We start from the raw sequence: 144,179 nt of genomic DNA, 5'->3' as shown, positions 1-144,179 counted from the left end.
AGCTGCAGCCTCCAGTAGGTCTGAACACTTGAGCAACCCACATCAGGAACACGTTGCATCAGCTCCGCTTCATGAAGAGGGATCTGGAGGCTACCATTCACTTCTGTGGGCTTCCAGGCTACCGCCTCGCGTCAGCAGCCCGCCTCCCCAGGCCTCATTCAGAATGGATTACACCCAGCTCAGGCGGGAAGCCCCGCTGCATAGACATCTGGCCCAGCTCATCCGCTGCACGCCTCCAGCCACAACTTGCGCCCCAGGCTCAGGAGGGGTTCGCTCACGCCCGCTGCATCTCAGGAGTCAGATCTTGGTCAGCATAAGGGAATTTGTTGCAGGCCTTATCCCCCGTTCGTTACAGGAGCACTAATGTGGCCATGCTACTGCATTGCACGCTAGGCCACACACCCGCTCTGCATAAATGTTTCCTGTATGAAGGCAAGCAAGGTTAGACTCAACGATCACAGTTTTACCATACATACAACATGCCCAAAATTCCTCTCTTCTCAAGGAAGCCTCGTTGTGTACAAATCTTAGAAAATACTGTATTCTCATATTTCCTATCGCATCACACTCTAGTACTCTGGGAACACCAATAAGGAAAATATCACCTCCTCCCAGCAACACCAGGGATAACAGCAAAGAGACCAACCACTGACAGACTGGGCAATCAGGTGATTAGAGCATGTCCTCCCTTCTGAGCTCCCTAGGGGTGTTCCAGTGAAGGGTGGAACTGTGATAGACGAAGTGGCTGGTCTTCACCCATCAGCTTTGCCTTCCTCCCTGTTGTACCTTCCTAATTACCATGCTGTCTCTCCACAAAGCGCTGTTCACCTATAATGCATTCACTCCTGCTCCTCCTACTCGCCTCGCCTTACGGTTTCTCCAATCACGCTACAACTTCCTCCTTTCCTACCCCTATTATAAAACGCACAACTTTAAACTCGCACTATTCCACCTCTTCCATCTCCTTCTAACAAACAAAGCCGACAAGCTAACCATACCACCTCTGACCCCTATCCTCATCGCCTTGTTCCTCTGGGACTCAAATTCTCAACTCTTCCTTCCCACATTAATTGAACATTGCACTCTGGAATGCTCAGTATGTATGCAACAAAACGTCCTTTATCGCAGACTCCTTTCACTCCATCTCTCCTCCCCTGGACCTTTTTGCTATCACTGAAACCTGGATTTTTCCATCTAACTCTGCCACTCAGGCAGCCCACCATGACTCCAAACTATCCTTCATTCTCTCTCCTCGACTGACTGAGAAAGAGGTATCGGACGTCTACTCTCTTCCCGCCTCAATGCCTCACAAATATCCAATGCCAAGTCCTCTCATACCTCTTGAATTCACCATCTCTATTATTGGTCCGCCTCACTTGGTTCACATTGTCTCTACCCATCACCCTCTTGGTCCTACTGGACCACTCTTTGATGAACTTGGGCAACTCCAGGATTCTTTTTCCATTAATCATCACCTCGTGCTCTTAGGTAAGTTTCACCTTTCCTCCCCAATCACTTCTCAGAAATCTGAACTTCAGTCTTTTCTTAGTGACTACACTCCTCACACTATGCATAACTGACCTACCCATAGAGGGGGTAACTCTTTAGATCTCCTATTCATCTCTACCTCTCTCTCAGCCACTAATACTACTGTCACATACTCCATATCTGATCACTCAATTGTTTCCACTATAATCTCCTTTCCACCCTCTGACCTCTCCTCACCACTTGCCTCACCTGCTACTAAAATGAAATGTAAACCTTCTGCCATTCATCCTGGTCTCTCTGACCTACGGCTCTCACTATCTTCCTTCATACTCGATGCCTCTTCCAGCAACACTGCCTTCTCCAACTGCCAGTCCCTACTATATGACTCATTCTTCTCTCACTTCCTGCTGCTTACTTTCACCCCCAAGTCTCAGCATCCTCAACCATGGGTCACACCATTCATATGCTCTCTCCGCACAGAAAAGCGTCAGCTGCTGCGCAAATGGAGGCATGCCAACTCGCATGATGACCTGCAACTCTACCTTTTCTGCCCTGTACTCTCTCAAGTCCACTCTTGATGGCACAAAAAGGGAATTCTTCCTAACCCTCATTGACACACACTCCAACCATTCTCGCTGGCTACAGGGCACCCTAAACTCACTCTTCACTTTTCCAAAGTCTATGACTATCGACTCAACTGTCACAGCTAATGACCTAGCTGAATACTTTGCTGCAAACATTTCCAAAATAAGAGACTCTCTTCTGAATGTCCTTACACTCCCTCCTCCTACATTCCACACTCCACCTACTCTACCATCATCCTCTATCTCCACTTTAGTCACACTAATCCTGAAGAAGTGCCATCTCTACTGATGAAGGCTAACCACTTTTGTGCCCCATCAGACCCTCTTGCTCCTCAGCTAATCAAGCCTATTGCCCCTTTAGTGGCCTCTCACCTTGCTGAACTCTTCAACCTGTCCTTTCGATTCAGCTTGCTTTCCCTCTATTTTCATAACAGCCACTGTCATCCCTCTCCTAAAAAAGCCCCAGCTAACTTTCGCCCTGTGTCTCTCCTACCGCACTACTCCAAAGTGCTTGAAAGGGCTGTGTTCAACCATTTTACCAATTTCTTAGACATCCACAACCTTCGAGACACTCTACAAACAGGTTTCCTCTCCTGTCACTCCAGGGAAACACCTCCGCTAAGCACTGCAGCCTAACCTCTGACCTAATTCCCCTTGACCGTTCTTCTGCCTTTGACAATGTCGATCACTCTGATCTCCTTAATACACTTTTTCTCTTGAGATTCACAATAAAGCCCTTGCCTGGACTGGATCCTACCTCTCACTTCACCAATTATCTGTCTCCTGGATCAACAATACCTCTCAACTCACTCCTCTAACCGTTAGTCTGCTCTTCTTTACACTCTACACCTCTGCTCTAGGGGCACTTATCTCCTCCTTTGAGTTCTCTACCAAGACACTTCTCTTCACTGCCAAATGCGCGCTCATCTCCTCCTCTGTTTATCCAGTTTCCACCTGGCAATATCCCCTAATCTTCTTGAGCTAAAAACCTCAGCGTCATCTTCGACCCTTCTCACTCCTCTACTTTCCTCTCCAAAATTAGAATAGCAGCTCGCCTCAACCGCCTAAATATTGGGAAAATCAAGCACCTCCTTCCTTTCAACACCGTCAAACATCTATCAGCCACTCTTGTCTTCTCTAAAGTGGACTACTGTGCTAGCATCCTCTTTGGTCTCCCCAACTATGCTTTCTGTCCTCTCGACAAGATAATTAACTTCCCTACAAGGACTCTCTAAACTTTCTCACTTCACACCTACTTCCTCGTACCGTCACCAGGCTGGATGGCTGACAATGCAAAACAGGGCCAGGTTTCATTTCTTCACAAATCTATCAACGGTACAGCACTACTGTATCTATCCTCCTGTATCCGACTCTACAAGCCTTATCATAATCTCCGCTCTGCCTCCTTGACTACCCTTGTGGCTCCTCGCCCTCCTTGTGCTTCCCCTCACCTCCGCTCTGCTCCACTTGGAAGCAATTCTCTTCACCCGGACACCAGAGAAACACTCGACATGGATTTGTTCAAAACCAAACTAAAAGCCAACCTCCTCGTCTCAGAGTTACCCTCTTCACCTACCTCTCATCTGCCTTCTAGCTAACATTATTCCCTCGCCTCTAACCTGCCTGTCCCTCACTTTCACTGCCTCCACTCTAGCACTTCACCAATCATGGTCACATCCCGAGCACAGCTGGTTGTGCCACCTCTTAAACATTTCCAATGTTGATTGTCCTTAAAGGCATGGTCTAGTAAAATTTTTTATTGTCCCTACAGGTCGGCCATGTTTTTTTAAGCCTAAGTGGCTCGATTTTAGAAAACTTTCCTATGGACCTTACCCGAGTTTTCGTCCATTAAACGCACGTGAAAACAAGCACCAGGGAGCCGCCATTTTCTGATAATCCTATCTTTTCCCTGATCGCCCTGGCTGACCTGCTTTTGCGGCACTAAATCAATTCCCCCGCCCCTGAGCCTGTCATCAGCAGACTCGTACCGCCCATTTCCCAACGCCAAAGCACATCTCATGTCAACATTCTCTGCGCTTCAGCTAATGACGTGTCGCCATGGAAATGGCAGGACGCCTCTCTCCTCAATAAGTATAAACAGACCGTTTCACAACACACAGCAGCCGATTTTCGATTCCATTCCTCTCTCTGTGTTACTTTGAGTATTCTGTGACTCGTTTCAGTGCTCTGGTCAGCTACCTTTGCCGCTTGTAGCCCGTGAAAACAGATACCAGTACCACCGCTATAAATTATTTTAGTTTGTTTAACACACAATGGCTACAATAATGCCCTGCATGTACGAGCCCGAGTATACCGAGGAGGAACTACTGGAAAGGGAAGCGCGCGAAAACGATGGGGATTCGGGCGGCAGTTGGCAGGACGAATCAACAGATGAAGAGCCTGGGCCTAGTCTGATGGACGGCGTCTCCACCTGGTGCACATGCAATCGGTGCGAGCTAATGCCAACTGAGGACGAGAACTGCTGCTGCCGAGAAAACTCGGGATGCCTGGCCTACATTTCGGAAGGCGAGCCACGACCGCAATGCATCACCGAGCTGCCAGACTTCAGGGCAGCCTGCCTCACACGGGCCGTGTTGAGAATAATGATGGTGCTTATGCACGAACTTCGAGCAACTGTTCGTCCTCGTAATCCGAGTAACGAGTAAGTATACTCTGCTTGTCATGCCACTCCTATTTCATGGTCTTCTACTATATACAAAATTACATCTACATATCATTGTAACGCATGTAAGTCGTTGAATAGTGTGCATTGTCTAGATAGCATTTGTCCGTGTAAAATGCCATTAGTTAAGAATTGTCATTGACAACAAACGTTTATTAAACTTATCTTGGTAATTTAAAAACAGTTTCATTCCTTTTCACAGGTGGTACAGGCTGGTGGCCCATCGTTCCTTTACATGGTGGCTTCACGGGAGGCTTGGACACCGCGTTCGAAGAGTGATACCCGCCTGTGCCGTTCGTGCCATTAGAGAAACGTTCCCGAGTGACAGCGGTCAGTACAGGGGATTTTCTCTCGCTGTGCTGCAACCTGACCTGTATAATCTTTAAAGTCTTGTATTTTTGTGTCATGAAAATAAGATACAAAATAAAACACCACATATATTTTAACAACGGTTGTCTCGATTTTTTAAATGAATCAAGTGTGTCTCCATTCAAGAATGGACGTCAGACATCTGTGCTCCGAATGGGTGAAGGTCTGGTTGCTGTGAAGCAGGGTGGTCACTATCTATCTAAGCTAACATAACATATTCTCGATAATGCATGCACTAAAAAACACTTGTTCAAAGTCTTTCAGTAGGTTATGTCTCTATAAAAGTCACACATATATCTATACTAACATTTACCATTGGCTTATACAGTCTTGACCACTATAATACACCGGTTGAAGTGTGGGTCTGTGCTCACAAGAATCTCCGGTATGTGGCATTTGTTATTGATAAGCAACGATATACTATCATTGATATAAAGGCGATATACTGTATATTGATATAAAGGCGGTTCGCGCCGGTGGATGCGCGCTGGCATGGGGGGCTGTGACGGGCGCAAACGGCCAAGGTGCCAAACTACATGTACACTTCAAAAGGTGTCCCACGCCAAGGGGCCATCGGTCACATGGCCTCCTCAGACCCCGTGTCTCCAGCCAGGCCTCCCCTTGAAGCAGGCTGCCCCCCTGCTATCCACATAAGTGTGTCTCCATTCAGCAGTCTTCCTGTGCCTTATCTGCACGCCCCAGGGCCATCCATCCCACCCCCCTGTATCAAAGGCGGTTTGCGCCGGTGGATGCGCGCTGGCATGGGGGGCTGTGACGGGCGCAAACGGCCAAGGTGCCAATCTACATGTACACTTCAAAAGGTGTCCCACGCCAAGGGGCCATCGGTCACATGGCCTCCGCAGACCCCGTGTCTCCAGCCAGGCCTCCGCTGAGGCAGGCCGCCCCCCTGCAATACACATAAGTGTGTCTCCATTCAGCAGTCTTCCTGTGCCTTATCTGCACGCCCCAGGCCCATCCATCCCACCCCCCTCTATCAAAGGCGGTTCACACCCGGGGATGAGCGCTGGCATGGGGGGCTGTCAGGGGCGCGAAAGGCCAAGGTGCCAAACTGCATGTACACTTCAAAAGGTGTCCCACACCAAGGGGCCATCGGTCACATGGTCTCCTCAGACCCTGTGTCTTCAGGCAGGCCTCCGCTGAGGCAGGCCGCCCACTGCAATACACATAAGTGTGTCTCCATTCAGCAGTCCTCGTGTGCCTTATCTGCACGCCCCAGGCCCATCCATCCCACCCCCCTCTATCAAAGGCGGTTCACACCCAGGGATGAGCGCTGGCATGGGGGTCTGTCAGGGGCGCGAAAGGCCGAGGTGCCAAACTGCATGTTCACTTCAAAAGGTGTCCCACGCCAAGGGGCCATCGGTCACATGGCCTCCTCAGACCCCGTGTCTCCAGGCAGGCCTCCCCTTCAAGCAGGCCACCCCCCTAATACCAAGACATACACACGTCATTCATTCACAAACACACCCCAGTTTCTAATACTTTAAAAACCACTCGATATGTCTCATGAGAACATCTTTGTGCTTTGCAAGTCAACTCCTGAACGTGCTACCTGGGAACCACTGAGATCTATGCTAATCTGCTCGTCGTCGTGCTATCCGTGAACTTCTGTGACCGCTTCGAGCATACCCATCAGTGCGCTACCTGCGGCCATCCACCTATTCTCCCGCAACATACTGCTCTGCTTGCTGAATCCAACTGTTTGTTGGTCAAGGTAAGGCCATGTATCCTGGTCATATTTCGCAGATTTTTAAATTTCTATCTATTTTCGAGTAGAGTACACAATAGTGCTATGTTCATTGGTCTCATTGGTATTGACTTGAGTTTCCATTGCTATGCTATCAATAGATTTATTTATTTTCATCTGTGTCTATTGTCATTGAATTGCATCCTTCGGGGGTCCAGTCTATAATGTAAGCATGTTTCCTTCTCGTGCAAGACAGAACATCCAAGGGACGAGTCACATGTTCAGATTTCAGTCACATCAATTATACATTTCTGCAATTTATGCAAATACTAAGCAGCACATAATGAACTGGTATAGTTCCTGCGACCAAAACAAACCTTGCATTGGTCATTGTATGATTCATTTACTTTTGTATCAAATCTTTACTCTTGAAGATTGTATAATAATGTCGATATTTACTTTTCAGATTTACCAACAATGCCTGCCTGTTCGATTAGCGGTTGCCCTTCGAAGACCCATGCGAAATCTGAAGGAACTACAATGCATGTATTCCCGAAAACTGTTGATCGAATAAGAGAATGGGTCAGACATTGCGGATATCCACTGGATGAGCTGGAAAGTAGAGTCCAACAAGTCTTAGAGGACAAGAGGGGTGATCGATACCGCATCTGCAGCCAGCACTTTTCATTGGACATGTACACAACATCTTGGGTAACAAAGAAGAATAAACGGCGAACAACACAGAAATTGCGCGAAAACGCTATTCCCACTCTATTCGTCCACATTCCGCCACCGGTGAGTCAAGTGTCCGGATTTAGCTTTCGGCCTTGCGGTAGTGTGTAGCCGAATGGATTAATTGATATTGTAGGTGTTCTATCCCTTGTAATAATTTCGATATTGATATGAGTGTATAGTTTTTTGAATAATGACATTTATCAATATATTCTTTTTCGGTTTTTCATAACCCACAAACGCAATGTATATATATATGGGGACAGGGAACTGTGCTGTATTGAGCATTTTTCAAGTATTCTGTCGGCTTACATGGCTATTTTTAATATTGGCATTTCATTATCAATCATTAATTGACCTTTACAACTTCTTCACTATCCCTTGAATCTGAAGCAAGAACATTCTACATCCTTGACGTGGTCGCAGTTATCAACCACTTCTAGCGCGTATCAGGTAATCTTACTAGGCTAATCCGCTACATACTTGTTTTATGCAGGTCAAGTAATAGTTTTATTCTATCGTGTAATTATTTTACCGAATGTTTGGTTACTGCTTTCCAATTGATATACAAACAGAGAAGAGAGTGGGCACCACCATGTATTTAAAAATGTTCAGAATATTCAAGTAAAAATCAAATATTTCAAAAAAGAATATACATCCAATTGAAAAGGAGCTGGCTGTGACAAGTCTGGAGACACCCGGACTTATAATTGCAACACACGCTGGAGACCAAGTAATAATACTGGGTCACACAACCGCTCTCATATGGGGCCCAAGATGGGCACGCATTTATATCTGATTCACGACAATATGTTCAAGTATCCATAATATACCATACTTCTTAGAGAAAGGAAGATGAGTCTTTCTGATTCATATCAAAAATGATTTATCCATAGTAGTTCAAACAAAAAGCTATCACTAATAATCCTTAGTGAGGAAGCAGTTGCCACAATCCACATGTATTAGACTAAAAAAGCCAATGCATTTTGGAAATTATTTCCTTCATCCGGGCGATTCTCATTGGTGTGGTCAGTGGTGAAAAACAGAACGTCCTGCGTTCATGCCCACTCAGCAGTGGGTTGTAAATGACATTATGCACAAAGGCATGGAGAAAATCCACTCGTGCTTACAAGGAAACCAGTCTTGTAATACACAGAGAGAAACGATCCTCCACTGTGCAGCTGCAGGGCAGTGGCAATTGATATATACCTTAGTTATCGTCCACTGGTGTTTGTTTTCAGTTATAATTAGTGTTATCCATACTAATGCAAGTACTGTCTTTCAGGGAGATGCTGAAGCGTCCGCCACATCTACATTTCTAGATGTTTTTCAACATCAGGAGGTATGGATACTGACAGCTCCATCGAGCATCATCATCAGAGCTGGAATTCTTGTTGTTTGATTGTTCTACACAATGTTTCATTCGTGGTTAGCCGTTGATATGTACCCTTGCTGTCGACCCCAGGTGTGTGATGTTTTCACAATTGTAATCCTCACTAATGCAAGTACTATGTTTCAGGCAGTTGATGGAGCGTCAACCCCTGCACTTGATGCAGAGCCTGACATTCCAGTATACGAATCGGCACAACAGCTTTCGGAAGTGCGCACTACATTTGCAACATCCATAGATATTCTTCAGCAGCACGAGGTATGGATAATGACAGCTCCATCATGCGTGATCATATAACGTGATTCCATTTGCTATACTTTCTTCCCTATTAACGCAAGTGCTGTGTTTCAGGGAGACGACGAAGCTTCCACCACAATCACAACATCTCATTTAGATGATGCAGATGTAAAGGAATCGTTGAAATAAGTCGATGAAATGTGATCATATTTGGATTTCCCTTGATTCTTTTGGACAATGCATCATTTGCGGTTATCTCTTTATATGTACCTGTGCCGTTGACCGCAAGTGTGTGTTGTGTTTCCAATATTGAAAAGCATACTAATGCAAGTACTCTGTTTCAGGGAGATGCGGATGCCTCCTCTCCAATACAACCATTCATGGCAGTCCATGCAGAGCCAGAGGTATGGATACTGACAGTTCCATCGAAATAGATCATCACTGGTCGAATACTTGTCGTTTGATTGTTGCACACAATGTTTAAATCGTATTTGGCTATTGAGATGTACCTGTGTGTTCGTCCTCACGTGTGTTTTATGCTAACAATATTTTGATACATAGTACTATGTTTCAGGGAGACGATGGAGACTCATTCCGTGCTGTCTATGCGGATACACAAAATATAGTCGTTGCAGCGCAAGAGGAAGGGAGGACATGCGGAAACGAATCGAAGCTACAGCGTGCAGATGTTGAAGGTCGAGTCAAAAAAGTTGCAAAGAAAAAAAACAAAAAAAGGTTAGTTACAAACAGTTCATAACTTTAAAAAAATGTTTGTGCTGGGGTCTATTTTATGTTTTTTTCCAGTCAATTCTACTACACTCCATCTTGTGTTTAAACTGAACATCCCTTTTCCAATCTCTCCTCCAGTTACCCGTGGGTGTCAGAACTATACACACACACAGACAGTGAAGCGAATGAGAGATGTGGCTTGCCAGACCGTGTACACTATGGAGGAACTATTAATTGAGGCGAGGCGTGTTCAGGCTCGAGATGCTCATGTCCAATGGCCCGAACATGAATTAATTGTGTTTGGAGACTACAGCAAAGTTGCATTGGACCATAGCTACAGTGCGACCGCACCACCACAAGAAGATGTTATTGAAGGTATTGAAGATAGCTCTGAAGTAGTTGCAGATCAATTTACACAATCTACACCCGCCAAAAATTTGCCACCAAAAAACCTGTCGACATTGTTGTGTTCTCCCATCAATGTTGAAGTAATAGATGTTGAAATGACAGAATGAACCAGCCGCAGCATCCACAGGCGCATCAGAACTTGATATCAGCGATATTACTTTCCAATGTGTTGAAATCTCCACAACGTCAAAGGCCGAAACAACGTTGACGCAGGATGACAGTCTAATGAAAGAGAGCAAATACATTGTATTCGACAGTTGTTTGATGGAAATTATAAGTATGCTGAAATGTGTGCATTCCATTAGAGGGAAAGTGTGTGGGAAGCCATTGATTAATGTGGCTTGTCAAATAAAAGGCAGTAACGTCAAAATAAATGCCGCCTGTAGATTAAATCATAGGTTCTCATGGTCTGCACAACCGATGCTGGGGAAACTGCCAGCCAGGCAATCTACTGTGTGCAGCTGCATCACTTTTTAGTGGCTCCAGTTTTAGAAAGTTAGAGGCTTTCTTTCAGTTTGTGGGACTCCATTTCATTTCTAAAGCGCTGTACTACACATACCAACGTGATTATCTGTTTCCGGCCATTAGTGATGCTTGGAAAATTGAACAATTGTCTCTAGCAAGTACATTCGAAGGCAAATGATTCTGGCTAGCCGGCGATGGACAGTGCGACAGCCCTGGATTTTCTGCCAAGTACTGCACCTACCACTTTCAGGACATGGATAGTAAGAACATTGTGAGTTCGGTGGTCGTGCAGGTAACACAATGTACAAACTCAGTGGCCATGGAGAAACTAGGTTTTATAAAATCAGTGGAATATCTACAATCGAGGGGAATGCACATCGACCTCATAGCCACGGATAGACACGTTTCAATTGCCAAGACAATGAGAGAGCAGTTCCCACATATTAAACATCAATTTGACGTATGGCATCTTGCTAAATCAATCAATAAGAAAATCTCGACTGCAGGGAAAAAAAAAGGTTTTGAAAGTATTTTGCAGTGGTCACATTCTATCACCAACCATCTTTGGTGCAGCTCAAAAACTTGTGAGGGGTCAGTGGAAATACTACTTGAAAAATGGCGGTCACTGATGCACCACTGTACCAACGTTCACCGCTGGACAGCAAATGAACATTTCCACCAATGTGAACATGGCCCTTTGTCCCCAGAGGAGGCACGGAAGAAGAAGTGGTTGATTCCATCTTCACCGACACACAAAGCCATTGAGAAGATTGTTTTCGACAAAACTCTATCAAGAGATTTGAGAGGACTGACATAATTCTGTCACACAGGAGATTTGGAGGTGTTCCAAAATATGTGCCTAAAGTACAGGCCAAAGCGCTTGCATTTTAGCTTTCGGGCATGAAACATCGCACTCTACTAGCGGTCTTGGCCCATAACAGCAATGTCGGACTTGAACAATCTAGGACTAGGGGTAAAGTAAGGATGCCTCGCTACACTAAGGTGTTTTCAAAACGAAGTAAGCAATGGGTGATCAAACCAGTCTATGATGAAATGCAGCTCGACTTTGTGAAAGGCCTTATTGTTGCTGTGTTAGAGAAGCACAGATATGGAATTTTGGACGTTTCTGTGCAGAGCAGTGATCCATTGCCACCGAACATTGCGACTGTGCCATGCCCACTCGAAGCACAGCTGATTGTGAAGTACAAATCCCGGTTTAAATAATTGCAATACGATTGTCTTTTTGTAAATAAATGTTATTGTACAGTGTACCTGTAAACCTAACCCCTACCTTCACCATCATGGGTGGCGAACAAGCTGGATGTCATCTTTGAATTCTCTCTATTCACCTCACATATGTGTATGTATATATTTTTCTCAAGTCTCATCTCATGTAAATGTAAATGCTGCGCCCTGTTAACGGAGGGGAGGCTTGCGTATTGCAAATAATAAAACAAACAAACAAACAATAAATCTCACTTTTAACTCAACTCCTGTGGTACTTTATACTTTCCCTGACCGCCCGCCAAAAATTAAATGTCTCAATTTGGGCTGCAAAGCTCGCAGACAACGGGGACAAAATTGGGGCACTTAGAACGCGCCAGCCAAGCGGGCCGTGGCATTTGGGAGAGAAGCCAGTTCGCATTTGCACATTGAGGCGCACTACATGGACGGATTCTAAACTTCAAGTTCTCACAGATGCCTATACTACGTGATGTTGCAAATAAAGAATGCGAAGGACAGCGCCCAGATGAGGCCCACAAGTCGCACTGGAAGTATAAGGGTCTATTGTTTTTTGACCTTGAGACGGGGACCATGCCGAAAGAACTACATTTGAAGGGAGTGCGCAATAACGTAAGAGACGATAAGGCAGAAAATTCAGAAACTAGACCGAGTTTCAGTTTTAGGTCAGTATACGAAAAATCATTGTCAAGAGCACGGTCAGTTTTACAGACTGCATTACGAAGAGACACAATGGAAATTTCAAATATAATGTAAGTAAATCTTTACACGCTTTTATACCGGAATGAAGATTTAATGAATGGATGCATGAATAAATGAATGAATGAAGAGCTAGGAAAAGCAAGTAAAACTGTTCGTCGTGGGCACATGGGCATGCAGGTCCACTGGTCTCACCGTTTTCGGTCCTTGGCCCAGCCACTTTTCCCTGCACTACGGGACTGTCTCTGTATCCTTCAGCCCCTTCTCCCGGCATTTACCTTGCACTTGCCACCAGCTGGCCCTATTATTTAATTTGTATTCAACTAACCATGTACAGCCCTTCCCCATGCGCGATCAGAAAGACACCTGGCCTAGTAGGATCGTTGTCTGTCTGCCCTTGTTCCCCACCTGCCTCGTCACGCCTAGAAACACTTGAGTATAGGCGCGTTACAAATGCCATATCATATATCATATCATTCCTCACGCATGTAGACTAACTGGCGTTTATCATTGTGTGTTGGCCTCCATTTATCTTGTTACTTTTCGCATTGATTTTAAAGATGAACATACTCCATTGAACTATCCTTGCAAGCAAATAGTTTCTGATCGGCCGTAATAAATAAAATGAGTAATATTAATGAAGTTCGGCTAGCGAGACTAATTATAATTTTTTTGTTTTCATAACAGGTATTTGATCCCTTTCTGCCACTGCCATCTGTTTGAGACACCGGCGGATGGATTCTTCAGCAGACACCTGCAGCTTCTTGTCAACAACTGGAGCACGATCACCATATTATGGGACGATCGCCAAGGGCCCACATGCCCTTACGCTGTATTAGTGGCTAGAAGCAACATATCAACCTTTAGGCTGGACTAGTGCCTAGTTGATGGAACAGCCTTGCGGTTCACTGTGCTTCCAAAGTGATTCTTTTTACGAAAATGAACACCCTGTGTACCATAAAGGAACAGCGGGTGACTCAAGATGAAACGGAACAGTTATTGCGGATACAGATAAAAGAAAATAAATGTCTTCCGGAGTTCATATGTCAATTGCTGAATATTCTCTAAACATTTAATGTCAAATAAATGTACTTTACCAAATGTACCGTGTTGCTGTTTCATTTTAAAGTACAGTTTCATATTCCGAATTGTGGCGCGCTGTGTTGTGAGTTGATCTGTGTTGGTTTCTGGGTTCTGTGTGGAGTCGCGCAGAAGACGACTGGGCGCGTTTGCCTACGCAGGACAGTAACGTCACGGGGAGAGGCGGGGAATATGAATGTTTTGATAATGTCAGGCTCAGGGGCGGGGGAATTGATTTAGTGCTGCAAAAGCAGGTCAGCCAGGGCGATCGGGGAAAAGATAGGATTATCAGAAAATGGCGGCTCCCTGGTGCTTGTTTTCGCGTGCGTTTAATGGACGAAAACTCGGGTAAGGTCCATAGGAAAGTTTTCTAAAATCGAGCCACTTAGGCTTAAAAAAAACATGGCCGACCCGTAGGGACAATACAATTTTTTACTAGACCATGCCTTTAATCTATGTATGTCCACTTATGTAGTGTCCACAGTGACTGTTTCATTTACCTCGCTCTCACTCCTGGTTAGAATGCCCTTCAAATTCACTCCATTAAGAAGCTCACTGCTTCCTGTCAAATCTGATTTCTTATCTACTGCACGTTTTTTTGTGATCAAAAGAACATTGGGCCTCATTACGAGTTTGGTGGTAAGTGGTAGGGGGTAACTCTGTTACCGCCAACTTTACTTGTACGCCAAATTACGGGTTTGGGCACGGAGTTGGGGATTTGCTTGCAGGAAAATTCTGGAGGTAAATCCTCCAACTCATCACCGTAAATTCTACAGAATTAGCGTGGGGGAAATTCAGCCGCAGTAATTCCGCCCAAAAAGCCCCATTGATTCCAATGGACTCAAATTAAACAGAAAATTACACCACCACTTGTAATGCTTCCGCCGGACCCAGTGGCGGTAACAGTAATTTGTTTGGGTGGCATTCCAGGGGATTTAACACCGGGATACTGTCCAACTCGTAATGAGGCTCATTGTTCCTGTCTGTATATAAATAAATAAAAAAGAATAAATACTTGATAATGACTCTGTGCTATCAGATCTACATGTTTCCATTGTATTATCTAACTTTATAATAGGTCAAACAGCTTCCAGAGTATTTAATATATTGAGTCAAAATCTAATGTACCAGCATCAGTGTGATGACGAAGGAAATGTTTTTACATAAGCCATAGGTGTAAACAAAAATCAAAAGTGGGATATATTTCATATATTCTTTGAGCCATCAATATTTTAAAAGATTATGCCCAATTTTCATAAATGTCCCACTCTTTTAATGTATGCTTTACCACGTTATATTTTTCCATGTAGCTGGTCAGGTTGAATATTCAGCTCCTGTAAATAACCTTCATATTTTTGCATAAATTTGCATTTTTGCACATTATTCCTTTGTATACTCATCCTTCCAAGTTCTTAGAATAAGTTTGCTTGATTCTTAGTTGCGAGAGAGATCTTAAAATATAAACTCATCTTACTCCATTTCACAATGGACATCAGGGAACACAAGCTCAATTCAAATCTTATTGGCTCAATTGGTAATGACAGAGGTAATCTTAGCAGAGCCCACCATATTTGCAGCTCCAACACACTTAGCCATTTCCATTTTCGGGGCTCTAGCAGTCAGAGCTGGCATAACTTTCACTTTGTAAAACCTAAGCACAGGTTGTAACGAGAATTCCCCAAATTGCCTTAAAATTATCTTCATCTGGGAAATAAAAGCATCACATTTTTTATTTAATTTGTCCATAATCAAGGATGATTTCTATTTACGATTTAAAAACCCAGATATGCTAAGTCATCACCTTCTTCCAATACTCCGACAATAAACCCGCTGTATCCCTCACATTTCCTATGTCTCTTGAAGTTAAAATCTTTGTCTTATCCGGATTTACCTTTACTTTGTTGGAAAGTACAAAGGCTGCAAAGCTATTTATACTAATCTGAGGGCAATGGGACTATTGTCTGGTAAAAGGATGTCATCAGCGTAAGAGCCAAACAATATGTAGGCTGCCCAATTTAGGAGGGAATGCACCTGATTGAAGTAGGACATCTTGGAGGTCTGCATTGTATAGGTTAAAAAGGCAGGGGGCCAAAACACTTCCCTGCCCTAGGCCCCTATGGGTTTTATTTCCTTAAGAAGCACTTGCTATCAATCTCTATTTCTAATTTTGTGTCAGTATGCAATAAAATCAGCATATTTAACAAACCGGGTGGGAAGTTGTTTCCACAGTATGTTCCAGTCTACGCAGTCAAAAGCTGCAGACACGTCTAAGCAGGCTGAATACAAAGATCTCCTCACCAACAGCCTGTCTCTGGCAAAAATCATAAACAAGACCATTTAAGGAAATCCCCATATGTTTTCTGAACCCTGTTTAAAAGATGCTGAGTCTATTGGTGGCCTCAGCCCGATTCTCTAGATCTCGGAGAATGAAAGAGGCAAATACCTTGCTACTAACATCAATTAAAGAAATGGATCTATAAATGGCCGATCATGTGTACGTCACGTTTTTATAGATTGGAACAATAACGGCATTGTGCCAAGAGTTCAGAAATATACCGGATTTAATGACCTCATGAAAGAGTAGCATCAATATCATTATTTTTGAGGACTGCATTGAACAGATCATTCAGACACAAGACCTACAAGTTTTTAAGTCTGTCCAGTCTCAATTCAAGTTGTTCCTGGTCGAGATTTTTCCAGCAGGTCCTAACTGCATAAATTCACAAATATTTCCTGGTTTGAGCTTACTGACCCATATTGTTCAGACTAATAAGTACACCATTTCACAGCATCTATGGGATAACATTTTTACATTTTTTGGATGATTTACTATTCTGCTGTTTAATAGTTTAAAAGGGAATCATATTGGATTGACTTGATGGAGTCGATCCATCCACGAGGTCTGAATGAAGACTTCTCACTAAACTGCTTTTTATGAGGATGTATCATGCGATCTTTTGTACGACAGCATCTTGCCGTTTCCTTTTTATGTAAATATATGTAAATACACAAATGTTTTGTTTATGACTTTATGTTGAATATATTAGTGATAGAAGTCATATTGGGCTTCCCTATGTCTAGACATTAGATGAGCCAAAAATTCCTCCTTTTTTTGAAAATCTAGGATATTGATATCTGCACAGAAATGTACATGAATGTTATATATGTTGAAAATCCTTGAATATGTAAAATGTTTGCAATAGCTGTGGTCCACTTGATCCTTTATAAGACACTTTGAATACTGTACTGCATTCATACCAAAAGGTTAAAATCACATAAGCCTGAACACGAGATCTATTCTGAACTTTATTTAAAGATGTGAGCGTGCTTTAACATCTATAGGCAGTAATGACCATCTAGGAGATAAACTCAAGCTATTTGAATATCCAATGTTGGCCTGTAGTCCTTTTTCCTTCTAATACTATTTATTGGGAATAGTTTATCTTCTCGTCTACTGTTTCAGGCTTTGCCTTTATTTCACCCACCTTCTAATGCACTGTGAGACACAGAACCTTTTGGCACTTTCCTGTTATTTTTTACTACGGGACATTATTGTAGGATAATTTATTGTTATGACATTGGTCGACATTTATATCATTTTAATTTCTTATCTTTCCTTCATAATGGATTGTCATCTCCATGGTGAAGGACTAAAGCACACTGTATTTTTTCACATTTCCCATTTAACACGCACGTTGAATGGTTATAACTGTGGAGACTTTGGCACCACTAGCCAACCGGTCCCCTCTCTATATCTATTACCTTTGTAGGACGACGTCTTGCCATTTGTAGAGTCCACTTTCTATATCCAGTAACTGTGGTTCTTAAAACCCTGAGCAGTATGGCGCAAGGCGTTTCCATGACTATGGACCCAGACACCAGCCGTAGCTTCCTGCTATTCACATAGCGTTCGATTTAAACAAGGTACATGTTGAGGCTGACTTATGCTAGAAAATTAGGGACTCCCTATAAAGTGTTATCTCTTGATGCATATCCTGCGCTTTTTCACTATAGAATCGGACGGACTGAAGGGTGATAAGTGCTTCCGAATATCTGAAGCTGATGATTAAGAACTTGGCTAATATTATTATTCACAAAACTGATCTGTACATAAGGTATGTATTTTTGTCTATCTGTTAGATGAATTGTGTAGCTTTACTATCTATACAACTTTTTTCTTTATCTATAAATTCCCTTTCTGTTTACGTCTTCTTGTAGCTTAGCTGAGCACACAGACTGGAACCTAAGGAACACAACGCACGTTGTCATAAATGCATACATTTTGTAACGCTATTCTAGAACAATATACATCGAGATTTGATGCATGCTGTATTCTGCAGGGTATGTCACTCCACATTAATTGCGTACGAGAGAGGTATTCGCATCAGAGACCATTTGCTTTATATGTTTTTGTTGAATTTCACCTACGACTCAAATGTAGATAATTAATTCCATCTATATGCTGACATTTTTCTAGGCAGGCACCTTCTCTGCGCCGTGTGAACTCTCTATAACTGTACAGCACGACGAATTCTACTGCTGCCGTTCCCGGCTCCTTCAAGTTCCCTTTTTTGGATCCTTACTCTTCCTACCTCACTATAGTAGGTATGTTGCTAACATTTTACTTCTCATCCCCTCTTAACCAGTCAGGAATATCTAAATATGATATTTGATTGAATATTTCAAACAAATACTCTAGTAATTGGATTGTATCCAACAGTTGATAGTGTGCAGGAGAGAGGATTCCATGCTGAATCTTCACCATTTTTTCTTACCTTTATTATATCTCCCCTTCCTCCCTTCTGCCCCCCTCCCCATGGAACAGTCTCCTTTCACGTTCGTCAATTTCCATTGGCCTCACGGCCGTGGTGTGTGGGCCGATTGATCTACAAATGTCCATCAGTGGTTTAGACCGCTTTCTTGAGGTCAAATTCTATTTTCATTTTGGTTCTACTCAGGTGAGAGTCTTCAAGAGTGTGTGTTAACAATAACTGGGCGCAATCAGCCAGCAACCTCAATTTGGGTACCAACTCCATATACTCGGTAATCTCCTAAGTGTTGGACACATATTTATTCAAGAATTCTCCCCATAGACTTTCATACGGAGCAGACTGCCCATGAAGAAATGCGGTTATCCTTTCCATCGCACAAATATTGGTGGCCAAATTAACCCATTCCTTCTTTCCCTGCACCTTATCCCCCCTTCCATTGAATCACCAGGCAAGCCTGTGCCGCTAGTAGGAGTGGTGCTGCCATTCCCGTCAATCTTGTGTGCTCTCCCTCAGATTCCTCGATCCCGAATAGTATGAGGAATGGTTCATTAGTATGTTGGATCCCTTCTAGTTCTCTAATCCATCCCAAGACTTTGTCCCAAAATACCTTGATACGGGGGCATCCCCACCACATATGCCAGTAATCCGCCCTTTCACCACATTGGAGCCAGCACAGTGGACTAGTTGACTGAAACATCTTAGATAATCAATGTGGGTCATATTGCCACCTGTGCAGGAGCTTAATAGCGTGTAGTTTGTACTGGCTTGCAATCTAGGTTTGTGAGGTCCCTTTGAAGATTTTACCCCAAAGGTCGGGGTCTATTTCAGATCTGAGATCCTTTTCCCATCTGAGCCTCAGTATTTCAGTGGACCCCTTCACTGCGTCTATCAGTGCTCTGTACATGGCGGAGATCAGGTCCTTTAAATCTCTTATCTAAAAGCTCTTCAAAGGGGGTAAGTCCTTCTGGATCTTTTCCCTCCATTTGTCCTTGTAAAGATCCCTTTGAGTTGAAGATGGGGAAAGACCGGCCCATCCCCAGTGCCTCCTCCAGTTCTGTAATCAAAACAAAGTCCCTCTCCTCCAGAGTTGTCCCACTCTTTCTAGACCCGCTTCAAACCAGGGTTGGAATCTTCCATGATCAGGGATGTCTTCTCGGATCCCGGGTGCCCACATGTGACACGGGGGAGAAGGCCATGACGTGATCCCCTGCACGTCAACCCCTTCCCACCAATTTCCCATACGGTACCCAGTATTGGGTGGTTTCTGATCCTACGTGTGAGCTTGCTTCTCCGGACCCATAGCCATTCCACCACAGTGGCTGGGAAGAAGCTAACATTATCTAGATCTATCCATTCAAGTCCTTTCTGCCCCTTGAGGTGAGGGATGAGGACTCTTAACTGTGCTACCTCATAGTACTTCTGGAGATCTGGGAGGCCCATTCCACCCCTGTCTTTGGGACTTTGGGTAGTGTTAAGACCTCGTATGATACTCTCGCCTTTTTCCCGCCACAGGAACTTCAGGATTGTCCCCTTCACCTCACAAAATAAGGGTTTTGGGAGACGAATCAGGAGCATTTGGAATGAATATAGGAACCTGGGTAGGCACACCATCTTCACCGTGTTACGTCTCACAAGCCAGGACATAGTGAGCTTCTTAAATTTTTCTAGGTCAGCCCGGAAGCTCGAAATAAGAGATTGGGAGTTGAAATCTTATAAGGTGTCTAAGTCTCTTGTTAGGTTTATCCCCAAGTAGCGAAGGGTGTCACCACTGATCATCAGAGCGAGTGGGCCAAATCTTTCAATCCCAACCTGGTCGGGTTGCTGGAGCGGGAATAGAATTGACTTGGCTCTATTAATCTTAAAACTGGCTAATGCCCCATACTGTTCAATCATGTAAATCACCCTAGGTACGGATGTTAGAGGGTTCTGTATGCGTAACAGCAGGTCGTCTGCATATAGGGCTACTTTGTATTCTTTCCCGCCCACCTTCAGTCCCTCCACCTGTGGGTCTGCTCCAAGTCTCTGAGCCAAAGGTTCAAGAGAGAGGGCAAACAGTATCCTCGAGAGGGGGCAACGCTGCTGTGTTTCTCTGCCCAACGGGATTAGTCACCGTTAACCGCTACTGACGCCTTAGGAGCGGTATAGACCGCCTTCACACCCCTTCTGAACCTTGAACCCAGTCCGACCTTGCCCAGGACTGCCTCCAGAAAGCCCCATTCCACCCTATCAAACGCCTTTTCTGCATCTACTGAAAGGAGGACAGGGTCTCCTTCCGTGTTCCGTTACTCGTGAATCAGATGTAGTGTCTTCCGCTGTGTCTGCGCCTTGTCTCCCCATTATAAACCCAACTTGGTCTGAGTGCATCAGTCGAGGCATATGCGTTTCAAGCTTCGCTGCCAGTACTCTTGTGTAGATCTTTGGGTAAAGGTTCAGTAATGATATAGGGCAGTAGGAGTCATATTTCTTGGGGTCCCTGCCTTCCTTGGTGATCACAGTGATTAGCGCACGTGAGAAAGAGTCAGGGGCTATTCCCGTTTTGAGAATATCATTAAACAATTCAACCAAGAAGGGGAGGAGAGAAGCGAGGAAAGATTTATAGAACCCTGCCGTGTAACCATATCCCCCCCAGGGCCTTCCCCAGCAACAGTCTTTTTGCCGCTTTATTGAATCCTTCAGGAATAATTGGGACCTCCAGTTTGTTAGTCTCCTCATGGGATTGCTTTGGCATACGTACGGTCCCAATGTATTTGTCTATTTCCGATCTGACATGGCCAGCCTCAGACTTGTATAAGTTCTCATAAAATTTCAGGAATGCCTCCAGGATTCCCCCGTCTCTGAGTTGTGAGCGCCTTCCCTCTCTTCTATGGACGGCACAGATCTCTCGGCGAGCTGTCCCCGCAGTCTGGCAGCCAACAGTGCGTCTGCCTTGTCTCCTTTCTCATAAAAATCTCTGTTTAAGAAGTTGTAGCCGTCCTCCAAGATACAGAGCTCCTCTCTCTTGCGTTTGGCTTCCTGAACCTTGTTCTCCCTCTCGTCCATGGCATTTCGCGTAGCTCTATCCAGATAAGCTCTCTCTTCTCTCAATTTGTTTTCTATTAGGGTTCTCTCTCGCTCTTTTTCCTGGCACCTTCCCTGATCAAGATTCCCCACCATGTTGCCTTTCCCGTCTCCCACACCGTCGCTTTTGAAATATCTCCTGTGTTGTTAGTTTTGAAGTATTCTCTTATTTCACCGTCCATCTCGGCTTGAAAGACGGGGTCCCTCCACAATGACTCGTTGCATTTCCACTTTGTTCCTTTGTGTGGGAGACGTGCCCAGTCTAAATCTACTGTGACCACGTCATGATCGGACCATGTGATCGGGGAGATCTCACTGCGCATTGCCACCTCCCACAGCCCACTAATGACGTACAGATAGTCGATTTTGGTGAATGTCCCCTGGGGTGCCGTGTAAAAGGTATACTCCTTCTCATTAGGGTGGAAACCTCCCCATGCATCTCTTAGCCCATAAACAACGAGCATTTCCATGACCCCCACCCGACCCCCGTCCAGCGTGTGTCTCATTTCCGGATTACCCACCTGCCTGTCAAGTTTAATGTCTGCCCAGAGGTTGAAATCTCCCCCAAGTATTACATGTCCGGAGGCTTCCAACAATATTTTCGGGAGTGTTCTCTGCATAAAATGGGACTGGCCCATATTCGGGGAGTACACCGTTGCCAGTGTGAATGTAACTTTCTGTACAGTGCCCACCAACATAAGAGCCCTACCTTCCACATCCGCCCATACCTTGATCACTTCCAAATTAAGACCGGACAAGAATCCCAAGAACCACCTTTCTCAGGGGGCCCGAGCCCTAGTATTCCATCCATGTTGTCAGACCCAGGATCCTCCGTTCTTCCCCTGTGCATATTTGGTTTCCTGCAGAAACAACACGTCAAGTCTCGCTCTTCAAAATGCTCTGGTCACTAGCCATCTTTTCATAGGCGAGTTCAAACCCTTGACGTTTAATGTCCCCACCCTGAGGAGGTTGCTCCTTTGAGGGCCTAAATCTACTGCCATTCCTTCCTTAGTATATCTGCCCCAGCGGCAAAGTCCATATTTCAGCACACACACCATCATTCATAGTTTGTTCGAAGAAGACCCCGTTCCTCCCCTGTCCCTTCACCCCTACCCCCCTTCCTCCCCATCCACAAAAAGGCATCCAACACTGCCAGGTTAACATCACCAGGCTGAGTTTGGACTAAAAGCGGGAACCGGATGCCTCTCGGTCCCTTTGTAGAACAACTTTGTTAACATTGAGCCCTCGGTACCCCCCAAAACCCTGCCTGGTAACATCAAAAAACAGAACACAGATTCAAAAATCCCCAAAGAGTCTCCCAGTGGTCGCCCTTTCCTCAACAGACCCTGTGTAGTCTAAGGCTCCCCCGGTCTCCATCGGTAACTGCTAGATTCCACAAAACCCATACAGTCTAAAGTTACCATAAGAACATGAGGTCTGGGCATCATTACTTAACTCGGCGTCCTTGGGGCCGCATTTTCCTGCGTCCGATAAGACTCTCCAGAGTTTCTCAAAGCCCAACCTGCTCACAATGACTCAGGGGCATTCAAAAATTAGCCATGCCCCAAGGTAAGCACCATGGGACTGATACCTGGTTCGGCGCCAACAAGTTCCACTTCCTCATAAGGTGCCAAGATTTTTAGGATCGCTGTTCGGCTACTACCAGAAATGTTTAGCCAACTGTCCCTGGGGAGGCATTCATTTGCCTGTATTTTCTGGAGCCTGGTATGCGTCTCCGTCTTGGCCCTTGGATCCGCCATCGTCTGTTGTCCTCTTGCCTTCTGTCTTGTTTCTGCGCATTTTCCTGGTGGCCCAAGAGTTCGATCATGCAGTTTTTGATGTCCCTTTCCGTCCTCAGCCTCTCCCTTCGTCCCTCCAGTTGAAAGGTAAGAGAACTGGTACCTTCCCATCTATAGCGGACTCCTTGACCATTCAGCCATTTCGTTAGGGGCATGCACATCTATCTCAGGGCTAGGGTCAGTGAAGATAGGCCTTGGAAGATCGACACTCTAGCTGCGTCGAGGGTGATTGGGCTACTCCGTTTTGCTTTTTCCAAGATTCTGGCCCTATCACTGTAATTGTGGAACTGAACTAGGACGGTTCTCAGGCCACCAGTGGCTCCACCTGCTCTGTGAATCCTTTCCATTTTTGCCTCATCGATGGAGTCATCTTCAAATAATAGCTTTATAATGTCATTGAGCGTTCTTTCCAGGTCTTGTTCAGCTTGCCCTCTCTTTCTGGAATGCCAAACAGTCTTAGGTTGTTCCGCCATTCTCAATTTTCCAAATCGTCCATCTTTAGGCAGAACTCTTCTTCCCAGGTCCCTATGTCGGCTATCCTCTGGTCCATCTGTGTCTCGAGAGTGTTCAGGGAGGTCTGGTTGTTCTCAACACTGTTGAGTCTCTCTTCCATTTTATAGATCCTCTGGGTGATTTTGTCAACCCCCCCCCCAATATTTTTTATTTCCTCTAACAAAGTTGCCACATCTCCCTTGGTTGCAGCAGAGTCAGTCCCCAATGTCGCTATGGTGTGGCTGTGCAGGATCTCAGTTTCTGGTCGACTTGGGGTATATTTGAATGTGGCTAGCTTCTCCCTTATTTCCATGCACTTGGAGTCTGGTGTATGCGTGTCGCCCCCTTCCTATCAGTCCCCAAACAGTTCCGACCTCCCAATCTGATGGTTCAAACGGCACTCTGGGTTCCTCTCTTTCCGGGTGATCGTTCTAGTGGCCTTGTGGCGGGCACACGCCTGATGTCGGGGGGCCCACACCACAAAAGGGGTACCAGGTCCAGGGGTGGGAAGTGTCTTTATTCCGGTATTACCCCATACTGGGGGCGCAACCCTTCGGAGCGTCTGTCCAACTCGGGAAGATAAGCCCCTATCCCAGCATGAGTCCGGGTCCTAGATGGGTCAAAGTGTACTTGTGAGGATGCACGCAATTGGCAGGTTGCAGTGATCAATTTGGGGTATTTCGGGGTTAATAGTGGTCCCTCGGGCAGGGGAGCGCACCTCTTAATGTACCCCACCGTGGGGGTCCCTTATCCTCCGTGCTTGAAGCCGTACGGTCCTGAAATTTCCGTGCCTGGCTCCGAACTTCCTTAGCCTGGTCTCCGATACTGCAAAGACCCAAAAGGAGGGCACACACCCCACTTCCGGGGGCCCGACCCTCACTGAGTGGATAGACATCCTCTTCGTTGGTCCCTCAGCAGTATTTGTCAGTCAGTCACTGGGTGGTGGATGTTCTCCATCCAAGGTGCTATGAGAGTGCTCGGGACCATGGTGCGATTTTGTAGGTCCTCAACAATCCCCACTCCCATCCAGGTCTGCTGTTGGGCCCCTGAGGGGTGCCCTAGTGAGTCCTTGACTCTTCTGGGATGCCTGGTTGGAAGGGGCCCCTCCTAGACACTCGTGTTGCTCCTCTTTCTGGGTGTCCTTCCCACCCAGCATGGGCTTCAGGGCATTGTTGTGAGAGGACAGTGATGGGTGCAGGCACGAGGTTCACCCCTCCGGAGAGTGCCCGATTTCAAGTTGGAGGGTCAGAGGGAGCCTATTCAATGTAATGCCAATTTGGGCGCCGGTCCATGCACAGAGTGTTAGCAGTGTTCTGAGGGGGCTGCTTTCCGTACGTAAATAGCGGGTTCCATTTCCACGCTCCCCCAAGCCCCCTGCCAAGCGGAGCTCACTGTCGGTTCCAGGCTGGGGGGTGACAGGTCTTGTCACCACTCACCTTCACTGAGATGGGGGTGAGAGACCATTGTGGGGTCCCTCGCTAATCCGCTCGGGCGGGCAGCAGGTTCAGTGTCTGTCTCCTCAACTCGTCTTGCCACCTTGAGCGCACGTGGTTTTACTTTCGGATTAGAGCGGGCGCTCCATAGCTCCGTTCTACCTCTGTACTATGCCGATTTCATTCAAACTTGGGACCAACTGTGGAGAATGGGTTCCCACACCGTCTCCTCTGGTTCTCTGCGAGGGGGAGGGCGTGTAAGTGAGGGCTCAAACCACTTACACAAACCTCGAGGCTGGAGGTCTACGCAGAGGCTTCCAGCTTCTCTGCACCCCCGGGTGGCCGTCTCCCTGTTTTGCCTTTTTAACCAATTCTTATACTGTTGTTATGCAAGTATTCTTAGAATTAGGCAATCATTTACTGTACTATTACTGCAGGTTCTAAGCTTCCTAAGTGTGGTTCTTAATTCTCTCTTCCTGTTCCGAATCTCAATATCAAAGACCCGATTAGGTTTTCCGGAAAGGGTTTAAGTTTACTTACCACCATCTGTGGTTGTTCCCATATCCACTGGCTGATGACCTCAATTTCTGCCGGGTTACAAAACTCCCATTAATTATGTATGGACCAATTATCCCACTGCCCCGTGGCAAAATTGTTAAGGATGGAGACATTAGTGGAGGTCCACTTCAAACTTCAGCCATAAGCATGTACCTCCAAGTTCAAGGCATTACTTGTCTGTGGTATGTGGAGGCTGGATGCGGGAGAGGGAGTCACCACTTCTTGTGCGTGGTCACCAAAACTCTGATTTTACAATATTTAACATAGTACATTTCTCATGCAAAGATGAGGATAAAAACACAAAATCAACCGTAGAGTCTGAGATCCCACAAAACCAAGTTGGCTGGCTCTGTGTTTCACCATCAATGTTTCTGTTTCGTTTTACCAAGTTCCAATTAAGAAAGAATTCAGCCCGTAATTGTCCTTGAGACAGCAACCTTCTTTTCACAGGACCCTTATGATTGCCCTCGTATTGAAGATAAACTTGTGGGCCTCATCTATCATCAACTCGGGGCAGTAACAATTGAAATCTCCAGCACATAGAATATACTTCAAGCCTCCCCGATCAATACACCAATTAAATGTCTCAGAGCGGTGAACTGGGAACCAAAAGTGGCTCTGGAAATCAATTTCAAAGTGGCCCCATATTACACATTTTCAGCAAGCCGAACCCTTTTCCCATGAGAACATTTGGAAATAGCATAAGTTACCACTCAAAAGCGGCACAGGGTGCAGACGCCTACTGGAAAATCTACAGAGTTCCCTATAAGCCAGTCCACCTCTGGTGTCAACCAACGTAGTCCGCACTGAGTCTTCGCAGTGTTGATTCATATACATTTTATTATTTTTATTTTATTTGCATTTTTAAAGCACTCTCACAGCCCGGGGGCATCGAGGCGCTGTTACAGGAATGTGTCTTAGTTGCTTATTTATAACGCGCTTAATATCCAGAGGTTTCTAAGCGCAGACCCGGGCATCTAACCTGTGTTGCTTCGCATCGTCTTGTTTCCAAGGCGAGCATGTTGCCGCTGAGCTATCCTCCCAGGACTTCAGCACCTATTGATATTAATCTCAAGAAGATTTTTTTGTTTATTTCCCATCTCGTGAGCTAATATTACAGCTAAAAATGAACTCCAGTTAAAAGGACACTCATTTGGCCATGCCCGCATATTAGACAGACAACTATTGTAACCGCTAGTGTTACAGCTCAAAATACGTATGCCCAAGGTTTTAAACAGCCCGGTCCCGGTTTCTTACTAGATTGCAGGAAGCATGAAAACAAGGACAAGGACTCCGATTCATGGTTTAGCTTGAAAGCACTGGTTCCTTCACTGAAAACAAGCCTCTGCTCCTTGGAATAAATACTCGCGAGTGGTTCCAACTCATTTTTATTGGCCCCGTCCTTTTTAAATCTACTATTAAAATGAACGATTGTCTCATTCTTGTACTGTAAAGCAAACGGTCATGTAATGGCCAAGCCTTCATAGTAGGATTAGGTGCTGAAGCCCACAAACCATACAGCGTACTGCCATAGAGTAAAAATGTATAATTTCTTCATTTACGCGGAAGCCAGAGTCAAATTCAATCTGCTTAATATCAGAGGTATAAAAATCCTTTAGTTCGGCAATACCTCTAAATAGGGCCAGAATCCAACCTCTGTTTAGGGGAATATGCATGTCCTCTTTGAAGATTGACTCGGCTCTAAGGCTTAGTGAAAGAGTCTCTGTTACAGGACGTCGAACTTTGCCACCCTCAGAGAGCTTCTCAACTAGAGGAACATTCTTTACGGGATCATCCATAGCTTGGGTGAGAGGCGCATATTAATACAGATTTGTTCAGCAGTAATTGCTTGGTTGATACATTGTTAGTCACTCACAAGGGACACGGGTCTGTATGGATTATAGAAGGGAACAATGTTATACTGCTTATAGGCTCTATATGCTAGCTAAGATGCAGACATTTTTACATACAAAAAGAGTCCTCACTGTCCTGCTGGTGCAGCAGACTACCTCTTTATATTATAAACTTTCTTCCATAGAAGGAGAGATCGTTCGTCTTATAAAAAACTGTGGTTAAATGCTAGTTTTACCCTGAACAGACTTACTTTTGATGTTTGAAATTGGTTTTGGACTTTTAACCATGGATATAGGAAAGACTCATTTTTTCTTTGGCGGCACTGGTTAGTGGTTGTGGCGCACGACCTGTTGGTGCCTATGGAGCCTTAGAGTTTAACTATAGTTTCAAGAGCTGCCTTCAATGTAAATCTACAGTGGGACCTCGAGTTGGCAAATATTGTTTCTTCTCAAATATACAGGATGTGGAAGCTTCAAGAGAGGACAGCAGGATACTTAGAATTGTCTTGTCTCAGTTTCATGTGTGGGTGGTTCAGTAGCATATGAGTGGCTTTTCAACATCTGCACATCTGCAATACATCATTAGCAGGATCTGGGAAATTTGTTATACAGGCCATACAGTAGCAACAAGGCACGTGGAAGCAAAGACTGGGGTAACAAATTCAAAAGAAAACCCCAAACATGCTGTGCAAACACTTTGTCTGATTAAAGGAGAATAGTTCTAGTAAAGTGTGTGGAGGACCCCATTGCACTTCAGGGTACCTAAATTGTTTTTCATTTTAAATTCTGCACATTTGCTCCTCTATGTACCTAGGAGAATGACCTAATAGACTAGAGGAGTTGGTGGGGAGGTCGAGGGGGGTGCTTGAACACTGAAAGTATCACTGTGCTCTTGAAATACTAAGCACATTAACATTGGCCTACATACATACAAAAGAGAAGCAAGGCAGTAATTAGGTAAACTTGTAGTTTAATGTGCATCTGCATTGCAATTCAAAGTAAAAAAATACACTCTGAAATTTTTATCAATCTGTAATATTTTTTGTCTACTGGCATTTCATGACTTATTCAGAAAGAAAGTGCTTCCTTGGTAAAAAAAAAACAAAACGATGAACAACAGCATATCATATTGACAGTTCTGTATCAAAGATCATTTTCAAATATAAAATAACTTAACATTAGATGGGTGTGGTTGTAAACTTCTGTGTTCATTATTTAAATAAGCAAAACATACAATATTGTGTGACCAACATACCACTATGTTGCTCCATTTTTAAAACAATGTCTCTTTTCAATACCTCATAATAGATTGTTTTACAAAACGACCTGAAATGCACCACCTTTACTCTACTAGTTGTTATTACAACAGACTGCAAAGCAAATGCTTTCTTTCATTCGAAACAATGTGCATACCATTTACATATTTGTAGAAAATGTAGGCAAATACATTAGGTTCAAAACCTTTTATTTGTCTAACGAGAAAGCTCTGCAGACTTCTTCAAATGGGTAAGAAGACCATCAAAAAGGTCTGGAAAGATTTGAAGTATGCCAAATCATAAAGGTTTACAGCCTAGAGTGTTTGAATCTATACACTTGACTACATTATGTAACCGTCTTGAGAAAATGTGTTGCCTCCTGCGTGAATGTTTTACTAATAAAATAAAAAGAGATATCCAACCAATGTTTTAAACACCAGATTTCCCTTTCCAATTTGCTGTTATTAATGGCAGTTCTGGGAAGATCCCCTTTAAAAAACGATCCATGTACAATTGCTGTGTAAAGCAGTGGTACAAATACTATTGTTGGAATGTTGAAAAAAATTCAAATCACAGATTTGAAACTGCGAATTTGCATCAGTGAAATGAAGTCAATAAGCCTTATCAGGAGTTGAGCGTTATCCTGGTGGTAAATCTTCCAGAATACTGGCCAACGCAAATGCTGTTACCGCCACTTAGTCCGGCGGTATTATTGCCGGATCACAAGTGGCAGTGTAAGTCTCCATTTCATTGAGTCCATAGGACGTAATGGGGCATTGCGCCAAAAATTGGCGCATTCACCTCCATCTTCGAGCTGGAGGTGAATCTCCCAACATTCCCCCAAACTCGTGATTGAGTGGTGTAGTAATGCAGCATTAATGTTATTACTGCCGCATTTTTACTGCACCACCCAACTTCTGATGAAGCCCAAGAAAAACATGCACATTGGTTTTGTTGCATAAATTTTAACGCAGAGGAACAAATGCTGCATACCGATTATCGACCATTTTTGCTGCTAAGACAACTTGAAAAGGATCAACTAGCTTTGCTAAACTTTTTTTGTACTTGAAAGACAGGGCCGAGTTTGAGGAAAACAACATCAGCATGTGCCTTTCTGCCTTGGACAACTCATGTTGATAGTAGCTACAACTGTGCCTGGACAATTCCAAATCATAATCTAGCAGCACATTAATCCAAAGAAAGGTAGATTGGAAATACAAGTACAGCTCTGTAACATGGTACATCAGTAAGCACGTTTTATTCAATCCCACATTGCACAGGTACTCTGTGCTACAGGGACCTCTGAAAAAAAGGTTTTTTTTTGTACTAGCCTGCTACAGCCATTAAACGGATTTCTTGTCCCAATGTTTCTACCACAAAACGGTTTGCTACTTCGGTTTTGTTGGTTAATTTATCCCTCACCAACTAACTACTCAGTCTTTATTTCATTTGCAAGTCTTTGAGCTGATTTAGCTTGTCTGAAATTTTAAAATCGCATATAGAAAAATCTGCTAAAAAAAAAGATTAGAGTCTGCATAGCACAGGGTTGGAGTGATGTGATGGGAAAGAAGCCAGCACAAGAAAAATCACTTGAAGGAGATATGTTTTCAAGTATACCTTTTGTGGCATTATTAGTGCCTATGCCTCTGCCACACCCCCAATCTTACTCACTACAACACAACTAAAGGAAAGAGTACCCAACTATAAAGAACACTAATACAAGATGAAAAGGCAAGGCAGAAGCAATTTACATATATCACAATATGGAATTCTAGCTCATGGGAGCCACATTTATAAAAGGTATAATGCTACATTATAACATTTGAAATATCATAACACCACTATGGTATGGCATTTCGGACCTAGGTGTGACACTTGAATAACCATGACAGTCCAGGGTACAGGTCTTTCCTATGGGTTATCTAACAAAAAGCTGATATCAGAATGTATTCTCTCCCATAAACTTTATGGAAAGGTAACTGCAAAATGGGCTGCTTTTATGGACATTACATTGCTGACCATCAAGGCCATTACCAATATATGAATGCAATCTGCTAATTTATTAGTGCTTTTGTCCAAAGTGCTGAACAAACATCCACAAGCAATACAAATTTACAAGACGTGCACAACATATAAAACAAAGACTGTTTAGTATTTGTGCATAAGGAATTATTAATGAAGATAAGTTTGGTTTTTAGATTGAGTCTGGATACTTTAAAGATGAACCACTGGGTTGAGGAAGGACGAAAAGAGTAAGCATTATAGACACAAGCGAGTGGATATAAACACAAAAAGAAAAACAAACAAGGCAATGGATCAATAAATACAATGCATGACAAAGGAAAGTGCAAAATAGAAATATAAATTCAATGGGAAGAAGGTAAGTAAGGAGAAGTGGAAAGGAGCCTACCTCCCGCCGATCTTACGTGTTATGTCCAAATGGATCATGACATTTGTTAAAGTTTGAAGTAGTCATTTACAAAAATATAACTAGTCCTTGTTAGTCAGTCTGTTGCGCTGGTACTGGCTGCTAGACACTTTTCCGTTTGCTTGTTACAGTCACTTTATCTTGACGATGCTCACGTTTAGAAATATCGCTGTTATACTTTTTGGTGCATACATAGACATTGGCAATGGATGTGCCAACAAACCCAGTGTCTGTTCTCAGAATGTTGCTTAACATTTTTATAGCCTTCGCATTGAAACCAATTGCTTTTCTTTTCACAAGGAGCAACTAAAAAGCTCAACTGATTGCAAATGAAATAGTAAAATAACATGCAAAAAATAGTTAAGACTACAATTAACATAGACAATATTTATGTCTATATTAGTCAAAACAATATGCCTGAATTGTGGTTGCTTTTCTTAAGACAAACACCATTTCATTGTACTGTAACTACACCGCCTGTTCACCAAATGTGGATCTTTTGTGTCCTTTGATTTGTGCTTCTAAGTCAAATGTGGAGAAATGCATGTTCTCATATCTTAACCTCATTAAATGTTCAGTATAGACAAGGATTACATCCAAACTGATCTATCACAAATCTACCAAATTTAGGAGCACGTCTACCACCCCTTATGTAGTGAAATGAAACTACAGCACAATCTGAAAGCGTACCATTTGACAGACATGGGGTGGTGGGTCATTCAAAATTTTGCCGGTCCGGAATTAAGATGCTGTTAATTCCGTTTACCGGCACTTTTCGGGACCAGCAAACTAAATGTTTGCTGGTGAGGTGCCCGATTTACCTCCAGCAAAGTGCTGGAGGTAAGTTAGGCACCCCACCGGGAAAAGACAGCCAGTATTACCGTTACTGGTGCCGGTAATACCAGCGATCCCCCCTATGGAGTTGTATAGGACACCATGCAATGGGGATTAACCTACCCTTACTGGCACTTGGAATCTGTCGGTAATTCCGGCAGACCAGGTGCCCGTAACAGTAATTCTGTTTGGTGCCATCACGCCGGATTTGCCGGTGGGATACTACCAGACTTATTTTTTATGGCACCAAGGAGCGCTTTTAGCTTCATACGATTCAGTAGCTTATTTTCCATACATAAAACCGATCGCATTTACAAGTTTCAAAAACAGTGAACAGTTTAGATTTGACCACTTACTAACCCAAAACATTGTCCAGTGTCAGACTGAATATCCACAAAACCAATTTGGTCTATAAGAACCTGTTGCTTCCTCCAACACAGGGTAAGTTTAATATTGAATAACAAGATGAGTTGATGACAGCGCTTCAAAATAAGCAATGGTTGCAGGGCAAGAAGGAAACTCATAACCAGAATCAAAACCGTGTCAAATACTCACTTAGTGCATTTTGAACATGGCCTTGTTTCACTTCTCTGGTGTTCCTCTCACACAACCAAACTACGTTCGGGGACCAAACGAGTAAGCCTATTCCATTTAATAAACCAATACGTCACTGAGTGGGCCAGCATTCTGTGGGTTGCAAAACTATTAACTCACTCCCCTAAAAAGATAGTGGTACCAATATCGGCGAAGGGGACAAACCCTAAGAACTTCACAGATCGATGTAAACCTCTCAAAACAAAATGCAAATAGCTCTTTGCCTGCTAGACGACAAAGTTGCAATCACGTTTCTTCAGCAGACCAATAGCCAAACAGCATCTTAGAGCACGAATTAGCCCCCAAGTCAGGTGTATGAGTAAAATGCAAACACAAAAACCTGAACAGTGTGAATTGTAAGGTTATGACATTTCCCAACAACGAAGTTGTTGCCGAAATCAAGCAGTAGATTTTCCAGTGTGTGTAGCCCTTAACACATAGGTTTTCGCATTTTCCTATGTAAAGGGACAAGTAACCTTTACTGACAGAGGGCAAGTTCATTGTTTCTGTTTTTTCCCTTTATTTGGAGATTTCCAGCAACCAGTAGACACATTTGAATGTCATAACGTTCCCTCACATAAGTTCAACCAGCAAAAATGTTTTAAGGCCTTGATTTAGTTGACTGTCTATTACTGAAAGTAGGAATATGAGCAACTTATGTTACAAGCTAAAACATCTGGTAGAAATGACGGGTGATAACATGTAAGGGACTATTTCGTGAAGTGGCATCATCTAGTGCTACACTGAGGATATGAGATGTGCTCTTCAAATGCCCGACATAGTCCACTTCTATTCAGATTAGACATCCCGTCCTAGAGTACGTTTGTTTGATGTGTCATTTCTGAAAAAGATTTTTCTTTAACACAAGAAAAATAGACGAAAAAGACAAGCTCAAGACAGTCACATTTGAAATCATCAGTAATACAAGAATCCTAGAAAAGGTGAATTGCCTTTTCCGATCCACCATTTTCGAAAATATTTTAGGACAGACCCTTGGTCAACCCCTCCAGTTATAGCAAAATACATTTCTTTGGCATAAACATTGTGCACCTTTATTTAGGCCACAATCGCAGTACCTCGACTTTTCAATGAGATGTTTCAGAAATTCGTTTTGCTTCACATTTAGCATGTACTATGACTTGTAAAAACAGTTTTGTCACAAGAAAGTGACTCCATTGCAAATGCTTCGTTCCCAAATCTGCAATATGTCGAAGGGACTACATCTGATACCATTAAATGTTTCTGCCTAGTGTCCAAAAATGAAGTTGAACTATAGAACAATAAATGTGTTGACACTTGGTTACATTTTGGCATAGTCATGTTAAAGAATGCTTTTGGGAACATTTCATTGAAAGTAATGCTTTGAGCACAGCTAACGCCACACAAAACGGTATGAACCTGCAACAAATGGCTTTCTTCTTGTGCACAAAGCATTAAACGTATTGCTTTAACAACCAGAGTCAATATGTCGATACAAAAGCTATAGTTTTGACTGAAACATTTAACAGCTTAAATGTATGGTTTTTATAGGAAACATACGAGGAATCGAATTGCATGAAAAACATTGGTGCATTTCTTTCTCTATGCTGCACAGTGCACACAACGTGTGCATTCAATTGTCAATAATACAACATACCAGCAGCTCAACTATCATGCATCAATTAATACAGACATTTCAAATTATGGAGCGATTTCAATTCAGGAAGAGGTTATCCCGACCTCTTATAAGATATAACATGAAATATAATACTGAATCCCGACATGTGATCATAAACAGACACGTGTGAACCTTGGCAACATTACATGACTGGAATGATTATACATCAAATCCCGTCATCTGATGAAGAGACTGATTAATTACCAACAAGAATAGATAAAATACCTGTATACCATTGGCACGTTAAATACATTTCGAAAGAAGGGACTGTGCAGTGTTAATATTCCTGCACCTGATCACACAAAGGGGTAGCGATTGAGAAATTCATGGGCGGAAACCCTGTAACTAAATGCCACATTTGATAATTTGCACATACTCTTTGGCCTGCAATGTACCATTATTGGAATGAAAATACTGCGCTAAACATGTGTGTATGTACGCAAGAAGAAAATCTATCCTTTACTACTTAAATACCACACACACAGCTACTAAATCCTTTTCCTTCAGAATGTTTCAGAAAACAAAAGCAGACATATTCGGTATGACCAGACAAGAATACAATTGTTCCATTGCGGATGGTAATTAGAATAATAGAACACGGTTTTCAATAAATATTGTTTTGGCGCACTAAACAATGAAAGGGGAATATGACCCATGCACATAGCTCAGTGGAAGTTCTTCTTGCGTAAATGCCTATTAGGAATTTCTATAGCACTAACTTGAAGAGGCCAAGAACCACCAACAATTCCTGCCTGTATAGCTACTCCAGTCACCACAGCTAGATCAGGATCGACTGATGTGTTGGGGACCTTTCCAAAGAACTCTTGTATCATCTGTCGTATTCGTGGGATTCGGGTTGAACCCCCTACCAATACAATTTCATCCACTTCTTCCTTGAGCAAATGACCTTCTTCCAAAACCTGTTCAATAGGTACAAGAATCTTCTGAAAAAGGTCTTCGTTCAACGTCTCAAATAGTTTCCTTGAGATTTCAACTTCAAATGTAACTTTATTATTTTTGCCTCTTCCTGCTTCTTTTTGAAAATGTACATTTTCAGTATCATCTTCATTCCAAGAAAGCTCTTCTGGTATATTTTTAAAGACTTTACCATTTTTTGGCGATACTTCTTCACCTGCATTTTCTTCTTTTATGGTCAATGGTACCCGGACATTAGAGGAATGATAGATGGTCAAGTTCAGCTTTGCTGCTTCCACAGCTTGCCTCAGATGGTGGATATCTTCCTTCCTGGAGGGTAAAGTACCAAATGTTGTATGAATCTGGTCAAACAAATATTGAAGTAAACGCTGATTGAAATCTTGTCCTCCAAGCTTATTGTTACCTGGAACATAAAAATGAAACATACGCTGTAACAAAAAATAAATAAATAATTTCGCACATGACTTTTTCCAATATACAGATTGAGATGTCAGTAGGGTCATAATATCTTCAACAAAAAACGTGTAAAACATTTGTATTCCTGACATTTGAGATAAGATTCTATGCAATGCTATTGCAGTACAAAGAATTGTATCTCAAATGTCAGATGTATTGGCAAAATTGAACACTTCATTTTTTAGTTAGTTGATGAGAGTTGCGAAAAGTGCATTAACACAAGATCATTGATTCACAATAGTCCATCACGTGAATAATGGCATAAAGGAAGCTGATTGAAATCTACTTCGTGGCCCAATAAAAAAAGCTATGTCCCCAGCTCATGGGTGCAATAAGAAAATTCAGTATATATTGACACTGGCCCTCCTCTCTCCATGCACTACATCTGGTTCTGCAATCTTTCGAAAACTATATGACCAAATGGTGGAGGAGATTACAAAAAAAAAACACACACACACACACACATGGAGAGTGGATCCATGAGATGCAAGATTTAAAATATTGCATGCGTTGTCCACCTAGTGCACCCCACCCCGGATCTGAGGGAGACTTCCGAAGAAGGTTGCAATGGAGTTTCCTACAGAGACACGCATCGGGCTGCCCGGTAATGGAGGCTCAGGGTCCTGTGTGGACATCAATTGGAGATGCAGAATGGGAAGCAAGGGAGGTGGTTATGGGGCTATTAGACAGACCCACTACTGGGTTCCTCAATATTTCGCCCCGTGTCTGTGTTCAAGAAAAGCCCTGCAAAGCTCGGGGAGAGAGTAGTGTCTAAGATAAACAAATTAAAGCCAGACGACTAAAGAGGATGAAGGAAATCAAGGGGCAAAGTTAAAAGCCCAACATGATATTGCAGCCAGAGCTAAGAATATTTACAATGGCTGAAAACAAAGCAGACAAGAAGGTATTTACACCGGAATAATAGGCTATAATTGTATCCAAGACATTAGACAGGATTGTGGGGAATGGGTGAGAATCTATAGAAACCCCCATCACTGCAGTCTTGGAAGGTAGAAACAACTAGCTCTGCAGGGCATTACTTCAAATTTAAGAGATGAGCAGAGAATACACAGGATATTTAAGAAGTCAATCTAAGATTCTGAAGAGCAAAAGAAAGACTATGGATAGTGCGTGAAGGCATCATGAAGCAAGACACACACAACAGATTCAACTTTATATGTAAAGTTTTATTTTATTTAAAAGCCTGGGTGGAGTAAAGCCTAACATGGCCTATGCTAAGTTGGGATTTCCCTACCTAAAGAAAACTAAGGATAGTCTGTCAGAATGTCCAACTTAAGTCTCTGTCTGTGTCCAAAATATATACTTGCCCTCACAACTAACTGTATACAATGTGTAGAGATGTCGGTTTCAAAGAAATAGTGTTCAACAGAAAATTCAGAGCTTCATCCAGCTCCTGGCTTATGATGAACTTCTCCTTCCCAAAGTTCAAGATAGTTCTCAAAGTCTTGGGACTCCCTTCTCCAAGAGTTCAAACGTTCCAGCATCCGAAATAGCACAGTTCAATTTTGACACCTCCCAAATGGGGGTTTCCTATCCCCAAGAGTTCAAACTTCCAGTTTTTAAAATCAACACACTTCTATTTCTCAATTTCATTTTCTTAAACCAAGACGTCGCAACACATGAACTTGACTGCCAAAATGCTTTCATTAGCGTATTCCATATAGGGCACTCGATCTAGGCACAGATGTCGGACCACATGGTCCACCCATTTACAGGTCACACAACCAATACCCTGTCCTCCTGCTTCCATCAACACTTCTCTGACAGTGATGCTTATTCGATTCCTCAATGTCATAAGCTCCAGACACTGTCCCGTTTCTTGGTTGTACTTCTCTGGTACTTGTCAACACAACTCTGGCTCTTGCCAACACAAGTCTCTCTGTTTGCTATGTCTGGGCCCCTCTAGACTTTGGGCCATTTTTAAATTTCATATTCGCACCTCCTTCGTACTCTCTTGACTTTGCCTTCACTTGTTGCACATACTCTACTCCTTGACTCTTATTATGCACTCCTTTGCTTTCGCTCCCTTCATTAGCATTCAACTGGCTTTGCGCAGCATTCACAAGTGTTTTCAACACCTTTTTACTCTGTTCCGTATTCACAAGTGTCTTCAATTGGTTGCAATTCATGTTCTTTTCAGCATTCAACAGTACTTTAACTTACTTCGCCCTACACTCCGCAGTAGCAAATGACTGTCTTAAATGTTACCGAAGTGCCCCGGTCAGAGAGTATATTGGCTCTGCACTCACTTTTCGAATATGGCAGCGTTCTTCCTTCCAGTGTCCTTCACAACCAGGCTTCTGATGCTTCCCGGCTTCTCCAAACTCTGCTCTTCTCTTGCGGCCTGCACTGCACGTACCGCCCGCTTTCCTGACTTCTCTCAGTGACGGCTGCGGTCACAGGGAGCTTCACTGCCTCTCCCCTTCAGACCCGCTTCGGCGGATGGCAGGACACAGGGACCCTCACATAGCCAACCACGGCTACGGCGCCCCCTTCCCCTGCGCAGACCTTCCCCAGCCTCCTGGGTCTCCAGCTTCCTTTCATTCAGCCCGTGCCCCTTCCTTCTTAACAGCAGGCATTTTTATATAGTTTAGGTGTGTCAAGTGACACCAGGTGTGGGTTGTTGAGTTATCTTGCCTGACTTTGGAGGACTCCATTATGCAGACATGCCTTGTTGTTTCTCTGGTATGCCTCCATAGTCATCTTCATCGTCTCAGTACCAGATTGGTGTTTCAAATATTCTGATTCAATGAACAAAGCCTTTTCATTTCTGTTTTGTCTCTCTCTGATGTATGCGTGTCCATGAAATGAGGATGTGTCCTCCTAGTTGGTCTCTTCCTGGTCCCAGTACTAACATGTTGTGTCTGGGGAACATATTGAAAGGAGGAGAAGGGAAGGGGTTGACAATATCCCACAAAGTCTTCAGGGATAGACCTTTAAAGTCATTGTTAAAGGGAAAGGGGCAACACTGTGCCTCACCCAAGGACGTCCTCTCCCCATTCCCCAAGTTCCCTCCACCCAGGTGATCCTCCCGCGAATGTCCACCCCAAGGGTAGGGATCCAAGAGCTATGGCCTTTCCCTGGCCCCCTGAGAAGAGGAGTTTGGGGAAAAAGAGGGGAGGATATGCTCAGGTTCCTCACAAGAGGTATAAGGGCAAATAAACAATCATGACTTACTGGAGAACATATATGAAGAGGGAGGAAACTCGAAAGAATATTATACTTACTGCAATGTTTGCAGACAAGGTGATCTTATTCTAAACCTATCTGCAATTCATACTTTGTTTCACTATAGAAAATCGTAGGATATGGAGTGGGTTACATTTTTAGATCCAGAGGACCAATGAAAGGTTGCATTGCACTTTTTAAAGATATATCATTGCTAACAGGGTATTTAATGAACTGGAGTTATTTCTGATCATAGGTCATGATGTTGCATACGTGAATTCGCTCAACGTGCCATCAATAAACTTAAAAAAGGAAGTTATGACAGAGGGGGAGGAAGGGTCAAAAGCTCTAAAGTGCCTCAGTGCCAAGCACAATAACAATCCGTTCGATGCATCTAGATTGGTAGTTGGAATGTAATACAATATGGTGCTGTTGAGGCGCTGCCCACAGGGTAAAGAGAGGGCTGGAAGTGGTTACCTAGCACTCTCCAATCCGAAATTAAGACACATCTCTAGGACATGCCACAGGGAGGCCCACGCCTGTTCACCTTGCATACAAGAGCTTTCCAAAGGTTGTTGGGGGAAAAGGAAGGGTAGATTACCCTTTTTTACAAAATGATATACTTTTATTTCATCAATTCCAGCAATCATATCGATGCAAGTTTCCTAATATACAGAATATGAACCCCAAGCAGCTTCAAAAAGGCCTTCAACTAAATTCTCTGAAGATGATAATGACATATTTATTCACCCTTCCAGAGTACCAGGCCCACACTGGGCTGGCAAATATAGTAATTGAAAGATCACCAAGAAAATGAGCAGGGATCCTCTCATGTTTATTTAACAATATAATTCTGCAGAAAGTAATATTTTAATGGGTTGTAAGCAGTGAACCGAAACCCATGTCCTGCCTTAGAAATATGTAAACCAGAGGGGAAGTCCACCCTTAAATGCTGCCTTTATTAACTTTAAGGTTGCCTTCTATTGTAACAACAGAGCAAGATTCTGGGAAAAATTGGCTTACTGATGATTAGACCCGGGATTACTCATTTGAATTGTATTAGTTTGCAATAACCCCACCATGAAGGGAAAGATTGACGCAGAGGGTAACTTCACTCATAGCTCACTCAAAACAAAAAACAAAAAAAAATGCACATAGCATTCCCACAAATTCAGGATTAAAAGGATCATCTTTTTTTTGTGCCCATTCACTTTAATCTCTACATTTCAGACTTTGATGTGATGCTACATAATGTGCGAAAATGGATTATCAGCATTTCTGATGGTTGGCGTATGCAGAGGATGTAGACCATAGTGCAACTGGCCTTCGGAGAAATCCCCAGGCACTGCTGGAATAAAGAAATCTCCAGGCACTGCTGGAATATTCTGACAGTAACAATCTTGAGGTGACTTGTAAGAAGACCTATGTTATGAAGATCGGGGTGAGGTCAAGAGGACAATTACATTTAACCACATTTGGTGAAAAAAGGGCACATCCTATTGAAGCTGTAACAGAGTTTAAATACTTGGTATGCCATTTTACCATAAAAAACAAGTCGGAAATAGGGACAAGATATCATCTAGAGCTCTCTCCATCACAGTGGAGCACAATACATTTGATAGGGATCACAGTGGATTCAGTGTTGTCCAGATATTACAGCCGTACAGGCAAAAGCTGGTACCCACCATACTCTATGGTATTGAGATTTCATGGGAGGCAGATTTAGATTGGCTTGGAAAAACCGTGGGGCACTTTGGAAACCTAATTTGGGACTACTTTGCAGGTTATCAATTATTAGAGTGACCCATCTTCATCACTAGAATCAGGCTGGAAAGCTGAATACCTCAAAAGGCAGTTGACAGAATAACAGGTCTATAATCTTTCTGAATAAGATTCATTTTAAATTAAACTGCACTTGTTATTTGTCTTCACGAAAAGAGCTTCTGGAAAACAATACCTAATAGGACTGTTATAACAGTTATGAATACCAAATTCATTACAATTGCAAAATCTAATGACATTTCCTGTTATAACCAAAAGAGCATTCATGTATAAAATGCAGGTGTAAGAATCGGGAAACCTTGGAGGTTATGGGCCCCAGACTCAAGCTACTTTTGGAGCAGAGGAAAAGTAGATTTTGTAAGATCCCAGAGACTAAAAGATCTAGAAAATGTACTACCTTGCTATATATGATAAGGAGGGACATTTGTTACACGTTACCAGATTTCCTGAGGAACACTGGACTACAATGATGCACAGTAAACAGTTGTCATTGGCTTTTAGTGCAGTGGCTGGATGGGATGAAATAACACAGCACACAAATGATAAGTAAATAGAAAGATATTTAACGTTCTATGTATTAGATTTCTTACCTTAGGTGAATGTTTTATTATAATAATTGATAACGGTGGACAATGAATTGCAATGACTAAAGGTTTGTAATAAACCAAATTAAAAAAACACAATAGTATTACATTTATTGCAGAACTTCCAAGCAAGATTAAGCCAATGTGAAGGGAATTCCAAAGACGTAATGGATCGACTATTTGAAAGGTACAATTGAGAGGGTATTAAAAGAGACCATGAAAGGGACACAGTTCCAGAACAACAGATCACATTAGATCTAGGTCACTTTCACCATCTGGGAAGTTCCTATTGTTCCAAACAAGGTATAACAAAAGCACTCCTATGTTCATAAACTTAAATTCCTCAGTGGTAACTCCCGGTCAGTGATGGACAATTCTTCAAAGAAACAGCAGGGTGACCTGTTGGGCGACGCAACAGTTTTTACTTGCTGGGTAGAACACCCTTTTTTTTTCAAACTTTATTTCTTATTTTCAACAAGAAATAAACATATCAAGTACAAAGCAAATGTTACTAGGCCAGAAGGCTATCATCCAGGTAACAACATAAACCTGAATCAAAGAATACAATAAACAATAACCTCGAAATACATATTAACCCCAACCCATTTAAAAACGTAGCCATGAGCGGTGGCCTGACATTCCCAAACTTTACACTTTTTTCAAATTTGAAGTGAATTTGTTTGTTTTTTAATTACATTTTTCATGTTTACATCTTCATTCTCAAATTGCCATGTTTGCCAGGTTGTTTTTACAGCGATATTCTTATGCTTAACAGCCACAACATGGACATGTTTCGATCCATTCAGATCAACATCAGGCGGCTAAAACAAATCATAAATAAAAATAATAGCTGTCTCAACTGATAACATCGCACTGATGCCATACTAATATGGTTACAAATGTCTTGCATCCAATTTACAAATAACCATCACCTATGCTTAAACAAAGTTGGCGCACAATATGTTCTTGTTACCATTGAAACTTGAGGAGATAATTTGAATCTCTATGTCAACCAACCTATGCGTGGCCGAAACGTTATGCAGAACATCAAACGGAGACACCAGCGACACTTACAAACCATTATAAATCAACCTTAATCGGATCTCTCCTAGGGATTCATGAATCTTGTGGTATTTTTAGACTAACCCTCGCACTGAAACACCAGTGTTTTCACTGTGAATGACTTCCATATGGTTAACCAAAGCCTTGTCTGTACTGCTTAGCATAAGGTTTAATGTGCATCATTGCACCATACAAGTGATATGTTTCAAGATCTTCTGGGCAGTTCATACTCAAAAGAGCAGTGACACACCTGTGTCTACAAAATTCACTGTGCTCAATTATTTTACCTCCTGGTTTGTGTATCGCCCAAACACCTCCTAAGTGGATAAAACATGCATCCTCAAATTCCAACATCGAAACACTGACTTGCGTTATTTAAAAGCATGTCAACAATCTTATACAACATAAACTAGACTCTTAGAATACATACTATGTTGATCAGTGCACTGTAAATATGCTAGATATCAAAGATCTGGGAATCCTTAATGATGAGATTAATAAAAATGTTATGACAACGCCTTCCCACCACCTTTAAATTATTGTGCATAGTGAGATTAGCAACAAATAATAAAAGGTAATTTGAATACCACAACTCATCTGGTGGGCAAGGATCTGTTGCTTTTGCTCACCAGGTTGCTGAAGGTATCTGTTGAGATAGGCGAGAAGGGGTTTACTCTGGTCGCTGAGTCCTGTGTTGGCTGGTTGACATTGTCTGTGGGACTTTTTGGCTTGCTTTGTATGGTTAGCTGAATGTTAGTGATTGTGTTCTTAAAGAGGTCATCGCATAGTTTTTGTTCAGGGATCGGTGTGTTGTTGCATCTCATTTATGATCCTGAACATTTCTTTCTTGGTGATGCCTGCTTTTGTGATCCATTCATTGTAGTATGTCTTTTTGGCTTTGTATAATCTAATCTGTCTTTCATGTGCAGTATTTTTTTGTTGGTGCTAGTTTTTCTCCATTCTTTTTCCAGTGCATTGAGATGGGGCGTGAACCATCTTGACTTTGTTTTCTTTGGTGATGGACAGAAAGGTTTTCCCAGTGCCATGCCATCTATTGTTTTCGTGATCCATGTTAGGATTTAATCCATCCTTTCATCTGTGCTGGTTTAGTTTAGGTCAGTGAGTGATGGTTTTGTGGCTTTCAGTTTCGCGTTTAGGTCTATACTGTTGATGGTTTGACCAGTTTCTTTTCTGGGTTGGTGGCTTATTAGGGAGAATGTCAGGTATCCTTAATGGTGTTGGATCACGAAGGGTATGATGAGGTGGTTGCTCCAGAGGATTTGCATTGGAGGCGGGGTTGTAACCAGGTTTTGTTGCAGAGGATTGCATCTAGTGTGTGGCCTTCTGTGTGGGTTGCTCCTTTCACCATTTATCTTAGATGCATTGTCGCTAGAGTGGTTAGTGTTTTGGGTGAGGTAATGTTCTCTTCTTTGAACCAAAAGATGAAGTCTCCAAGAATGAGTGATTCGCAATGTGTGATGTTTAATGGTACAGCTGTTATTTTTAGGTGGTCCTTGAATGGTCTGTCAATGCTACAGCGATTCCTCCTCCTCCTCTTCTTTCTTGTCTGTTGGCTTGCTTGAGATTGAAGTTGTTGGATATGCAGGCATGCACTATGACCTTGTAGCTTTGGTTTAGCCAGGCCTCAGTGATGAATAGCATGTTTATCCCTCCGTCACATAGCAGATCGTAAATTTCTGTTGTGTGTTTGGACATGGATCTGATGTTGACTAGGTTGCAGTGTATCTTTGTGATTTTTGTGGTCTGTTTGGTCTTTGTCTGTGTATTTTGGTGGCCATGTTGGTGTTGTTCATAATCAATGGTTAATTGCATTTTTGGGTTTGTGGGGGCTGATTCTTCATTGAGTAGTTTAGTCAGGTTCCGTATTGGGTTGATGTCTTCTTCGTAGTCATCTCCGTTGATGTTGCTCATGGTTGTGCCAGTTTTTGGTGATGAATGACGTGGTGGTGTTGTTTCCTTCAGGTTGGTTTCTGTGCGTTTCACGTCTTTCTCTTTGGTGTTCTATATCCTGTTAATGTGCTTGAAGTTCTTTGGCATCATTGGCTGAGTGTTTTGTGGGTTGACGTGTAGAGTGTTAGGTAGAGCGATTTTGGTCTTATTTCAGCGAATTGGCTTTTCTTTCTGTTGGGTAAGCTCTTTGATCCCTTGGTGTGCTTCTATTTTTAGGTGTGGTGTTCAGAGATTGTTCCATTTTGTTTTGGGGGTCTATGGTTGTGCGTTCTGCCAGTTTTGTAGTTGTATTTGTATTATTTGTATCGAGCTCATAGTTGCAAATGCCTCCCTGTGATACTCTTTGGTTTGATCTTCCCTTGTGAGGACCGGGAGTTTTTTTAGTTGTAGGTGTGTCTGCTTCACAGTGGCAAAAGCCTCTGTGTGGTGACTTGTGCTTTGAATTTCCCTTTGAGGTCTCTTGTATTGGTATTTGGTACGATGGTGGTGAATGCCTCCCTGTGGTGCCTAGTGGTATCCCATGGTTAGCTCTTCCTCTGTAGGGTCCGGTGTGGCTGTCTCTCCTTGTGGGGTCCTGTGGTTTTTTGTCGTGTCCGTTTCACAGATGCCGTGGCCTTTCTGTGGAGATTTGTGGTTTTGTAGTTGTGGTTGCACCGGTTTGGTAGTCGTCTCTCCTTGTGGGGTCCTGTGGTTTTCTCATATCCATTTCACAGAGGTGATGGCCTTCCTGTGGTGGTCAGTTTCTTGATAGTTACTGGGTGTTGCCAATCTTACATTCGAGTTGTGCTGTGGGAGGAAATGCACTTCAATGCGGTGTAGCCCACTGCTACTAGAGTCAGTGGTACCTTACCTTAGTCAGAACTAAGGGGTTGGTGTGAAGTTTACACAAGTTCAACAGTGGATATACTCTAATGGTTTTGGCTTCACTGTTGGCTGCCTTCTAATGGTTAATCTTGATACTGTGGTGGCGGTCATGTAAATTCACATGGTTACCTCAGTGGCTATACTCCAATAGATCTCTCAGCTTCAGCAGTGGCAGTATAATAAAGGTTTAGAGGAGTTCTACAGTGGTTCAACTCTAATTTTCTCCCACGTTCGACTGTGGCTATATATTCTCCTAGATTCAACAGTGGCTATACTCTTAATTTGTCTAGGTTAAATAGTGGCTATTTTGTAATTCACATGGGTTCCCTAATGGCTATAGTCTGGGAATTCTCCAATATTTTACCTAGATTCACCAGTGGTTATGTTGTAAATGTCCACATAGATTCAGCACTGGCTGTACTCCAAAATTCACACAGATTCCACGCCAGCGAGGTTTTAGAAAATTCACATGGGTTCAGACATGTGATTATAGCGCAACATTAAGCTAGAGTCAACAGTGGTTATTTTCCAATATTTCACCTTGCTTCAATAATGGCTATATTGTAAGAGTTCACCTAGAATTAACAGTTGCTATATTGTAGGGTGCGGTTTAACACAGTGGCCAACTTAAGAGCGGAGCACAGTTCAGTACAGTAGTCAACTAAAGAGTGCAGCACAGTTCAATACAATGGTCAACCAAAGAACACATCACTAGTTCAATACACTACGGTTCCAAATGTCTACCTGTGACTGCCTGCTATGCTATTGTGAATCTACATACATAATGGATCTTGAAATACCCCGCTGTACCTGAATGGGCAACATATTCCTTCTCACACAGAAACATCCCTGTTGGACAAGTGCCCCATTGTAATGAAAGTGTGTCCAGTCTACTGGATAGTAAAACAAATACCTCGGACATATGAGTCTCCTAGCTCTTCATTAATTTGTTCACGCAGATGCACTTAATAATATACGTGAATCCCAAATTATGGTTTGTTACCCAACTAATGGTGAATGGACCTTCTCATCCTAAGAGCTTATAGGAAGCAACCAAGTGACCATTCTTCATTCATCCCGGCGGGAAACAGTAATCTATATGTTCAAAATGCTTCTCGTTGCAACAGTCTTTTTTTCACGGCTTTGGTACATTGTGGTACAATTTCCAGGACTTTACATTTGAAATGTTTCTTGATGACCCATCTCTACGAAGTGTCTCACCACTAATGCTGCCTTTGTGTTCACCAATTCTTTCTTTTGTCATTCTAGTGATTTCTCCAAAGTGCATTTTGTCGCAAGGACACTTTAAGCTGTATACAGTATACTTACTGGTGCAGGTCGCAAAATGCCTCAAACAAATCGTCTATCCAGTTCTTGGATGATGGAGAATATTTCTGCGGAAAACATTGTTGCAATGAATTCAGACAGGGGTCTGTTCCTTTTGTAGGTGTTTGTATACAAGTTTGTTTTAACTCCTTTGTAGTGATATCAGTTTGGATTGACTTCTCAAGTTTTTTTGTTGCTTATAGGCAATTGTAGAAAATTATTTACATAGCCGCCTAATGTTGCATAGGTTTGTATAATGGCCAGTATTTCTTCATGGATTTGATGACATTCGATATGGTCGGTCCGAATGCAAGTGGTAAAATCAACTTAGACGATGCTTCCTATCTGTGTTCTCGGTATTCCAGTAGATCTGTTCTTCCTTTTGACCGCGCCTGAAAATGTCTGTCATCAAGTTTTCTGGATACCCTTGATTAATGAGTTTAGTGTGCAACATTGTAGCTTCATTCTCAAAATCTTGTTCCACTGTACTGATTCTTCTTAGCCTCAAAAATTGTGATTATGGTACATTTTGTAACAACTTCCTTGGATGATAGGACTTCCAGTAGAGCAATGAATTTGTATTAGTACTTTTGTGGTACACAATGAATTGTATTTGATTCTCATGTGTCAATACTATGGTGGTATCTAAAAAAATGATCATTTTCTCTGAACACTTTGTTTTTAACCTTGCACAATGCACATCTTACAATGCAGTGCACTGGAGATACTTTTTTATCACCCGTCTTTTAAACTTGGGATTTTTGGTTACCTTTATATGTGCCTAAAGACAAGCTGGTGGCAGCAGATACATTTTTACCGGGTTGTGTTATTTCTAGTGCATACATTCGTGTTTACTGTGTATGACTACTAAATGTGGATAGTGCCCTAAAATGGCAATGACACAGGATTTCTGCTTGTTCTTTGGCCATATTGTTGTTTGGACTTCTTCCTGCCTTGACAGGTCAGGAAATCCCATAGAAGGTCATGCACTTGCCCGGGAAAGCTGTTGCCTTTGCGGCCTGGTGATGCCTTTGTATGTATGGCACAAAAAGTGGTAGGGAATGTCTGGTCCCATTCCACATTCCTGCGGAGGGTCTAGGTGTGGGCATGAGTGAAACCAGTAGTTGTCCCCGATTGGACAACTAGTGGCAGTTTGAATGGTGCAGATCCTTACCATTGGTGGGCTTGGACTTGGATAAGAAGAGGACTCCTGCAGCCATTTCTTCAGATCATCCTTGGGCATTAATCCCGTGTAGAAGAACAGCCGGCTGTAGAGCCGAAGACTCCCGAAGAGGCCCAGCAGCCCCTTCCTGCTTCTGGCCCGGTAAAACCCTGTTGGACTACCTGATCTGCGAAGGTATTGTGTGGTGCTTGAACCCCAGGATTGGTGGGACCAACCAGTCTGTATGTGTTCTCGGGGATCCAACCGTCCTGAGCCTTCGGAAGTGTCCCTAGACCACATGGTGGGATACCTTGCTAGAACCATCACCAGTACGCGTTTGCAGCCGGTACTTCGGTGGCCACCAGATTGTGGTGTAAATCACCTTCCTGACGAATTTCAGCCTATGAGCTTCAAGGGATCCTGCTCTCGAAGGTCTTCTTCAACTGCGACTGTGCGCAATGGCTGTCGCTGGAAATTACCTTCCCCCGTCCTGTGAAGTGTCCTTAAGAGGTTTTCAAGTGCTTTCTGCATTTCTCCATCGTCAAGGGTTGAACTCTGCTCATTGACACGACCGGAAGAATCCCTGTGCTTGCAGCTCGTGGGCACCATTCACTGGAACCAATGGCGGGAAATCCAACCTCCAGCAACCCCCAGTCGGCCCATCCAGCCTTCTGGGAAAATCAGAGTCAGGGGGGGAAAGTAAACGCAAAGCATTTGCCTCCCCATTTATTCCCTGGGAGAACATTAAGAACAAGTCTCTTTGCATCGTTCCATTCCACTGCTTTTCGGTCGTCACATTTTTACCTACCAGTAACTTTGTTGGATCTCTTCTCTTGAACACTTCAAACACAAGTACTTTACCTGAATCTATACATTCTGAGGAGGAACATTGTGACTTTTGGGCACAAGGGCCCACTTTTTTATGTATCGGACTTCTGAAGCTAGGGCATATTTCTTGTAACTTGGTTCCATCTTACTGCATAACTTTATTACCTTATTTTATTAATTTAAGGTCATTGAATTTATTTTAGAACCTGTGGTGACTGTATATATGTTTGTTATTGAGTGTTGTTCGATATGATCACCTGCTTGTTTTATTTTTAGTGTGTGTTTTGGGTCTAGAATAAATAAAGTATTTTTGTACATTCCTGCCTAAATGTTATTATTGTGTGCTTTACTGTGTGGACTCATTGTGAAATCCTGACCCCAATCACACTCTCCTGCGATTATCCTTGACTCATCTCCACTGCTAACGTCGGTGGGTGTTGGCTAACCTTGCAAAGTTTTCCTGTTCACTATATCTAGGATGGCCTCCTAAAATCTGTCCACCAGGCCAGATTCTAGAAATCCATCTTAACAGGTCGGGAAAGACAAATGGAGGGGACATTTTGGGTGGCAAATGTGACATTAAGAAAATTGTCCTTTAAAACGTTCTCTCAAAGCACTTTTTTTGCTATAGGATTACATTGAATCTGAATGGACTAATCTTACCCAAACCATCAGACACCAAACACAATCCCATGATAGCCTGTAACATGAACAGGACCTACATGTACTCTCCAGGAGAGGTTGCATTCGTAATACAAGCAATAAAAAATGCTGTTTAAAAAAAAAACACTGCAGAAAATAGAAAAAAGGCAGCACATTATACATGACAAAAGAGCTTCGATTTTAATTATCAAAATCTTCCTAAAATCTCTCTGCTGCCTTTCCTTACCTGCCATAGCCCGGGTGAGAAACATACCACCTTGTTTATTTAACAAGGAGACATCCAAAGTTCCCCCACCCAAGTCCACGACCATAACATTGAAGACATCAGCTTTGTGGAGACCGTACGCCATGGCTGCTGCAGTGGGTTCATTAATTACACGCAAGATATCCAGACCTACAATATAAAAGCAAAAACATTATTCAGAATGTATCAGAAAAATTTATTTTGAAAAAAAGTCATGCGAATTAGTACCCCCCAACCCGCATAAGAAATTGTTATTTTGTGTAACAATTATAGCATAACATATGTAACTGACTCATGTTTTACAAAACGTGTTACTCTTTATAAAATTAACCAATGAGGTTGAAACTTTTAAGCCTAATAACATTTGTATCGGCAGGATTGTAACTAGTGTGAGAAAGGCATGGTGCTCAGAGGTAGACACAGACACAAGGATACAAGTTTCGAAAACCTTTATTTATAAAATAAAATGGGGTTTGAAGAATGCCCAACTTGCCCTATTTCTAAATGGGCGTGTAATCTCAGCCATTAAAATAAAGAAGAAGATATATGTGTCATCACGTTCTAACTTAACAATGTGTAGGTTATTGGATAAAATATATAAGTGTCGCAAAAGAATATCAGGATGGTTATGGAGTTTCTTCTCAACTCCCTTCCCCAAGCTTAAGTCACTCAGGATCTCCAAAAGTTCAGTTTGTTCCAAACAGTTCACAAAAAGGCAGTTCAATAGTTTTCTTATTTGGCAAAGTTCATGTACTTCTCAGGCTTCCCTCGCTGGATTCAAGGCTCTCTAGTATAACCCAGTTCTGCTTTAACAATGTTCTCTTTTCTCAGGCTTCCCTCGCCTGATTCAGTGCTTTCCCAGCTTAACACAGTTCTATTTGAACAATATTCTCGGCTTTCCTCACCGCAGCTTAAACCCTCTTTTCTTGTTACTTTGAACTCCTTTAGTATTTTACATTACAATATTTCATCATCTTGATACACAGGGATCCCTTTCCAAATCTTCCTGCTTTCCTGCGATTTATGTCGAAGTCTTTCGAAATGGCACAATCCGTCCCTGACCACTGTGACATTGTTGCATTCTGGTTATCGTATTCCATATACTCTGTGATTCTTTCCTCAAGTGTGCCTTCTAGCACCACGACAAATTCTACTTCCTTGACTCTATCTCAAACATGCACCTTAGCAGCCCGACAAGTTCCACTTTCTTGTCAATTCATTTAATCACTCAGTTCTGTTTCATCAGATCCCCATTGCAATCTTGTTTCTCTCAATATTCTCTTCCGTAGCCGTTCCTGTCGGTTTTTAGGTCCATTAACTTTATTCAACTCTATTTTCACCTCAGCGACAATGCAGTATTCCACAGGACCACTCTGTTACTTTGTTTCATCACAGTTCAAAACAATTGAAGCTTTCTTTCAACGTGTCTCGCTTCTTCCGCGTAACCTTGCTTGCAACTTGGTATTCAATCTCGTCGTTGCAAACGGGCTCTCTCCCACTTTGAACTCACCGGCTGTACTTTAACAACATGTCCTTGATTCTTTTATCAGAGGTTAGGGTCTCTCCCCTCCTGCCCCTAAGCCCTTTCTGGGCAGCTTCGCTGTCCCAGAGAAACAAGCAATCTCTTGGCACAACTTTTGGAGAGATTAATCAGCTTCTCAGCTTTCTTTGACAAAATCTTTCAGCTTCTTGGAGACATGGCTCCCTTGTCATGCTTTCTCCTACTTCAACCTACAGCCTTGTTGCGTCTCGGCAGCCCGGTTCTCATGCCTGGTTCTCACTAGCCTCTGCTCAGCTGCTAGCCATCTCCCCTGCTTTCCTTCTCGAACTCGCCTTTGCCTTTCAGTACTCCCCTTTGTGAATCTGGGTTCCACCTTTTATACTTCGTTTGGTTCTCAATTGGATTCAGGCGTTTGTAATCATAGCTAAGTGCCAGACTTTGCCTGTTCTCATTAGAGGGACATTCATAGAAAGAGAAAAGTCCTTTTGAGTGTAGGTGTTAGTTGTAATGTTATTAAAACGAGCGAAGCATTGAGGGCTCTGGGGAAACCAGGGATCTGGCTGACAGTAGGCAGAAGGGATGTCGGGTGGGGAGTTATTAGAAAGGGGGATACCATCTCTCACCCTCGGGTAATCTCTCCACAATCCCAAGGGACACTCCACCCAGGTGATCTTCCCTCACTAGTCGACCCCGGGGTCGGGATCCAAAAGCAATGGTCCTCCCCTGGCCATCTGTTTGGAAGATTCCCTGCGAGCGGGAAGGGAAAATCCCTTGGGTTTTTCACACTAGATAAATTTGTACGCCACGGTTAATGGACTAAAACTGCATTTAGAGGGCAGCATATTATTTAATTAAAACCTAAATGCACAAATGTCTGGCAATTAACTTATTTTGTTTATTTCATTCATGAAGTTAGACTATCGAGCATAGGTCAGACCTTTAAAACAGCCCTTAAACACACTAACTATAGCAATAATAGATTATAAAACATGGATATATAGCCATACAATAATTTTTTCATATACTCAGTATTCATAAACTATCTTATGTTAAACATTAAGAACTTATGCTACAAAAAATTAGCAAAGTGTTGTACCAGACTTGTACGTTGAAGTATGTGTTTAGAATATGACTTTTCACATTGATGTATTGAATTTACAAATATATATATAATACTTTATATATATATATATATAATACTTTATTGTGGTATAATCCAAGAAATGGATTTTACACAACACATTTTAAACACATTCATTGATACATCACTTATCCATATATATAAAGATTTATACTAATATAGGATATATAAAGAAATAAGTAAAATAAAATAATATATGCAATATAAAATGTATCAAATATATATCAAGTATAAAAGAGATAAAATATAAAAAATATAAAAGCACAGAACAGCGTAATATCTCAACAGTATACTACAATACAATTAGAATTACATTTATAATCATAATTACAGTAGAAGAGGTGCGTTCTGATTCTACTGATGTTATTATTATTTATTGTTATTGATGTCCATATTACTGCTATTCCTGTGTTGGTGATAGTAAGAGCATAATTTGTGTCCATACTCTAAAAAGAGACAGCTGCAAACTAAGAGATTCAGTATTTAAACACATGTACCAAAAGTCATCCTCCATAATTGCCTCATAGTTATGGACCCATTTAACATATGCATTCATATATATAGGGCCCAATTTAGGGCAAAGGGTTAACACATGTCTAGAGGTTTCCAATATTCCTGCCCCCTGACAGATACGGCATATCCTGGCCTCCCCAGGTATTTTCAGTCGTGGTCCTATGATAGTCAGTACAGGCAACTGATTGATTCTTAATCTTAACAAGAAATTTCTCACCTCAGGGGCCGGGCATAGTAGCAGATATGGCTGTACTTTTAAGTATCTATGTGAGACATATCTAACCGCCTCGTATCCCTTCAATTTGGACAAGTCGTCTAAATTTGCACACCAGTCCCATTTGTTCAGCTTGTCCTCGAATGCCTTTTTTTGATGGATATATGGTAGTTTGCTCAGGTTTGCATAGGACCAATCAATTTCCCTAAATAACGTTTCATTCAGATCTTTGTAATTAGCACCACGTAGGTGCCTTTCTGTATCGTAATTTTTTCCTGCCAGGCCCAGTAGTTTACAGTGGGGCTCTGCGCGTGATTTTAGGTAGAAAGCACCTCGAGCCCGGAGTGCTCTACCTCTCAGGGAGATGAGGCCCAGTTCTAGGCGGAGATATTGTATCGAACACGAAGGTCCCAGACCCAGCACCATACGCCAGAAGTGGCCTTCCAAAGTGTTTAGCCAGGTTAGATCTTGCATGGCCAAAGCCTCCAAGCCATAGAGAACTGCCGGCACAAAACATTGCAGGTAGAGTTTCAATATACCAGCCATACTGAAGCCAGCCGTGCCCTTTGCGAATTTACACGCCTGGAGTGTAAGTAATTTTGCTCTCCGTGTCTTGTGTCTTATTATGGCATCATAGTTTGTAGGTGCTTTAAAATCCAGGCCCAGGTAGGGATATTGTTCTACAACCTCAATTTTACCCACCTTCGTATCTATACCCGTACGATGAGGTCCCTTTCGTGCTATTGTCATTATTTTTGTCTTTTCCACGTTAATTACAAGTCCTATCTGGGTAGAATACTCCCCTAGTTCATTCATCATATTCTGTATGCCGGACATCGTGCGATCTAGAAGAATCAAATCGTCCGCATATAGCATACCTATTACAGGAATGTTTCCTAATTTCGGGGGGCAATTTGATTTTGTAGCCATATGATCTAGCAGGTCAGCTATATATATATTATATAGCATGGGTGCAGTTATGCAACCTTGCTTAACTCCCATGTTGGTATTGATATTATCCGTAACATCACCTTGATCGTTAAGGCGCACCCTGGTAGAGGTATTGCTATATAAGGCAATTAATATATTTAGAATCCACTTCGGACATTCCAACGCCTTTAATTTAGACCATAAGATGTTCCGTATCACCAAGTCAAAGGCGCTACTAAAGTCTACAAAAGCAATGTATAGCGTGGAGTCTTTACTGCTCGTGGTGTTATTAATTAATTGGTCCAATATCCTGATGTTGTGTGTAGTGCTAGATCCCGGTCTAAAACCCGTTTGTGCATAATTTAGAATGCAGTTTTCAGTAACCCACTTTTCTATTTCATTAAGAACCAGGGTATTAAAGATTTTACTGGTAACATCCAGCATGGAGAGTTGCCGGTAGTTAATAGGTTTAGTCCGCTCCCCCTTTTTATATATCGGAATTAATATAGATTTTTTCCAGGAAGTCGGTATCTGACAAGTTCTACAGATTCTTGAGTACAAGGTGAGTAAAAGTTGTGCCCAGTTATGTGGGTCTTTCTTCAAGACTGCGTTAGCTAGGCCATTAGGGCCAGGGGCATTTGATGTTTTTAGGTTCAGAATACATTGTTTTATAATCTTGTAGCTAAGGGGGAGGGGCCATATTTTTACACCCCCCAAGCTATTAGTGATGTTCATGGTCTCTTTATAAAATTTGTTAGAGATGTATTCTACCCACGTATCCCTTGCGATAGGATTGAGAACTCTCATTTTCTGTTCACCCCCCACCTGGGCCAGTATCTGCCAAACACTACGGCTATTCCGACTACATAAAGCTACTACAAAATTCTGCCATTGTTTTCTTTTTTGAGTTTGCCGGTACATTCTAAGCCACCTCTGATATTTTCTTTTTATTGCAGCCATCTCAGCCTTGTACTCCTCTTCATTACTTTGGGTAGTTTTATGCGCTCTGATACTTCTAAAGGCTCGGCGCATAATACGTTTTTGGTCTCTTATGTTAATATCAAAGTTTGGTTTTCCCCTTCTGTTCCAGCTCAATCCTGGGCCCAGGATACCCTTAAACAATGAGTGAGTCAGATGTGTGATCCAACATTCAATGTCTTCCGGACTCTTTCCCCTCAATAGCTGTTTAATGTTAATACCGTTACAAATATTGCAAATCCAGCCTCCATACTAAACAGGTAAATTAAAACAGTCAAAAGGGAGTTGGTGCCGCGTACTGCTACTTGTGAAAGACAGATCTGCCATCGGTCTCTCTGCGAGTGGAGACAAGCATCTCGGGGTGGTTTAAAATTCTACTGAAAAAGAACTGGTGTACATAAGTGTAAAGACTGGAGGGGAGGTCTGTACTTCTGCCCATTATACGGTTGGCACAAAGGCACAGAGCACCCCGGGCAAGGTTCTCTATATGGAAGTTTGGATGAGAAACCAAGGCTTAAGCACACAGGAGGTGATGTAGGCTGGTTCTTAGTAAAGTGAGTCCCCAAGCCCCCACAAAGGAATGTCCACACACTATGTTAGGTGATAAAACAGCTCCTTTATATAAAATAAGGTTTAATAAAATATATACATATAAATAATAATACTTTGTACTCAGGCAGTTCTATTCAATGTTTGGCAGATATATACACTCTATGTGATACCACACTAAATTCAATAAAAGTGCACCAACTGCTGACAGTTTAAAACAGGCATGTGAATTCTTAAGTGAGGTGTACTTTCATAGACCAAGGAAGAAAGGCAGCTAGATTCCGGACATAATCAGTATACTTTCATGACCCTCAACTAGCAATACTGTAAGAGTATCCCCCAGATGGGCAACCTGTAGTGAAAAGGTTAGGGAGTACCTTATCTTCGCTTTTTCAGCAAAGTCCAAAAATATTCAATAATGCGCTGCTTTCTTTTATAGGTTCTACCACCTCAATGTACCTGAGATGCCACAGCAAAACAGGATCCATGACGACTCTGGGAGCCCTGGACAACTCCTGAGGCTGGAAGACAATTTTCTTTGTCACAGTACCTTTGGTACCTTTGGTGCCTTGGCGGGCAAAGTGGCAGGGTTTCTTGTCTTCACTTGACCGGAACCTTGAAGGATGGACCCTCTTTGCAAGGAGTTGCTGGGATGCTGAGGCCAAGAGAAAAAGAAGAGCCAAGTACTTTCGGAAAGGCAGCAGTTTCAGTCTTCACTGTGGTCTTTGGACGGGTGTTACTCCGGCTGCGGAAGTCCTAAGAAGGTGAAACTTGCTGTGGACTCCGAAAAAGGCCTAGCTAAAGAAGATAAGATGCCTGGGTACCTTGGATGCCTCTCGGTGGTGATGGGTGCAGTGGTGTCGGGTTTCAGGATTTTGCGGTTCACCGACTTTTGGATCTTGGACTATTGAACCTCACCAAGGGTGGACCCTCGCAGCGGCATCTTTGAATTTTGGTGGTGGGAAACCCACCGGCGGACCTCCCTCTGCGCACAGCGAACTGGAATAGTCTTTGGCAGGAAAGAAAGTGGTCAGATGTCGTGCTAGGCATGTCCCTTGAAGGATTCTTTCATCACGTTGGAACTTTCACAGCTCTGGGTGTCAAGCAGCACTATGCCAGGGTGCCACCTCTTCTGGGCGGTAGACAGCAATCTGGCTTCCAGCGGTCACACTCTTCCAGACCCTGGGTGACACAACTGGACTTCTTTAAGATGTCCAATCACTTCTCTTCTGGACTCATGAAGACCTATTCTCCGGATGGCAAGCACACAGGACTGGCTTCCACAGTACTTCTGTTGCAGAGGAGCAGTTGCAAGATAGTCCCTCGTAGCTAGAGGAGAGGTCACCTAGCCAGTTCCTCTCTTGGACCGGTCCTTTGGCCAGCTTAGCAATTTTTGGATTCCTTGAAGAGATGCAGCCGCAGACTTCGTCCTCCAACTGGGCCTAGAACTCAAGCTTTGGTTATCAGCTTCAGAACAAAATTGATGAGTAAGAGGTCCCCGGTTATACACGTTGGTTCCCCGTTCACTCAGGCTGAGCCAGGTTCAGCAGCCAGTCAGTCATGAGTGCATTCACGCAGGCACACATCCAATCAGGTTCACAGTGCATTCAGGCCACTGACTCCACCCAGACACCCATAACACAGAATGTGGATTGGAGTAAGCGGCCCGCCTTTTAGCACACTACATAGCATTAACTCCCGTTTCAGTCAGGGCTATCTCAGGCCTTGTGTCATACAACCTCACCCAGACACCAGCAACACAGAATGCGAGTTCGCTTAAGACTCCATTCATACAGGTCCCACCCCAAGAGTGTACCCACAACACACATCCCCTGGGAAGGCTCCAGTCAATCTGGAAGAAAGAGCCCCAGTGCCATATATGGTATTTCCACCCAACAGCCAGTCAGGATGAAGGAACAGAGTCACGGCTTTCCAGTACTTTGGGAAACCAGGTATAAAAGGCAAAAGAAACCAAGAGGCTACAGTGGCCATCTTGCCTTTCCAGGAATCCATTGATTCTTATGGCAGGGTCAGGGTGTCTCAAAAATGGAGGACACTCGGAGTCACTGCCAAGTCAGCATGTAGCTGCCACCAGCCCATACCTTGCACAGTGGGCAACACAACAGTACCCAAAAAACACCCAGGGGTGCCATAAGGGTTTCCCATGGGTGTTGTTCATCAAAATGAAAACATGAAGAGCTGTAATGCCAGAGGTCCAGGCAGAGCCTCAGTGGCAGAAAACAAAGAAAACACACAGAGAGAAGTGGTAGGATAAGGACTTGGAGGCCCTGTCCCTCCAAAGGGCATTTCCATCATCACAATAAGGCCCAATCAAGTCCACTCACCCAAGTTTCCACTCATGTGGGGAATGGTTGAAATTCAAGAGGGATTCAGAGTGATCTGAATGAACTGTAGAACATTAAAATGTGACACAGATATTTTATAATTCAGCCTGTGTAGCCAATCTCGAGTAATTTATAGAACATGGTTTCAATAAAGGGAATTTAGAATCAAAAAAGCTTTCACATTTTTTATTTTGTTTTGAAATGAGCGCCCCAGTGGGATCAGTTGGCTCTCAAACTTCTTAAGCTAGATTTGCCAATACATTTGTCAACATGACACCTTAAACTACACTGGTTCTTTACAAGAAAGAAATACATGGCCTCACACTAGGGCTGGCTAGAGATTGTGATCTCTACCACATCTCTTGCAGCAGTATGCAAAGGGACCCAGATGCCAATCAATTTCTCCATGATATATGATGGCCAAGTAAATCATGATGAAGAATTGGTCATAGGATCGGCGGCGAGGTAAAATTTAGAGAAACTTCATTTTTGTACAATAAAATATTTAAGAGTACTCTTAAGTTACGTTTGCAAATTATAGTGTTTCTGGGAAATTTCTCTGGGCTGCTCAAATTTATGGCAAACAACACTGCTCAACCCCAAATACAAATGAGAAAGAAATAACTCTCAAGCTCTGACCAATATTATATTGGCAAAAAGCAAAACATGCAACATAATTTTGCAACATGTACATTTTTGCTGCCAGGCAATTAGCTTGAGTGGCATCACAGTTGTGCTTAAATAAGGATCAAGTTATAAAAAAGATATATTAACTAAAATATATTTACCACTGCTCATAGGATATATATATTTTATTTTTTTGGAATTGTGCTTTATCTTTTTTTGCAGGTTTTACTTTTTTGGCTAAGTAAATCCACGGTTACCAAAATGGCTCAAAGTTAACACAAATCCTACAAATACGCCAGAAAAACACACCTTTTTATTAAAACAATATTAAATAAAAAGGATATAACCAGTTTTTAAAGCATGGCTATTTGTTCCACCATCAAGTCTGATTTTGCTGTATCGCGGTTCTTTCGTCACAGAAGGGCATGTTGTGAAACCGATGTTAGATCAATTGGCTTTGGTGGCTACTGTCTCCCAAAAAGATGGTAAGATGACTATGGTGTCCTGTGGGCTTTATAATAAAAAAAATAATGATACGCTAATATACTGGGCAGCAATATTTATATGTATTGCTCTGTAGGCCAAACCGGTATTCTCACCAACATATTCCCTCACTATTTTGGCAATTTATGCCAGATACATGTCAGACAGCCTTCCAAGACAGAAGATTTATCATTTCACCACTTGGTGGCTCCAGGCCATTTTAACTGGAGTGGACATGCAGACCATAACCTTGCTCCAAATGCACTCTAAAGCGGAGAGCACACATGGACACTTTAGGCACTTAAGTGTTTTGGGCACTAATCATGGTCCAACGTTGGTGGACCCAAGATTTAGAGCCGGTCTGGTGTACTTATAATCAATTGGGAAACAGGGTTTGAGCCTTGTCAATACCTCAATCAAGCAGGCAGCAGGTTTGGGTCCATTTCACCAATGTTTTTCATCGTATAGTAGATACTGCTGAGCAAATTGTATTTTGCTTTCATATAAATCTAGTGTTTTTGTGGTGTGCTCAACTCTTGCAACCTAATATGAAAGAGGTATGGGAACCCAATGAATCCGGCCTTGCAACTTCTTAATAATATCAATACACTTGTAGATCTAGTTACTTAGTTTACCTACTTGCAGATGCGTCCTGGGGGAAGGTGGCGGAGCCGGGCAACCGCCCGGGGAGCCACACACCCCAGGGCGTCCTTAGCCCCCACCACGCCATCTCGGGGGAGGCCCCATGGGCTCCCCTGAGCTGGCACCGCAGGCGGCCCCTTGCTGTCAAATGCGCCCGCGGCGGTGGACAAATTCAGTTACAATAGGTTGCTGTTGTCAGCACTGTTAAGGAGGATTTCTGAACTCTGTCCAGGAGGGGCAGAGGTTCAGAAGGTCAACCTAGTTTCTTGGAACAGGGCAACCTCTGGACAAGCCGGAGCAATCAGGGTAGCTATGGCAGGCGGTCAAGACTAAGTCTCAGGAGGGGTGGGGGTGACTGAAGGACCTCAATGAGCACACAGAGCAAGGACACTTACAAATTACTCCAGACAGGTAAGAATCACAGTAATAGTAAGCAAACCAATACATCACACTCAATAGGGGGTCTAAAGGGATGACTTCACAAAATATGTTAACAACCTAGAGGGGAAGGAAACAGGCAGTGCAGTTAATCTTTTTTTTTTTTTTTAAATTCGATTTTATTGGATTTTCAAAGTTAACATTTGCCATTAAGGCAAAGCGAAGAAACAGTTCCATACAAGAATATAAGAGAAAAAAAAAAAAAAAAAAAACAATATCGTCATCATTTGTTTCACGCAGTGCGGTGAGATTAGTATACAATTTGTAGATCTAGGAATGTACAAACATGTTAAGTAAAGAATATGGCAGAGATAAGGGCAGATGCTTGGACATTCCGTACAGATGTTAACAATTCTCCCCTTCCCCCCTCCCCTGCCCCGGGAGAGAGAGACGTGTCGTGTTGGGAGTGAGGTGTTATGGTTGACAGCAAGGGTTAGGTCTTTATCAGGCGCTTTGCATTCAAGGGTTGAACATGTGGGGGAATCGCTCCAGGCTTTCGGGTGGTGTTTATGTGGTGATGATGAGGGGGGGCGCATCAAGAAACGAGGTTTGTAACATTCATGGTGGGGGGTCGTCAGTATCTGATGTTGGGTGTTCAGTAGATGTATGAGCTCTTAAGAATTCGGACCATAGCAGCTCAGATTGTGTCGCTCTGCCATGGAGGGATGCAGTGATTTTCTCCATGGTACAAATGTTTAGCACCACATTGATCCACTCTTGTTAGGACGGGGTCATAGGCGATTTCCATTTTGCAGCAAGTAAAGCTCGCGCCGCAAGCAAGAGGTGGGGGGCTAGGCCACGCACCTTTAACCATTCCTCCTCATTTTTTTCAAGACTGAACAAGACTAGGTATGGATCAGCCGTTCTATGGATACCGTCAGTGTGCCTGATCCATCCCAAGACCTCATCCCAAAAAATCTTTATCTTCGGACATCCCCACCACATATGCCAATAGTCTGCGACTTGTCCACACTCACGCCAGCAGGAGGGGGAGGAGGATTGATGCATCTTGGATAGTCTATACGGGTCGTATTGCCAGCGATGTAGAAGTTTAATGGAGTGAAGTTTATATTGGCATGATATTGAGGTACGTGAGGCCATGATACACATTTTGTCCCACACATCATCATCATCATCTATTTCTGTTTCCATATCTGCTTCCCACCGTTGTCTGAGTTTAAGTATGGGTCCACTACTCCCTTCCAGAAGTAGTTTGTATATGAGGGAGATCAATCCCTTCCTATCCGTCTTGGAGTCGAGCATTTTTTCAAAGGGGGTGAGATCTCTAGCTAGTTTTTCTCTCCACTCAGGTTTGGTCAAGACTCCTTTGATTTGTAAAAAATGGAAGGTGGAGAGGACTCCAATATTTAGGGCCTCTGTTAGCTCTGGGAGAGTAATGAATGAGTCACTTCGGAGGAGTTGGCCCACCCTTTCTAAACCTGCGTCATACCACGCCTGGAACCTTTCGACATTGGGGATATGGTTATTGATGCCCGGGGACCATAGGTGACTCAATGGGGACGGCCACGTCGTGATTCCCATCATTGCCGGGCCCTCTCGCCATATATCCCATATGGCGGCAAAGAGCGGGTGGTCTCTCGTCCTTCTCAATACCCGGTGTCGAGGAGCCCATAACCATTCCCCGAGTGTAGCCGGGGCCAGGTAATGATTGTCCATCTCTATCCACTGCGGGTCTTTATGATTGCGCAAATGGGGGACGAACACACGTAATTGAGCAGCGGTATAATATTTCCGGAGATCGGGGAGGCCTACCCCGCCTTTATCTTTGGGGAGTGTCAATAAAGAGTAGGCTATCCTGGCCCTTTTCCCCTTCCACAGGAATTTCAAAATTTCTCTCTTGATCTCTGTAAAGTATTGGTCTGGTATTTTGATTGGGAGCATCTGAAAAGGATAGAGAAACCTTGGGAGAGCGGCCATTTTGATGGCGTTAACCCGGCCAAGCCATGAAATCGACAGCTTGTCCCACCTCGTCAAGTCTATACGGAGCTTAGCAAGAAGCTGTGGGAAATTTGCGTCAAATAGGGAACCCAATTGTTTCGTTATTTGAACCCCTAAGTATTGCATCTTGTCGTGCTCGATCAACAGCCCTAAGGAGGAGTATTTTGCTGTGTTTGCGTCAGCATCCCCTTGAAGGGGAAAGAGCGTAGATTTGGCACGGTTAATCTTGAAGCCTGAAAGGCAACCATATTCCTCTAGGAGTAGAATGGCTCGGGGGACAGACCTCTCAGGGTTTACTACATGTAAGAGGATGTCGTCGGCATACAGGGCCAGCTTGTATTCCGTTTGTCCCAGATGGATCCCCTCTATAGCATCGTCCACCCTAATCTTGTGTGCAAGCGGTTCGAGGGACAGGGCAAACAAAATGGCAGAAAGGGGACATCCCTGTCTAGTGCCTCGCTTCAGTTGGAACCACCTGGAATACTCTCCATTGACGTATACCGAAGCAGTGGGTGATGAGTATATTGCTCGAATTCCCCTTATAAGATTTGGGCCTAGTCCAAATTTCTTAAGGACCTCCATTAAGAAATCCCAATTTACCCTGTCAAACGCTTTTTCGGCGTCGATGGAAAGCAGTGCAGGATTGGTGTTTAGGTTGTGGGAAGCATGTATCAAGTGCAGTGTCTTGCGCATGGTATCTGCTCCCTGACGGCCAAGTATGAAACCCACCTGGTCGGGGTGGACGAGGCGGGGCATGAAGGATTCAATTATAGCCGCCAGGACCCTAGCGTATATCTTGGCGTCTATGTTAAGTAGGGAGATGGGACGGTACGATCCGCACTTCTTGGGGTCCCTCCCCTCCTTCGGGATAACTGCTATGAGTGCCTTGACGAATGAGTCTGGGGGGTTTCCTGTTTCTAGAATTCGGTTGAATAAACTAACGAGGAAAGGTGTGAGTTGCGGAGCGAACGTTTTGTAAAAACCGGCTGTGTACCCATCCTCTCCCGGGGATTTGCCCAACGTGAGTCTCTTAATGGCCTCTTGAATCTCTTCTCCTGTGATAGGGGTATCAAGCGTTTCTGATTCAGCTCGTGTCAATTTGGGAATAGTGACATCGTCTAAATAGGATCTAATGCCGGGGGTGTCTGGGTCTTGCTCCGGAGAGTACAGGGTCTCATAGAAATCCGCGAAGGATTCCGGGATACTGGGGGAGGGCATTCCCAATCCAGGCCCCTCATTCAATATCTCCTGAACCCTACGTTCTGCCTGTTGGGCACGGAGTCTGGCCGCCAATAACGCGTCGGCCTTATCCCCCTTCTCATAAAATTTCTGTTTCAAGAGGAGGAGCTTGCGGGTTATTTGTTCATGTTCTAAGAGGCGTAGCTCTTCCCGTTTTTTCCTGGCTTCTAGAACTTCAGCGGAGTCAGCAGTGTCTCCTTTATTCACATTCCTCTCCAATTGGGTGATTTCTGCACGGATTCGATTTTCAATTAGGGCCCTCTCTCTTTTCTTTTTGGCTCTCTCCCGCATGAGGATTCCCCTCCACGTTGCCTTACCAGCCTCCCAGACCCCCTGTTTCGAGACCTCCCCATTATCATTCAATCGAAAATATTCTTCAATCTCGGTTTCCATCTCTAGCTTGAAAACGGGATCTTTCCATAGTGTCTCATTACACCTCCACTGTCCGCATCTGACGGGTAAGGACTCCCAAACTAAGTCTGCAGACACCATGTCGTGATCAGACCATGAAATGGTCGTGATTCGGGAGTGTGTGGCTGTGCGGGATAGATCGCTCGAGGAGTAAAGGTAATCAATACGGGTGAGTGTATTGTGCGGGGCCGAAAAGAAGGTGTACTCTCTTTCCATGGGGTGCATACGACGCCATACATCAACTAAACCATATAATTCCATCATTGTTTTGAATCAAGTGAGATCCCCACCAAGTGTGTCCCGTGTATCTGGGTTACCAGGGTGCCAGTCCAGGTCAGGATCTGCCCAGGTGTTAAAGTCTCCGCCGAGGATGACGTGCCCTGTCGCCTCTAGCATTATTTTGGGGATTGTTTTGGAGAGAAACCGGAGCTGGCCCACATTGGGGGAGTAGATCGTGGCGATTGTGATGGACAACTTTCCAATGGTCCCGACCACAAGGAGGGCCCGACCCTCTGCATCGGACCAAACTTTCGTGGGTCTAAAGTCAAGCCCCTTTCTAATGAGTATTCCCACTCCCCCTTTTTTCAATGGCCCAGAGCCCCAAAATTCCAGCCCAGTTTTCTTACCCAGGATTGGCTTTTCCTCTCCTCTCATATACTTGGTTTCCTGTAAAAAAAGCATATCCATTTTTGACCTTCGGAATTCTCTAAAAACAAGTGATCTCTTTGTAGGTGAATTGAGACCCTTAACATTGAGCGTTCCCACCCTCATGATGCCCTTAGTGCATGATTCAGCGGTCAGTATAGCAATGTTTTTGATGCTCGTGTGAGCTATGTGACCATTGCAACTTTTCCCCTTGATATTTGGACAACCTCGTGAACACCTCGGTTTCTAAGACTCTGAATTGCTCCCTAAACTTGACACTCATTCTCTTCCCCGTACCCCACCCGCCTCCCCCCTTCCCTCCCTGAGTTCGGTGGCGTCCGATTGAGCCCAGTTTAAAAGCACTGGTCCAGAATCGAACCACCAGAGGAGACCGTTACCTCACGGTCCCCATACATAATAAACATCAAAAAATGTCCAATGAGCCCCCTACAAGTCTCCCCCGAGGATAATCAGATAGGCATCATATAGACGGGAGTTTCAGAAACATTCTTACAACGCGTAACCTTGACTTCTTCATGTCAAATGCGAATTCGGATTAAGTGGTGCAGTTAATCTTTAGTCCCAATTCAACATCAGTTATTCACCTAAGAGGCAGTCCAAGCCCTAAGAAGAGTGGAGCCTTGTGCTCAATAGTACATGTGTGCCAATGCACGCAGTTGTTCCAATGGACAAAGCAGGGTCTCTTTAGGGGTCTCTAACAGCTCAGGAAAGTGGATAAGGCGATGTAGAATAAGTTCCCACTATTCAAGAAGGACCTCCACTTGAAGGCAGAGGCAGTTCCAGAGTTCGGGGTGGAGTTGCTATTTCGCAATAGCAGTGGACAAGAGAGGGGCCACTCATGCGTAAAGTTGGGCTCTGGCGCTAGGGGTCACCGGTTGGGGTATTGATTACTCACCGGTCCCTAAGGCAAGGAGACCCAAACTTCGGCAGGTTAGTCCAATTCGGTTGGAGGTTCGACGGTGGCAAAAAAGACATCTCGGCACCTTTTAGTTCCTGAGATCCAGCGAGGATTCCCAAACAGGACAGTGGCGATTTTTCCGCTCCGGGGGATGAATCACCCCAGCAACAGGGTAACCGCGTTTACTCCCGTCCTGACACACTCGTCTCACTTCAGACTTGGGAATGCCAAGTGTACGAAATTCAGTTTGAGGGTGCTGAGAACACAGAGCTAGCAGTATACCAAGTTTCGAGGGCCTCCTCGAAATAACGGTGGAGACCGAGCAAAGGTCCTGCGTAAACTGGTCAGCCCACTGGTTGGCCCAGGGACACTTCCGAGAAAGGGTAGTTGCAGGTTTTGGTGAAGGTGCTGAGAATAGTTGGTCCCACTATTCCAATGGGTCGAAGCGTCTTTGCAGACCTTCTAGGACGACCAGATGCAGAGGGGTCCCACGGGACGACAGCGGGTGCAGGGTGCCAAACCTTCCAGCGGTTCCTCGACTTCGTAGTTGCAGGATACTTGGATCCTATCCTTTGTTCAGTGAGAACTCATGAGATCGACCTGGCAGTGGTGTTTCCCGCCTCCTCTTATCCAAAGTTGCCTTTGTGCCAAAATGGGGAGGACCCAATGGGAGAGCTGATCACAAACACTCACTCCATACGTGGACCAATCATAGACCACGGTGGTCTCAGGCATTCAGGACACTCCAGACTCTCTGGCACCCAGGATGTGTATTGGGACCAGAAATCCCAGCCCACATCCTGGAGGCACACACACAAGGCATGCAGAAGCCCGCGAAAGTTTTGGGATTTGCGGGAAAATGCATGACCAAATGAGGACTGGCCCGGGTCGACTCGACCTGGGGAAGGTGAAGGGGCAAGATGGCCAAAGGACAGGACAAAGAACCTCGTGGCATGGCCATTTTGGAGCCAGGCCACCTTTTCGTGCCAAACGCGGTTAACATGGCAGGAAAGGGTTAAAAATAATGCGAAACGATAGCTGCCACCAGTCCTGTCCATGACACATCTGCACAGTTCATAAAATGTCCAGCGAGAGTATCTATGGCCTTTGGAAATGACTAGAGACCCACGTGTGCTGTATAGTAAGGTACAGTGCACACTTGTTACATGTTGCACAAAAGTTGCAACAGGAGGAAAAGGACTAAGGGAAACAAAAGCCCAGAGGAGTACAGCTGAAGGCTGTGCTTCTCTGGCAAAGTCAGTCAGGGATGTCTAAACAGCAGCAAAAAGTTTGGGGGTTGACACATGGAGGGAAATATACATACACATATGAAATCTTTCCTAACAAGCACCCCATTGTCATCAAATACGCCCCTCTGCCGCGGGCGCCTCCAATGAAAAAAGGCGCCATTAGCCCCCCCACCACGCCAGCCCGGGGGAGCCCCTCAAAAGCTCCCCCGAGCTGGCATAGCGGTAGAAGGCGTGGCAGGCGCCTCATTGTCATTGAATGCACCCGCGGCGGTGGGCTCATTCAATGACAATAGGGTGCTGACGAGAGCGAGGAGAAGGCAAAAACAAAAAAGTGCCCCATCCTGGCCCCGCCCCCAGTTAACCAGGGGCACGCGGTGGGCTAGGTGGGTGCAAATTCGCCCAGTGCGCTGCTGCTCTTAAGGCCGGCCCTGCCTACTTGACTCTTTATAAAAGGTCAAAACGAAGACCAAGTTCTTTCTGATAGATACAGCATTTCACCCTGAGTAAACTTTGTATTTGCCGCAATGCTGCCACCCAGGGGCCAGCCGTGCAAAAACTTGTATTTGCTGCACAGAACGTTTGTTTGCAGTAAATAGCACATTAAAGGTCCTATACCACGAAGGTAGAAGATCATACAAATGGCACTTGACCTTGATAAAAACCTCGAGTCGGCGAGGAGATTTTGCAACTCCTGTGAATACTTTCAGTATACAGGAAATGCTCAGATTCTTACCGGTAATGTTGATTACTCCTTGTCCTACTCTTCCTTGTCACAGAACCTCTCTGAGGCCCCCGCCTCCACCCCAGGAAACCTTCCTCACTTTCTTTCTTCTGAGTTAGATTACCTCATACTTACCCATAAGGCCCAGTTAAACAATATCCAAGGCGCAGGATTGGACCCTCCCCGCAGGGAGGGAGAAGAGGATCAGCAGTACTGCGACGAGAAAGAGTAAGACAAGGAGTAATTACATCCATGTCCCTCTTCTTCGTCCTAGTACTTACCCCTGAGGTATACCAAAGCACTGCCAATGGGGAAAGAGGTCCGAATGAGACACAGAGAGACAGAAGTGATGCAACACAACACACTTTAATACCCCAGAAAAATCACATGCCAACAGACAAAACCCCAACCGCAAAAGATCCATCCGAGGGGTGAGCCAGATTCAGCATGCAATGGTTGATAAACGTGCCCTGATCTCAGGTAGCAGCCCTATTTATCTCCTGCAGTGACACACCACCAGCATCAGCCCAGGAAGCTGCCCTACCCCAAGCGTAACGACCCTGCACATGGTCACATAAGCCATAGAGATGACAGTCTGGATCCAACAGCTGATGGAAACCACTCAGTCCTTCCTCCCCGCAACAGAAGCCCCAAATGTGACAAGCAGGCTATCAGTTCGACTGAACCTTTCCGTCCTAGAAAGGTACTCCAGGACAGCTCACTGAACATCAATGGTGTGCCAAGCCACCTCGCCAAGAGTCTAGGGGGCCTGGAAAAAATTCCAGAGAACCAGATGCTGCGAAGTGTGAAAACTAGACACCACCAGAAACTTGGGGTCACAACGTAAAACAATGGAATCAGGGAGAACCTGCAAAAAAAGGGGGGCGACACAACCACGCCCTCACCTCCCCAGATGCCAGGCAGACGTGATCGCAATAAGGAAGGCCGTATTGAGAGTGAGGAGCCGGATGTTCATGACCTCAAGGGCTCAAAGGGAGGAACCTGAAGAAACATCAAAACCAGAGGAAGATCCCAAGGAGGAAGAGGGACGAGAAGTAGAAAGACCCCCAAGGAACTTCCCCACCAAAGCATCCCCCTCCATAAGGCCCTCAGAGTCCCCCTTCAGGATCTTAATGGAGACCCAATGGGAATGAAGCGTAGACACAGCAGCCCCTTGTCGGACACACCAGGAGAAACTGGAGAACAGAAGGCCACCCACACACAAGAGGGCCAACCCTCAAACTCCCACAACAAGCCAAAAATTGACCCGAGTGATGGTCATAGGATTTCAAGGTACAAGGGTGCCGAGCCTGGACGATGGACTCGACCACTGTATCAGAAAATCCCAGGGAAGTCAACCAAGACAGCGCAAGAATCAAACTGCCCATTGAATCTGCCGAACCTCGTACCCCAGCCCCACTTGTAGAGGGCAAGGCCACAATGGAACCAACCACTGCTGCCAAACCTGGAGCTCCAGAAAGGAAGGGAACCAACCCTGATGAGGCCAGAAAAGATCCACCAACATCACTGTCGCCCCGGATACACTGCACCACCCGGGGAAGAAGAGGGAGAGGAGGGAAGACAGAGGAGAGCCTGCGGCCACTCCAAATTCAGGGCATCCACCCCACAGCCACTTTCGCCAAGGCTGGTGAAGCAAAGAGATCCAGAATCGGGCATCCGAACCTGCTGCAGATATCCGCAAACACCCTGTGAGGACCAGATCCAGTGAAGAGGAAATACCCTACTGAGGCGATCCACCGGAAAGTTGTCCACCCAACTGATGTGTGCAGCCTCTAGAGACACCAGACGTTTCTCCCCCAATGCAGCAATCATACAGGCCAGGCATTCAAGGAGCAACCCAAGCCGCCCCTGACAATTTACATAGGCCAAGGCCGTCGAGTTGTCCATCCTGACCACCAAAGCCCAGCCCACCAGAGACTCCCTGAAAAACAACATGGCCCGGTGAAAGGCACACAACTCCTTCCAGTTGGGCGAGCGATGAAGTGCCTCTGGATCCCAAAGGCCGTGTGCCGAACAGGACCCCAGAGCGGCTCCCCTCCCTGCCCACTGGCATCGGTATTACGGAGTGGTCTGCACGGGATGAACCAGGTCCACTCCCACGCTGAGATTCTGAACCAGCAACAACCATAGCAGATCCTCCTTCAGAGCCTGAGAGATCGGGAAAGAGGCCTTGTATGCCTGAGAGGCCTGAATCCAGTGGGCCAGAATGTAGGAGACCAGGGGACAGATGGAAGGTGGCCCATGGCCCCTGCTGAGCAAGCAACAGTCTAACCAGGGCCCACCTATGCCGGAGAACACAGAGGAGAACAGAATGAAGTCGCCGGCCCCTCACCAGAGGAAAGAAGACCCTCCCCACCCTGGTGCCAAATGGGGCCCCAATGAAAACCAGATCATGGGAGAGACAACATGGGATTTGGGCCAGTTGATCAGAAATCCTCAGTCTCGCAGACCCAGGCAGACCAGATGGATATGCATCAGGACCATCTCCCGCCGGTCAGTCATGAGAAGCCAGTCGTCCAGATAGGGGAAAAGCTGAACACCCTGCAGGTAGAGTTGAGCTACCAGGGGAGCCACCAACTTGGTGAACACCCGCGGGGCCGAACGCAACCCAAAGGGGAGAACCGGGAACTGAAAATGCTGACTTCCCACAGAAAACCAGAAGAACTGGACTTGGGAGGGGAGTAGAGCCACATGATAGTAAGCATCCTGGAGGTCTAGGGACACCAACCAATTCCCGTTCTGAACCAGAGGGAGAATGTTTTGTAGAGTCTCCATCTTGAACTGCTCCCTCCTCATGAAACAGTTGCTTGAGTTCGAAGGATGAAGCTGTACTTCCCAGAAGGTTTTGGAACCAGAAAATTCCTGGAGCTTGCGAGGAAGAGACATCCTGGCGAAGAAGGGCTGAACTGGGGGAGACAGGAAGTCCATATGATACCCATCCCGCACAGTGTGGCAGTGCAACACTACCAGGCCCACGCTGGAAAAAATAGCCGGAGTCGACCATCCACCTGTCTCCTGGAACCGTCAGGACTTCTGCACAGGGCCCGAAGGCCGAGACGCGTGAGGAGGAGAATGAACCCCTGCTCTAGGCCTGCGGAAGTAATGGGACTTGGAACCAGAAAAATCAGGACCCGACCTTGTAGATGACTACTTGGTGGCCGATGGAGGCTTTCTACACAGTTTGTCTGCACGGAACATCCTGTGACCCTTGTCCTCCAACAAATCACCAAAACGTTTCACACCTTCAAATGGAAGCTTTCGAGCAGCCATCTTCTGTGAACCCTCAGTCTTCCAATCCCGCACATGAACATGTCTCTGAGCTGAAATCCTGGCACCCATGGCCATGGCAGACCCTGCACACCATCATTGGCCAGGTCCAACAACCACTCAACCTGGTGTTGCAGGTCACATAGAAGAGGAGCACAGTCAGAACCATCCTCCACAGCCCGAAAAAGCTTCTTAAAACCTCGAAGGACAGTCTCTGCTGTGTAGGAGCCATAGACATTCGCACAAAGGGCCAGATGGGCCCCCCAAGTGCACCTTCCTAAGGCCAGAGTTGACCTTGCGATCCTCCTGGTCCCAGACAGCAGCATCCTCAGCCAGCATGGAGGAGAGCCCCACCAGGATGGCGAGAATATCATCCACCTCCACAGAGTCCGAGAGCAAGAAGTCCCCATCAGACAGAGGATAGAGCTTTGCCATAAACTGGGGCATGGCGATCCGTTCTGGGTCATTCCACTCCCAAAGGATTTTCCTGCGAATGTCTGCAATGAGAGTAAACCCCATTCGAGGAGTATGCTTGTGCAGGGTGCTCAAGGAGGGTCCCCATTATTACGAGGGATTCATGTTGCGCACACCATATTGATGACGGGGGATGGCAGCGAACTGGGGTAGTGTTGCAAATCCATATGAATCGAATGGAGTTCATTACAGGTTACTTTTAGTGTTCCAATTGTTTCGAATTTATACATATTAGATCTTCACGCACATAGAAAAATACAATATTAAACTGCAAATGCAACACAAACACAGTCCACACAATGGGGTGCTTTGCTCCAAGGTGAGCTGTTACACATGCATTCTAAATAGCAGGTGCATCCTTGAATGACCTAGTAACCTAGTTAGAAGGTCAGCGTACCAACAGGGCAAGGTTTACAGTACCACAAGGGGACAGATGTTATCTCGCCCTTTGTATTAAAATCTTTAGAGGGGGCTGGTAATTTGGTTGGTGGCAATAAACCATGAGGCCCAAGGCAGGGTCCGGCGGTTTGGTGTTTTTCCAGGTCATCGGAGGCTGTGTGTGGTTGCATAAATTAGAAGGTCTTTTAGAGGTGCCAGGAGTCAGGAGCCTGGGGAATTAAGATCGCAATCAGTAGTTCAAAGAAAATCTGGTTTATACACCTCTATTTACCATAATATGTAAGTGGACCATGTGCAATCGCACTTAAAGAGCTTAGGCCAGTTATTGCTAGCAATGAATTAGGTTTTAAATACTCATTTTTTACCATGTACTGACGTCATGACCTACTACAGACAAATCCCAAGAAGAGGTGTGTTTTGAATATGATCAGAAGATAATTATCAAGATAAGACTGGCCAATGAAAATGGGAGAGTTGGGAAAAGATGGGTTTTCTTTGAAGAGGTTTTGTCCAATACTATTTGGGGGAGGGGGGAGTTGTAATAAAGTACCTGGGAGGGTTTTAAATTGTTGCAAAAAGTATATAAAATGCCAACTGATGTTGTATTGTTGAGACTTGGGTGAGTTTGGTCCTGCAACGCCATCTAACTGCTCCCGGAGCATGGTACAATAACTTTGCTTATGTACAACTGCGTCCTCGCTTCTTAAGTGGTGGGCCCGTTTTGGGTTAAGGTGATTAAAGGCCCATCCCCAAACTTGTATTGTCTAATGGAGGGATCGGAACAGTTGCCCTGGACCAAAGGCTCGGACAACCCCATAAAGTCCCAAACCTTCAGCCACAGCATCATGGTGCAGGCACTTCCCCTCAGCCGCCGCCTCTGAAGAAGGGGCTTGCGAAGAGGAGGCTTCAGTCCCAGAAGATGGAAAGGAGGAAGGAGAAACATGCCTCTGCTTGCCCTCATAGCCATGGTCGCGTGCAGCCAGCTGCAGCAACGTTTTAATGTACTTTTGGGACAAAGACAAACGGTCAGACACTGTTCCCTTTGCAGCGTGCCCCTGCCGAGGATCCAGGGAATCAGAAAAAGGTCTCTAGGCGACAATGCTTCGCCACATGTTTCCCTATAGTGCAGGCAGGCAGAGCACAGTAGAACACACATTGCAGCCTTATAAACCTCCCAGTGCAGGAAAACTGAATCAAACACCGGCTCCCCAGAGTCAAGGCAACAGTACCCGCCTCCGACAGCACACCGGATCAAGCAGAGGAGGGAGGAGAAACAACAAAAAAACTCCTGCCTGCATTGGCAGAGAAGCCACAGAATGCCCACCACAGGAGCCTGAAAGCCTGCAGCACCGATGCCCGGGCGGACCCGGAAACCCACCCGATGCACCTCCTTAGGAAGAAAACAAGAAAGGGGGGCAGAGGCCTGGTGCCCTCAGACCATGACAGTATGTGGCAAATCGCCATAGCACAATCACAGTGTACAACCCCCAGTGCTCACCTGCATTCCCTGGGCCTCCAACGACCTGGTGCAGACAGAAGCCGAATGGGAGTGCCGCCTCCCGCAAGCCACCAGCCCCACATGGAGTGCGGTGAGGGGTCTCCACTGAACTGGGCCCCCCAAGCCCTGCAGGGAAGACCAGGAGCGCGCCCCACAGGAGGGGAATGATGTCCTGCTAAGATATCTGCCAGGGGGCCAGCATCACGTAGCTCCCAGGTGCCCCGCACCCGAAACAATCCTGGTCGGAGGGCAGGAAATTTAAAACTGGGATTTATGGGTGAGTACGAGATAATATACCTCAGAAGAAAGTGAAGAAGGTTTCCTGGGGTGGAGGCAGGGCCTCAGATAAAGTACTGTGACGAGGAAGAGGGACGTGGAGTTAATGTAATATCTGAGTTGAACACGGGACATAGAAGAACAATCCAGCTTAAGTGCTCAGGTGTCCCTCTTTATTGGTTCCTAGGGGCTGCAAGGATCAAGTTGAAGAACCTCTGCGTTGTCCACAAGGCCTTCTGGGGCCTGTGTCCTCAATACCTCCAACTTTCTCTTCGTGAAATATCTTCCAACTCGATCTCTTCGCTCCTCCACCTCCAACTCAGTCAAGGCCAGTCGCTTCTCCAAGCAACGAGTTGGTGGTAGATCTTTTTCTTTGGCTGGGGCCACCCTCTGGAATAGCCTCCCTGCCTCTCTGAAACTTGAGCAGAACCATCTCCGGTTCCGGAAGCACCTTAATACCTTCCTCTTTGTTTCTACCTTCTCGCTTCCTCTCCCCTGCTGATCTCCTGTCTAATACTGCACTGGTCACTCTCTGAATTCGGGCCCAGGTCCCTGCCCGCCCAGTTGCACACCCGCACTGCCTCCTGGCAACCCTTGCACTTGGGTCTGTATCTGCAACCCTAGAGTCCCCTTACCTGCACTTATTGGATGCTTGCTATCTGCACTTAACCCTTGCACTTGCCACCTGCTGGCCACACTACTTGTTGTTTGATCCCGTGTACGGCACTTGCCTTTCCTCCCCCTCCCCTGGCACTTTTCCTCCTCCTCTCTCCCCCCGCACTTGCGCGATCTCAATGTCACTAGGCCTAGGAAGATCGTTGTTTCTGTCCTCCCTCTGTCCTTCACCCTTGCCTCTTTGTAACTTGAAACACTTGTGTATAGGTGCGTTATAAATGCCATATCATATGATATCCCTCATTTCCTCATTTCCATCACACTTAAAGGCTTGTGGATAGGACGCACACCAGGGAACCCCTCTATAACTTGGGTCAAGCATCAGATTCCCTGTGCAAGCGTTGAAACTTTTTTTTTTTTTACTTTTTGAGTTGCGGATAAAGTTATGTAAAACAGTTTTGTGAATATTTTTTCTGTCATCTATGAACAGCAATCCAATTCCTGTGAATGTGAACAAAAAAAAAGCACCGAGTTGGCCAGGGAATTTGTAGCAAAGGGGAAATGGCAGAAGCCAACAGTAAGCTGCTGTAAAACCTCTTTAAAGGTAAGCAAACTGATGAAGTGTAAATTCATATACTCCATTACCAGTGTTACTGTAAAAACTGAATTTTGGGTACAGCTCCTGAGAACTGGGGGATGAATGATGTCCTACCCACTATCTCTGCCTCAGAGGCTGCCCTTCTCAGTGAAAACGCTCTCCCCACACACAGAGAGGAGAACACCTTAAACAATGTAAGCCACCTGTGCTCATGGATTCCTACTAGACTGCAGAAAGGCATATAGAAGTATTCAAGCCATCCATCATCAGTACTTTGCATTGCCCCTCCACCCCGTGCTCTAGGGTGATTTTCAATGTACTATGCAGCCAGAAACAGAATTGGCCTCAGATAAGAATATGGGTCTTTTTTTTAATTTTTTTTTAACTTTGTTTATTTTAAATCAAGGCAGGATGACAATTATACAACAGTTTATAACATCATTGCAGCATTTTAAGCATATTAACTCTCACGCGCTCCTGTGTGCCCCTCCCCCCAGCCAGGTTTCCCTTCGGCCTAGCCGTCTATCCCGCACCCCAGCCTTTATGTGTCCTATTCGGGGTTTTCCCGGTCTCTCAGGGTCCAACGGGCGTTAATGGGTTTATAGGTTAGGGATGGGAATCGCTGGTCGTATTCTAGAACCGGGGCCCAGACGTTCTGAAATTTGTGGAGGGTACCCGCCTTTGCCGCTGTTACCTTTTCCGCTACCAGAATGTCCCAGAGCTTCGTCCACCACTGGGCCATAAGGGGGCCCTCCGGGGCCTTCCAGGCGCGGGCCAGGGTCGTTTTTGCGGCTAGTAGGCATTGGGTCAGCAATTTTGCTCTGTTGCCGGCCCATGGGTAGATCATGGGGATTGGAGCTCCCAACAGGACGGGCTCCGGTTCTAGCGGGATCGTTGACCCAGTGATTAGTGCGATGGTCTCTAGGCATGTCTTCCAAAATTGCTGAATCCGTGGACAAGACCACCACATGTGGAAAAAAGAGCCCGGATGGCCGCAGCCGCTCCTGCAATGGTAATCCACTTGGGGGTTCATGTGATGCAGTCTGAGGGGTGGGTAATACCACCTTAACACAACTTTGTAGGCGCTTTCCCTGTTAGTGATGCAAGTAGATGAGGTGTGCGTTCGAGTCCAGATGTCACCCAGGTCTGGTCATCTATCGGGTGACCTAGGTCTGCTTCCCACTGGGCCATGCAGCGTGTTCTTGTGCTCAGGAAGTCCCCTAAGACCCGGCTGTATAGTGTGGATACTCTCCCTCGCGCCGGGAGGTCCATGAGTGTTAGTTCCAGGGTGGTAGGGGGCCACATAGCCGCCCGCTGAGTTTGGGGGTGTGTACACCAATGACGCAGTTGTCCCGTATCTGTCCCGTTCCTGGAGTTGGAATTTTTCCTTACATTGTTCGAATGTCAGGGGTGTCTCTTCCCCGTATAGCTGGTCTATGGTTTCAAGGCCGCCATTTATCCAATTTTGGAAGTTACGTGGGTTCGCGCCTGGCGAGAAGGCCGGGTTAAAGAAGATCGGGGATTGAGGGCTCAGGCCCCTTGCAACCCCTTTCCGTTTCAGTGCCGAGTCCCAGGACCTCAGGGTGTGATTGGTTGCCAAGAGGAGGTCTCCCCAATGTGCGCAGAGAGGGGATTGGATGTGTGGCAAGAAGCGCAGTGATAGTGGTGTTGGTGCCTGCTCCAGCTCCACCCATCTGGGACGGTTTGTAATTATCTGCCATGCGTGGACCTGTGCTAATTGGGCTGCCACCCTGTAGGCCTGCAGATCCGGGACTCCCAGACCTCCCAATTTGGAGCCCCCGAAAAGCATCTTTAGAGGAATTCTTGCCTTCTTACCTCTCCAGATACATTTCAGCATCTTCTTCTGTAGGTTCCGGAGGGCTGGGGCGGGGATCGCCACGGGGAGGGAGGCACAGGCATAAAGGAACCTCGGGAGGAGATTCATCTTGCACGCTGTAATGCGCCCTAGCAGCGAGATCTCTTGCGATGTCCAGCGTTTCAGGTCCCCTTCCAGTTCCCCGAATAGCCGGGGAAGGTTTGCTTTGTATGTGTCTTTCAGGTCGGATGAGATATAGACCCCCAGATAAGGGATTGCCCTTTTTTCCCACGTGATTGGGCACGTTTCAGCCAATGGCTCCTGTTCTCCTGGGGTGAGGCCAATGCTTAGACCCGTAGACTTAGTGAAGTTCACTGAGAAGCCGGAGACCTCTCCATAGTTCGTTATTTCTTCCATTGCGTGTCGCAGGGATGAACTGGCTTCTGAAAGCATGAGTAAGACATCATCAGCGTACAGAGCTATTTTATGTTGCGAAGGGCCGACCAAAGGGCCTTTGATCAGGTTATTTAGCCTGATTCTTTGAGCAAAGGGCTCCATGGTCAGGGCAAAGAGCAGTGGGGACAGCGGGCAGCCCTGTCTAGTCCTGCAGGTCAGGGGGATCAGGGCCGAGTTGTGTCCATTGATTCTTAGGAATGTCTTCGGGCCTGCATAGTTAGCTAGTACCATTGATTGAAATATTGACCCAAAGCCGAAGGCCCCCCAAGGTGTTTTTCATGAATGTCCAGTCCACCCCGTCGAAGGCCTTGGTCGCATTTAGAGCCATTAGGACCAATTTCTGGGAGTTCCGGGTTGCAAGGTCCACCAGGTTAAGAGTTCTCCGGATATTATCCCCAGCCGCTCGGTGTAGGATGAAACCAGCCTGGTCTGGCTGGATGATCTCAGGTAGGATGGGACCCAGGCGGTTTGCTAGGATTTTAGAGTATGGGTTTGCATCAATGTTCAATAGTGCAATCGGCCTGTATGAGGCCAAGTCTCTCAGATCTTTCCCAGGTTTAGATAGGAGGATGGTGGTCGATTCCTGCATCGAGGGCGTCACAGACCCTGTATCTCTAAAGGAGTTGAAGAGCGTGACCAGGGGGGGAAATCAGTTGGGGCCTAAATATTTTATAAAACCTTGCTGAGAAACCATCTGGGCCCGGGGCTCGTGATTTGAGAGACTTGATGGCATCCCCAATCTCTTCCTCCGTAATGGGCTCCTCCAGCTTCTCCCTTATCGTGTCAGGAAGCCGCGGCAGCGCAGCTTTACATAGGTATTCCATTTGTTGTGGTTGGTTTCGTGGGGCGGCCGTCATGATCTTGGTGAGGTTGTCCACCGCTAATTGTTGCTTTTTGGCTTCCGAGAAATGGATGACTCCTTTGGGGTCACGTAGGCCTGCGATAGTGTTCGTTTGGCTAATTTGGCCACCAGGATTTTATTTGCCTTGTTATTCTTCGCGTAATATGATTGTCTGGCCCCGGCCATGAGGAGGGCGGTCTGTTCCGCATAATGGGCTTCCAATTTCTTCCTTGCAATCCGCAAGACTTTTTGTGCCCTAGCGGACCAGCCTTTCCTTTTGAGGGCTTGTTCTGCGGCCCCTAGTTCTTCCTCCAAGGCTATCCGGGTGTGTTGCCTATTCCTATGGTAGGCCGCACCTTGGGCAATCAGGGTGCCTCTGATTACCGCTTTCATGGCATCCCAAGTGTTCGCCACAGAGGTGTCAGAAGCTGGGTTTTCTTCAAAGAAGGTCTCGATGGATTTCGCGATCTTGTCTCTCATAGCCATCTCATTGAGGATCGGATCATATAAAGTCCATCTGCGTGGGCAGACAGCTTTTGGGCTCTGCACCCGGATTTCCAGGATCACTGGGGCATGGTCTGATAGGTCTTTTGCCCCGATGGTCACCTCCTTGACGAACGCTAGAGTCTGAGGGGAAGTTAGGAGGAGATCAATCCTCGAGAAGGATCGGTGGACGCCTGAGTAAAAGGAGAAGTCTTTTTCGGTGGGGTGAAGAACCCGCCAAGCGTCTACTACCTCCAACGACCGAAACATCCAGAGGAGACTCAGTGCCTGGTTGAAGTCTCTCAGGGCCGGGGGGTGCGATCTATCCTTTGTGGGGTCCGGAACGCCGTTGAAGTCTCCTCCAATTATCGTTTGGTCTTCTATGAAGGGTGAGAGGGAGGACCCCAGCGAGTCATAAAAATTTGATTGCCCGACGTTGGGGGCATACACCGAAATAAAAGTGTAAAGGTCTCCCAGCAAAAGACATTTGACTGCTGCAAAGCGGCCTTCTGGACGAGTTTTTGTTTCCAGTATCTGCGGGTTTAGGTCCTTCCGAAAAAGGATTGCAGTGCCCCCTTTTTTAGTTCCTCCGGAGGCGAAGAACTGGAGGGGATACCAACGGGAGCGGAGCCGAGAAACATCTGATGGTAGCAGGTGCTTCTCCTGGAGCATGGCTACTGCTGCCTCTTCATCCTGAGGTTTTAGCAGGATTGATTTCCTTTTAGCAGGAGAGTTCAGCCCATTGATGTTTAAGGAGAGGAGTCTCAGGGTTTGATGGTCTGCCAGCCGGTCCAGCGCCATGGACTGAGCAGGAGAAAGGGGGGTGGGGGCGAGCGGGGATGGGTCAACTGCCATTCCTGATGAGAGTTAGAAGTGTGTCATCATGCACTTGGGGTTTTAACATGCGCCCCCAACGGGGGGCCGTAATCGTAACTAGCGGGTGGGCCGACATTGTGTGTGCAGACGCACCCTCCGCCAACTGGGCCAATAAAAGAAACAAGGTTGGTTTCCAAGGATGCAGTGTTGGAACCATCCTCGGAGTGGGTATGAACCGTGGTTGTGGCCCGCCACCACCATCAAAGAGCTCTATTTATTCGAAAATGAGCCGGTGGATCCAAAATGGGTGAAGGTGATTAGGTTGAGGTTAATGTAGCCTAGATCTCTGGAGTGTGCCCCGTCCCCAGTTATCTCCTCCTGTGGTTTCGCTGGATCTTTGACCAAGACCACCGCCTGGGCTTTGGGGAGGGGGAGGTTCAAAGTCTCCGGCTTTTTCACGATTCGGTGAGGGGGTGTCCCTGGGTGAGGTTGGGTGCATGATTCTATTTGCGTCTTCCAAATGACTGATTCGTCGAACAGTGCCTTGGTAAGAGAACTGTAGCGCTGTTGGGAATAACTATCTGTACCGTATCTTTTGGTCTTGGAGAAAGAGTGCCAAGGGGCAGAGCGCCCTCCATTTCTGTAGGGTGAGCAATGAAAGATCTTGGTAGATCTGAAGGGAGTTGCCTTGGAACGAGAGGTCATCCCCCGTACGGCTAATCGCTGAGATAGCCTCCTTAGTTGTAAAGAAGTGAACCCTCGTGATCACATCTGGGGGAGGGTCGGAGTCCACTGCCCGGCGTGGGCGCAGTCGGTGGGTTCGATCTAGCAACAGTTGGGATTTGTCGAAATCCGGGAGCAGGGCTTGAAAGAAGTCCCCCACGTATTCCGCTAGCTTGTTGTCGGGGACAGAGGATGGGACCCCTCGGATCCGAAGATTATTGCGATACGCCCTATTTTCGAGGTCCTCTTGTTTAAACTCTAGGATCTCATATTTGTCTTGAAGGACGTTGATGGATTGCTGGATTTCTCCGAGGGAGGCAGTGTGGACTTGTGAGCGGTCCTCGATCTCCCCCAGCCTCTGCTCAACCTCAGTTACCCTCTGGTCAGTATGCTCTACTTTGGATGTGCGTTCGGCTAGGCAGGAGCGAAATTCAGACTTAATGTCCGCCATGAAGGCCACCAGGTCCCCTCTGGTAGCAAAGATGTCTTTTTCCTCTGCCTGTTTCTGTGGGGTCAGTTTGGGAGGGTCCTGTTTCTTGCCATTGTCCGCCCCTGCAAACATAGTGGGAATGTCTGTGGCTTTGCTGGCCTTTGTTTGCCTGGACATGGTAGCTGTATAGGGGGGGTTGCGTCGATAAGGTCCTGGTGGCTGCTTGGGGGGCCCAAGAGCGTGAAGGAGGCCTTATCGGGGAACCCTCTTGGTGGGCACCTCCAAAGATCAGGTCCTGCGAATGCTTGTGTGTTGACTGACTGAATGACTGCGTGTATCCAGTAGTGGCTGTCGTGAGGCGTTTTGTGCCGGGGGGAGCCAGAGGTCTGTAGCCTTATTACGGGCTGGGTCAGTGAGCTGGGCAAAAGCGTGGGCCGGGGCGCCCCAGGAAGGTTGTGGGGGTAGGAGTTTGTATCCGGTTATGGCTTAGTTGGGGGACGCTCTAGCGTGCTGCGCGTTGGAGAAAGCCGGGCTGGTGTCGATGTGCTCCGCGCCTTAGGAGGGGGGGGAGACCCCACCCGGGTGCGCTGTAGTCCTTGGTGTGCGGCTCCAGGGCCCGCTCTATTAAGAGCTGGCACCTCTCATCGGCGGGGGGGAGTCAGCGCTCTTCGTAGGGGGCTATGTTCCGGTGTTTCTGGGCTGTGCCCCAGGGCCGCTTGAGGGGAGTGACCCCCTGTAGTTGGTAATTGCAGTCCAGGCCAGTGGAAGACGGCCCTCACTGTTAGGGAGGGTCTCAGGAGGAGGCAGAAGGTTTGTGACAGGGGGGCCCCCCGAGTCCTTTAAGTGTAGTTGGTAGCTCCCGGAAGGGCTGGTTAGACGATGACCCAGCAGGTCTGTGGCGCTGGATGCGCGTGCGGGAGGGGGGTTCCCCTCTGAGGTCCCAGCCCCCCCGGGCCTGTGCCTGGATATACGAGCTGGCCGGGGGTCCGGGGTGGAGCCCGAGTGATCTCTAGAAACGGGATGCAACTGCTGCACCCCCGCAGTGTGGGCTCTCTCACCTAAACCCCGGCTGGGCTAGGCTTGTGGCGCTCCCGTCTTCGGGGCCCGGGCAGTGTGGCGGGAGCAGAGGGGAAGGCAGGAGGAGCTCCTCTTTCGCCGTCCGCCCTCGTCGGGACTCCGGGCGTGGGAAGGCCCCCGAAGGCTGCGCAGCTATAAATGCCGCCGCGGCACTCACTCCTGGGCGGCTCAGCCTTCTCCTGGTCCCAGGCAGGTCGCCGTAAGCGGATCCGTGGCTGCTTGCGTTCTCGGGAGTCAGTGTGCCCAACCTCTTGGCTCTCCGGCAGCTCCTCCCAACTCGGGCTGTCCTCTTCGCTAGGCTTCGCGGGTGTCCGCCATCTTGGATTTCGCAGCAGGCACCGGGTGCAGGGTTTGGGAATCAAATTCAGGCATAACGCACGCGCGTTAGTCAGTCAGCCTGGACCTCCTTGTGCTCGAGTGGTTCCGGTCACCTCAGATGGTACTGGCGAGCACGGAACTAGGGCAGAAGAGCATGATATTCGCAGCAGCGGCGGGTCATCCACAGGAGGCTTTAATGGAGCGACCGCATCGGTGGCGCTCCAAGCCACGCCCTGAATATGCGTCTTTTAACTGGGACATTCAGTCAATTTTTTTCCCAATGGACTCATTTCTTTTAGCAATCTCCCTGATCCCACCTACTCCCAGGCATTTTACTTTATCAACGATGCAGGTAACATATATACACCTATGGCTCGCCTCCTGTTAACAGCTGTGCTGTGTTCTGGGTCTCTCACTTTGCTAACAGTGCATTATCTAGCACATTTTCTGTTCCTTTTCTACCATAGAGGCCTGCAAGAGTTTGGAATGGGGGTCAAGTTTTGTGTACTTCTGACTTTCTATTGTCGAGGGACCAGCACTAAGACCTTGCTGTAAGGAGTTATCGATGCAAGCAAAAGAACCAAGAACATTCAGGCAAACACAGCCCCCAATGTACCAAGGTAATTTTTAATGGACTGTGCAGCCTGAAGAGTCATCCCGGACTCTTAAACAATGTGTGTCCTTTCAACGGGGACTGACTCTTGGACAATTTTTTCCACCAACTTCTTTTTAAAGTTTTAGAGCTATGCATCCCGTAAGCAAATCGACTTGATTTTAAAGTGCACATTTATTTGGCAAAACTGGCAGTGATAGACACTTCCAAGTAAAATGTGAATCATTGCCAAAAACGATTTTTTACATTTTTGGGAAAATACAATTCCAACAGGCAGTTTAGTAGTCATTTGCAAAGGTGATTTACAAATTGTAGGAACACACTTACCAACAAATCATTGGGGTGCTCAGATTTAAAAAAGCAAAAACCAGCTTTGGTGGCAAGGACTCCCTCCTTCCCCCTTCCTCCCACTCCCGCTGACCTCAAAATCAGACATGGACACCCCCTTCACCGACCTCATGTACCCTACCCCTCTATTGCCCTGCTTTTGAGCCAATTGTTCTACATACTGTACCACTGGTTTGTTTCAGGTTTGTAAATATGCTTCTTTCATTATTCTGTAAAGCGCTTCGGAGTAAAGCGCTATATAAACTCAATAAACAAACTCAAACTCACCACAAATATATATCCAAATGAATGTCCTGTTCTTCCCCAACCAGTTCTATGCTCGGATGTGTCATGTAAAACACTAACAGTATCATAATTATATACATTTATAGAGACACAACATGCTACATCAGCACATGAAATGCACCAATTTGAAAATGGCCTGTTGAATCTTAATGCCAATTAAAAAACTATAATTTGATAAACGCAGAGTAACATACTGAACTGCATCAATTATGGACGCAGAACTTCAACTCGAGCCTCATAGTAGAACCGCAAAGAGAAAAGTGTAAATAAATACCTGCAAGGTTAGCTGCCTTAACTGTGTGGTTTCTCTGCTTCTCATCAAACTCAGCTGGCACTGAAATGACAGCTTTGGACACCGGCATGTCCAGATATCTCTCGGCCATCTTCTTTAGCTTTAGCAAGAGCTGGGATCCAATATATTCAGGTGTAACTGTGAAGGTCTCGTTGGTGGTCACTGAGAATTCAACATTGCCATTGCTATGTAAAACCTGTAAAAAAGGATAACAAGCAAGGCATCTTTAGACAAACGCCTGCAACTCGGTATCCATTGGACAATCAGCAAGTTCATCCATAGTTTCATATATTGTGCTGCAATTGCCGAATTAAGGGTGGTAATTTCAGAAAGCAGGGTGCAAACTTTCACAATGCAAGCTACTAGTCAGACCTAAAAAGTCACTTGCCACCTCATTTCTATGCATATAGCCAGCACCCCATTTCTAACTCGCCAAGAGTCAATTATCACTAGCCAACGGCTAGTGGGGGGTGCACATTTTGCACCCCGCCTGAAAAGTTAGAAATTCAGCTAATTTTTAATGCCACCAGAGAAAGTACCAGTGCAAACCCTGCTGGAAATGTTTACATGCCTTTTAAAGGCTTATGACATCCCAAATGCACACTTAATTTAGAACTGCAGCACACAAGCCATGACTTACCTTAAATTGATATCTGCTACTTTCCTGCTTTAGCTCCTCAGGAGTGAAGTTCTTGCCTATGAACCGCTTGGCGTCATAGATTGTGTTCATTGGATTGGCATCTGCCAGCTCCAATGCATCATACCCTACATATACATCTCCTTTGGTGAATGACACTATGCTTGGAATACTCTGATGCCCGCTTTCATCTGGGATGACCTTCACGTCGCCTGTGCCAGGGTGGAATACCCCGACTGAACAATACGTTGTTCCAAGGTCAATTCCAATAACTCTTGGTGTGGGTAGCGGTAAATACTGCTGTGCCAAATATCCAGCTAACAGAAGAGCCAAAACGGCAGATCCTAAAAAAGAAAGAAAAAAAAAAACAACACAAACGTAAAAATGTGGCGCAATGTGGCTTTGCACATATGCATTTTTGTGGTCGTGTGGTAGCCGAAGGTAGCCTGGGTCAAGCAGTGAGGGCGAAGTAGATTAGCTAGAGAGCTTTCAATGTTGCCCACTTTTGCATAGTTACTGGGTTTGGGAATTCCTAATTGCCCCATGACGACATTTCAGCGAGTTAGATTCCCCTTCCCAGACAAGAAAAAACAAGTCAGCCGTTGGACACCGATGTACAGTTCAGAAAATGATAGCCAAAATGTCACCCTGGACAAAATAAAATGAAAAGGATTCTTTCCATCTTTTATGCCCTGGGCACAAGGGGATTGCTAATTTAGGGCACACTTTTGATAAAAAGTAAGTATAATCTAATTACAAAGCACAAGAAGAAGACTACCAATCAATCTAAGACTGATCCATATTAACATACTATTGCATTAAACGTGAGTCTGTTCCTTTTCAGCAAACAGACTTTTATAAAAAAAAATAATTAAAAAAAAGCATTTTCAATGCCAATAGTTATGGCGTTTACTGTTCTTTGCATTTTGCATTTATAGGCTCCTGGATTAAAGGAGAGTGCAACGTTTAAAAGGTGGATGCAATGTGCAGGTGTGCAATAGAATGAGAATAGGAATAGAGTAAGGGAGGAAACATTGATAGAGGGCGCCATCGATGATGAGCAACAGGAAATATGAGCGAGAAAGGGATGAGTGAGGGTAACAACTGAAGCAAGAGTGTGAGAGGGGGTTACAGAAGGTAGGGTGGGGTAGGGTGGGGTAAAGGGAGGTGGTAGGGTTGAGTAGAAAAAGAGGTTGTAGAGTGGGTGGATAGGGTATGGAAAGGGCAGTGGGTTGTTGGGGTAGAGGGTGAGGGTAGGGTGGGTGCAGGTAGAGATAGTGGAGGTAGGGCTGGTAGGTGGGGCCACAGAGTGGGCGTCGGGTTGGTGGATAAATGAAGTGGCTAAAGGCAAACTTGGTTAAAATATTTGTTTTACACCGGGAGCTCCTTTACAGCAGCAAACTACCCATTAACTCTCAGAAGAATGCTTAGAAAGAACACTGACAGGCTACATACAGCACAGAGTTTGATGTTACTGCATAATATAGCTAGCTCAAAGATTTCCCAGGTGGTTGTGTTTTGGGTGGGACGGGGCTGGTAGTGGGTTGGAATGGCCATAGCGATTAGCATGGCCTTGACCGGGCAATGGGTGGGTAAATAACTCAACACCCACAAACTATGTGCCGCTCCTCACATCTCACTTTTCTAGTTGAACTCCAATGCAATCATTTGGGCTTATAGATGGAGCTAAAACGCCCCCTAATAACTAAGACTAACAATGAGAGCACTCTAGACAAAGGATCAATGAAACCTGTCAAGGTTTATAGACAAGACCGATCCATGAAAGTGTCATCCAAACAGGTGCTCCCCTGCTCTTCCAGAACCATCAAGGATCACATTGACACCCTAACTCCAGCCTTGGCCAATTTCTGCAATCACTCTTTTGCCTCTAGAACTTTCCCCTCTCTCCTCAAGCACTGCCTTGTGCACCCCCTCTTGAAAAAGCCTTCAGCCGATCCCACCTATCCGGCAAACTATCGCCTGATCTCCATCACTCCTTTCCTGGGCAAACTCATGGAAAAGCTGGCCATCTCTCAGCTTACTCTCCACACTGAATCTGTTGGTTGTCTCCATGACCATCAGTCTGGCTTCTGAGCAGCCAGAGGCATGAAAACTGCTCCCCTGAACACTCGTGAAGATCTGCTCACTAATCTCGAATCAAGCCCTCCTTCTGTCCTCATCCTCCTTGATCTTTCCTCTGCTTTTGACATGGTCAATCACGCCATCCTGATCAATAGTGTCCGTGGGCATCAGGGATCAGTCCCTGGAGTTATTGCCCTCCTTCCTCTAGGTCCGACCCTCCCAGGTCCAACATGGGTCCTTTCTCTCCACATGTGATTTTCCACAGGGCTCCATCCTCTCACCCTGGCTATTCAATGTCTTCTTGGCCCACCTTATCTCTACCTTCTCCTCTAACTTTCAATGTTATGCAGATGACACTCAGCTCTATTTCAGGCTCCCCTCAGCCTCCTCCCCTCTCTTGCTCATTCCCGATTGTCTATCCGCGATTCAGGATTGGTGTGCTTCCAACAATCTCTGTCTTAATGCCAGTAAGACTGAGATCCTGCTCACTGGGACCCATGCTCCCGCTCCCCCACCCCTCCTCACTCTGGCTGCCCTCCTTAGGGACCTCTTCCTTCGCCTTCCTGTAAGGTAAAAAACCTTGGTGTCATCTTCAACTCCACTTTCTCCTTCTCTCCTCACATCACAGACCTTGCCAAGAAGGCCACTACCAGGTGCACCTCCTCAAAGGTATTCTTCCTTTTCTCACTTACCCAAGGAGCTCACTGTCTACAGAGCCCTGGCTATCTCTAGACTGGACTACTGCAACAGCCTCTTTCTCAATCTGCCTTCCTCTACTCTCCACCCTCTGCAACTAATCCACAACAGGACTGCAAGACTTGGCCTCAAGCCCAGGGACTGTACCTCTCCAGCCCTGAAATCCACTGGCTGCAAGGGTCTGTTCCACAAGGCATTCTGGGTCTCTCTCTCTCTCTGTCTCTCTCTCCCCCCCCCCCCACCCCTCAGAATCGCACTGGGTACCAGGCTCCTCCATGACCAGTCACCCCTGCACTGCCTCCGGGCCTACAGCACACTTAGGGGCTGTAACTGTAACCCTACAGCCCCCTGCCGGCATGCACTTACCCAGAGCTGCACTGCACTGGCTGAACATACTCAGAAATGTTACCCTGATTGCACTTCCCCTGCACTTTGCGTTATCGCACTTGCACAATCTGAATGACACAAGGCCTAGTAAGATCGTTGTTTTGCCCTCCCTTGGTCTTCCGTCCCTTGTCATGCCTAGGAACACTTGTCTATAGGCGTGTTATAAATGACTCATATTACACACAATATTGGGAATTCTATTTAAAAACTGAGGACCGTCCAAACCGTTCAAAATGTGTGCACACAGTGACTTTCTTTGGCGGCTGGCCATGGATTGGTTCTGATAATCTGCATGTCGTCGCTACACAAATAAACATTACCATACCATATCATGTGAGGTCACAAGTGAGAAATAAGCATGCATAATTGTTCAATTCTTCTTTCCGGTTTTTGTCAGGGCATTCAGCTTTTAATTGCAAAACCCTGCTATTGTGCCTGACAAATGACACGGAAACGAAGGGAAGCACAGCGCTCAACTTGCAGCAGGCACACACCCATAAAGTACAACACGGTGTATAAAATAGCACAGTCACGTCCATTGAATAGCCTCAGTTGGCAGTGATGAGGGGACATTATTCACACCGCAGGAGGTTGGGGGTTGTGGCGATAGTAGAAGTGCCTAGATTCGAGTTTTAGCCCAGATTAGGGTAAAGCCAGGACAGCACATTTTTCAATAGTGAACTGCTATTCCTGACATGGTCGACATCCCCATATGTTTAGTGGGCACAAATAAGATTGCAGCATAGGCCTGCATGCCATAGGTGAACGTACCACCACTAGAGCTTAGCAGCACACAAGAGTGGGTCATGTAATTTTTTTTTTATTTATTTAATTTTATTGGTTTAAAACAAACCTTTAAAATATTGCACAAACATCTACACAAAACAAGAGTTTTACCGACTCTGTCATCATTTATCAATGCCCCCGACTGGATCGATTTCGTTCTCCCCATACCTTCGGACAGAGATAGTCACCCAGATTTCCCCTTAAAGATGGTTTTTAAGAGTTCTCAACCCTTTTCTCCGGCTCCTTATTGGCCTGCGTTCTCTTTTAATTTCGCTACGATAATAGCCAGAAAGGAAGTCAAGGGCAAGATTAGTTTCATGTCCAGTCCATTCCACATTTTCCGCCACCACTCTTCTGCACACGCAGAACGATTTGCATCTGACCATTGGCCCAGATGTATTGATCTAGCGTCTCTTAGAGCTGAGCAGAAGAGGACTAAGTGTTTTAAGGACTCTAGCTCCTTATTACAAAAGCGACAAGTAGAGGTTTGTCCCGCATTACACGCCCAATAACTGGTTCGCTCTTTAGTTCTTAATGCATTCAACCGGAACAGTAAAAATAATCTTCTTGCATTTGCATTTGGAAAGCGGGACAAATATTTTTGCAAGATGTTGTACCCTCTTGCTTCCATAGGAGAGTCTGTCATCGCATTAGCCATCAATCGCTCACGACATGTATTTATCCAGTCAGCACGCCATAGTCGCACTTTTGCGGCCGCAGGATTACTATGGAGCATTTGCAAGCTGATGTTGTTGATCACCAGAAGATCTTCACAGCGTTTTATCCATTGAGAAAGGATATCTGGACTTCCTGATGCCGCCTTGTGAAATATCTGGAATTGAAATATTCCCGCTTCTACACACGTTTTTCGAAATAGTGCAAGTTGATTCCAGCATATTCTCGCATGCAAAGAGATTAATGCTAATTCATACCGTATACAGGCAGTTGCGATTCCAGGTGGTAGATTTAGGGTCTTTGACCAGAACATATGTTCTAGTGAACTCCAATGTGTTGATGGACAACCAAAGGCATTTTCTGCACCATATACCAGAATTGGTACTACTTTTTGTTCATAAAAGTTGCGTAATGGTATCATTGAAAATTGCCCGTATTTTTTGTGAATTACCAGACCTTGACAGGCCAACTGGCCACATTTCCTTTTTGAATCGGCTACCCAAGGCTCCTCCCAGATACTGGAATTAAGTGTCATGCCAAGGTATTTTACACTTTTTGATATCTGTAATTTCTCTTGATTTAGAGACCATACATACTTTGAGCCTTTTGAATTGTGACTCGTTTTCAAGTTCTCATGCACCAATATTTCTGTTTTAGATGTATTGATCTTCAAATTATTCTGGTAAACGTAGTTCTGTACAGCATCAAGTTTGCGTTGGAGCCCGATAGGTGTTAAATCCAGGATTACTAAATCATCTGCGTACAGCAGCCAGTTTATCTTCGATCCCTTGAGATTAGGTGGAAAGGATCTCACTGTTTGAATCGCTTCACCGATATCGGAGATGAATAGACTGAAAAGCGCGGCTGCTAGTGGGCAACCCTGCTTCACTCCTTTCAGTGTCTTGATTTGGGTGGACAACGTTCCTGAAGGATCCAACCGAATGGCAATTGAGGTGTTTGTGTGGAGATCTTTAATTGCCGCTAGTAGGCCAACCGGGCAACCCCACAACTCTAGTTTTTCCCACAACAGTTCACGATCGGTCATATCGAAGGCCGTAGAAAAGTCGACGAAGGCAAGATACACTCTCATGTTCGTTCTTAGGGCTTCCATTTTAAGCAGATTTAGAATCAGCAGGTTTAGCGAGCATCCAACAAATTTCACAAAGCCCGCTTGTCGTTCATCTATTTTTTTCGCTGTTTTGGCCCAGTTAGTCAGTTGCACTTGCAAGAGAGATGCAAAAATCTTACCCAACACATCAAGCAAGGCCACCGGGCGATAGTTTTTTGGTGATGCTCTATTCCCCTTCTCGAAGATCGGCACAATAATGCCAGTCTTCCAAGAGGTTGGGACTTGCTTTTGTTGGTTGATTCTCGTAAATAGATCATAACATATGTCAGTCCATAGGTCCGGAAATTGTTTGATCATACAATTAGATAACCCGTCAGGACCGGGCGCACAAGAGTTTTTAGCTCTCACAATTATCTCTCGGATTTCATCCTTGGTAAAGTGTAGGTTCCATGAGGTTATGTTGGAGATTGGAACAATGTCTTTGGAGTATAGGTCAGTAAAGTGCTTGACCCACTCCTTTTCTAATACTGGGCACGCTTGCAGAGCCATTTGTGAGGTTTCCATGCAGTTGATGGTACGCCAGAACTCGCCACTGTTCTTATTCCTGAGCATCTTCATCATTGCTTCGGCGTCGTTTTGCTGTAGTACAACTCGATGACTTTTAAGCCAGTTTTTATAGGCTTGTTCTTTCAGACTTGGGGCCCTGATTATTTTTTCGAATCTCTGCTCTCATGGATCTTTTCCGTTGCATTATCGTGAGGTCAAAGCTATGTTTTTTCGCAAATGACTGGTTTTTGAGACCAAGATTCTTGCTTTTGAACTGAGACAGAATTGGCGTATATTCAACCTCTTTCGCCGTTGCCTTAAACTGGCGGCTTATCTTCACCACGTCCTGTTCTTTCAGTTTTAAGCGAAGGCGATTGGATTCCACCAATACTTTGGAGTTCCACTTCTTGCATTGCAGGCCTTTCGTGTCTAGGAATCTAAGTTCCAGCATATCGTGATCACTGTTAGGCATTGAGCGGATTTTCATAGTTTTTATTTTTCTATGCAACGTATCGGATACAAAAAAGTAATCAATAGTGGAACTTTGCCCATCGCGCTGCCATGTGGACTTAGCTGGAATGTCACCCTGCGTGTGACCGTTTAACATCGCGAGCCCTCTCACTTCCATCTCTTCTCTCCATATCTCTGCCAAGCGGTTTTTAGAGGAATTCCGAGGTTTGAAGAAATCGATATTTAGATCACCACAAACTATCACTGCGCTTCCACTGCTTGATTCCATCAACTTATCAAGGATTGCAGTAATTTGGTCGACGAATGGCAGTGAACCAGTCCGTTGATGGTTCCAGTATACATTAATGATATAAATCGCGTCACAAGCATTGGCAGCAGCAGCAGTTTTGCGTATCTCGCAGACTTGAATGAATGCAGTGTAATTAACTGAGTTGTGCAGTCGGTAGCCCGATGATCTTTTGATCATTGTTAACAGGCCTGCAACTGGACGACCCTTCTCGGCTTTAATCGCTGGATTTAGTGCACACTCGTACTCTGGAGCTATTGGTAGTTCGCACATCCAGGTTTCCTGTAAACAAATAAATTGAAGATCTTGTGCCCAATTGTTGTTTAGAAGATGTAAAAAACCGCGTGTGTTCCATGAGGCAAAGGAACATTCCTGCTCGGTAATAATATTTGGGCGTTAGCTGATCGAATGAGCATTCAAGGCCACAGCCATCCATTTCCAGTCTTCCGCCCGTTCGGGTTCCTTTAGGTTATTTGTTTGTGATGGCACGTAATTTCCTGGGCATCTCCCATTTTCAATGGTAATTTTAATTCTCTCCATTGGGACCATTCGACTATGCGGGTTCTTTTCTGCCGCCGTACAGCCTTGGGACGGAAGAGATGGAAACTGGGCCGTGCACGAGCGATCGATCTGTTCAGGATGGACTTGCCGATTTGATTCTCCTTGAGCTAGTTTTCTCACCTCTTCGTGAGCTTTAGACGTGCATTTCATGGGAAACTGGATATCGCCAAGCTCAGTTATCGTCGCATCTTTATCATTTTCTCGTTGTTCCGGGTTTCTCGCTTTATACGTGTCGAAGCCCATTGATAGTAGTTCTTCATTCGCCTCCAAGATTGCATTTGCGATTAAGTTGGAATTTACATGTATAATCACCTTATCGGTGCGACGTTCCTCAGGAAATTCGATTATTTTCAAGTCTTTCGACTCCAAAGAGCGAAGTCGAGGTACATAGTGAAGCAGTTTTAACACATTTGATCTGTTCAAAATTAGTTTATCCTCGCCCTCCAGACGCTCAAGCACTAATTTGATCAGCAATGAGGGTTCTGTTTGTCTAAGAGCATGTGGCGCTGTCTTATTTTTCAGATTTAGTGTCGCCGGGGAGGCCTTATGAAAGACCAGTTTCTGGGATTTCTCTGTAATGGCGTCAAAAACAGGGGACACCTCTGAACAGGATTCTTTTTTTTTGGCAAATGGCCCAGTTAGATCAGATTTTTGAGACATAAGTAGGCCTTGAAGCCTTTGTCTTTCCCTTTTCGCATGCAAGGTCAGGAAAACTGGACTCCTCTGCTCTCTGATTATGTCAGGCTCCTCGTTAACCTGTGGCATAATCTCGCAAGTTCTATTTTTGGTTACTCGATTGGGGCAAGTTGAAGGAGTTTCACGTTGCTGTGCTTCCAACTTAGGACAACTTTGATTTTCTGGGGCTGGATTCTGAGGGTTATTACTCATGTTTTTACCAGCTAAAGAAGTACCCACTTCTTGAACGGCGCATATGTCATCAGCAGTTTTATTCGCCTCATCATCAGGATCGCTGTTATCTTCATACACTGACATGTTCAAGAGTTCTGTTTGTATGACTAAGTCATCATCATTCGACGGACTCTGCGACACCTTGGACTTTAAGTCATCCAATTCGTGATGAGCATTTTGAGTCTCCTTAATAGTATCCGCTAATTTCAAGCTGGTAGTAATGGCCTTGTCAACTATTTGAAACATGTTTAGGTTCTGCAGAAATTTGCAAGCTCCTTTTAGTTGCGATTTTTTTCTGGCAGGCATGTTTTTTTGCATTTTCACTTGTACGTTACCAGACTTTCTGCCAGCATGTACAGGCGAATGCACTTCGTTGTCTAAGCTTCCGAAGATGGAAAACAAGCCTACAGGCTTTGGAGTTGCCACTTTTGCGAGTTGCAGCTCGGGGGCCAACTCTGTAGTTTTCTGTACTATAGAAGCGCCAGAGGCCATTTGCACGTCCCCTAAAGCTGGATTGAATGCATTTTTTGTTTGCAGGAATGTTGTGTTAAAGGAAATATCAAGAGAAGATGTTTGGCCAACATTTTTATCCCGAGGTTCACTCACAGTCATTTGTTTATGCGCCTCCATTTCCAGCGTATGTGATCTGTCTTTCAGTGATTCATGTGAGATGTTAATCACCTCACTTGATACAGCATCAACTGCCTTATCATCCTGGAGGACTTGCTTCAATTGGTGGATTGGTTCTGAACGTAGAGGCGACGTCTTAGCCGACGGTGAGGAACTTGCAAATGTATCCACATTAGGGGGCAGGGCTTTACTTCCCGGCTCTTCTGGATTTTCGTCGCCCAGCCGGTCTTTGCTTTTTTTGATAACTTGTGATCTATGAAACAAGGACAAGGCTTCCTTTGCAACCTCAGCGAATAATTTTTTATCAATCATGTCATTCTTTTTTGCATCTTTTACTGCTGTGAGGCCAGCCAAAATTTGGTGCGATACATCTTCTTGTTTATGTCTCTCTATCTCTTGCATTGATTCAAGATGGATCAGTTTTGAATTCAACAAGGCTAGTAACGTAGTGACGTCCTTGACATTGTCGCTCAAGGATTCGTATAACTTAGTAAAAGGTGCCATCGAGATTGCCATTTGGCGATGTAAGCGTCATCATGAGATCGCTAGAGGGTACATGAACACAAGGCGCAGTTCGATCTTCTGCTATCTTCCTCTCTGTCTCAGGAGCAGAACGCCTCCCTCCGGCCCATTTCCTCCTTATCTTTGGGAAGGGACGGTCTCCCATCGAGGAATCTGATGTTTCCGAATCATCAGACGTCACTTCACAAGTTGAACTTTCCCTTACACCGAACTGGGATTTCTTGTTATTAGAGTGACCGCTCGTGTGTGGGATCGGTATTCTTTTCTGGGAATCGACAACGTTACCATCTTGAGATTGAAAAAGGCTCTCAGGCGGTTCTGCAGTGCATGCTTTGCTTCTTTTGTAGTTGCTCGATCCCCATATATCACGATTTAATTCGGTGACATTCGTACATGTTCTTTTCTGAGGGGCTTTTGGAGATATTTCGGCTGTTATGGTAGATACAGATGGCCGTTTACACGATCTGGATTTATTTAAGTTAATCAGATTCTGTAACACGGCCGAGACGACCTCTAGTGAGTTTCTTTTGTCATTGCTCAACGGGGCAGCTTCTATAACGTGGGGTGTAAGCGGGCTCGAATTCTGATGCCAAACGGTCGTCTCACTGGGCTCAGCGTTATTACTGGCAGACCTAGCACTGTCTGTTCCACTGGACAGCCCCGTATGGAACTCGGGGCGAGCAGACGCTGCTGCGTCAGTCACCGCGGCAGCCAGATCTCCCAGGCGCAACACCAGCCCCGGGACGCCCACATTACCATCCCCACACGTGACATTGGCTGCCGCTGAAGGCCGCGCCCCCCCCGGCCGGCCCACCTGCGTCATCAACGAGCTCCGCGGCAGGAGAGTCAGACGCTGCACTGGACCACCAGTCCGCTGCGGCCCCCTCTGTAACCGGGACGCCTCCAGCCACACCGGCAGCAGCCGCCGCGCACAACGCTGGCGGCAAGGCGCCACTGCTAGTCGGCTCATCCAGGTTAGATGTGCTCGTATTACTCGCCATATCAAGGTTATTCTTTGCCCTTGTCGATTCGTTAGAGGATGTTATAACTATGCACCCCTCTTCCTCCGCCTGATGTACATGGAGAAATGGGGCGGCTAGGGGGGGTGAATTGAGTTCAGCCAACACTGGAGGAGCCAGGGACGATGGCGAGTTCTGCTTAATGGGTGCAACCTCGTCCGTGGATTGCACGGGTTCAAACACCTCTTCCAACTGTGTGGCAGCGTTGACATCAGTTAAGTCAGTATTACCAGATTGCGACCCGCAGGAAAAATATTCACTCACTTTTTTGTTGCTTCTGATGATGTTTGCTTGGGTCATGGTAGTCGTTGCTGTTTGTCTTACTTGTGCTCTAGTCCTTCGTGGCACCTTAGACGTATGTAGATTTGATGGGTCCATTTCTCGGGTAACAGTTATCCTGTGCGATTACGCTGCTCGCCAAACAGCAAACAGTAAGATCCACAGCCCTTCGGTCCTCAGGGCTTAGCGCCACAAGGGTGAAAGAGGCGGCCTTATATACCTTGTGACCAGAGTCAGGTGACCAGGTCTGCTGCTGCTGTTAAAGGTATAGGCACACGCACCTGAACACCCTCTTCTCCTTCTCCTTCCACTCGCCACAGCAAACAGTAAGATCCACAGCCCTTCGGTCCTCAGGGTAATTATTTATTTTCTGGAATTCATTTTTTAAATGTTAAATTCAAAGATGCCCCATGCAATGGTAATGCAACACTTAAATGGAAGTAAAAACAAAGGGGGTTCTGCGTGTTACCTTGCTCACTGTGCTCAGAGTGGCACAGCTCCACCTCACTGATGATGCCCAACAAGGCTGAAGCACGTGTATGGGGTTGCTGTTGGTACTCTTGTTCAGAAGGGAATTGCCAAAGCATTTCGGTGCTGGACTGCCCATGTGGGTGGGGCAAAGACTGATGTGCAAATTGATATTTTCCTTCTGTGAAAGGTACAGTGAGCTAAAATGTGGCTGCTGACTCTCGAGTGGCTACCTTCCCAAAGAACAGGTCAATGGGCCGTGTTCGTTCTCGTAGAGGGGCGCCTATGACTATGTTTTTCTTAAATGGAAGTAGGTGATGATTGGGCACGCAATACGGCTCATTCACAATAGATAACATTCCCATCACACTGTCTCAAGTTATCAAGACACTGGGTGTGCATCTTGAACCTAGCATGACCATGGAGAGGCAGGTTAATGCCATTGCCTCCTCAGCTGCCTATCATTCCAAACTGATCAATGCAGTCAGACCGTTCCTTTCACAAGATAACTGCATCACCATTGCTAGGCCCATCATCGGGTCCAGGCTGGATAACTGCAATGCTCCATTTGCTGGAACGTCCCAAAAGAATCTGGCTAAACTAAGTAGCTCAGAATAACGCATTGAGGGCCGCAACTGGTATCGCACGTAGGGCTCACATTTCTGGGTTCAGAAGGCAGGTGCACTGGTTACCTGTTGAAGAAAGGATTCTTTTCAAAACACTGGCTATTGCACACAAATGTCTCCATGGATTAGCACCCATTTACTTAGCTCAAAGGATCATCAAAAACACCCTTTAGACCTTCCAGAACTGCATATGCCAATCGCCTCATTGTTCCTCCTACACAAAGAGTGTGAGCCGGTGGTTCCAGTTTCCCAACCCTGGCTGCAACCTACTGGAACACCCTCCCATCCCAATTCAGAATGATCGAATCTCATACAGCCTTCCGTAAGGCGTTAAAGAGGGGGCTTTTTGTTTGATTCGCCTCCCCCTCTCTGCCATCGTCTATCTTGCTATGTACTGTACATTGATATGCAACACACTGTAAACTAAGCAACTGAATTAATCCACTGTACTGGGCCGCTCTACTGTAACCCTGAAGCAAACCTGCATAGATATTTTTTACAGCGCCTTTATGCCCGTGGGCTGTAAAGCGCTATACAAATATTAAAAATAAATAAATAAATGATACGTCAATGCAAGAAGCCTCCTGGCGTTTTAACTGAATATATGGGGCACTAGGGCCCTGGGCTGAAAGCAGGCTGGAAAATGGTATACAGCATGATTCACCTAACGTTGGACGAGTATATATTTATCCCTTCGCTTCCTTGCCTAGCATCAACTCCCTGAAAGAGATTAAATGTTGGCTTTCTGCAGCATATGGACACCTGGGGCCAGATTACAGAAACTTTGCACCAGTGCAAGTGCAAAGCTTGCACGGAATAAGCACTAGGGCAAAGTTTTCTCTATTTTTAAAAACACTTGGACATATTCGAAAACTATCGCACCATGCCAAGTGCAATTTAGCATGGTATAAGGACTAGGGCAAAAATTGCCATAGTGCAAAAAAGAACATTTCCGATGTGTTTTTCCATCAGGGCAAAGTTTGCCCTAGTGCGAATACCATTCCGTATTAGCACTAGGGCAAACCTTGCCCTGGTGCAATCATGCAGTGAAAATGTGTCTTTTGTGCCCAAGGGCAATTTTTGCCCTGTTGCTTATACCATGAGAAATTGCACTTGTCATGGTTCAATAGTTTTCTAATGTGTCCCAGTGTTTTTCAAAATAGGGCAAACTTTGCCCTAGTGCCAATACCGTGCAAACTTTGCACTTTCACCAGTGCAAAATGTATATAATCTGGCCCCCGGGCCATGAATTACACAGCATTGTGGGCCGAATTTACGACGTGCAGTTCACTTAACATGTGAAACCAGGATTATAATGTAGCCACCGTTTTCATTGTCCAGTAAGACACTCAAACACGGTCGTTTTATGACATGCAGGGGAAGCGGAAATCTGGCTCTTCTCTCGGACAGAGGGAGCGCACGTCCCGCGGAGAGTAAACCAAGTGAGCAGCACACAAAGAGCGCAGCGGCTTGACGGATAGCGCGCAAGAACGATTCACCACACAGAGCGAGGGCATTTACCCGCACGGACAGAGCGGCAGCCCTAGGAAAACGTGTATGTCATCTTCGAGAACAAAGCACTTCTTGCACGAAGAGCCTTTCATTTGCAGGGACACGAATGGAAGTTAAGCACTACACAGTCATTAAACTGCGTTTTCAATTAGTGTACGCCACAAGTTTAAAGTGTTCCTAAACAGGCGCAGCTTTCAATTTCCCACTGCATTGTTAAGCTAATTTCCCAGTGGCTCTGCGTTCCTTTCTGAGGCTTTAGCTGGTCCAGGTGACCACGCAACCTGCGAGACTGCAACCCCACACGTGGCAGACCCATCCCCCATAGTGGACAATGTGCAGCGATGCTCAGCCTGAGTTGCCCGGTGTGCAAGGCAGAAGGTGGCCAACACTAGGCTCCGTGCGTGAGCAAGTCAGAACTTCACTGTTCTGGTGACCTGCACAGTGTGGGCCTCCCTCCGCCAACACACTGGCCCATGCTGAACCACAACCACAACGCAAACAGTCTGCTACAAGACCCCCCCACAAGCAAAGACAAATTGGACCGAAGCACCTAGCCAGGTGTCAACTGCATGGCTGGTCCCTGCAATGTTCCACCATGTTATTTTTTTCCAAAGCCTCAAAGCTCTGGCTTTAATAAACTGAGGCTTCCTCCAACTATTCCCTCTGTTTCCAATCCGTCCACTGCACCCTCCAATGACTAATCCTCGTCACTAACGTGAGAAGCGGGTTTAGATTCTACTAAAGACAAGGAGGCGAGTATTATGCATTACAATCTTTACTTCTGAAACCACAGCAGCAAAGAAAAAACTTTTATAAACAAAAAAGTTTGAATAACAGAAACTAAATAGGAGTTCAAAGTCAATGTAAGGGGGGCTCCCCAATCCAACATGGAGGACAGGTCATGCCCTGCAGATGACCAATGAGCATGGGCCCCTCCTCTATACAAGTCATTTACTCTAATCCCAACTCCTCTTTCTGCAGCTGTCTCGCATCAGACACCCACTGCAAAGACCAAATGATATATTGCAAGTTCCAGGATCACACACTCTCCGCCTCCTGTAATAGTGACGAAACACTCCTGAACAGAACATCTCACCCCAAAGCTGTAAGAACAAGAAACAAAAACGGTGGGTGGGTGGTTTAATACTCGCCTCCTTGTCTTTAATAGAATCTAAACCCCCTTTTCACATTAGTGAGGGGGATTAGCCATTCTATGTCAAGACAAGAGGCTTTGTTTGAAGTCCTTGCATCACATTAGCTGTCACATGATCAATATGATACTATAATAAAATGAGATCATAAAAAAAAAAATATTTTGATTTCTTCACCAATCAGCTGCTTTCAAGATTTCTCTCTACGCAACCCCTCCCCCCAGGAAACTTTCCTAGATGCCATAACACACTTAACTGAAAAGAACCCAGGAGGAAGTGTCAACTCCAGCGCCCCTCATAACCCACTGAATCGACCTGGCTAAAGAGGGCAGGGGACACCGGTCAAAGGGTTTCCTATAGAATTAGCAGCTGAGAGGCATTAGGAGGACAATGGGCCTCTGTCTTCAACTCAAAACATTTCAAACACTTAATGACATACCAGCTTGTGGAAAACCTAGATAATAATAGTACAAAGGTAAACACTTTGTTCTTCTGGAAATAAGGAAAGTTACTCCCTGAGGGGTGAACGTTTTGTTGCCCACATCCAATGCTTTGATAACAGAAAAACCTTGTAATAGACAACAAGACATAACCACCTGGCTATCCTGGAGAACAGTTGTTGCAAAGACAAATCTTCATTAGAAGGCCAAGAGCGGGAGAAATGGAACACCCCATTAACGTCCCATAGAACAAAAAACCTAGCTTTAGGTGGGACCTTAATGCAAATGGATTTGAGGGCCCTGAGCACCCAGAAGTGCATATCCCATGGCTCACTCTTAACCGCAACATGTCCCTAGTCAGATAGATCTAAACCCTTTATATACCTGTCAGCCTTTCTAAATCAATTCCACCAGAAATGTACTAGTACTACTGGAGGTAGAAGCGGGATGGAAGAGTAGAGCCACACCAGCTAACCCAGCAGTCACATGCTGAAGAGTAGCCTGACTTAGTAGAGACCGCCCAGGAAAACCAGGATGACAGAGATAGAGTCCTGCAAAACCCCTGGAAACACCAGGAAGAGCTGCAATCTTCCAAGCCATAAGGGAGAGGAGCAACCTAATGACCAGCTCCAGAGGGACCCGACGAGTCGGAGAGAAGCCTCAGGTGGAGAGAGAGAAGAAGACGAGGAATATCCACCGCTAATCCCAGAAAGTTGAGAACCACACCTGGGAAAGGCAAAAAAGGGGGGCAACCAACGCTAGCGTTGTCAGCTTCCTGTGCCCGTGAACAAGGACTTTGCTATCATTGGAGAGGGAATGAGACTTACATAAAAAGGAACCCGAAGACAAGAACCTGGCAAAGAGAGAGACCGTCCAACATCCAGAAACTCTTGTCATGGAGATGTCTGGAATTCCAATCCTGGACAGAGTTGCTGACACTCAGAAGATGCTCTGCTTTCGGTAACGTCCTGATCCCGACACAAACTAAATACCCTTTTGAGATGTGCTAGAGCATTGGACCTGGTTCCCCCCAGATGATTGATGTATCACACAGTCGAAACATAGTCCATCCGGAGGATACCATAAATCCCACGGTCCCTGAGAAGACTCTAGACTACAAAAGAGAGTCCGCTAGCAGCGCTAAACAGTTAATATGCAGGAGCCTCCCAGAAGCAGACTAACTTCCGCTTGTGGAACCTGAACTATCCTGGTACCCTCAGCTCACTCTACTGCCATCAGACTCCCAAATGACCTCCGAAGAGGGAACAGAAATGTTTGCCCTGCTAACCAGGCAGCTACGTGTCTGAACCACTAAAGGAGTCTGAACCTGCCCACGGAGAACAGAAAAAAAAAACAGCCACAAGAAAGACAGACCCCTGCAAGGATGTTTGATGCTGAGGTGTTGTAATGCCCTGTAATAGAGAGGGCCGGAAAGATAACTTGGATGGAAGATGGTCACAACCCCCAGTCCTGGCTATCTGTCTGAGGGAGACCCTCCCCTCCCTGAGGAGGAAACATATTTCCTTCACTAGCTAGGAAAAACCTGCAGACCGGAAGGAGAAGGATGCAGAGGTTGGGGTCCCCCTTGAAGCCCAGAAATTGGACACCTTGCGCCGGCTTACATGGACTCTTTTGCATTTATAACCAACCCCCAATAACTGTAGAAGGGACACTGCTAACTCCATAGGAGTCTGGAGAAACTGAGAAGTCTTGAGCCAAACATAAGTATATTATGTAAGAGGAAATATTATCTGAGTCTCTTTGGACCCGAGGTGAGCCATCAGCGGCTTTACTACCTGGTGAAGTGTCAGGGAATGGACGAAAAGCAAACAGACGCGAGGCAAAATTGCCCAGTGCGAGCCCTGCACTGGTACTGAAGAAGAACAGAAAAAACCATCAGGTACGCATCTTTGAGGTATAACTTAATTATGCAATCCGCCTGAAAGGGGGAAAATCCATGAGAAGAGTAATCCCCTTCATTTTTGAAGTAATGATATACCACCAATGAGCATAAGGCTCAAAAGTTAGCAACTGGGCGAACCGCCCCCCCCCCCCCCAGGGTCCTGGGAGCAGAGTTATCGTGCTCAGAAACGGAAAGGCTGTGAAGGGATGCCATCCCTTCAAAAAATGAGGTTTGTGATCTCCACATCCATGAAAGCCTGTCTGGCTTTGCCGGACACCAGGAAGGGTAAAGGAAAAACTGATAAGGAATAATAGACTGAAAATGAAAAACCTCCTACTAACCGCAACTTCCAGGGGTCTGGAGGTGCCCTGCTGGCCCGTCCTCCAATTGAGAATGAACTCCCTTGAGGGTAAAACTGGGATTGTACTCCTCGAGCAGAGGAGAAATTGTTCATACCGCTTGATGTATTGCCTGGGACAGGTAGAGCCTTGGGAGGAACGGCTATAAGGGCGTGCTCTATCCCTTCCAAACGGAAATCTTAGGGGCAAAGATCTTTAATATTGGTCTTATCTAATGCCATATTGAGATAAAGACACATGAGGGGGGAACTTACGCTGCTCTTTAGAGATGGAGGCATTGGCGCTGCCAAGCAGGCAAACAGATCCCAAAATCCAGCCCTGCAGGACTTGCACGTCAATAGGGAAATTAGAGGTTACTTTCCTCTTCAGCCAGTTGATAAATATGGGTTACCGGGCCCAATACACCCTTACCACTCTCCCAGTCCTCATGTACCCCCTTCTTGGGGTCTTTCCCCTTTTTTAGGGCAAAAGATACCATGGACTGTTGGGTCTATGTCGTGAGGGCCAACTTATCAGGAAAGAGGATGACAGTGCATCCGAGGACTGCCCCTTAGCTGAGGGAAAAGAAGAAGGGGTCTCAGTTCTTTAGTGCCTTTTTGAAGGAGAGTAGAGTCCTCCAAATTACCTGTAGAAGAAATAGGGACTGTGGGGAGCACCAGAAAATCGTGAGCTACCAGACCAATGAGGAACATACTAGGACTGTGGGGACTCCTCTAACCTACGCTTCTGACCCCTTCCTGGGCAGGAGAAATTCCTAGGGGAAGCAGATGGACTGAGTTGTCTTGTACATGTTTTTATTAATAAAGTATCTACAGGGAGCTTTATTTGGAAAATAAAAACCCACACAACGGGAAAGGGTGATCGTCTGAATTTTTGTTAATGGGCCTACTAAATACTAAGGCTAGCGTAGGATGGAGGCTGGAAAGGAAGTCAAGGCCCCTTATAGGTCTGAAGCCGAGCAGGACGTGGCACTCGTTCAGCGAAGGTAGATCACCTGTGCCCGAAATTAAGGGTCAATACAATAATATACCATATTTAATAAAAAACGACCTTCCCACATGCACAGAACCTAAAGCGAACTTGACAGGTTGCGCGTTGGGTCTGGAGGGGGCGGGTCACTGGCAGCAAAAATTCACATTTTTAAAACTACACTAAAAATGGCAGGGAAAAAAACCACATGCGCTCTACCACTAAGCTACCTCCTCTGGGATAGCGCATAAAACTTAGTCAAGGCCCCTCCCGCGTCGGGTCTAAAGCTAAAGCGTTGACATGCACGGGCACGTGGTGCCTGGGGAGGGAGGGAGGAAGGAAGGAGGGCCAGCCGACGCTCAAACAAGTAAGTCAATTCAAATTAAATAAAAGAAATTGAAATAAAATGTAATTAAATTGAGGGCCCCCGCCATGCGTCGGGTCGGAAGCGAAAGCTTCCGGCAGGCCCATGCGAGATTGACCTGAAGTGGGCGGGCCGCCATTGTACTTTCACATGTCTGAGGGTTGGCTTGAACCCTGCATGTTGTTGCTGGAAGGCCCATGCTCTACCGGTTGAGCTATTGGGAACCAGCGCTGAACTGCTAAAGTGAGAATTACAAGAGAGAGAGGCCCGTGCGCGTCAGATCTGAAGTAAAAGCTTCTGACCGACATGCGCACATCGGGTCTGCAGAGGGCGAACATTAAATTAAAACAGCTCACGCGCATCGGGTCTGAAACAAAAGCTTCCGACAGGCCAGCGCGCGTAGGGTTTGTATAAAATAAACCTTGAGGAAAAGCAGAGCTACCAGTGTGACAAAACTAAACTGCTAATAAAAACCGGGGGTCACATGCGGCCTCAGCAACCCTCCAATGCACAAAGGAAACAATGTCCCAAAGCAGTACAGCGTCACTTTAAAATGAACACAATGAATTTGAAACAAAAAATGTTTACACAATACATTCTACACAATGTATCTAGGCCAATATATTAAGGCCAACTACTGACTAGCATGCAAGGCACAACAAGAAGGAGTGACTTAGCTGTGGGGTCAGCAGCAAAGAAAGAGGAGTTGGCATTAGAGTAAATGACTTATATAGAGGAGAAGTCCATGCGCATTGGTCATCTGCAGGGCATGACCTGTCCTCCATGTTGGATTGGGGTGCCCCTCTTCCATTGACTTTGAACTCCATTTAGTTTCTGTTATTCAAACTTTTTTGTTTATAAACGTTTTTTCTTTGCTGCTGTGGTTTCAGAAGTAAAGATTGTAATGCATAATATGAAGCCTCCTGTCTTGACATAGCATCCAACCCCGAAGCACTAAAAGGTCCAGGCACCAAATAAAACAACTGGCCACATCTGCATACTGCCACCAGACACAGCTTGTCACAAACAAACCACAGGCCCAGGTGCATGCACGGCTGCCATCTATCCACACCACAAAGACAAGCAGGACGCTGTCTCGCATGTACTACAACAATCCCCACAGTTCCAAATAGAGGGTGGGAAAGTCAGCGAACCACGTTGCTCAAAAACATGATATGCAACGGTATAAGTGACCACACATGGCCAGCGGCCAAAACACAGCACACAATACACAAATCCCTTTCCCATATGGCCAAGCAACGAGGTAAGCTGAGGGAGGGCGTTAAAGGGCTCTAGGAGCCCAAACTACAAGGAACAGGCCGCTCCCTGTCCCTCCTCCACATTTACCTCCTGACCGCACCCCAACGACAATGCAGGAAGAAGCTTACTTCATCCTAACCTCACAACCCTGGAAGTTGCTCAAAGTGACTGTCTTGCATTGTACAGTCACTACATCTGCTGAAGGTAGCGATTATGAGCCTTATGAGTTAATGAGCATTTGATGTTGCAGACCCTTTATAATTATGAAGTTAATAAGGCAATTATTTCTTGTGTCTTTCGTAACTGTTTAGGCCCTTGTAGATCTTTTTGTAAACAGTATGAGTGATAACTAAAATGAAGCTGGAGAAAGTTTGTTAAAAATGTAATCATGAACTATAGAAGGATTAAATTGAAAAGACAAAAAGTAGACTGAATTCAGGTTCCCAGTTAAGTAGCAGCCTGGAGCGGAATGGGTGCATAAGATAGGATTTTATTCCTGCTAACTTTGACAGAAACTAGGGGTTTCCTTGTTTTCCAGTTAGTTTGGAATTTACTTTAAAGAAGCCAGTCAAAAAGTACCCTCCCACTCTCTCGCGCCCCTTGTGTCTCTCTCCCTCATTATCTACCTCTCTCTTTGTCTTTGCCCCATTCCTCCCTCTGTCGCCCCTGGGTCTTCCACTCTCTCTGGCTCATCCCTATGTCTCTCTGTCTTGCCCAGTCTCTCACTCACTCACTCACTCACTCACTCACTCGCTTCGTGTCTCTATCTCTGTGTCTCGTCCCATGTCTATCCCTCTTGCCATCTCGCCCCATCAAGTCTTTCACGTCTCCCCCTGTGTTTCTCTCTCTATGTTGCAGCCTGTTCCGTGTCTCTCTATGCATCTCACTGTGTGTTTGTGTCTCTCCATCTTGCTCCTGTGTGTCTGGCACTCTCTCACCACCCTCCCTACCCCTATGTCTATATTGCTCTCAACCCCTAGCCCAGCATACCGCTCACTTCACATTCGGGTCAAGGAGCCTCAAATAAGCAAATATGTCCTAAAAAACTTCACTGAAACCTACCTCTCAGCAAAACGTCAATTTCAAAAAGCCTATTCACAGGGCGCAAAATGTGCACTCACCACTACCCATTGGCTAATGAAGATGGTCTCTTGGCAAGTAAAAAATGGTGTGCCGTGTAATCGAGATGGAGAGTCACTTTTTATGACTGGCTAGTAGCTAGCTACTAGAAATTTTGACCCCTGCTAATTACATCAAAGGGAGGATCCTCCAAATAAATCTTGCTTCATCCTGTAAGAAACTTAACAAGCGGAGATGTAGGTCAGATGACTCCCTTTCTTTCTCAGTGCTTTAATCTATTGTTGTGGAATCTCTCTCGCTTTGAGCAATCCGTTCTTTTTTCTCCCTTTAGCCATACACCAGTGCCTGGTGTAATATTTAGTCACAATTGGGGAACCATCTGGGGGGACCTGGGCGTCTTGGAGAATCTCAAAGCGTGCTTCCCATTTCCCTAACCGGTTTTCTGTTAGACTTGGAGTACTTGCCACAGTGAGTGATGCAGGAACAGATCATTGCCACATCATAAAGAGATAAATGAGTGAGGAAAAACACCATTATCTGGTGTTTACTAGGTAGCACTGACTTTCACTTGGACACAGAGTAACAAGGTTCTACCTGCTGCTACAATAATGTAGTCGACAGGCTTGTTAGAAAATCCTCAAAAATTAACCAAAGCACCGCTACTGTTGGGATGTATCCCTCACACACCATGTTCTGCAAAAGCATGGTACTGTGATCTGCCAATAATTCTTTGATTCACGCAAAGGGAAACCACTTGTACTCGCAGCCCTATGATATGGGGCTAGTGGAAGACCTGGTTTGGTACACTTGTGCTGGTGGTCCAGGTAGAACATGCAGTTGGAGAGCCAGAGAGAAGAGCTTGCTAAGGGATGCTGCTCAGCTTCTGGATGAAACCCAGAAAGGAGAGCGCGCACAGAAGACATTGTTTCAAATCTGTTGGGATTTGTTTGCTCCGATGCTGGCAGGACCAGAAAGGAGTCAGGGTAGGAGGGGAGCTTCAGCTCAGGACGGCTGACCTTGGCTTGTGGGAAATAACATCAGCAGGGGTAATATTTTTAACTTGCAAGCTACTAGTCAGGCATTCAAAGCACTTCTGCCCTCAGTTCTTCACATGCACACAGCACACCATTACTTACTCGCCAAGAGTTAATGGCTTGTTGCGAGTGCACATTTTCAGGCCAGACTTCTGCATGGCAAGGAGGAAGAAATACTAATAAGTAACAGTAATGGTAGCAGTGGCACAATAGCAGGAGGGTGGGGGTACTGTGATTGCTGCTGCCAAGGTATCGTCTAAGACAAGAGAGAAAACTTGGAAGGTTTTATGACAATAAGGAATCTAGAAAGTCAACCTGTGGCCCAGAGGGTAACAATCTCTATACCAAGCAGAATCTACAGATAAGCATAGGAGTGCAATGCGAGCTATATTCTTTGAAATATGTTTGCACTGACGCAGCAAGCTGTGCGCAACATCCCTGGAGCCTGGGGCAGTGGGGGAAATCAAGTTAAAGATCTTAGGTAAGGTAATGTAAAGCGGTCTTGCACAGCATCCTTCTGCCGCTAATATTGGACTCACTGCGCCTGGCTCTGTAAAGATAGGGGATGAGTGTAGTGCTTGTGGGGAAGTGGAGGAGTGGAAAGGCTTTGGTGTTGAGTGCAGGCCAGAAGCACCCGTAACCTGTGTGCTGAATATGGGTTTGGCTGTGTTAGGGTGGAGAAATGTACCCCAAGCATATTAGCTGTAAAGGTGGTGCCAGGGGTGGGAGGATCCACTGGGTGGAGTGAAGGGTGTATAGGGAAAGGATAGAGTAGTAATCTGTCTGGGTCTTTGTGAGTTGTCCAATAGGGTGGATGTGGTATAAAAAGGTGGACATTTTGCAGTGAGTAGCGTGGCAGGTCAGAAGAAGGATGCAGACTCCGATTTCCAGGTCACTGATAAATTGTATTAAAGTAAAGAATAATTGCCTATCTTTCCCTATGCTATCTATAAGGTTTCCCTACCTAATAAAACGAACTGTGGCGCTCGTCTGTGATAGTCCAAAATAGAATATGTCCAACATCCAAACTAACTGTCGTAACCCTACCACTATTATAACAACCAAAACCAGGATATGGTCTTCCTTCTCCTGAATACTCAGCTTTTCCTACAGTTCAGTCAAATAGATGATCCTTAAGTAGTTCTTGGTAACTGTTTAATCAGTTCATATAATTCTGTTACAGGGTTGTTCAACTTCAGGTTCTCCTCTCTAATGTAGCTATTTGCGGTTTGTCTCTTGCTCTTTCCTTGATTTGTCTTACTTGTATTTATCCTTTCATTTTCGCCAAGGTAACTTTATGCAATAATTAGGGCTCTCCCCTTTTGGTTTCTGATCATTGATACACAGTTCACAGTCTATAATTTCTTGACTCTTCCCCTCTATTTCCCGCTTCTATTTCCTCTTTTATTTTGTACGGTATCAAGATTTTCTTCTTAATTGGGATGAGAAATAACTGTCAAAACCTTCATTCAATATCAATGCTTATCTTGACTGTGACGAGTATGAACGCTCAAATACAGATTCTCTTTCACTTCATTCAATATCACAGTTTTATCTTGACTGGGACGAGTATGAACGTTCCAATAACTATGCCTTGTCCCCTGGCCTGGAAATCATTAATAGCAGAGTTATTTGGGCCAATGCGAGACCCGACAGAACTTATGGCAGAGGTCACCCCATCACAAGATGCAGGAACAGAATGCGAGAAGGAGCAGGCTTGAACAGGGGGGAGGGATTAGGGGTGCAGTGATTATAAGTTAAAGATGCTTAACAGTGATGTAACCATATGTACTGCAAGTTTGGTTTGTATTGTTTGTGTGAAAAACTAATAAAAATGTTTAAAAAAACGATGCCTTCTCCCCCTTCCGGGTATCTCGTTTTTCCTGTTACCTTCCGTGTTCAGGGATAAACATCACCAGGCTTATTGGTTGGGTGGGACCTTCTCTACAGTATGTCAGACTGGTTTCTCACTCGCTGGTAAATTCTGCTTTAGGTTTAGCAGAGTGGTATCAGCGTTATTCAAGAGACCCCTGGTCCACCACAATTTGGTTGTGGTCATGCTACCACCGTGGTTCTCCTTCTGGATGAGGATGCCTTGCAGCCCTATTCGCTTTGCTCGCCTTTCTGATTGCTTGACGCCAGGCGTCCAACTCTGCAGTTTGCTCTCTCTCGGCCATGGGGTGCCGCAGGTCAACTCTGGTTTCCCCATAAACCAGAGAGCAGTTTTGCATCTCGCAGGCTTCTCCTCTGTTCCTCCCGTTTCCTTCCCTTTCCTTTATGATACAGCCGTCAGAGAGTCCCAACGGAAACTCATGTTCCTGCTTCTCTGTTTGTTCTGCCTTCTCTATTCCTCCATGGATCTTCTTCGTCCCAGTAAAAAGGGATTTTTCTTTCAACAAAGGGGTCAGAGTATGTGCTCGAAGAGCTACTAGAAGGTTTCTTAGGGAGTGCCTCACAGGGAGGGGAGTCCTTGTCCCAAAAGGAGGGAGGGAAGGGGAGTCTCTCCCGGTGAGGTCCCACTTGCCTCGACCCTAGGGAGGGTGTTGCGGTGTGAGCTCACCACCCTAGCCTGAAAGGGAGGGGCTCTCCTTTGGGGAGAAGGGATGAATTCCTGAGAATCGTCACAGTAGTATGTGAAGGAGGACTGGGGCCTGGGTTTAGTGATCTCTTTGCGTGAGTTTGTGGCACACTTGCTTTGTTTCAGCGAACTAGACGCCTTTATAAAGAGTTTGGTTGAATTGGATGTTTGAGCACCTATAATCTTTATGAATTGAAAAATATGGTAGCCAGTAATCCTGTTGGATTGATCTGGAGTCTTCATTGTATATCTGGGTCGTTTAGCTAAAGGGCCATGTTTGGAATGATTTCCTAAATGTCTGGGAGTTCACTTCAATGCACATTTGTTTGGGAAGAGAATTTCAAAGTTTGGGAGCCAATGTGAAGAAAAGAGGATCCTCCTCTTTTTCTTTTGAAATTTGGAGTGAGGACTAGAGCAGCATTACTAAGAGTCCTACAGGGTGTGTGATGCTGAAAAATCCTTGTGCAGTAGGTTTCCATCGTAAGCGCAGTGGGCAATGCAGAGGGTTTTGAAGTGTATTCTTTTTTGACTGGGAGCCAACGCAGCATGCGTTTTGCAGGGTGAGGTGTTCAAACCCTTTTATCCTGAAGAGTAGTCTGGCCACTGCTCTTTGTAACTTTTTTTGAGGTATTCCTGGAGTCCTGGACCAAGGTGCATAATTATCTTGTTAGGACAAGCGATATTACAGCCATAGTCCTGCAAGTTACTGAAAGATATGGTAGTATGCGTCACAGTGTGAAAAGTAGGAACAGCTTGCAGTGATCGCTCTCACTTGTGGTTCTAGTGTGAAGCTAACGTCCATTGTTGCTCCAAGGTTCCTTATCGTGGATGATGGTGACGGACATGGGCTTCGCTCATCGGCCAAGGGACTGATGAGGTGCTTAATGGGGATGGATTGCAAATCAGGTGTTCAGTTTTGTAAGGGTTGAGCTCTAGTCTATTTGTCGTCATCCATGCATCCATGTGAATCTTTTTAGGCCTGGAAAGTAAGTTGGAAGGGGGTTATTTGCCGGTTTGTAGATAATTTAAGTGTTGCCTGAATAGCTTTAGCAGGTGAGGCAAAATAGGCTGTTAAGTTCCAGGAGGTGAGTCATGTAGATGTTGAAAAGGAGAAAGGCCTTTGTTTCACATTGGGGCACATCACAGTCCAAACGACATGCCCCAGTTCTATAGTGGGCCATAATAGTGGTTACAGTTTCATTGGTGAGGAAGGTGGTAATCCAGCATAGGGCTATTCCTAATATTACAAATATGTCCCAGTCTTTTTAGAAGGAGCTTGTGGCTAATGGCATCAAAGGGCGTGGGGATGTCCAGAAGGACGAGAGCACTCACAGAGATATCCGCTTTGTTCTTCAGCGGATCTCATCTTTAGCACAAAGTTGATTCAATGCCCCTCGTAGATCTGAATGCCTGGGGAGCCACGTGAAGCAGGTAATTTGTTTCAATGAAATCTCAGAGTTGTCCGCAAGTGCATTTTCCCAGTATTAATGTGATGAAAAAAGCGTGTTTGAAATTAGGCAAGTAGTTTCAGGGTCGTTTGGGTCTGCTGTCCGCTTCTTGAGGAGTGGCGTCGTATGCTGATTTTAATAATAGACGGATGATCCTGGTGGCGAAAGGTATTGAGGAATGGTAAAAAAATGCAGACATCGGTTCTGGATTTTCTGTGATTATTTTAAATATATATTCGGGGGACATGGGGCACAGGACCTTCCAGGTATCCTGCATGGTTGCATGAGTCGACAACAGTGAGCAAGTCCTTCATAGAGAAGGGGTGGGTGGTGGTTAGCAATGGAGAGGGTGAATCCCACAGTGATGTCTCCTTGGAGGAGTAGGGAGGCGTTGTTCAGGTATTCTTGGATGAGAAATATCTTTTTGATGAAGTGTGTCCAGATTTGATCGCACAGATCTTGGTTTGACATGAGGTCATGTTCAGGCTTCTGGGGTTTTTAATTAGTTGGGTTTTTCAATTAGTTGATGTCTTGAATATTTCCCTAGGTTTGTGTTGTACGAATTGTGTCTGGAGTAGTGTGCTTTCTTGGTTTTTATTATTTCTGCCCTGTAGATGCATAGCTGTTAAGGCAGGCAAATCTACCTAGTTGTATATTTGTAGATTTGCAGATCTCTTTCTTTATGCGGTGTAGCATTGGCGTTTACCATTTCACAAAATTCTTCTGAGTTTTTAAACAATTTATTTGGGCTGATCTCATCCAAAGCGGAGTTAAGCATGTTATAGAGTTCTTCCTCCAGGGTTTTTGCTGGGGAATCTGATGTGATGGTTGGCATGTTTAATTCAAGTATTTCCAATAGAAAGCCATTTTGCACTTCTCTGCAAAATCTTAACAGAGTCAAATGATGCAAGGATGGTCCTGCTTGTGGTGGAGCTTCTCTGAGGATTGTGAAAAGGATGGAGAAGTGGTATTCCCAGGGGAGGTGGGCTGGAGCACATGCTGCGACACTTTCCTCGTTACAGAAAATGTCACGTGTATGGCAGGCCTTGTGGGTAGCACCTTTTACTCGTTGTTTCCGATGTAATACAGCAAGATTAGCTGTGAGGAATTTCATTACCAGACTGACATTTTTCCCAAGCCAGATGATGATGTCGCTGAGTATTGTTAGCTAGTGACATTCCATGGATAGGTTGGCAGCTGCATCCGCAAGGATAATGGTTGGGCTGCAGAATGGTGGTCTGTGAATGACGAAGCTCAGAGGTGTAAGACCGAGCCGATATGTGCGAGTGACTCGCAATATGAGATGTTGTTGACAGAGGGCTTTGGGACTTTGATAGAGTCTCTGTAGACTAAAACTATTAATCGCCCTATTTTGTTAGTTTGATTCACGCATTTGATCTTGCATCTCGCTGAAATGCTTTCATGGATTACTTGATATTTATCATAAAGAGCCAGGTTTCTGTAATGATAAGTAATTCAATTTAGTCCTTAAACAAGGAGGTCAAATTAGCCAGAGGTGTGTTTGGATATTTATCAGAAGGTCTCAAAAGCCAACCGGTTATGACGGGTGTGTGTGGCAGGGGGACAGTCAGTGGTAGGATTGATGTTTTCAGTTGCTTTCTGGGACTCTTAGATGGGCCTCTTTGTGTGATGCAGAAAAGTCTCAGAGCAGAGGTTTAGGAGGTAGGGGAGGGCATACGGGCAATGTACAGAAACAACTGCATTTGTCTGGGGTTAACCCATAGCAGACTCAATGTTCTTGTGCACTTGCAGACATTACTTATCAGTGGTCCTGTCCACACACGAACGGCAGAGATGGAGGGAAGGTTTTTAAGACGCAAGGAGGAATAAGAAGGAATTCTCAGTGACATTAACTCCACTTCAAAATTACCCAATGAGTTTGCACTTGCAGTGATGTTTTTTCACCAATGGTCTTGAATTCCCACTTAGCCTTGATGGGTAAGGCTGGGTGCAGAAGAAAAGTTTGCCATAGTTCTGGAATGTAGTGTAGTGTTGCCAGCCAATGAGCTTGTTCAACTGAACATGCAATTGACTGTGGGCATTAGCCTAATGGAGCGACAGCAAGGTTTATGCCGATTACATTGGTGAAAGGCCTGGGAGGCTCACATTAAATGCATCGGTGTCACTGACATCTCAGGGCACCGGTGCAATAATTCCTCACGTAAGTAGGAGAATAAATATAGTGATGTCTGCAGTTAACGCGAGCTGGTGGAACCCTCTGGTAGCGTTAATATCACTTTGGTACCGTTTTTGCCACTTATGAGGGCCTGTTTCTTTTGGCTCATGGGTGGAGTATAAGCCAGAGGACACCAGGCTGGTGGTTATAGAGATGGAGATGCTGGTTCCCCGAATTGGGTAAGTATAGAGAAGAGTGTGGTCAGGCCTATTCCATTGGATTGTCTGCTTAGCATAGAAAAGAGAATGACGTCGGATAAATCAACCCCGTTTATCAGACACATCTCTAAGGACTGGAGGAGGTGCTGTGTGGATTCTGGAATCAGTTATCTGCCGAGTTCCACCTCCTCGATTTGGTGGAATCCGGCGCTATGCTTTAATAACCGCACCCTATCCTGGTCTTTCTGGCAGTCTGCTGGTGCGTGGGGCAACTGCACGATGGTGCTTAGATGCTCATTTGATTTCCTTTAATTGAAATAGAAGTTGAGAGCCTCTGAGTTTAGTCGCTATCAAGTCCTCTGTGAAGTAATTGTAAACGCATTAACACCTATAAATGCCTTATTGTATGATAACCCTCTGTTAATCCACCTCTCCAAGAGCTCCCCACTCTCGGTCTCCTCTATATATAAGTTGCTTACGCATGCGCGTAGCAGTACTCCTTTGGAACGTGGAAAGGCTTTGTGCTTTCTGGAGTTCTATAATACTTGAAAGGGATTGGAGCCGAATCTGTACAGGACCATCTAGATATGAAGTTGACCTGAACCTGAAGTTCACTTAAGAGAATTATACATGGTACTTACTGGACACCTTCGAGAATGAAGCAATGCAAGCGTCTGCAAATAGACACATGTTGGAACTGCAAGAAAGAAGTTGGTTAATTACTTGCACATGTTTTGGTCTTGTGTAAAGGTTGTGAGCTTTTGGGAAGAGGTCTTAAGTCGAATGGAGCTTGAACTAGATTGGTCGCTTCCCTGCTCCCCCAGCCTGTGTGTGTTAGGGATATTCCCAGTGGATATCCAATTATCTGTTGATCAACCTTTCTGGGCTTATAGGGCGCTTCTGATAGCAGAAAAACTGATCCTAAAGTGTTGGAAGAGTGACACCAAGCTGACAATTGATAGCTGGCTACAAGATAGGACTATTCTATCGGAGAAGACAAGTTATCAACAATTGAAAAGATTAGATAAATACCTTGCGATTTGGAATACTTTCAACAACCTATACGTGTGAAATCCCTCAGATCCCCCCTTCTTTTTCTTTCTCTTTTTATCCTCCATCCACTTCTCTTCTTTGCTTTACTTCTCTTTGTCTATTTTTTCTTTCCCAATCTTCTGAGCACTGTGCTCCTTGTAAACATTGCACAAATTTGCTCACGTTTCCTGTATTTACTTATTGATTATATTGTAGTGTTTTTTCTGTCTTCTTTGTAAAATGTCAATGAAGTATTAAACAAAAAATTCAGAATTAAATCCACTAGTAAAGGCCTCCATTCTATGCCTTTCTTTTCATTGTTTCCAGCTCTCTAGACAGTCAATAAGCTTGCAATGCAGGCTCAATCCTTCTGTAAAAAGCTGCATCTGTGATGTGTACACACTTGGCAAGGCCATAGGAACAAGAACTGTCACAAAAGCCCAGGGTAAGGATATTTCCCCCCACAGATAGGACCCAATAGAATTAGCTTGCAAGCGGGCTCCATTGTATGCTAGGTGACTTTGCCTCTCGTTAGAGGCCCTCGCCTTTAGTTTGGGACCATTTACTTGTGCAACAGTCACCTATCACACAATAAAGCCGTCTAGAGCAGGTTCTAATGTTTTATTATATTCCCTTAACTCATCAGGCTATGGGGATGCTAGAAAAAAGGGAACATTTCGAACGCATATTGCAGTGAATGGAGAGAACCAGGAACTAACTAATCTGGGCCATGGTTCTTGAAGGAAGAGGAAACGTTGAGAAGAGTCTAGAGGCAGAATACTTATGTTGTTCACCAAAAGAACCAGAGAAAATACTATAGAAGACAGGTCTTGCAAATTCTTAAAAATCCCACTAGACCTGCAGGGCAAGCTCCTTAGTTTACATACTCGACCTAAGAGAAACGCATTTGCCCCATGGTCAAGGAGACCAAGGAGTGCTTTCTGTAAAACAGTGCATGTCACCATAAGCATACTTCATGTTTGTACAGCTAACCCATTTTCACCCCTCGCACACCGCACCTTCGTAACTTAGCAGAAGTCCCAGGCTCATTCCACACATCCTGCACTCACATATAACACAAACACGATTGCACAACATCTCTACCATAAGAATGGAGCTACCTTTAATTACAACAATTTGAACTGTAGCTTCGCACATAATTCTTTAACTTCTTAAAGTTCCTAGTTTACCTCCGCTGCGCCCATCCACATGCCATGCAGTTAAGAGCGACTACCAGGTTCTTGGCAACCATCACTTAACTTTAATGGCTGAAATGCACACACGCATAATAGCACCTCCCAATTCTCCCAAGTGTGGACTCCGGTCCCTCCGAAGGGTGTTCAACCAACAACACGTTGTGACCATAATGATGGTGAAAGGCGCTATGCAAATGACAAAATGAATGAATGTTTGGTGCAACGATGCCACTCAAAGGTCAGCCATGCACATTGAAATATATTTACCATTTACTGCAAACAAAGAATGTTTGTAGTAAATGAAAAGTAACTCTTCCAGGCATCTCCACACTCGCCAGCAAGATAAAGTACCATGCAAATGGTATTCGCCCTTCATGAAATCTCCTCAACAATGCAAGCAGATTTTGCAAGTCCTGCATGAACCAAAACGGTTTAGACAAAGTTGGGAGGAAGGAAAGAGACAGAGGGGTTGCAGAAAGATGGGAGCGAGGAGAGAGCAAACAAAAAGACACAGTGAGAGTTGAGGAGTACAGAGTATTGTTGTGCAAGACCTGGCATAGTAACTAGGCCCCACAACCATTTGTGCAGGGCTTAAGTTTGTTGATTCACAGACGGACCATCTTATCCCATAACTAAGGCTGCTGCTCGTCCCACAGCAAAGCCTGCAATGAGCAGTAGATGGCATGGAGTGCCATGCAAGGCTGTAGAGCTGGAAGTTGACCAAAGTACACTGATGCTTCTACAGGCCCTGCAAATTTGTAGTTCCTTAGTTTGCATACTCAACCTAAGACAAATGCACTTGCCCCATGATGACAGGTCATACAAAACTGCAATAATTCTGTGACTAAGTGCACCCCTCTATTCATTTATTAAGCAATTTATGCGTGAAGACGCTGACAAGCATCCTTTCCAAAAGGATAGTCCTACTCAAAGGACATATGATATAGACAAATCTCAGTAGATGTGTTTGAAGTTCATTTATTGCTCAAAATTCATTATATAACATCCCTTTGTAGAAAGACCACACATAACACAATGACATTTCATGTATTAAAAAGATCAATTTTTAAAGATACACATATCACATCTAAAGAAACACATATCATATGAAGACCCGTGACCACATTACACCCAGCCTTACTCACATTCACTATCATCCACATTCATACCATCCACCATTCGTACTGTGCAAAGAACGCAATTCTAATCACTCTGTTCTAAAAATAGAAGACCCATCTATTAGAGCTTGAGTGTTGTTATATATTTGTAAGAACCTTTTTAACATTAGATTTTTCTTTTCACATAGTTAAACAAGACAAATGTTCAAAGGAGCTTATTCATGAACATGTACCAATTGCCTGTATATTTTGTAAAAACTCAAAGAAGCCCAACTCAACAAAGTGGGCTCTATGGTGTTGTCTACTCGAGTTTCGGGCACCAGAATAGACATATAATATTTATATCTGGTGAACCTCATTAGAACCTATACATTATTGGATATCAAAAACCAGGTCATGTTAGTGTAGTTCAGCTCGATACGTAATGTGTGCCGTCTAGATGTTCCAAATATAGCTTCTTTCCATTCTTAAACAGAGTTTCATACTTCTGTAGGTCAATTGTGTTTCTATATGGGCCTCCGCAGGGGACGGAATGGCTGGGGAGAAAAGACAAGACAAGAAGTCTGAGCGCACCGAGGTCTAAGGCGTTCTCAATGGGATATGCTTTATATGTTGAATCTGCGCTGGCTGTCAATGCCTGTTAGACTTGTCCTCCTGGATAAGATGTTTGCCATCTTATAGTTGTAGCCTGTTTTTTTCAGAGTATGTGCCACCCGGCCAGAGTTTTGTAACTCCGCGTGGTTGTTAACTCATGCGGGATGTTTGTTCCGTTCACTGTATTACTCCAGCCCGGTCTCGCCTGTTCATTTGTGGGTCCCTGTTGCGCGTGTCCAAACGCTTACTCTTGATCCTGGTCCAAGCGGTGGCCGTGTCGTGCGTACATAAATTCCCCTCAGAGCCTGCAGACCTCGATTCTACGATGACAGGTGACAAAATATGTAACAGTGTTTTCTGTAAAACGGAGAATGTCAACATAAGTACACTTAAGATTTGGTGCAATGCTGCCACCCAAAAAGCCATGGATAGTGAACATTTCATTTGACAGCTACTGCAAACAAAGCTGGTTTGTAGTAAATGTCAAGTAGATGTTTCCAACATCCCCATATTCGCCTGCGAGGTTGAGTACCATGCCCTTCATTAAATCTACTCGTCAGTTCGAGAGAGCTAGCAGATTTTGCAAGCCCTGTTCTGGATTAGAAATCTGACTGGTAACATCTCTTTGAGCATAGCAGGAAAGAGTAGAACCAAGAGTGACCTGCCTTTCATCTGCCCAATGTTGATAAATCAATGTTTAGGGAAGTAACGGCTATTATTGAAGCCTTTCAAAACGAATCTACTTGTGATGTGCAATGCAAAAGGGCCCTCTGGCATACTGATCATCCACATGTTGACCCTCTTGGGGGACTGGGACATCCCAGTGTCTCCCGTGCACCATCCATAGAAAGGCCGTGGAGGGATCATCCAAATGCAGTACCGTATTATGTCCCATTAATAGATAGTAATCCCAGTCTCCTATTGTTCAGATAGTTTCTCTGAAGCCTGTGCCCAGGGCATGAGGGGCACTAACCAACACTTAAGGTTTTCCCCATATGCTTTCTCTGGACCATATAGAGGTACTGGTGGCAGGTCAGATCTTAGGAGGGGAGCTGGGCAGTTTCAAGATGCAGCTTTCCAGAGCATGCCTTGCCATGAAACAGAAGGGAGATATCAGACCTGCTGAGTGGACTGGACACTGTCACGAATATGATGTTAATATAAAGAGGGGCCGGACGGTGCTAGTGACCAGACTCAGAGGACTCTGGGAGGCAGACAGAGCTTAGCATAGTCTGCTGCAGGTACTAAAAACACTAGAACACTCTAGAACTGAACCTTTTTCCTGCTGATTCTAATGGAAAAGAGGGAGGTCTGGCAAGTAGAATTTATAAATTGATTGTGTCAAACTATCAAGGTAATGCCAAACTGCGGGAGGTTTGGAGTGAGAGGATTGGCTGTGAGATTGACCCCGATTGCTGGCTAAATATATGCAGAAATGTTTCCTTATGTTCACTGAATTTGGGTGAAAGGTCTCGACAGATTAAAATCCTTAATCAGGTTTTCTGGTGTCGGAGACCGTACACAAAAGAGGACTAACAGACAGTGATGAATGCTGGGGATGTGTCCAGTATGATGGATCATTAGAACACATGCTGTGGAGCTGTATATGGGTCAGTGGTTTTTGGAATGAAGTATGTGATGTATGTAACTCGATCACCAGTGGGGGGGGTCTACCTTGGATTTCAAGACAATGATCCTAGGAGATGATTCTGGGTTGACTGATCTATGCTCTGCCAATAAAAAAATGATTTTTAGGGGTGCCATTGTGGGCAAAAGATTGGTACTTCGAGGTTGGAAAAGCTGGATTCCTCCTTCATTTGATGTATGGGTCGAAGAGATGCACAATCTTTCAAGAATTGAAAAAATGATTTATAAATTGAAATGCAAATTGACCATGTATGATAAGATCTGGGGTAAGTTTAATGATTTCTTTTAAGGTGTTTCTTTTTTCTTTCCTGTTTCATTGTATATATACTGTTTTCGATGTGTTATATGTTATATGTTATATGTTTTAACTGTGCACAGTTTGCTTTGCTTTTTCTTTTGTATGTAACTGTAAATAAATAAATAAAAGTAAAAGGCAGAGATAATGGAGTCCGATGTGGATATGGCCGATTGGCAACCAGGTATGGAAAATGGCAATGGCAAAGAGAACCCAGCAATGTATACAGAGGATCGTCAGGGCGCAGCACAGCCTGGTGCACAAATAAGAGAAAACAGCTAACAAACCTCTCAAGACAGTAAATGGGTCAATGCTGAAGCCCAGACACAGAATAAGAGTGGAAGTTGAATCCAACCTGGAAAGCTTGATTGCTTTTTGAAATCAGGTTGGTGGGAAAAGCTGCACACAAGTAGTGCAGGTGGTGACCTTTGTGATGGTGTTGGGTCATCTGCACTTGACACTCCATTCTGCAGCCGCTGACAAGATTGAAGATACAGGGAGAACTGACACTGGATGTGGTCCACGTGTAATTAGTGAGAAGAAAGAGAGTAGAAACGCTCAGGGAAACAGCTGGACAATGACTTGACACAGTTCTTCTCCAATGGCAAATAGATCTATGGCATTGTTGACTGGGTAAATGGATGGAAGACCTGTAGAGATTAGATTTGGTCACTCTAGGAGTTGTCCAAGGTCCAGTGGTTGGAGTGGGCCAGGTAGCATCTGTCTGGTCGAATACTTAACATAATATGTTTGTTGAGTTGTAACCATAGAAAATATGAAGTAGAAGATCTAGAAAGGGCACCCACATAGAATTGTATTTTTCTTGATTTTTTTAATAGGAACGCTTTGGGTATACTATTTATATAGCCACAGGTTGTCGGTATGTGAGCGGCAATAACACCCCCCACCAACCTCTTTCTCAACTTATTCACCGATTAGTTCTATTTTCTGGATGCTGTGCCCTATTCCTTTTGAAGAATTTGGCTAGAATAAGTTGAGGGTAGGGAGTTTTCTAACTGATAGAAAAAACAAAGAAGAAATATTTATGCAACTCAGGAGCGTTAAAGCCTTGGCATCGAACAGACGATCCTAAAGATTATCAAGTATTCATGATGGGTTGCATCACAACACATTTACCTCTGAGGCTGGGGAGCACAGATACACAGTAGGATGAGCAAAGGAAGCTATTTAATTCTCAATGCCACTGATTAAGTGTATGCCATAAAATGTGATGGGGTTGAAACGATCCTTGCAAGAGAGGTAGAGTGTGGTCTTTCCTCATTAAGAAATGTATTCAAAATGTGCCATTTTAAGAAGCACAAACAGTAAAGGAAAACCATTGCTATGCTTGTAAAACTATGAGTCAGTATACCGACAGCATACCCCAAAGGGTGATAATCTGGATAGCAAAGGTGAACGTGATTACAAGGAGTCATAAGAATAGAGTGTGCGTGAGTGGAGACAGCCTGGTAGGATGCTGTCACAGAGAGAAAAAGCCAGACACAAACTCAATTTAATCACAGGGGAAGGTGGCACATTGGTACACACACAAATATGGGATAAATCTGTCTCCCAAACAGAGAAGAGTTAAAACGTGATTGGTCAAGATCAGTGAAGGTGGTACAGTTAGCCAATGAGTCTCCGAGTGCTGCCAAGACTCCAGGAAGTTATGGGCTGCCAGATTAATTTTATGTCGCATTTTCCAATGCCCAATCTTTTAGAGGTTTGAGGAGGCAATGAGTTGGGTACTACTGCCATTAATATAAGAAGGTATGTAAACAACTAAACGAGACAGTAGAGTGGCCCTCAGTAACCTCAATGGATGCAGAAATGGCCATCCATTCAATAGTTTGGCATTATGCAGAATTAGCGCTAGGACACAAGAATGTTCAGCCTGTGTTTTGGCATGGATAAAGTGAATTTATTTGAATCTTGCAGGCAGGATGCAAGGGGTTTACCGACTGTGAAGAGTGGAAGTGAAGAGAAGGATTCAGCAAAGATAACCCCTCTTTCCTCTTCCGTTCACAACTGAGCTGTTTGGGTAGAACCTACTCAAGCAGTTAGAGGACAGTGGGATCCAGGTGGATGTCATGTCTCATGTAGTTTCCTTGTATGCCGATGACCTGCTGCTATATATGTATGTCCGATCCAGTGATTACTTCCCCTATCATGCTGCAAGAAGTCAAAAGATTCGCAATAATATTAGGGATCAATGTTAGCTGGAGCACACCATGTCTATAGCAGATGGATTGGATGAATTGTCTAGATATCTGGGGTTTGATGTTTCTAGAGATATGAGCAGGGTATATGATTTGACCATAGAGACCACATGAGACACGGTTAAGAAAGTAGTCAATTTTAGGGAAAGGCCTCCCGTTACGCATGAGCAAGATTGCTCTGGGCAAAATGATCATACTACATTATAAATTGCGATTGATGATGCCTCTGACTATACCTTTGATTCGGATAGCGAGGATAAAGGGCAACATACAATGACAAAAGTGATTAAATATCCATAGAGAAAAGGAGGTATGGGGCTTACAAGTTGTAATCCTGGTCCAGTGGTTCCCTGAGGAGAGCGCTTCGAAAGGAGCTATTGGGCTCTCAAGTCATTGTAAGTGCATTTAAACTGCCTGCTGTTGTCCAATGTCTCTGCAACTCGTAGGCACGGCGGTTTACCGCCAGCATCGTAATGAAGGTCATAGAGGGCTAAGCTGTGCATACCAAATGCCTGGCTATTGTGTATAGAGGCCTGCAATGAACTGTTAAACTCCTCAGCAAGGCATAAAATAAGCAGTGTCGCATAGCAATTTGCAATGCAATTCTTTAGGTTTGCTAATCAAATGAATATTTGTGTAGCAAAGGTTATCTATTTAAGTTGCCCTCTTCAATGAAAGCACAGCTCAATCTGCATTCCTCTCTTGCCATCGGTGCTCTATACACCCTCTTTTCTCTGTTCACTTCAAGTGCTAATGGAGGGAAAGTGCAGTAGTAATCCTCTCCTCCACTCTAAGTGCCAAGGGCATATTTCGGAGTGCTAGGCAAGAATTTCCTTTTCAAATAATTGCAAACCAGAAGTAATCAGGATGATACTTTTATTAAGCCTAGTATATCCTGTCTGGCAAAGATAAGTATGTGTCAACTTTAGATCTTTTAAAAAGACAGCCATGCAATAAATTGTTAAATAATACATAATTACAGTATTGATACTGTAACACCCTGCATCATCTCCATGCTTTACAGTAAAGCTTAGGTTAGTGTATCTGAATTTCATAGTGTCACTATATTTCATTCTGTTGGGGAAGATGCACGATGTTTACTAGTGAACTTTTGAAAATGTACATTTTCACATGATCAAATGCTTTTGATGGCAAACCTAGTTCTGTAACCTGCAGGTGGCATACATCTTGCAACTGGTGCTCAACCCATGATCGTGCTCATACTCATTGACAATTTATATTATCACCCTGTTGCTTTTTACCAGGTACCCTGAAAGTGAGATGACCACAAACTACAATATTCCACCTAGTTTGGCCCGTTATCTGCCTGCTACGCAATCCACTCTGCTTAGTCTCTTTATTTCCTCTTACATAATAAATACACAAAGCAAACTAAATGCTTATGTAAAGTAGTGATCAATAGTTCCATCCAGACTGTATATCTAATGCAATAGCAAACACTGTAGTTTGCCTCTAGTGCTCGCTTTGCTTTATGAATGTATTTTATATTAACACCTGCAGGAGACAGGCGGCCAAACTATTTTCAGAGCCTTTTTATAATTTCTGTTTATTTGTGTCCATTCATGCAGCTAACCTTTTACATTTTACAGACACTCATCTATGGCTCGCAAAGTCATTTCGCCCACTCACACAGTCGAGTAGATTTTATGAAAGGCGAGTAGCATTTACAAGAGATGGTTGAAACTTTTATTTAACATCTTCTTTGTTTGCAGTAAATGTCAAATAAAAGTTTCACTGTGCAGGGCTGGCTCTGGGTGGCAGCAGTGTTTCCAAACAAGTGGGTTCGTAGTGACATGCACCATTTTACAGAAATTGCATTTTGAATTTGTTGTTCTCCGGGTGCATTTCTCCTAGGTTGAATAGGTAAATGAAGTTACCCGACCTGCAGGTCTAGTTGAAGTTTAAAGAATTTGCAAGGCCTGAATTCTCTCACAAATGTTTTATTTCAATGATATGCAAAACTGCTGTATTGTTGCTCATTTCGTGTCTTTGGTACAAATAACTTCCAGTGACATTTAACAATATTGGTACAAAATTGGTCTGTTAGCTAATCAAAAACATTTTAATTTGCAAACTGCAAATCCATTTTTGAAAACGAATGTATGCCTTGCATCAAGATAATTGTGATGCATATTCAGTCTCAACTGAATGCGCTAGAAGAACTCATGAAATACTCTTTCAAATTTCTATTAACAAATAAGTTGTGGTTTAATGTTTGCGTTGTACGTCACTTCCAAGTTTTTTTTTTAACAAAAGTCATCATCAATACTGAACAAGAAAGTTAACCTAATGAATGCCTTATTATTTATGATCTTGTTGACAAAGAATTCAAAATAAAATGATACGGGTGCATCCTTTCAAACTTTTGCTAGCAACCCAACCAGTGGGAGCTTCCACAAATACATTTTTACACGCTTCTTCCTGGACTTTCACTCAGATTACAGTAGATAATTCCAACAGCATTTGGTGATCTAGCCACATCTGGCTGTGGTCACTTTAGTCCTCGCCCTCTAAGGCAGACAGTGTCCATCACCATATAAAATCATGTTATGATGTCTGAAATATGAAAGTTCATCATGCTTTAATTAATATACACAGTTAACTGAAGCACTTATAGGAGCTCCCGATTTGGTCAGAAAATGCACAGTGAGATTTACCCACAACCACGCACTTTGGTTAAAATGGCCAGCCTGCAGTTTTGGAACTACAACACATATCTTCTGAGCTCTAATAAAATACAAACATCAATTGTTTGTCTTTCAACAGCTATAAAAATGCCATGTTTTAGAAGTGACTTAGAATACAAACATTACGTTAAAAGCAAATTTGACAATATATAAGAATTCTTTATTAAGACATGTTAAGCAAAAAGGTAAAAAAAAAAAGAAAACAAAAAAGACGACAAACAGAAAACAAATAGTACCAGAATGTAAAGTACCAGAATGCAAAGTAAAGAGAGTCTAAATAAGATCACAAAAAAAAAAAAACGTATAAAAAGGTCACCTGCTTGTTTGGCAAAGATTTGCAGCTTGTTTTTTTTTTTAATTCCTTTTCTCAAAGAAAATCGAGTCACACACACAAATGGAGGTCATTGAAATAAACTAGTTTTAAAAAAAAAAGAGTTCTTTGTAACTGTCATGGAAAAAAGGTACAGATTCGGCAGCTACTTGAAACTGTGTGGGGGCTTTCAGGTTAGATGCCCCCATTACATCCAATCACTCAAACATCATTTCATTCCCCACATTGTGCTGTCTGCTGGCCCGAACACCAACAGAGCTTAGAACCTGCTCATAATAAATAGATGTTTATGTTAAAGGACATTTGTACCGCGCACTATCACCACCGTAGTGGTCCCTTGGCGCTCTGGCGGCTCTGAAAAGGGAGAGGAGGGGTTGAGTTAGTGGGAGGAAGCAGGAAAAATGCAAGAGAGCAGTGATGTGCTGTTGGCAGCCTCAGCCTGGTGGGTCCGTTGACTGGGCCTGGGGTGTTTGCGGCCGGTAGTCATAGTGTACTGTTGTGCAAGGCTATGTGTGTTATGTTTTGTTGTTGCAATGTAGTGAAGTTTGTATGGTTTGTTGTGCTGTAGGTTTTGGTTGTGTTTGGAGTTTGAGAGGTGTATGCAGAAAGGGAAGTTGTTAGTAGGGTTGGTTAGTTTGCATCTCTATCCTAAATTGAAGTGCTCGGCTTGCGTAGTCTCCCCTGTTGCGGCTCTGTCCTGATCTGGGTCTGACTGGCCTACAGGTTCCTTACTCCTCTGGCCCCCACCTCTAACATGCTCTCTCATGGCTCCCCTTATCCTCCATTTAGACTCTAGTAGCCAGTGTATCTGTTAATGAGAACCTCTCAGGTAGTGGGGATTGTCAATGTCTCGATCAATTCCACACCAACGTGGTACCTGGTGGTAATTAAATTGCGGTGCGGGCGAAAGAGTTGGCGGGATTGTCTGGGTTAGTTGACTCAGTCTCCGTGTGTGCCGCCTGTGTTCCTGTCTATCCGATGTCACCCGTCCAGCTGCCGTGGGCTTTACTCTCCCCGGTCCGGGATGTCCGTGTCTTTTCGGTTTAGTTATCCTTTTTTACCAGTTTCGTTTTTCAGGTTTAGTCTGTGGTGTTGTAGAGCCAGGCTTTTAGTGATTTCCTGAATTTTAGGTGATCTTCAGTGTTTCTTATTTCCTTTGGGATGTTGTTCCAGGTTTCTGCGGCTAAGTGGTAGAAGGAGGTGCCTCCAAGTTTTTTCTTGAGGTATGGTTTGAGTTCCAGGCGGATTTCATTGCTCGATCGGAGGGGTCTCATTGGTTTGTAGGAATTCTGCTCCTTGTCCACTGATTGCCCTGTGCGTTATGCACATTGTTTTGAAGGTGATGCGATGTTTAACTGGGAGCCAGTGTAGGGTTTTTAGGGCTGGAGTGATGCGATCTCTTCTGGATAGTTTGAGGAGTAGTCTTGCTGCTGCATTTTGGATCCGGGTGTGTGCATATATATATGTGGCATGAGGTAGCACAAACCCAGCTGTGGAGCAACGGCGCACTGTACAATGATAAAAGAAGGGATACAAAAGGGTGTACATCCAAGCTATGTTATGTGGGGTAGGGGTTGGGTGAGTCTCGGGTATGTAAGAGGCGAGGGCCAGGGGATGGTTCTCCAGGGTGGGAGCATTACCCTGTCCAGCGGATGGAGGAGTGATGTCCAAAAAACAATGTGAAGGTCCTATCCTAGATTTTGGGGGTTCGCGCAGTTGAAGCACAAGCTGATCACGGTTTGGGACGAGTTGTTGCGACTGGGAGATGAAGGTAATCTATTCCTACTCGCAATGCTCAACCTATCCACGACTTGATACTGTGGATCATAATGTCCTATTGGAATGCCTATAAAAAACAGGAAATGTTTCATGGAGTGCTCTTAAATGGTTTGCCTTTTTTAATGGGCGAAGACAACACGTTTAGTTGGGGGGGCTTCTTGTCGGAAACTCTCCCACAAACCTGTGGGGTCCCACAGGGTTCAGCACTTTCAACACTGCTGTTCAACCTGTATCTCCGCCCTCAGATGGACATTCTGAGAAGACACAATATCAGTTTTCGATCTTATGCGGATGATACTAAGCTCAGACTCAATGATTTAGAAGACTCCCTCATCACGGTGGGTAGGAGCGTGGAAGAAATCAGGGCATGGATGACGTCTAATTGGCTACGACTCAACCCTAGCAAGACTGAGGTGATCCTTTTTGGACTAATACACGTATTGGAGGCGAACAGCAGCCCCCCTCCTCCTTGATTTCTGGGATCAGAATTGAAGTATGCGTCCAAAGTGAAAAACGTGTGGTGCATTTGGCAAAGTGATATGGGCTGCAACAGGCAGTTTTCAGCCAAAGCCAAGGCAGTATTTTCTTTTCTTTTTTAAAGGTATTTTTTAATTCGTTTTCCATAAACTTACATTGATCACATTAGTTTCCCCCCCTCAACCCACCAGTCTAGAATACCAGTCTCTGGGATAGTTCCATTGCTTAATGAATGATGTCCATTATTCTGATGTTGTTTGGTGACCAATGATGCAGGTAGTCACTTTGTAGGTGGGTCAATAAGTGCCCCGTTCTCTCAAAAAAGCCTCTTGGGCGCCTTGGAGTTTATGAGCTACCCATTCTAGGGATACAAAGTTCCAAACCTTTTGCAGCCATTCGTAGATCGTGGGTGCTGTTTATTTATTCCATTGTTGGGCTATCATAAGTCATGCTTCTATAACCAAGATCATAAAGCCCCTTTTCTGGGACTTTGTAATGCCCCCGCCCACCCCCCCGGAATGGGTTCCCACATCCCCGCTATCCAGACCCTTTCCTTAAGCTGCTCGGAACCTGTTACCATCTTGCCCGTCTGTTCCCTCACCCCATCCCAGAATTGCTTTATCACCGGGCAGCTCCACCATATGTGCTTCCAGTCCCCCTTCACCATGCATCCTCTCTAGCACTTGGCAGATGTTGCTGGGAACATTGCGTGGAGCCTCACGGGTGTATAGTGCCATTGGAGTAGCACTTTTTGGCACATTTCTCTTACTTGGATTGAGCGCGTCAATTTTTGAATGATCCCCCAAATATACTCCCATTGTTTCCTGGCAATCCATTCTCCCAGCGTCTTTTCCAATTTCACCATATAATTCCACCTCATCTCCTCCCCCTGAGTGTTTAAAAATCTATAGAGGTGCGAGACCGGCTTCCCGAAGCCTGTGCTTGTCATGTATAGCTCAAAGGGCGTCAGCTGTCTTGTAGCTGCCTGCCTTATGTGTGGGGACATGAGCCAGTGCTTAAGTTGAGTGTACTTGAGGATGTCCTTGTTCTTTAGCCCTAGGATCCGATTGCATTCTTGGAATGTCATTCTTTTTTGCCACTGGTATATCGTCCTGCACCCCTTTTTTTGTCCATTTTTTATATGTTGCTATGTCCATCCCCGGTTGGAACTCTGTGTTCTCAAACATCAGGAGAAAGGGGAGGGGCGAGTTGACAGTACCCCTCTCTTAATAGCTGCGTCCCTTAGTGCCACACCCACACCCACCACCTCGCTGATCTTAGTGTTCAGGTGCCTGTATTGTCCCTTTAACCATAACAGCCCTGAGAGTGGGGACCCCGCCACCGCCCTGTCCTGCTTTGCCCATATGTGTAGTGGGGTATCCGCTACCCATTACTTTAATACTCGCAGATGGGCCGCCTCGTAGTACCTACGGAAGTGGGGGAGTGACAGGCCACCCTGATTTCTTGCTGCCATCTGCGTTGGCATCGTGATTCTTTTTGGTGTGTGCTTCCATATATACACCTTTATTACTTTATTATAGGGTTTTAAAAAACACATTTGGTATTAGAATTGGCAGGGCCTGTAAGTAATATAAGTTTTGGTAAAACCACCATTTTAGTTGCTGCCATACGCCCCCACCAGGATGTCATTAGTGGGTTCCATATCCCGATGTCTGTTTTGATTTTTTCTAGCAGGTTCGGAAAGTTGCTTTATACATTAGTTTTATTGATGGTGCTAATGTTAACCCCAAGTAGGTTATCCCTGATTTTTCCATTTGTAACTGCAATGTGTGGGTCAATCTCTTTATTAGGTCGTGTTTTGATGTTAAGCTTAGTACTTCTGTTTTTTGTCTATTGATCTTGAGACCTGATATTTCCCCGAACCTTTCCAATTCTTTCATAAGCACTGATAGGGAGCATTCTGGGGTTGTTAATGCTACCAGCATGTCGTCTGAGAAGGCCATAGTTTTGTGTTCCATTCCCATCATTTTTATCCCCTTCACCCCATCCGCCTTTCGGATCTTGGCCAGTAATGGTTCCAAAAAGATTGCATATAGTAACATCGCTAGTGGACACCCTTGTTTCGTTCTGCTCCCCAGGGTATCTAGCCCCGACAGTAATCCATTTAGGGCCACCCGCATCTGAGGTGAGCGATAGTTGGCCTTTACCATTTTAAGGAAGTTCTGTCCACAACCCATTCGTTCCATAGTGCGGAACAATTGTGTCCATTCCACCCTGTCGAACGCTTTCTCAGCGTCCAGTGAGACAAGTATTGCCAGTTTTCGTGTCAGTTCTGTTTTTTCTATTAGGTGACAGACACTAACCATATTATAAAATGTCTGCCTTGTCGTTATGAACCCTGATTGATCTGGTGCTATAAGTGATGGGAGCAAGTGAGAGATTCTCTCGGCGAGTACCTTTATATATACCTTCGCATCTAGATTTATAAAGGGCTATTGGGCGATATGATCCCGGGAGTTCTCGATTTTAACCTGTTTTGGGAAAACTACAAATTTCGCCTCATTCACTGATCGAGTTATTTTGCCTTGCATTTTAAATTTGTTGTACAGCTTAGTTAATCTTGGGGCCAGAATGAGAATGTTCTGTAGAAGCAGCCTGGGTAGCTGTCTGGGCCCGGTTCTTTGTTTCTTGGTAGGTTTTGTATTGCTTTCTTCACTTCTTCCACCGTTATGTCTCCTTCTAGGATTTCCTTTTCCTCCTCTGAGATCCAGGGGACGGTGAGGTTCTCTAAGTATTTGTCCTGCCTGTCCCCTTTGGGGTTGTCAGATGTGTATAGCGTTTGACAGTATTCCCTTAAGATCTCCCCATGTCCCCGTCTTTAGTCTTCTCCTGACCCTTGTTGTCCCAGAGTTTCATTACTGTTCTTCGACAGCCTACATCTCGACACACTGAGAATTTACATGGATAAGAATAAAACAGGACCATAAATAACGAGGCTCCTCATCAAAGAAAAGAAACAAAGACAGTTAACCAAAGATGACATGAAACTTGTAAAAACTGCAAAGAACAGTTAAACCAAGTATAAATAGATTTTTTTTTTTAAAACTGTTCTATTCTTTCCCCTAGTCTTCAGTTGCCTTGTGAGGAGTTTGTCTGCCCCATTTGCTCTTATATAATACCAATGTTTCAGGTATAGAAGAGATTTCTCTGCTTGCTTGCTACGTACGGCTCCCAACTGACCCTGAATGTTTTGCAGTGCTAACCGCAGGTTCTTGCTTGGTTTCTTGGATATTTTTCCTTGGATCTCTCTCAATTTCCCTTCCAGGTCCTCCTCCACCAGCGTTTCCGTTTGTCTCTCCCCGCTTTTAACGCTATCAAGTCCCTCCTAAGCACTCCTTTAAATGCGTCCCAGACTGATCCCAGTGGTGTTTCTCCTGTGTAGTTATCGGAAAAATATGAATCAATCTTATCCCTAATGGAGTCCACCATAACCTGATGTTGGAGGAGTTCCTCAGGAAATGTCCACTTCCATAGTCCCCTTTGTTGTGGCCCAGGTCAAATGTTACTATAATCGGGGCGTGCTCCGAGAGGGAGATGGAGCCTAAGTCTATCTCCTTAACTTTGCCCACCAGCCCCGTGGAGGCCCATACATAATCTATTCTAGATTGTGAGTTATAAGCATAAGATTATTGGGTAAATCCTTGTGCCTGTCCCCTTACCGACCTCCATATATCATGAAATGTTAATATCTCCATTTTCTGTTTCAATGCCTTAGAAGGGCCCCTGTGTTCCTGAGTGTGTTGTGTTGCTCCTGTCCAAATGTGGGTCCCAAGATAAATTGAAATCCCCTGCTAAAACCACCTCGCCCGTGGCGAATCCCTCTAGGCTTCAGAGAGTCTCCCTCAGGAACCCATCCTGCCCCGTATTATGGGTATATGCCGTGGCTAGTGTTATCTTTCTGTTATGCAACATTCAAGAAAAGGTAGCGTCCTTCCGTATCAGCTAGAGGTCCCTGCACCTGCATTCCCCTCCCGTCCTGTATCGCAATCATTACCCCCCACCATTTTCTCCCCTGCGTTTGCTTGATATATTTGTGAGAACCCTCTTTATCTTCAGGTGTCGCTTGTCTGTTTTTTGACGAATGTCTCTTGATACATTATGTCCGCCTTCATCCCCTTAGTCAGCTGTTCGACTTTTTTCCTCTTGCTTGGGATGTTTAGGCCCCTCACATTGTAAGTTAGTATTTTTAAACAGCGCCATCCTATCTTCCCGATGTTCTTATCGCGTTTGCTTTCTGAGTCCTGGATCAACACCCCCCCTCTCTCTCTCCCTAACCTAAACTCCCCCCTGGCCCCAACTTCCCCCAATCTTTGTCCCATCAGGCCCCTTCGCCAGCACCCTGATGAGGGCCCAGGTTCCTATGACCGCTCGGACGAGATGTCTGCCGCTCCTGGCCCTCAGACCTCCCAGAGTTATCGTCACAGGGAATTCTAAACCCCACTAAAAGATTCATTGACCGTCTCCCTGCCTTCCCGCTCCCCTGGGCCGATTGCTCCGTGTAACGGTATCAGTCTTTATTCCAACCCATTGGGGTCCACCTTGTGTCACCAAATCCCTTCTTACTTGTCCACCTTGTGTTTCAGTGTTCTCCGTCTCTGGCTTTCTCCGCCATTTAACTTCCTTTTGGCCGTTCTGCCATTGTCTGTGACCTTCTTGCATTCCCACAGCTTCCTGCAGGTTTTGTCTCCTCTCCGTTGTCCCTCGCTTGTCCCTTGGCCGTCTCCCTGCAGGTTCCCAATTAGCTCTCCCATTTCACATGTGGTAATTCTATGTTATCGTCCTTCCCATGTGAAGAGCAGTCCGAAGGGAAATGTCCATTTGTAGCTTGTTTGCTTAGATGTTAGGAATCTCACAATTGGGCCCATCTGCCTTCTCTTTTGTGATGTGGCCTGTGCTAGGTCCTGGTAGAGTTGCACATCTTCTCTGTTGATTCGGATCTGACCCGCAAGTCTCGCTTTCTGCAAGATTTGTTCTTTTTGTTCGTAAGAGGTGACCGCCACTAGAACATCTCAAGGGCGTGCCCCTGGTTCTCCCGTTCTGTGTGGGCCTACTATGTGTATCTGGTCGATCTGGACCACGGCTGCTGAGTTGTCTGCCAGAACCTCTGCGAAGAGCTGTTGGGCTGTGTTTTTGAAGTCTTTATCCTCCACTTTTTCCGAGAGGTTCTTAATTCTAACATTCGACCTCCGTGAGCGATTCTCAAGGTCCTCGGATTGTATCTCCAAGTTGTGCGTCAGGTGCGCAAGGTGTTACAAAGCTTCTTCGGTTTGTTTCGAGTCCTCTTCCATCTCCTGAAAAGCCCTTTCCACTGTGCCCGTCTTTTCTTCCAGTTTGGCAATGTCTAGTTTTAGTTCCTGTACAGGCTGTTTAATTTCTTCTTTAAAAGTTTCAAACTGTGTTTGAAAGGAGGCCATGAATTGGTCCTGCAACTCCTCAAACCAGCTCCGCCTGCCCTCTTTGCGGGTTGCCATTGCTACTTCTGTGCTGGTTTCCTGATGTTTCGGGTTTTAATCAGTGCAGTAACTTTGCTGAAAATGTTGGGTGGGGCATGACATCTGAAGAAAAGGTGCCCCAGCCAAATGAATGGGGACAAAATGGTGTGCCATGAAAGTTGGGGGGGACAAACACCCCTGCCCCCCCCTAAAATTACACCCATGGTTTTAATTTGTTTCCTCTGCCTCTTGAGCTTGTCGCTGCCTCTGCACCCCACAGTTGTTTAATGCTCGTAGAATGTTTTGCCTGGGGAGATAGTTGGGTCGCCGCCGCTTTACCCCTTGTTTTGGACATGTGGTTAGAGAAGTCCACTGTTCCGTGGGCTTTCTCTGGATTTTTGGCAGGCCTTTATCGTGGCTTATTTGTGCCCGCCTTCCGCGTGAGTGTGGGTCTTCGTGGGGTCCCAATGGTTCTCTCCGGGCTCCCCGCTGCAGGTTTTTTGGCTCCTTCTCCTGCTATCGGAGTTCCCCCTATGTCGCTACCCCCTGTCTTGATGGTGCCTCGGGTTACCCTGTGTTGTTGGGCTGGCCGGCACTGTAATTACCTATTCTGTTCTCTACTGGATGCCAAGCTGTAGCCTTCTGGAATAGAGCATCACGTTGTCTGGGGCGGTGGATTTACTTCCAGCCTGCTTCAGCAGTTGTTCCTGTTCTTCTAGCGTACCTCTGATTGCACAGAGGGGCCTGCTCCTTCACTGCGAAGGCGAGACTTCCTGCTACATTCCATTTGTCGGCTTCCGTGCCGGTCGGCAAACTTGGCCTGCTGCCTACTAACTTTACCTTGGATTCTATCCCCCTGGCATGCGTATGAATGCACATGGATGTTGTGCCTCCACAGCGAGGGATACACTTCCCACTGTGTTCTGCTTATGCACTTTAGTGCTTGGCGGGCTGCTTTTCCAGCTGCTTCCTTGTCTTGCGCAGCAATCTCTCCCTGGATGTCGGGTCTCCGCCTCTGTCCTGCTACCCCCGACACTGTGAGTCCCCTTCTCGCCGACATTGCTGGGTCTGCCTTTTGTCAGTTGCATACATAGCTGGCCTGTCCCTCACCGCAGTCCGCGCGGCTGCTTCCCTGTTTGGGTCTCCACGCACCTTCTTGTTATTGTGGATATGATCTCTGTGCCTGGGGGCTTCCTTTTCCTTTCCAAGGTGGTTGCAGGGCTTCGTCATTGCTTTATTTTACACTTTTTTTTAGCGGCCCTGTGGGGAGAGACTCCTAAACACGTCCTCTACCCTCGGCGGCCATCTTGGATCCCTCGAGGCAGTATTTTTTAACCTACGGCTGCTGCGACAGGCTCTTCCTTATGTGCCTGAGAAGGACTGTGCCATAGTGGTAGGAGCCCTAGTGAACTCAAAGCTGGACTATTGAAATGGCTTACTCGCTGGGGCTCCTGCCAAACAAATCAATCGGCTACAAAAGGCACAGAATGCAGCAGTTAGACTGGTCTTTGGGGTATCAAAATGTATTATTTCTGGCCTTCAGGGTTCCCTTCACTGGTTAGAAGTAAAGAACTGCATCAAGTTTAAAATCGTCTGTCTAGTATTTAAGTGTCTGAATGGCTTGGTACTGGGATATCTGAGGGACAAGTTAATACAATATCAACCAACTCAGTCCTTAAGATCAGAGAATAAGCACCTGCTCACTATACCCATGACAAGATGTGTTTTCAGGGGAGATTGTAGATTTTTGGAATTTGGGCCCAGACTGTGGAACAGCCTCCCACTGGAATTAAGGAAAGCAGAATCTCTGTCAACATTAAGAAAAAAGTTAAAAACTCATCTTTTTAAATAGACCTCTTAATAACTGTAGGCTACTGTCGATATATGATTGGTGATGGTATTATCATATCATGAAGTATTTCAACTGCACCAGTATATGATTAGGTTCTATATAAATTCCTCAATCAATCCACCAATCAATTAAGTCCAATGGTGCTGGACACTTATCCGCCAGTTCACTAATTCCATATTCAGCGTCCCACACACACGCACACCCCCTCGTATCCGGCATACCACCCTCGCCCTCCAACTGCACATACTCGATGCTATCCTACCCCCCCACCCCCAATGCACAAATCTGGCACGTTGAATTTGGTCCCCACACTACACAAATCCACTACCTGGCATCCTGTCCCAACCACAATACACAAATCTTGTACCTTGCATTCTTCCCCCTTACAACACAACGTCCATATGGCATCCTGCTTCCAAACCCATCTACACCAAACAACCCATCTAAAGTCATGTCGCCCCACGAACTACACAAATCCCTTCCCATGCGTGAGGGGTGAAACTAGACAAACATTTCAGGAGGGGTGAGGGGGGGCGCTAACCCTTCACATTCTGGGAGGGGGATAACTTCAGAGAATGTGGTGGAGGGGCTAATGTGTTAACTCTGTGTTATGTGGGCCTGGGAGGCAGGCCTGCATGCTGTGACGTGCTCTGGGAGGCACAGATGCTGGCCAAGTTTTGTCATGCTCACTGCCCACGATGGGCTACAAAGACACTCTCAGAGCAGGAGTTAGGAGGCAACTTGCGGGTGGGAAGCCGTCTGCCTCATTTTATTACTTGTTTACACGTGACCAGGCATGCACCCTAGTGGTGATGTGCTGAAGTCGCAACATCCCATACCAAGGGTAATGACAAAACAATGATGATATGAAACATCATTGGGACCATTTTAAGCATTGATAAATGCGCAGGAGAGAAGTTTAATTGTTAAGCATCCATCGCTGTCACTTACACATTTGGTAGGTACTCTTCTGGATGCCTCTGGACCGCGAGGGTTGCAGTTGGGTCGACACTTCATTGGTCTAGGGGTGTGGTGACAGTCTTTGTGTGTGTTGATGGCGGGGCCTGTCAAGTGTATGGGAGGCCACTGGACTCATGAACTGCTGCGGTACATCATGCCAGAAGACATCTGGTGGTGGCTGAGCTGTCCGTTCACATTGGCAGCTGCATACTGCATCATCTGCCCATAGGGCAGGGTCCTCATGGTGCCTTCCTCCCGCCCTGCCCCACAAGCACTCTCTTAGTGACAGCTACGGTGTGGCGTGATCACTTTTCGCAGGCAGGCACTTGTGGTGTGGCTTGCTCCTGCTGCGTGCCTGAGGCCAGCTTCTTATGCTGGTAGTTGGTGGCACCTTGAGACTGCGCATTGGGGAAGCCAGCAGCACAGTCAGTTGCAGGAGATGTATGGGGCGGTCAGTTCTCCTTCTTGCCCCTTCTTTCCTTTAGTCGGCAGGGAAGCAGCAAGCCATCATTGCAGCGGCGAGTCAGCAGCTGCATCTGGCGTGCAGTCTACGGCAGTGCACCTCTCACGTCACAGTTGTGCCCCCTAGGTGCGGGACGTGGTAGAGTTGCACGTCAGAGATACCGACGGCGAAAGGCCATCCATTGAGGGGCACCAGGAAGCTTCATGCTGGGACCAGCGTCCCGCCCCCACCAACAGGCGGCAGCGGTTCGAGCCACGCTGTGTTCGGGCTCCCCTTGCCGGTAGCAGGCATGCTGTTCCTTTAACCTCGATGGAGGTGCGCCTGTGCGGTCCAGGATGATGCAGGCTGGTTCCTATGTTGTTTGGAGGGCGCTGGGACCCCTCTGTGCCGCTCCTGCTCCAAGCCTTGGGATGCCACCTGGGGAGGCCCAGCATGGTTGTGAGGGCTGCGGGCGGCAGCTGCTTCTTGCCGCGGCGGGCAGGTCCCACTGGACCAGGAACCCTGGGATGCTGCCCCCTTATGAGGGGTCGATGGCGGCAGACAGAGCTCTGCGCTGTCCTGGTTCTCGCTGGCAGGAATATGGTTGGTGGCGGTCGGAGCCACGCTATGTGTGGTCTCCTGTTGTGTTTTACCTATTCTGGCTATGAGGCCATTTCCTGTATGTGTGTGTGTGTCTGAGCCTGGAATGTTGGGTATGGAGTGTTGGCTGACTAGAAGGTGATGATGTAGGTGCTATGTTCCAGAAAAGTCAGTTGGGAACTTATGCTTGGCGCAGGGGGACCAGTGGATGTTTCTCTCCCATAGACTTGTCTTATGTTTTACCTTACTTTCCCCTGTGTACTTACCTCTGACTAAAAGAACCCAGTAAAGTCTGTCTATGTCACCTCTGACTCCTGAGTGATTGATCTAACCCCAAAACTTACAATGCAACACTGGCAACGAGGATTTGTGGAGTCTGGAGGTACCAGGAACGGTTAAGGAGTGAGAGGAAAGCTGCTGCAAGAAGGGACCTAACTGCCAGGAAGGCAAAGGGGGCAAGGATGTTTCCACTTGGAAGCAAGCAGTGAAAACTTCTGCAACATCCCCCGGCCCAAGGTAAGAGCGCCCCGTTCCAGAGTGTGTGATGGGCACACTCAGCTCAGTGTCCTTAGGGGCAGCACTGCGCTGCTGTCAGTCTAATTGTAATTGGCTTTGGAAAAGATCATTGGCCAATTGAGACAGCGCGCAAGGGGCTGGGGGAGCTATTGTGGCCAGCAATAGTGCATCGCGACAATGAGTACAGGCACAAATGTGTACATGCAGAGGCGATGCCGGTGACTCTACCTTGGGAGCAGATATGACGCGGTGCGGGCGTGTTGGCAGTCCGTCAGTGTCTTAGAGGGATTCCTGCCTTGTCAGCATCCATGATGGTTGGTGCGGGAGCTCTGCACAGGTCAGTGTTCCTATGAACAATGGTGACGTCAGTGGCCTTCATGGAGTGTTTGCGAAGGTCCGCTGTGTGAGAAGGTAGTTACGAACGTTCATTTGTGGCCAGGACTATGTCACAGCAAAGTGGTAGAAAAAATAAATAAATAAAAAAGGAACCACACTACGTGCCCAACGTGTCGTGGAGTTTGTCTTTCTAAGTACAACAACAAGGAAGGTTGAGGGAGTGTGGAGAAAAGTACCTTCCCAACGTGTTCAAACGTGCTTTCAGCTCCCTATTGTGCAAGTGACTGTATGTGACGGCGTATGAGAGGAAAGAGGTGAACGTTCAACGGTGTATCAAGAAAAATAAAGCAGAATTTTGGAACTTTGACCTTCAAAATTGCTTCGGGGTTCATCGGAAAAGTAGGATGGCGCACAGGAGTACTACGTGGATGGTGCACAGAAGTGCTTGGACTGCATTGGGTCCACCAATGACAGTAACATTTGACTTCCTCGTTCTTTAACATTGGGTTGATTTTAGTTGAAATGTGTTATCTATGCATAGTTTAAAGGTTTATTGAAATTAACTGTATTCGTGCTACGTTTCTGTTGCTCTTGCAGTAATTTTGGTATGCTGTCAAATGTTGGGGGTGATTGCTGAACAACACTAATATTTGCAAGTGTTGGTGGGTTGTAAAGGGTGCAGCCATTAAATGGTTTCGCTGAAGTTTACCAACAATGGTTATGGTTGCATGTGTGGTTGCATGTGTGGGGTGTAGTTGTGGCCAAGAATGGTGTGCCATTGCTTTCACTGTGCTGTAGGTAAGCTAGTTTATTTGCTTTGGTCGGGTGGTACTTCAAGTACTAAGTATTTTGTTCAGAGGGTACTCAGTCAACATGTTTCATGGGAAAGGATTCCCCGTCTTATGTGCCAAAAGGGTTGGCATGTGTGTTGCTCAGGTGTGGGCAATTTGTTGGAGCCATATGGTGGCATGGTGCCAAAATAAGTGGTGTTCTGTGGTGCCAAAGTGTGTTATTGATGTTTCATGGTGCCAATGTTGTTTTTGGGATAGTTTATTGAGGATTTATTGGACCTACTGCATTTATAGCAAATGTTCAGAAATGTTTAGTGGACCTACTGCTTTGAGAAAAATGTTCAGTAATTAATTTTTCAGTTGTGTGGACCTACTGCATTCAGAAGAAATGTTCAGTAATGTTTTAATTTGCACTAATCTGACCATTTTTTCCACAAGTACTTTCCAACATGGACTCTGCAAGCATAAACTTTGTGGGACTTTTGTGTGGTGCAACCTAAATTCCGTTTACCACCTTTTTGTTGCTGAATTCGTCTAGTTGGTTTGGGTGGAGAATGTGTGTGGGTGATGGTGTGAGTGAAGGTGAGAACCCTGGTAAATTTTGGTAATATTCTCGTGGTTTTTGGACCTACCGCATTGCGAGGTAATCATCAGTCATGCTATGCCTTGCATTAACTCAACAATTCCTCCACAGGTACATTCCAAGTTGTACTCTGCAGACATGAAATTTTGGGACTCTTTCATGGTGTACCTCAAATTCGGTTTTTCCAAATTTTAATGCTGAATTCGTTCATTTGGTTTGGTTAGGGGAATGTGTGTGGGTGAGGATTTAAGGTCAGTTGTGAGTATGTGGTTGTTCAGTTGTGAACATTTGGTTGCTGTTGTGAGCATTGGTTGCTCAATGGTGAGTATTTGGTCGCTCAGGTTTGGTTCTGGAGTGGTGCCAATGGTAGTGTGCTCAGTTGTGAGCATGTAGTCGCTCAGGTTTGGTGCCTAGAGTGGTGCCAATGGTAGTGTGAGTTGGAGGCCCGGTTTAACTGTTGGTTCACTATTAGTGTCAATGTGATGGCATGTTGATACTGACATTGGTTGGTGCCAATGTTGGTGTTATGGGATACCGACATTTTGGTTGCTGCCCAAGAGGTTGTTTTGAGGATGCCCACAGTGGAGTTAAGATGTATACGCTTTAGGCGCTTAGTGGGTGCTTAACCCCGTTGTTTATGTTAGCACAACTTGTTTTTGGCGAATGATGATGCAGGGTTATGGTTGTGATGTGAGTTGGTAATGGTTGTGCACGGCATTGTGGGCTGGTTCCCTTGTAGCGAGTTCCATAAAAGGCCTGTCATGGTACTGGTGATTGTTCTGGTAATAGGTTAGCTATTTGGTAGCTACATTATGGATTTGGAGGGGAAAAGCTTTATGCTTGGAGCGGTTTGCTGGTTGGGTATTTAGAAGGATAGTTGTCTGATCTATAAATTGCGTGTCGTGGAGTTTGTCTTTCTAAGTACTACAACAAGGAAGGTTGAGGGAGTGTGGAGAAAAGTACCTTCCCAACGTGTTCAAACGGGCTTTCAGCTCCCTATTGTGCAAGTGACTGTATATGACGGCGTATGAGAGGAAAGAGGTGAACGTTCAACGGTGTATCAAGAAAAATAAAGCAGAATTTTTGAACTTTGACCTTCAAAAGTGCTTCGGGGTTCATCGGAAAAGTAGGATGGCACACAGGAGTACTACGTGGATGGTGCACAGAAGTGCTTGGACTGCGTTGGGTCTACCAATGACAGTAACATTTGACTTCCTCGTTCTTTAACATTGGGTTGATTTTAGTTGAAATGTGTATTTATGCATAGTTCAAAGGTTTATTGAAATGAACTGTATTCGTGCTACGTTTTTGTTGCTCTTGCAGTAATTTTGGTATGCTGTCAAATGTTGGGGGTGATTGCTGAACAACACTAATATTTGCAAGTGGTGGTGGGTTGTAAAGGGTGCAGCCATTAAATGGTTTCGCTGAAGTTTACCAACAATGGTTATGGTTGCATGTGTGGTTGCATGTGTAGGGTGTAGTTGTGGCCAACAATGGTAGGCCATTGCTTTCACTGTGCTGTAGGTAAGCTAGTTTATTTGCTTTGGTCGTGTGGTACTTCAAGTACTAAGTATTTTGTTCAGAGGGTACTCCGTCAACATGTTTCATGGGAAAGGATTCCCCGTTTTATGTGCCAAAAGGGCTGTGATGCGAGTTGGTAATGGTTGTGCACGGGATTGTGGGCTGGTTCCCTTGTAGCGAGTTCCATAAAAGGCCTGTTATGGTACTGGTGATTGTTCTGGTAATGGGTTAGCTATTTGGTAGCTACATTATGGATTTGGAGGGGAAAAGCTTTTTGCTTGGAGCGGTTTGCTGGTTGGGTATTTAGAAGGATAGTTGTCTGTGATCTATAAATTGTTCAGTAACGACTGTGCCTTCTGTTTCTTCCACTTATTGTATTGTTATCTAAGGGGGGAGATGTGTTGTGTTTTACCTATTCTGGCTATGAGGCTATTTCCTGTATGTGTGTATGTCTGAGGCTGGAATGTTTGGTATGGAGTGTTGGCTAACTAGAATGTGATGATGTAGGTGCTATGTTCCAGAAAGGTCAGTTGGGAACTTATGCTTGGCACAGGGGGACCGGTGGATGTTTCTCTCCCATAGACTTGTCTTATGTTTTACCTTACTTTTCCCTGTGTACTTATCTCTGACTAAAAGAACCCAGTAAAGTCTGTCTACGTCACCTCTGACTCCTGAGTGATTGATCTAACCCCTGAATGATTTACAATCCAACGGCTCCCTCCGACGGGAACATCAATGGCAACGTGCGAGCCGTGCTGTCCTGCAGCGGCCCGTGTTGCACAAACCATGTGGCAGCGATGTGAGCAGCACGATGCAGGAACCAGGGGGACCGATTGCTGAGGGAGGAGGCTGAGGGCGCACCTCTTCATTTTATGCCGGGGAGGCCAGCGGTCAGTGTGTGCTTGTCAGGGAGGCTGGCGAGGAGCCACGCCGGGGAAGCAGACGGTGGCAAGGGTTCTGGGGCCCTGGGTGCTGCTCCAGCTCCTTGTCACCTGACTCCAGGAGAGCAAGCTTTGCTGCAGGCTGGGGATGGCAGCAGGGGAAGGCTGCGTCCCCGGTGACACAGGATCGGCGTGGGGCTGGATCCCATCCTCTTTGCCAATATTATGGAGGCGTGGAAGGCAGGGCTGTATGCTGTGAGGTGCCCTGGGAGGCGGTGTGGCTGGCCAAGTGTTGTCGCGCTAGCAGTGCACACACAGCTGCAAAGACACTCTCAGACCAAGAGTTGGGAAGCAACTGGTGGGCAGGAAGCCGCCTGCCTCTATTTATTTATTGGTTACAAGTGACCATGCATGCACCCTAGTGTCGACGTGCTGAGGTCACAACATTGTGCAGCGGCGGACACCATTTGTAGTCTGTGCCGTCCTGCCACAGCTCTATGGGTCAGCCAGGTGAAGTTTGAGGGGCTAAAGCCTAATCTGTCCAACGGTCCTACCCAGTCACTCACCCAAGACAAACCCCCTTTCCAATGCTCTGAATACCAACCCAATACAAACAAAACGCAGCTCTCGAGTTTCCCGGTTTCATGCGTGAGAAAACCATCCAGTCTCTTTCGAATTCAGGGACTTGTAGTTTTGTATTTACCATTTTAAATATAAGACTACAAATCCCAGAATTCCAAGTGCTTCAAATGGGAAACGATGATTTTCGGGGGTGGGGAGGAGAGATGCCTGTCGCGTTTCACCCTGCCTCTTTTGCCTACAGCACTACACAAATCCTGACCTTAAACAAAATCCCGATCTGAAATGTAAAGCTTTTGGCTACAGGTCCGTCGTTTCTACTGGCCACCCTTTCTGGATTGCCGTTCTTGCCTCATCCCGTACTCTTCCCCGTATTGTCCTCGCCCAGGATGGCCGTTCAATCTAATCCCAGCCCCCGACTGTACTCACCCAGAATGGTCATCTCCCCAGCCATTGCGTCGAGGAAGCAGCAGACAGCGTCTTCCCGTATTCCAGTAGGGGTAGAATACGGTGCAGAAACATGACACGCTACCCGGACCTACCGGCTGTAACGTCACGGTGACCGCGTGATAGACACAGAAGAGGGATACGGATCACAGTGACCCAGCCAGCACCCATGACAGTCTGCGGCCGCTTCAGAGAACAGCTGGATCAGCCGGAATACCGTGGCCGCAACAGCAATAATATTTCTTCTTTCTACAAATTATTTGCTGCATTTGTTCCCTTTATTTTGCTAAAACTTATTTATTTTAATAACAATATACATATGTAGTTCAATAATTAGATAAAAACCGTGACGATAGAAAATTATCAGTATATTTGCTACATGATTGCTTTAATTTTCTGTAAACGTTGTATTTCCCCATTGCATTAACGTTTCCATTTGCTATCCACTTTGTGTAACGTATAACATATGTTTATGGAACTATGGCCGCTCGGGTTGTGCCAGATCTACATCCGTCTTTTGTATACATGTTATCGGGCTTCCTTCACGCATTTCTCTGATGACTGTACAGTTAAAGCCACGGGTGGTGTTATGAAATATTTAATATCCATCTGAAACCCCAGTCAGTTGTTGTTCGGCTGTTTTCGGAGACTTAAGCCGGCATAAGGAGACAGAAGCAACAGCAGACCGAGCTGCGCTGTTGAGTGATGATTGGTGAAATCGGCATCCTCCTAGTTCCATATTTTCCTGCGCATATACAGCTAGCCTTCTATCTCAATTAAATACCGAACAAACGTATTTTGTTATGCGAGCTCACAGTTTTTTTTAAAAATGTATTTAATGTTTTAATGCCATTGGTGTGTTGTGGGACTTGGGTATGGTGACCACCTGATACTGATAAAAAATTATGATCAGTCACTTGAAAAATTATTTCTGGACAAAGGATTGTTGGGGCTGTTTGGCCCTATGGAAGTAACGGGACGCACACCAGTGGAAGGAACACATGTCTGCTTTATTCACATACATGAAGGAACTGAACTTCTTACCCTTCCTCTGCCTTAAAGAGACATGGACCCTGTAACAACACCCCCGGACAAATGTCCTTGCTTGCAATCAACATTCTTCAACCAGCTTGGTGGTTTCTTGATGGTCCTTTGACATAGCTCTCAACCATTTGGGTCTTGAAGGCGGGTGAAAACACCCGATTTTAGTTTTGGCGGGTGAGACGCCCATTGAAATGAATGGGGGTGCTGGAGGCTTGGCGGGTGAGTCAGCTGTTTACAAGGCGGGTGACACCCGCCAAAAGCGTGAGAGTTGAGAGCTATGCCTTTGAGGACGACTCTTTGACCCTTGGTCAGGGCCTACGTTAGGACTGCCGGACGGCTCCGTCTGATATCGAGCCAAGGGCTCAGGGGGGGTCCACAGACTGTCTGGCGTCGTGGTACTCGGGATCAGGAGGTGGAGGCCTCTCTTCTTCCCTGATGGCATGCTTGAACTGTGAGCTGTTTCTGGTTATCTCTTTTTCAGCATTCCCGACAGTTACCATTGTCCCTTTGATGGCGGTGTCTTGAAGAGGTGTTGGGGCAAACTGCGAGTCAGTTTTCTTGCTCATAGTTTGTTGGACCCATACTTCATCTCCTATGTGGTATTCTTTCGGTCGGGCTCCTCTCCTTTCATCTGTCTCTATCCGGATCCTTTCCTTCCGGTCAGCGTCTCTTCTTATGACCTCTTGGTCTGCTTTGGGCTGGCTTGCTGGGTTTCCAACGATTCGGGTGTGGACCTGGTATCTCATCATTAGTTCCACAGGGGTCTTATTTGAGGCCTCCTGAGGCGTGTTGCGGTAGTCCCTTAGCATTCGACAGAGTGTCTGGTGGGGATCAGAGACTTCAACATGGGCTCTTTGCAGGGTTTTCTTGATCAAGGCCATACATTTTTCTGCCATCCCGTTGGCTTGGGTCCAGCGAGGTGTGATCTTTTGATGGCTGAACCCCATGTGTTTTGCAAAGACCGCAAACTCATGGCCGCTGAAGGGTGGACCATTGTCTGATTTTATGGTATCTGGCATTCCTCACTCGCTTACGATCTCATCAAAGATGGCTGCTACCTGGGCAAATTCTGTGGACGTTGCCCTCTTTACAATCGGAAATCTCGAATGTTCGCCAATGAAGAGTAACAGGTACGCGCCGGACTCAAGAGGCCCGTAAAAGTCTACAGCGACCCTCTCCTAGGGGTGATCTGGGATATGCGCTGGTCGGAGTGGGATCGGTGGTTCGGTTCTGGCCGTGCATTGGCAAGCTATGCAGTTTTTCACCCACCGGTCTACCATTGCGTCCAAGAACGAGAACCCAACGTGACATCTGAGTTGTCTTTTGGTGTAGTCCGCCCAACAAGGGCCTTCGTGCGCTTTCTTGATGACCTCGGCGGAGAGTCGCCTGGTTAACCAGTCGGAAACCTCTTACAAGTATTGTTTTGTCCTGTACGGCTAGCTCTGTGTGTACCTTGGCTAACCTCTCCAGTTCATCTTTACATGCTTCTGGATGTCTCAGCACAGATCTGCGGTAGTCCTTCCATCTGTTGTTCTTGGTAAGCTAAAGCGAGATGGCTGGAGGTAGCGCGTTGGATGTGACATAGCTGATCTATTCAGTGTCCCCAGGATCTATTCAGTGTCCCCAGGTCTGGGCACAGGCTTCCCTGCTGGGTCTCTGGATAGATAATCCGCCGGGTTGTTCTCACCCCCAGACCGATGAATAATTTCATCGTCGTACTCCTGGAGTCTGATGCCCCACTGCTCAATCCTGGGGGGCATTTTCATCCTAGGATTCCCGAAAAGTGACAACAGACCTGGTGGTCCGTAATGATGGTGAACTTCTTTCCTATCACGAAATTGTGGAAGTGTACGCCCACACGGCCGCCAGGCTCTCTTTCTCGGCTTGCGAGTAGGCTGATTCTGGTGGGGCCAATGCTCTGCTGGCATATGCCACGATGTGTCTCAGATGTGCATCTATCCCGTTGGTCTGTGCCAATAGGGCTCCCAGCCCCACTGGGCTTGCGTCCACTATGATCTCTGTGTGCCAGTCTGGGTCAAAGTAGGCGAGTCTCCTGGCCTCTGCCAGCACATGCTTGATGGTGTCAAATGCTGTTTGGCACTCTGTTGACCATGTGAATGGGACCTCCTTCTGTAGCAACTGCCGTAGCGGCTCCGTGATGGTGGCAAAGTGGGGGATATATCTGGTGCAGTAGCCTGCCATCCCCAAAAAAATGCTCTCACGTCCGCTACTTGGCTTGGTTCTTGAAGGTTGAATATGGTGGAAACTTTGTCAGGGTCTGGTGTCATGCCTTTGGCTGAGAAGATATGCCCGAAGCACTTCAGTTTGGTTTTGCTGAAGCAGCACTTCTCTACATTGAGAGTCAGTCCTGCCTCTTGAACGGCAGCACAGTTTGCTCGTAGGGCTGTGTCATGCTCTTCCTGCGACTTCCCAAACACGAGAATATCATCACTATAGTTGTGTCCCTCTAATCGGTCTGATGACCTGCCTGATGGCCTCGTGGATGATTTCAGCTGCCAACGAAATGCCAAAGTTCAGGCGTTTGTAGCGGAAGAGTCCGTCATGGGTGGTAAAGGTGGTAATACCTCTCGATGGTAACCCCGGTTGAGGTCGAGTTTGGAGAAGAGGACAGCTTTGTTGAGTTGGACAATCATGTCCTCTATCCTTGGCCCAGGGTGCCGCTCTCGCTGTATGGCGGTGTTGGCCATCCTCATGTCCACGCAGAGTCTCAGGTGACCCCCCTCTTTTGGCACAATGACAAGTGGTGAGACCCATGGGGTCGGGCCTCTCGCAGGCTCAATGACGCCGTCTTTCAGAAGTTGGTTGAGTTCATTTGACACGGCGGCCTGAAGGTGAAATCCGACTCTCCTTGGGTGTTGAGGGACAGGGCGGACTGAAAGGTCGGTGTGCAATT

The 144,179-nt window shown here is 45.4% G+C and overlaps 1 protein-coding gene across 1 annotated transcript; it reads right to left on the bottom strand.

The window, feature by feature from the left end:
- Positions 1-33,912: 33,912 nt before the first annotated feature.
- HSPA13 (heat shock protein family A (Hsp70) member 13) lies at positions 33,913-140,329 on the bottom strand. The gene is made up of 5 exons (XM_069636421.1): positions 140,204-140,329; positions 83,403-83,743; positions 82,745-82,958; positions 49,594-49,761; positions 33,913-35,883 (listed from the first exon to the last, which is right to left on the bottom strand). Exons 1-5 carry the CDS (start codon positions 140,226-140,228, stop codon positions 35,210-35,212), a joined length of 1,422 nt encoding a protein of 473 aa, XP_069492522.1. The 5' UTR covers positions 140,229-140,329; the 3' UTR covers positions 33,913-35,209.
- Between the last annotated feature and the right edge of the window lie 3,850 nt (positions 140,330-144,179).

Source organism: Ambystoma mexicanum, chromosome 7p (assembly GCF_040938575.1).
Source record: "Ambystoma mexicanum isolate Mex_15411 chromosome 7p, UKY_AmexF1_1, whole genome shotgun sequence".
Taxonomy (NCBI): Eukaryota; Metazoa; Chordata; class Amphibia; order Caudata; family Ambystomatidae; genus Ambystoma; species Ambystoma mexicanum.
This window is presented reverse-complemented; position numbering and strand designations above follow the sequence as displayed.

Coding starts and splice junctions, on each gene's coding strand:
- HSPA13 (XM_069636421.1), bottom strand. CDS start 140,228: ATGGCTGGGGAGATGACCATTCTGG. Junction 82,959..83,402: donor GTAGCAGATATCAATTTAAG/GTAAGTCATGGC, acceptor CCTTTTTTACAG/GTTTTACATAGCAATGGCAA. Junction 49,762..82,744: donor TAAGGCAGCTAACCTTGCAG/GTATTTATTTAC, acceptor TTTATATTGTAG/GTCTGGATATCTTGCGTGTA.